Genomic DNA, 144,179 nt, shown 5'->3' with positions numbered 1-144,179 from the left:
ACTCTGACTGGTGTGAGGTGATATCTGAGTGTGGTTTTGATTTGTATTTCCCTGATGAGGCGCGACATTGAGCATCTTTTCATGTGCCTGTTGGCCATCCGGATGTCTTCTTTAGAGAAGTGTCTATCCATGTTTTCTGCCCATTTCTTCACTGGATTATTTGTTTTTCAGGTGTGGAGTTTGGTGAGCTCTTTATAGATTTTGGATACTAGCCCTTTGTCCGATATGTCATTTGCAAATATCTTTACCCATTCTGTTGGTTGCCTTTTAGTTTGGTTGATTGTTTCCTTTACTGTGCAGAAGCTTTTTATCTTCATGAGGTCTCAATAGTTCACTTTTGCTTTTAATTCCCTTACCTTTGGGCATGTGTCAAGAAATTGCTGCAGCTGAGGTCACAGAGGTTTTTTCCTGCTTTCTCCTCTAGGGTTTTGATGGTTTCCTGTCTCACATTCAGGTCCTTTATCCATTTTGAGTTTATTCTTGTGAATGGTGTAAGAAAGTGGTCTAGTTTCATCCTTCTGCATGTTGCTGTCCAGTTCTCCCGGCACCATTTGTTAAAGAGACTGTCTTTTTTCCATTGGATATTCTTTCCTACTTTGTCAAAGAAGAGTTGGCCATACTTTTGTGGGTCTAGTTCTGGGGTTTCTATTCTATTCCATTGGTCTATGTGTCTGTTTTTGTGCCAATACCTTGCTGTCTTGATGATTACAGCTTTGTAGTAGAGGCTAAAGTCTGGGATCGTGATGCCTCCTGCTTTGGTCTTCTTCTTCAAAATTACTTTGGCTTTTCGGGGCCTTTTGTGGTTCCATACACATTTTAGGATTGCTTGTTCTAGCTTTGAGAAGAATGCTGGTGCCATTTTGATTGTGATTGCATTGAATGTGTAGATCGCTTTGGGTATTATTGACATTTTAACAGTATTTATTCTTCAAATCCATGAGCACGGAATGTTTTTCCATGTCTTTATATTTTCTTCAATTTCCTTCACTTGCTTTCTATAGTTTTCAGCATACAGATCTTTTATATCTTTGGTTAGGTTTATTCCTAGGTATTGTATGATTCTTGGTGCAATTGTGAATGGGATCAGTTTCTTTATTTGTCTTTCTGTTGCTTCATTATTAGTGTATAAGAATGCAACTGATTCCTGTACATTGATTTTGTATCCTGCGACTTTGCTGAATTCATGTATCAGTTCTAGCAGACTTTTGGTGGAGTCTATCGGATTTTCCATGTATAATATCATGTCATCTGCAAAAAGTGAAAGCTTAACTTCATCTTTGCCAATTTTGATGTCTTTGATTTCCTTTTGTTGTCTGATTGCTGATGCTAAAACTTCCAACATATGTTAAACGACAAGGGTGAGGGTGGACATCCCTGTCGTGTTCTTGATCTCAGGGAGAAAGCTCTCAGTTTTTCCCTATTGAGGATGATATTAGCTGTGGGCTTTCATAAACAACTTTTATGATGTTTAAGTATGTTCCTTCTATCCCAGCTTTCTCCAGGATTTTTATTAAGAAACGATGCTGAACTTTGTCAAATGTTTTTTCTGCATATATTGACATGATCATATGGTTCTTATCTTTTCTTTTATTAATGTGATGTATCACATTGATTGATTTGAGAATGTTGAACCAGCCCTGCAGCCCAGGAATGAATCCCACTTGATCATGGTGGATAGTTCTTTTAATATGCTGTTGAATTTGATTTGCTAGTATCTTATTGAGAACTTTTGCATCCATATTCATCAGGGATATTGGCCTGTAGTGTTTTTTTTTTTGTTTGCTTGTTTTTTTACTGGGTTTCTGTCTGGTTTAGGAATCAAAGTAATGCTGGCTTCATAGAATGAGTCTGAAAGTTTTCCTTCCCTTTCTATTTTTTGGAATAGCTTGAGAAGGATAAGTATTTTTTCTGCTTTAAAAGTCTGGTACAATTCCCCTGGGAAACCGTCTGGTCCTGGATTCTTATTTGTTGGGAGATTTTTGACAAGTGATTCAATTTATTCACTGTTTATGGGTCTGTTCAAGCTTTCTATTTCTTCCTGTTTGAGTTTTGGAAGTGTGTGGGTTTTTAGGAATTTGTCCATTTCTTTCAAGTTGTCCAGTTTGTTGGCATATAATTTTTCATAGTATTCCATGATAATTGCTTGTATTTCTGAGGGATTGTTGTAATAATTCCATTTTCATTCATGATTTTATCTATTTGGGTCATCTCCCTTTTCTTTTTGAGAAGCCTGGCTAGAGGTTTATTCATTTTGTTTATTTTTTTCAAGAAAAACAACTCTTGGTTTCATTGATTTGCTCTACAGTTTTTGTTTTGTTTTGTTTTTTAGATTCTATATTGTTTACTTTTGCTCTTATCTTTATTATTTCTCTTCTTCTGCTGGGTTTGGGGTGTCTTTGCTGTTCTGCTTCTATTTCTTTAGGTGTGCTGTTAGATTTTGTATTTGGGAGTTTTCTTGTTTCTTGAGATAGGCCTGGATTGCAATGTATTTTCTTCTCAGGACTGCCTTCGCTGCATCCCAAAGCGTTTGGATTGTTGTATTTTCATTTTCATTTGTTTCCATATATTTATTAATTTCTTCTCCAATTGCCTGGTTGACCCATTCATTCTTTAGTAGGGTGTTCTTCAACCTCCATGCTTTTGGAGGTTTTCCAGACTTTTTCCTGTGGTTGATTTCAAGCTTCATAGCATTGTGGTCTGAAAGTGTGTATGGTATGATCTCCATTCTTATATACTTATGAAGGGCTGTTTTGTGACCCAGTATGTGATCTATCTTGGAGAATGTTCCATGTGCACTTGAGAAGAAAGTATATTCTGTTGCTTTGGGATGCAGAGTTCTAAATATGTCTGTCAAGTCCATCTGATCCAATGTATCATTCAGGACCCTTGTTTCTTTATTGACCATGTGTCTAGATGATCTATCCATTGTTGTAGGTGGAGTATTAAAGTCCCCTGCAATTACCACATTCTTATCATTGAGGTTGCTTATGTTTGTGATTGTTTTATATATTTGGGGGCTCCTGTATTTGGCGCATAGACATTTATAATTGTTAGCTCTTCCTGATAGATAGACCCTGTAATTATTTTACAATGCCCTTCTTCATCTCTTCTTACAGCCTTTAATTTAAAGTCTAGTTTGTCTGATATAAGTATGGCTACTCCAGCTTTCTTTTGACTTCCAGTAGCATGATAGATAGTCCTCCATCCCCTCACTTTCAGTCTGAAGGTGTCCTCAGGCCTAAAATGAGTCTCTTCTAGACAGCAAATAGATGGGTCTTGTTTTTTTTTATCCATTCTGATACCCCATGTCTTTTGGTTGGCACATTTAGTCCATTTACATTCAGTGTTATTATAGAAAGATATGGGTTTAGAGTCATTGTGATGTCTGTAGGTTTCATGCTTGTAGTGATGTCTCTGGTACTTTGTGGTCCTTTCACCATTTCACTCACAGAGTCCTCCTTAGGATCTCTTGTAGGGCTGGTTTAGTAGTGACAGATTCCTTTAGTTTTTGTTTGCTTGGGAAGACCTTTATCTCTCTATTCTAAATGACAGACTTACTGGATAAAGGATTCTCAGGTGCACATTTTTTCTGTTCATCACATTGAAGATTTCCTGCCATTCCTTTCTGGCCTGCCAAGTTTCAGTAGATAGATCCGTCACTAGTCTTATCGGTATCCCTTTATATGTTAGAGCATGTTTATCCCTCGCTGCTTTCAGAATATTCTCTTTATCCTTGTATTTTGCCAGTTTCACTTTGATATGTCGTGCAGAAGATCGATTCAAGTTACATCTGAAGGGAGTTTTTGTGCCTCTTGGATTTCAATGCCTTTTTCCTTCCCCAGATCAGGGACGTTCTCAATATGATTTCTTCAAGTATACCTTCATCACCTTTCCCTCTCTCTTCCTCCTCTGGAATCCCAATTATGCATATATTATTACGTTTAATTATGTCACTTAGTTCTCTAATTCTCCCCTCATACTCCTGGATTTTTTTTTTATCTCTCTTTTTCTCAGCTTCCTCTTTGTCCATAATTTTATCTTCTAATTCATCTATTCTCTCCTCTGCCTCTTCAATCTGATCTGTGGTCGCCTCCATTTTATTTTGCAGCTCATTTACAGCATTTTTTAGCTCCTCCTGACTGTTTCTTAGTCCCTTGATCTCCATAGTAATAGATTCTCTGCTGTCCTCTATACTTTTTCAAGCCCAGAGATTAATTTTATGACTATTTTTTAAATTCATTTTCTGTTACATTGCTTACATTGTTTTTGATCAGTTCGTTAGCTGTCACTACTTCCTGAAGTTTCTTTTGAGGAGAATTCTTCTGTTTCATCATTTTGGATAGTCTCTGGGGTGGCGTGGAACTGCAGGTCTCTTCCTCTGTGCTGTCTGGAGTAACTTGCGTTGGTGGGTGGGGCCACAGTCAGACCTGATGTATGCCCCCAGCCCACCACTGGGGCCACAGTCAGATTGGCGTGTACCTTCTCTTCCCCTCTCCCAAGGGCAGGACTCACTGTGGAGTTGTGTGGCCCCTGTCTGGGCTACTTGCAACCTGCCAGGGTTGTGGTGCTGCCTCGATGGGATCTGGCATATTAGCCAGGGTAGATCTGCAAATTGCACAGGAGCGGGAGGGGCAGACTCGCCTTGCTTTGCCTTCGGTGGTCCACTTTGGGAGGGGCCCTGTGGCACCAAGAGGGAAGCAGACCCATCAGAGGGATGGGTCCACAGAAGCACAACGTTGGGTGTTTGCGTGGTGCAAGCAAGTTCTGTAATGGGAACTGGTTCCCTTTGGGATTTTGGCTGGGGGATGGGCGAGGGAGGTGGTGCTTCCCAGAGCCTTTGTTCCCTGCCAAGCTGAGCTCTGTCCTCCTGGGCTCAACACCTCTCCCTCCCGTTGTCTTCTAGCCCTCCCGCTCTCCGAGCAGAGCTGTTGACTTACAACATTCCAGATGTTAAGTCCCACTGGCTATCAGAACTCATGGAGTCCAGCCCCTCCACTTTTGCAAGCAAGACTTCGGGGGCTCTGCCTTGCCAGGTGGGCTGCCCCTCCACTGCCCTGGCTCCCTTCCGCCAGTCCGTGTAGCGCGCACCGCCTCTCCGCCCTTCCTACCCTCTTCTGTGGGCCTCTTGTCTACTCTTGGGTCTAGAGAGTCCATTCTGCTAGTTTTCTGGCGGTTTTCTGGGTTATTTAGGCAGATGTGGGTGGAATCTAAGTTATCAGCAATGACACGGTGAGCCCAGCGTCCTCCTAGGCCTCCATCTTCCTCTGTCTCTTCTTAGCAGTTTTAATAAGACAATGTGTGGGGCTCCTGGGTGGCTCAGTTGGTTAAAGGTCTGACTTCAGCTCAGGTCGTGATCTCAAGTCTCCTGAGTTCAAGACCCCACATGGAGTTTTGTACTGACAGCTCAGAGCCTGGAGCCTGGTTCGGATTCTGTGTCTCCCTCTCTCTCTGCCCCTACCCTGCTCGTGCTCTGTCTCTCTCTTCTTCAAAAATAAACGAGAGAGAGAGAGAGAGAGAGAGAGAGAGAGAATGTTTGAGAATCAAGCCAATCTAAAGAAACCAGAGGGAGAGCAGAAGAAGAAAGAGTAGCAAACGTTGGAACTTATCAAATAGTTTGAGCACCAAGTTCCAGCTATAAGAACTTGCATTTCATCTACGTAAATAATTCTTATTTGATTGCATGAATTTGAAGAATTCTGACATTTGAAAACAAAGGATCTGGGTCACATAAAGAGAGCTACCAAGATGACTGAGCGATACTCTCCTGTTAGGATTTGCTTTTATCCTCAGCTTTTACTAATCCAATGCATGTGTTACCATTCTTAACTTTTGCATGTAAGTAACACTATGATGACTGTCTTTCTTTCTTTTGGCAGAGTTGTGGAGACTATTCTTTGGGATTCCACAACAATACATTTTACTTAGATTGCAATGGGAGATGTTTGATTCTGCTTTTTTGTAAAGCTTTTACAGTGTGCAATGTTTTATTTTTCTCATCTTTGTAATGGATGTATTTTTCAGTTGGCAAATCCACCTCCCTTTGCTGCATAAAACTCCTCATAAGTCAGTTTCCATTTTCAAAAATAAATCTGTGCCATAAAATTCTAAATTTTTCGGTTATGGAGAAAATGCAGTTAAAAGGAGGCAGTACTGGACTTTCGGTGTCTTGAGATTGTGGAAATTCGTTAGTTTGGAAAAACTTAAATAAAAAATGTTCTTTCATTAAAAACATATTTTGATTGTTTTTACTGTTCTCTTTGTTTTTCAGGTCTTTCCACACGGGCATGCAAATTCAAACTGTGTTTGCTTCCAGACTTGAAGAAGCTCAACATCATAAAAAATAATAGACAGTATTTCCAATTCTAAGAAAAGGACTTTTTCTGTGTGTTTGTTTTTTTAATTTTGTTTTAATACTTTGTCTTTTTCAAAGGTAATTAGTTTAAATACTGGATCATCTTATTTGAATACCTCTCCTTCTCTTTTTTTAATGTTTATTTATTTTTGAGAGAGAGAGTGAAAAGCAGGGGAGGGGCAGAGAAATAGAGGGACAGAAGGCCCCGAGGCAGGCTCTGTGCTGATGGCAGACAGTTCTATGGAGGGCTCAAATTCACAAACCATGAGATCATGACTTGTGCTGAAGTCAGATGCTTAACTGACTGAGCCACCCAGGTGCCCCTGAATGCGTCTTTCTAAGAGAAGGAAGGGATATATGTGTTTTCCCCTTTAAAGGAGGGAAATGATATGTTATTGTTTTGTTATTTATTTTGACTCTGCCTTTTACAATTTCCAAATTATCAGGTACTAAGGAAAGATGATATTAAATAGAGCCTTCATTTGAGTTATGGTGTAAGCCATCAGTCGCCTTGGTTGAAGAACAGGATAACAAACTGAGCATCCGTGATACCCTGAAGAAAGACCTGATGGAGAGAACTGTGGATTTGCTGGAAGTTCAGATGAGGATCAGGCATTGCATGGACTCAACCACGAGTGCTGATATGACTATGGATGAGTCACACAGTGAAGGAAAAGTCTTGTGCTCTGGGGTTGGAGCAGTGAATGCCTTGGGTACTAAGAAATGGCCCCCTAAGAAAGGGGGATGACTTTGAGCAGTGGTCAGTAGTGGTATTACTATCCAGATCCTGAAATGTGGGCCAGTGGTATGTGACGTGGTCTCTAAAGCTGTGATTCTCCATTGAGCCAGGATCCTCAAGGAAGACTAGTTTGATCCCAGGTTACTGGGAGCCTCAGCTACTGGCGGAATTAAAAGCAAATTCTAGAAGTCTTTGGGTCTCCCACCCATAAGGATGAAGGGATCAGTTCACATTCAAAAAGCATTCAAAGTCCTTTCACTTTCAAAGTGCCTTCAAAGAACATATGAAACTCAAGAGAAAACAAACCAATAAAAAAATCATCAAGGAAATACACCCACAGATTTAAACTTGAACATATTGGTACCATCACATACAGAATATTAAACAACTGTAAATGAAATATATAAGGAAATATATATGACATATATATGGAGAGAGAAAAATATAAAGAAGTTTTACATATAAAATAATAGATGTGTTTATTAAAATAGCCTATTTAAAATTAATTATTTAATCTATTTTGAAAATAACTATTTAAGAGTTCCTATTTTCCTTCACATATGCTTCTTTCTTTCCCTTCTGTTACCTTTATTCCTTTATTCATTCTCAATTATAAATTCACAAAAAACTCACTTTTGTATTATGTAAAATGTCAAGTGCACTTAGATGTTAAATGCATACAACAGAAATTTTAAGAAATATCTGTTATATTAAAGTTTTTATTTTTATTGCTTTGGGAAATATTACAAATGCCTAAGCAACTTTGCTTAAAAAAGCTTTTAGCTTGGTTGCAGAATAAAAAATACGTACTCAGAAAAGAAAAATAGTAAAACAATTTAATATAGTTTATCCAATTATATATATGGGTAATGTATAGACAAGTCCTAAACTTAATTTTTCTAGTAATTATAATTGTTTATTGACCTTTCAAGGACTGCTTCTAAGAAAATAGCAAAATCATCTTATTTAAAATGTTCTTTTCCCTAGCATTTGGGAGGGAGGCCAAACTATTGTTATCATAAGTTAAAAAGAAGAGGAAGATAATGGGGAGCTAAATAATTATTCAGTCACCCAATCGTTCTTCAATATAAGACAGTCAGCAAGAATCCTTCTTTCAGTAGTTTAGGAAGAACCTGGAGGAGAAAGTACACAGAAATATATATATTTGATTTTTGTCCTAGATTTGGTTCTAGGTACAGAGTTCCTCAAACCATGTTGAATTGTAGGCTCTCCTTTTATTATTCATATCAAACCCTGTTCAACCACACCCGCATTTATGCCACTGAAGTGATTTTTTTTTTTTTTAAATGGGGACCAAAGATATCTTCTGAATAGGGGCTGGTAGCCAGGGGAAACAATCATGGGATTAGAGGGTTGGAAATTTCAGCCCAAAGCCCAACCCCTAAGGAAGGGAAGGGGCTGGAGATGGGAATCAGTCACCAATAGCCAATGACTTCATCAGTCATTACTCTGTACTAGAGCTACTTTTCAAACTCTAAAGAACAGGGTTTGGGAAGTTTCTGGGATTGTGAATACATCAAAGGGCTGTTAGTGTGTCATGCTGCCATTCCTCATACCTTGCCCCATGAATCTCTTCCATTTGGTTGTTTCTGAATTGTATCCTTTATAATAAACTGAAAGAGCAAGTAGAACACTTTCCTGAATCATCTATGAGTCAAAGTGTAGGTGGTCTGGTGGCTCATGGCCCTCAAGTAGAGACAGAATTGTAACACTGAGCCCTTAATCTAAGGGGTTTGCACTAACTTCAAGTATTAGGGTTAGAAATGAATCGAGTTGTTGGGCCCCCCGTAGATGTGAGAGCGTTAGAAAATCAGTGTGGGAAAATTACACGATATTGATGTCAGAAAAAGACACATATGGTGGCAGAAAATAGATTTTATAATAATATTTATTCGACTGCTTCATTAAATCTAGTAAGCCTTGGGAATTTTTTATAGATTATTTCTGTTATGGTTGCTTATCCTCTGAGCATTTTTTATAAGGCAAGAATAGAAGAACTATGAGGGATTTAGAAGGAAGACTTGAAGACATTTAGATTACAAGTGTTGAAGATCCTAGAGAGGACTGAGGTAAGAAACTGGGGCAGTGTTTAAGGGAAAAGGGACACATAAAAACATGGGTGAGAGAACACGTCTTTTGGGCATGCTGTGCAATCTTTCTTACAACTGAAGAAAGAAATGTAAACTTGTTCCTTACCTACACTGGAAAGTAACGAGGAACTTCTAAAAGCAGCTAGAGGATGAGTATGAAACAACAACAGAATATTTACTGGTTAAAATGAATCAATCACACCGAGAGATTAGTAGGTATTTGAGGAAGAGTCAAAAAAGGCTGAAAACCAGGAGGGGGATGAGCACTACTTTGAATTAAATTTATAATCTCCCAAAGTGTCAACATATTAGGAAGAGACTTTTGATACATACAGTTAACATAGCATTTTATGAAGTCTGCAAACACATACAACGTATACTTCCCTACGTAGCCACCTGCTTTACTGGTAGAGTTATTAGATTCAAGAAGTGATTTTCAAACTTTACATTTTGTTTTGTTTTTAATTTGCTAGCTTCATTTGCCTGAATGTGAATACCTCAAACACTTTAACTTACTATAAAGGAAAGAAAAAAATCTGTTCCTTGTATAAACCACTGCTTCCTGGGTAAGAAAATGCATAATTATGTAGTAAGGTAAGAAATAGTTGGGAAAAAATGCTAAAATCATGAATTTACTTTGGAAATGCATTTTATAGCTGCTCACATATCCTTTTTTCCCCTAATACGTAGGGTCAATTTGTCTCATAGTGGTAGACAGCTAAAAGATAGTGAACCCAAGTAAATCAATTTTCAAGCTACCAATGAAAAAGCAATGTACAGCCGCCCAACTGGCTGTCTAAAACTTCAAAGAGAAGCTATATATTTTATATACATATAGGAGAATTAAGCTGTCTCTTATATTTCCATTTTTTTTTTTTCTCTCAGTATTGGAGACACTTTAAGTCACCATGAACTTACCTTTTAAAACAATTCATATACTGCAAGGAAAAAACATCATCAGAGATTAATGATCTCGAGTGTACCTTTCTACATGCTAGATCATTTTGTTTCTTGCAAAAAATACCATTACCACTAATAGTTATTTTTCATCATAGCTTTAATTTTCAACAATAAATATATTCTATGTGTCAAGAGTTTTAAATCTTTTATTTTTCTCTTCATGAAAGCAGAGTACATTTTTTTTCTGTTTTACATGAGAAAACAGAGCTTTATTTCTACATTTTCATATGTAAATTGACTCTTGTTTTATTCAGATTTCTTCAGAGAGAAAGAACCAGTAGGAGATTTATTGTAAGGAATTAGCCCATGTGATTGTGAAGGCTGAGATGTCCCAAGGTCTGCTACCCCCAACCGGGAGACCCAGAAAAAGTGCTAAGGTGGCTCCATTCTGAGTCTGAAGGCCTGAGAACAAGGAAAACATGTGGTGTAAGTTCTTAGGCATGAAAACCAGGGGTGTTGATGGTTTCAGTCTCACCCCGAGGGCAGGAGAAGAGCTACTCAGTCAAGCAGAGAGTGTGAATTTTCTCTCTTCCCATCTTTTTGTGTTATTCGGGCTCTCCAGGGATTGGATGATGTCCATCCACAGTGGGGAGGGCAATCTACTTCACTCTTGTCTACCACTTAAACGACAATCGCATCTAGAAACACCCTCAGAGACATACCCAGAAATGGTATCCAGTCAAATATGGGCACCTTGTGACACAGAGAATTAATTAACATATAAAATTAACCATCACAACTTTTATGTTTAAAATCGTGGTAGGTTCTTTTGAAACTATAAAGTGTTATAACACCTGATTCTTTTTTATCAGACCCTAAAATCTTTTTTAATTAATTAATTAATTATTTTGAGAGAGAGAGAGAGAGACAGAGCACACAAGTAGGGGAAGAGCAGAAGGAGGGGGAGAGAGAGAATCTCAATCAGGATCCATGCCCAGTGCAGAGCTCAATACAAGACTCAACCTCACCCCGAGATCGTGACTTGAGCTGAAATCAAGGGTGGGACGCCTAACCGACTAAGCCACCCAGGCGCCCCTAGAAATTGAAATCTTGATGGTAAGGTGAGAAAAGAGAGAGAGAGAGGGAAAAAAGTGAGCAAAAGGGGAGAGATGGAGAGATAGAGAGGCAGGCAAGTATGCGTTATTAGATATTATGTGTAATAATTGTATAATGAGTACTTTTAGCTAAATAAGTGCAGGAAGAATTTAAAAAAGAGGGTTCAATGAAAAAATGGGATTTGACTTGGTTCTTGAAGAAAAAGTTTTGTTGAAGAGGGGGCCATTTCTTAATGCAGGGAAGACTTACAAGGAGGAATGAACAGAACTCATGTTAAATATATTCGGGGCATGATTATTTGAAAATTATATTTCTGGAGCAGATGGTTCAGGCAGAAAAGAGTGAAATATGGGTACATATGGTCCAGAATAAAAAAGGTCTTAGATGCCAAGACCAAGGTTGTTTTTATCCAGTGGCTAATTAGCAAATATGATGGATTTAAAATAGTTTGGTAATGACATTTGTTTTGGAGACCTGTCTTTGCACTGGTGCACTGAAGGGAAGAGTTCTACACATCATAGCATATAATATATTTGAGGTCACCTTTGAGGCTTACAATTTAATATAGATATGTTGAAGGATTTAGAAATTCCTTGGCACCTTGTCAAAACATTGAAAAGACTCTGAAATGTTCAAGGAGCTGAAAGAGACACAGTGCCCAGAGAATCCTTCAAAACTTGCTCTTCAAGTTGCCATTCATATCTTAGATGAACAGCATCAACTTGATATTGAATCAAAGCCAGGATTGTAACAGTTGATTATTTGATCCAAAGTGTTGTTTTATAGATGACGAAAATGAGGCCCCAAGAGGTTAGCCACACTGGCCAGGGCTTCTAACTACTAAGCCATAACTTTCCCCACTGTGTCATGCATTTTAAAGCAAAGCGAGGTACTCGGTCCACTCCCTCTAATTTCCAAACCTCTTCCTCGTAGCTTCTTTAAGAATCAGAAGTAACATTTCATTTACAGTGAGAAAAACTCAAATTCTTTTCTCTGCAGTGTTTGCTTTTTTGAAAGAAAGCCACAGTTTCATGGGAAATAGCTGTACCTATTGGTGATTTGGAGATGATTTTGCTATAAGACTTATATCAAGGAAATTTAATAGACAATATCTATTTATTCTTTGAGGATGGAGTTAAGTGTAAAATTTTCTAATCTACTTGAAATCAATTGGATTTTGTAGTGATTCTATAAAGTAAAAAGGAATTTATTAATTTATATGTTTCTTAATGTAATAGTGACAGGTTTTCTTAAGACATTAATAAGAATTAATTTACAAGGATGATGACAGTTGAGAAATACCAATTATAATAATCTAGACTTAAATCTTTAATCACATCATAGCTTTTAATTAAGTTTGAAATTTTAAAGTATCAATATGAAATTAAAATAATATTAATAATGAACATTCATTTAGAGCCTTCTTTGTCTTGTGAAATTTATCTCCATTATCTTTAATCTTCATCTAAGCCTTGCAAGTTAACCAGAAGTGTTTCCGTTTTGTACTAGGAAAATGTGAGTTTAGAGAAAATCAGTAACTTGCCACACATATTCACACACCAGGAGGTGGAGGAGTTGAGATTGGAATCCAAATTTCTCTGACTCCAAAGGCTATGTCCTCTCCTGCAACCACGTTTTCTTCCTTCCTTAAGTCATTCTATATTCCTGGGATTTTTAAAGGTCCTTAATAAAGCCTCTTCTTTCCACCTTGATTTTGAAACCATTTGAGCAACAAGTCCCAGGAAGCAGGATGATGGAAACCAAGAGATCAGCTGTGGAAAATACGGTTGTGTTTCCATGGTGAAGCAGGTTCCTTTCACTGTCACCTCTGAGGCACAGAGATTCTCAAACTCAATCAGAGAAAGAAGTAGCAATTATGGGCTCTTCACAGGAACAGTGCCTCCCCACTGAACACATTCCAGGGTGGATAGAGGGCTATTCCAACTGCCTTTTGAGGAAGCAGACTGACCTCACCAGTGAGGTAAGGGAGGGGTGATAGAATTACTTTTGTCTTCCAAATTTACCAACAAGACAGGGTATCTTTCTTCTAGATCATAGTTGGTGGCAAAAGAGAGGCCAGGGTGGACCACGCCTTAGTAGAAACATGAGTATACTTGTTTAAGTGTCCCAACAAAGTAGTACCAGCATAGAGTGTTTGACCATGTTTGAAAAATCATCAAATAAGTTTGGTTTACTTTATAGCTTAGCCTATTTTAAGACAAGACTCTAATAACTAATATGTTAAAATGAATATGATACTATAACAATTATATAATGTGTCATTAATAAAAGGTTGTGATGAATGAAAAGATTGTATTTTGGAAGAGACTGAGAAAAATTGATGTTTGAAAAAAAATTGGAATATAGTCTTCTAATTCTTATCTAAAGTAGATGTCAAATATTTAATTATTTGAAACTCTTCCAAAGATTCATAGAAACATTTTCAGTGACTTGAAAGTCAATGCTAATTTTTGAAATACATATGTCACCAAGGATAGATGACCTAATTTAGATGAATTGTGAATCAAGCATTCATCTAAAATTCAAGGTTGACCTACATCAAATGTGAGAGCCCTGAAGTTTGGTTAACTTTATTCATTACTTTCCCCCTTTGTATGCCTTTGTATTCCCTGTTTCTGACTTGGGTTGGGGACTGAACTGCTAGCAACATTAGAAAAGCTGTTTCTATGATAATTTCTATGATAATATCTACAAGAATTTGAGTCTAGATTTTCAGCCTCAAGAGTCTTCAGGTCTGTGGAGATGTCTGTAAATGCCTTTCCTTTCCTATATCATGTGATTTTTAAAAATCACACTTACTGACACAGTGCAGTTGGTAGGATCAATGTGTTTTTATATTTTCATTAGCTAAAAATACTTGTAACCAATTCGTATTTCAATATATGTCCACTGTATCTTCATCCACCATTTTAGAATTAGCAGTATACTTTTACACAAAAGTAATTGCAGATCTCATACAGGAAAAAAAATTATTTTTTTTTATGATAAGTTTTTCTCATGGCTGGTTTCTACTTACCTTTTACATCTCAGCTGGAATGTGGCCTTTTCAAGAGGGCTTTGGTGGTGATCCATATATAAAGTGGCTCCAGCCCCTATGACATTCATTTAGTTTTTTTCACTGAATGATGTAACTACCAGTTAGCTTGTTTTTTATTTGTTTTCTAGGCGATTGATTGTATTTCTCCCTTTTCATTAGAAGATTCATTGCATAAAGTCAGGATTCTTGTCTTTTGATCATGTCTGTATTCCTTGAATGAGACCTGGAAAAGTACGTGGCTCAAACCTGCATGTAATGTATATAATATATAGACAAGCATATATGCATATATGTGTCTACAATAGACTCACATTCTTTGCAGTAGTTATGTTAAGTAACCATGAATGCTGAATTAGCAAACACTGACCCACTGTTCTGAGGGGAAGTACGGGGACAAGTTCCTGTAAGCCTCTGATCACACATTTTTGTCAATTAAATTATCATATGCATATGTAGCAAGTACTCCAATATCCTGATCAAATAAGCAGTCTGAGTGGAAAACTTCCTCTTCTACACAACCTTTTTTCCCATAGAACACTTGGATATTTAATTAAAAAAAAAAAAATTACTCCGAAGCCTTCTGATTTGCAAAACCTGTCTCACCTGCAAGCTTAACATTTTTCACACTGCATTGCCTTTTGAGATATGCAAACCAGCCAGCAATGGCCAAGAAGGGTTTAACGTTTTCCTGACTCTGGAAAACATAACCATAAATTACTTAGGCTATCTGCCTCATGACAATATTGTCCGCCACGGTTTTTTAAAAAAATCAGTTGTCATTTCACGAACCCACAAATGTAACCACTTCTCCGTCTTTCCATAGCTTCATCATGCACTTTAGATGTTACTTGAGCATTTTCTGAGTGGCCTCATGTACAGATTGGCAAATTCTCTTTTGCTTTTCTGGGGGCATACTGCATCCTTGATTCATTAACAACAAACTCACGACAACCGTACTATAACTCACGTGTGACCGAAGTTCATCTAATGCACTTATTTTCTCCATTAAGCACATCACAGCCTTTTTGCACTTAGGAAAGCTAGGCAGCAGTTTAGCACTATGCTTGGGAACCATTTTAAGGAGTAAAATCATCAACAAAAAGCACAAAAATGGAACACAGGTGGCATTTAAATAGACTGTGAAAAGCACACTTATTTAGGAGAGCTAAAATTAGAAAGCAGAGAGATCATGCCCCACCCTGAATATGCCCACAGATGAAAGTGGAAATATCTTCAATCAAAGCATTGATTTGGGTGTTGCAAACACACACACACACACACACACACGCACACGCGCACGTGCGTGCCCAATTATTCTGTAAGATTTTTAAGAGTAAGATCCATGTTTTATTGAATTTTGTAGGCCACAATCATGCCCAGTGCTATTACAAAGTTGGAACTCAATGTCCTATAATTGAACCAGCAAGTCATAGAAGCTGGTGTGTCCTAAGAAGATCCCAGTGTGTATATTTTGACTTCAGGGTGGCAAATCAGCTTTGATGCATCATTAAATATGACTAAGGGGAAAAAATCAAGATCAAGACCAGAGGCTCAAGAAAGGCTGGCAATGATTGCACAAGTCAAAAGGGCCTCAAGAAAATGTAAAACTTTAAAATCAAAATGGATTCGGAACTCTATTTTTACACTGAAGAGTAAGGCAAGATTTGGGAGATAAGTTTAGTATTCCAAGAGCACCTAAATGTTTATCTCAGTCACCTCCCATTCATTTTGCATCATAGCACAAGGGCTAGATATCCATTCTACTATCACCTCTTGACATACATATCTCTTCCTCTACGCTGGTGATATACAATGCTTGTATATTTCCATATTTTGAAAGAAGAGATTCCAGGACTGACAGGGACTGAGTGTAGTTGACGTGAAGTAGAACCAGAGAATGCTAGGACTGACATCTTTACTTAAATAGACACTCACACTATTTAACATATCTACAACAAACATCTTAATTTATATGAGAAAAGGTATCACAAACATCTTTCTAAACAGCTAACATGAAAATAAAACAGTGATTGGAATACATATATGTATGTGTGTATATACAAATTGGATCTATGTCATTAAACTGGACTGACATGATATTTACCAATGCCTTTGTACCAAAAATCAAAATTCAAAGTTCTAGACACATAAATGAGCTAGTTGTGGAAAGGCGATTACAGTTGGTATTATTAAAATGTAAAGTTTGAAGAAGAATTTTAGAAGATGTGGCTGCATAGACAGGTAGGGAACATATACTTGAGCAACTTGTATGTCATGATAAAAAGCTTTTAAAGTATTTTGTATATGGTAGGAAATCCCTTGTGAATGGCTCCCAGTTTAAATTTGAAACAAATATACGTGCTGTGTTCTCATGTATAATCTAAAGTGGATTTCTGATGGCCTCTCACATTATCAGTCTTTTTTTTTAAGTTTATTTATTTATTTTGAGAGAGAGAGAGAGAGAGAGTGAAAGAGGGAAGGGGCAGAGAGAAGAAGAAATGGAATCCAAAGCAGGCTCTGTGCTGTTAGCGCAGAGCCCCAAGCCGGGCTCAAACTCAGCAACTGTGAGATCATGACCTGAGCACAAATCAAGAGTCTGATGCTTAACTGCCTGAACCACCCAGGCACCCCTCACATTATCAGTCTTATACCCAAAGGAATACCTCGGTCTCAGACTTGCCTGTTCCAGCTTCATTTGCTTTGTCTACTAGCATATTTTCCACTCTGTATATTCTCCCATACTTCCTGACCAAAGCTGTGTATATTATGATTCAAAAGGTAGCTTAGGTTGAGTCGCCTGGGTGACTCAGTTGGTTAAACATCAGACTCTTGATCTCAGCTCAGGTCATGATCTCACATTTTGTGAGATCGAGCCCCCTGTTGCAGAGACTGCTTGGGATTCTCTCTCTCTCTCTCTCTCTCTCTCTCTCTATTTCTTTCTGCCCCTCCCCTGCTTATGTGTTCTCTCTCACAAAATAAGTGAGTAAACTTTTAAAAAAAAAACTGTGGCTTGTGTTGAGTATTAGGGGTTCAAATTCCCTCACACATCACCACATCACATAACATCACCTACAAATAGCTATTCATTAATTCAACTAGTATCAATTGAGAACTTACTGTATATATGATGCACTATTGTTGGCACATGTCATACATGAGTGAACAAAATGAAGAGAAGTTTTTGTGCCTCTAGGGCTTATGTCTCAACAGGCATGCTAATATATAATAGGAAACAAAATGTCATCCTCTGCCCCAGCACTGGGTGTGGAACAGCCTCGAAACTGATTCTGATTTTTGTGACAGTAGGTCCAGTAGTTTTGAGATGGCCAGTCCTGGAGAAATACCTTTGAAACAGATGTCTAGATGAGATCAAGAAGAGATCTTCCACTGGTATCTGGATTATCTCTAATGGGGTCACCTCTCAGCTTGCTATCTTTCTTTATGTTACGCTTTTGTAAGTTCAATTGCCTATAGACAGTCTTCGTGAATTACTTTATTGAGTCCAACATGCATAAAAGATATTGGCATTTACTCTTTCAAGAATCCGGAAATCACATTTAGACCCTCCGATGAGTGGGCCTCAGGAAGCCCACTTGTCAATTGTGTTCTGGAAGCAGACCTGAACTCTAAGAAGTGCAAGAAAATATTGTACGTGATACCTATGAAAGATAAAGGGATGAGGGAGAGATGTAGGCAGACCACAGTGTAGGTCTGACATCTGCGAAAGGAAAGTAGGGAAAAAGGATGGAGCAGAAAAAGGCTCAGACTGCTGGGCGGCTCTGACAAAATTTTGGGCGGGCTCTGAGAGAGCAGTGACCATAGCCACAGAGGAGATGACAGTAAGGAGGAATGCCTACACACGCATCAGGCTGTCACTGCCTTCAAGCTATTCGGGAAGAACACCACCTCAATTAAAACACTGCAGTCACTGGGGCGCCTGGGTGGCACAGTCGGTTAAGCGTCCAACTTCAGCCAGGTCACGATCTCACGGTCCGTGAGTTCGAGCCCCGCGTCAGGCTCTGGGCTGATGGCTCAGAGCCTGGAGCCTGTTTCCGATTCTGTGTCTCCCTCTCTCTCTGCCCCTCCCCCGTTCATGCTCTGTCTCTCTCTGTCCCAAAAATAAATAAACGTTGAAAAAAAAACAATTAAAAAAAAAACCACTGCAGTCAGGACTCCTGGGTGGATCAGTCAGTTAAGCTTCTGACTTTGGCTCAGGTCAGGATCTCACCGGTGGTGAGTTCGAGCCCCACATCGGGTTTGTCTCCTGTCTGCACAGAGCCCACGTCAGATCCTCTGTAGCCCCCTCTCTCCCTGCCCTTCCCCTGCTCACTCACTCTCTGTGTCTCAAAAATAAATATAAAAAAAAAAAAAAAAACAATAAGACACTGCCGTGGATGTCAAGTATTCTGTAGCTAAAGGCTGTCAGCTAAATACGCTTCTTACAGTTTGTTGAAAAGGTGTTTCTTGAAATGAGATCCCAATAGTGTGTGTGCTTCCATGGTGCCAACCTGTCACATTTGTCCTATATGCTTCGGTTTTCTTTCTTTTTAAATTTTTTTTATTATTATGTTTATATATTTTGAGAGAGAGAGAGAGAGCAGGGGAGGGGTAGAGAGCCAGGGAGACACAGAGTCTGAAGCAGGCTCCAGGCTCTGAGCTGTCAGTGCAAAACCCGACGTGGGGATTTGAACCCACATGCCATAAGATCACGACCTGAGCTGAAGTCAGACGCTCAACTAACTGAGCCATCCAGCCACCCCCTATATGCTTCGGTTTTCTTATGGAAGCAAGGCTCTGGACCTCAGTTTGATTGCCTTCCTTCTGAACAGTTGGAGACCACCAATCTATGAATAACATTCTATACATTCCTTCTTTCAAAGCACGCAGGACTGAATGTATAGTGACATACACTTTCTTCAAATATTGCTTTTTTAACTGCATTGGAAACAAGTACAAATCTTCCTTGATTTACAATGGGATTAAGTCCTGATAAACCCGTGGTAAGTGGAAAATATGATAAGTTGAAAATACATTTAATATATCCAACCAACCGAACGTCGGAGCTTAGCCTACCACACCTAAAACATGCTCAGCACACTTATATTAACCTACAGTTGGGGAAGATCATCTAACACAAAGTCTGCTTGATAATAAAGTGTTGAATATCTCATGTAATTTATTGAATACTGTACTGAAAGTAACAAACAGCATGGCGGTATAGGTATAGGTACAGAATGATTGCAAGTGTATTGGTTCCTTGCCCTTATGGTCTCAGGCCCGAGTGGGAGCCCCAGCTCACTGCTGCTATCCAGCGTCATGAGAGAGCACCATACCACAGAGCATTAGCTTGGGAAAAGATCCAACTTCAAAATTAGAAGTAAGGTTTCTACTGAGTTCATATCACCTTTGCACCATAGTAGAGTCAAGAAAATTTCCAAACCACCGTAAGTCAGGGACTGTCTGTATACATAACTTTTTTTATATACATTTTTTTTTCATTTTAATTATTATGCTGTTGGTCAGTACCAACATGCACTAACAAAAATAACAAACGCAAGTTTTAGGATCTTTTAATAATCTGAGAAAGACAACCTATGGTCTATAGGTTTTCATTATCTTTGAAACTGGATTTTTTTCCCCTTGTTTTATGCCCAACCAACTCCACCCCAAGGTAGGTTTATCGTGTATTTCTTCATCACTTGGGGGCCCCTCCTTAATTGAAAACTTGGGGTAATTTTCTGTATAAAGGTACTGTGATTAGATGTAGCAGTAAAATTTCATTCATTGTATAATTTTCTCTCAGATGCGTGATGTCAAGTATCTCCTGACAAGATGGTAACTCCATTCGCACAGCAATTAACCTTTTGGATTGTTGCCCAAATAAGTTAGTCTTCTAATCTTTTCCATTTGAGTTTTCACAGTTTCATTGATCTTTTCTTCAATATTGATGCACATTTTTAAAATTATTTTTTAAATAATTTTTAATGCTAATGTATTTTGAGAGAGAGAGAGAGAGAGAGAGAGAGAGAGAGAGAGAGAATGTGTGTAACTGGGAGAGGGGCAGGGACAGAGAGAGAGAATATGCCAAGCCAGCTCCACCTGTCAGGGCAGAGCCCACATGGGGGGCTCAATCTTATAAACCATGAGATCATGTCACTGACTGAGCCACCCAGGTACCTCACACGTTTTTTGAATTCTTTACGAAATACCCTCTATCAGTTATTGACAAGTCTTTGCCAATTTTTGTTTTTTCTGTTTGAACTTTGCCTTCAACCACCTGTAGAAGAGCCTTCTGGATTGTTTTCTGATCTCTATTCTTTTCACTTCTCTTGAGATTCTCTTTTTTTAAATATATCCAACATGGTTTATTAACATTTTTTTTTCTTAGTGATTATAGGTATCAAGGGTCCCTTTGACGATCCTGAATAAAAATACTGCATCTTCACTCTGTGGTAAGTTTCAATATGAACTTTCCCAGAGTGTGCTTTTACCTTCAGATCTGAATATTTGCTAAGGACCCAGAAATGGCTGTTTATTTGGCTATGATGTTTGTTTGGAATTGTCTTATACATGATGGAATACAAACTTTCCAGGTCTTTAATAGAATATATTGTGTTTTTACTGCAATTTCTTTCCACACATAAACCTTTCATTCTTGTAATATATGGGCAATGTTCTGAAGTTTGCTGCACTTTCCAAAACAGTTTATTTCTTAGTCAAACAAACAAAAAATTACAAATTAAAATGGGATTGAGATGGGTAGCTTGCAGGCAAAACACCAGACTAGCTGAAATATTTACAAAACAAGGGTGAGTGCAAATGTTAATGGCTGTTTCTCAATGTGGAAGATCAGAAGTGCTACGGAAGTACCTGGGAAGTTATCAGTTTATTAGATTATCAATAGATAAATCACAGAATATCCACTGGGTCTAGCTAGTGTTGTGATTAACAATGACATGTTGATCGATGCAGCTCTACCAACACATGTCTTATACACAGCCAAGGAAGGATCTGGGGCATTATCAATACACTATTAGTGTAGAGATGTGTACAATTCAATATGAGATTCTCCTAAACAAAAACTGAATAGGAAAGTCAAAAGCGGTCAAACTGGTATGGGATATTATAGTAACTACTGTGGTAGCATTCTGGGGAAAAAAATACAGAGTGACCAAATCATGCACTTATCTTCTTGGTATTATTGTAGTATTTTATTGGAAAAAATTAGTGAAAATACATAAAGTGGATCTTAAAAAAAAGAAAAGAAAATTAAATCTGAATATCATCAGATTTTAGTAAATTGGTAGTTAGTAAAAAGGGCACAACTTTTGTTCTCGGGAAGGCTTCAGCTTAATTACTGAATAAAAAGTTACCGGACTTCTTGCAATTAAACTTTTCTCTTATAAAATTTAATAACTGCACCAATTTTATAGAGTTGTTGTGAAGATAAAATATTTACTATAGTAACTAGAAAATATTAAGTTCCCCAAAACGGATCATCACAAAAAATGAAAATAATAAAATTTAATCAGATAATGTATGCTTTGTCTTATACCAGCCTAAATATCATGAGAAACTGATTTATTAAGTTATACTTATTACCAAAATAGAATGCTGTTTTTATTTTCACGGAGTGTGTTTTTTGCCTTTTTTCTGGATATGAAATATAATTGCTTCAAAAAGCCTTGCGTGCCCTAGTCCAGTCCAAGAAATATTTGACATAATATTAGCATAATGTAAAAGTCAGCAGGAACATGCGCCTCAACTAGAAGATTTATTGGCAACTTGTAATGTGGTTTGTCTCTGAAATCTCTCCTCTCTTGCCCCTTTCCGACTGGCCCGTTGTATCTTGTGTCTGACAACCTCCAGTAGGCTGATAGATATGCAGGCGCCCTGAAAAGCGAGAGCACTTTAGAAAAAAATGAAGTGAGTGGTGTATATATTAGCTGAGTCGACTCTATAGAGGAACAGGGAAGTGCATTCTGCCTGATATTCTCTGGCAGCCCTTTTTCCCAGCATAGCTCTTCAGAGCTCTCTGCTGTGATTCACTTATCTGTTGTGTGACGCTCATGATAAGCAATGAATTGCCTATGAGTCAGCAATACAGAGTGCTATTTAAAATGTTATAAAACACTCAGCTGTCTTACCAGACATAATGATGTACCAAAGGCACAGTACTAACAAAAAGTCAAGAAGGCTCCTTGGCCTTATAGCTTCATTATCTTGTTACCTGAGTGTGCTTGACTCAAAGGTCAAAATACTGGTAGAGAAAAGCAGAATTTAGGAGCAGAGTGAGGAAACCAGACTGCTTTGTGGCTCTCAGCATTAAGGGAAGTCAGAACATGTCCTTCGAAGCCCAGCAAGATACAAAGCTGCACCAAAAATTCACAGACACTTGATGGTGACTAATCATTTTGTTAGGTTGTTTTTTATTACATAAAGCATGTCAGGGATTTCACCATTGCAATTATGTTTCACTCTAAATCTTTGCATTTAACATTTTTTTTAATGAAAAAAAGTATACAAAAAGCCACAATAAAATGATAATAAAAAAAAAACAAAACAAAACATCCAGTACCATAGTGATTATTGGTGATAATGTGATTATTATCAATTTGTAAGGGAATTTATCTTTTATTTAAAAAAATATTATCAATTACCTTTGGACTCGTATCAATTATACTTCAAAATGTAGATGATAAATAATAATATTTATTAGGTAACCACCTAATACTAACCCCATTGGCTAGAAGCAGAAAGCAAGAGCTACCAAAAATATAATATCACATTAAAATACCTCTTAATGCAACTTCCAAACAATTAAGAAAGATACCAGAGCTAATTAACTTTTTAAAGTAATAAGTTTCTTATCATGATTTGTATATCTGGGCCAACTTTGTGTTAATTTTAATATTACTTGAAAAAGCAGAGGTTTTTAGGGTAAAATAGCACTCATAGGAAACACAGCTCCAACACTGAAAGGTTCTTTCTTTCTTTCCATTTATCTACCTATCATCTATCTATCTATCTATCTATCTATCATCTCTCCATCTATCTCTGTCTATCATCTGTCTACCTAGTATCTATTTACCTATCATCTATTATTATGTTTTAATCAGGAGCAAGCCATCTGTGTTTCTCAGCTAGATTTGTTATTGTGTAAAATAATGAAAATTCCTATTTTGCAGGGCTATTGTATTTTTTTTACAAATTTGTGTGCAATAAATCACATATAAGAAATAATAAATGGAAACTACTATAACGTTTAAGAAGGAAATTTTTTCATGAGGATAAGTGAGTAAGTGGATAGATACATATGTCAAAACTCACCAAAATGCATTTTTTAAAAAAATTATTCATTTTTTAATTTACATGCAAGTTAGCATACAGAGCAACAATGATTTCAGGAGTAGATTCTTTAATGCCCCTTACCCATTTAGCCCATCCCCCTTCCCATAAGCCTGCAGCAACACTGTGTTCTCCATATTTAAGAGTCTCTTATGTTGTCCCCCTCCCTGTTTTTACATTATTTTTGTTTCCCTTCCCTTATGTTCATCTGTTTTGTCTCTTAAAGTCCTCACATGAGTGAAGTCATATGATTTCTGTCTTTCTCTGACTAATTTCACTAAGCATAATACCCTTCAGTTCTATCCATGTAGTTGCAAATGGCAAGATTTCATTTTTTATTGCCGAGCAATACTCCATTGTATACATATACTATATATATATACCACATCTTCTTTATCCATTCATCCGTTGATGGACATTTGGGCTCTTTCCATACTTTGGCTGTTGTCAATAGCACTGCCATAAACATTGGGGTGCATGTGCCCCTTCGAAACAGCACACCTGTATCCCTTGGATAACTACCTAGTAGTGCAATTGCTGGGTCGTAGGGTAGTTCTATTTTTAGTTTTTTAAGGAACCTCCATAGTGTTTTCCAGAGTGGCTGCACCAGTTTGCATTCCCACCAACAATGCAAAAGAGATCCTCTTTCTCCACAGCCTCACCAACATCTGTTGTTGACTGAGTTGTTCATGTTAGCTATTCTGATAGGTGTGAGGTGGTATCTAATTGTGGTTTTGATTTGTATTTCCCTGATGATGAGTAATGGTGAGCATTTTTTCCTGTATCTGTTGGCCATCTGGATGTCTTCTTTGAAAATGTGTCTATTCATGTCTTTTGCCCATTTCTTCACTGGATTATTTATTTTGCGGGTGTTGAGTTTTGTAAGTTCTTCATAGATTTTGGATACTAACCCTTTATCTGCTACGCCATTTGCAAATATCTTCTTCCATTCCATCGGTTGCCTTTTAGTTTTGCTGGTTGTTTCCTTTGCTGTGCAGAAGCTTTTTATTTTGAGGAGGTCCCAATAATTCATTTTTGCTTTTGTTTCCCTTGTCTTTAGAGACATGTTGAGTAAGAAGTTGCTGTGGTCAAGGTCAAAGAGGTTTTTGCCTGTTTTCTCCTCGAGGATTTTGATGGCTTCCTGTCTTACATTTAGGTCTTTCATCCATTTTGAGTTTATTTTTGTGTATAGTGTAAGAAACTGGTCCAGGTTCATTTTTGTGCATGTTGCTGTCCACTTTTCCCAGCATCACTTGTTGAAGAAACTGTCTTTATTCCATTGGATATTCTTTCCTGCTTCATCAAAGATTAGTTGGCCATACATTGGTGGGTCCATTTCCCAGGTTCTCTATTCTGTTCCATTGATCTGAGTGTCTGTATTTTTGCCAGTACCATACTGTCTACCAAAATATACTTTTTTAATTACAATTTAAATTGTATTGTATGTTCAGAAGTTTTACTCTAATAAAACTACAAATATAGCTATTTGGAAGTGATCATTGCATATTTCTCCCTCTGTTGCCAACAGCACACCATGAAAGATAGCTGTTTTTCTTTCCTTTTATGTCACATAGATATAAAAGTGGCAATAAAAATATTATGTGTTATTTGTTGCTTTTTATTTACAAACACTTTTGGGGAAAAGAAAAACGTTTACTACTCACAGAAACCCCATAAGATAGGAAGGCAGATTTTTTTTTTTAATATAAAGATTAAAAATCAGGTAACTTAAACAATTTGTAGAGTCAGAAATCTCCTTATAACACATGTAACTTCATCAAATTTCCAGACTGAATATTGTCAAAATGCATAATGTACTTCCATAGATTTTTCTGGTAACTTTGACATTGCTAAATGTTCAACCATAAAAAATTTTAAATTTACTATGTTGCATGGAAAACATAGAGGAAATACATGAAAATTGCATAATAAAAAGAATAGCAAGGAATGATATGACACTAAATTATGTTTATGGAACACCAAAGACCGAAAATTGACCTGTCCCTCCTTCCTTCTCTCTCTTTCTATGTTCTTCCTCCTTCCTTCTCTTCCTTCCTATTTTTTTTTCCTAAAAAATAAAGCAATGTTCATTGTCAAATTCCTTTGCGGTTATACATCTTGTTTCCAATAAAGATGTTTTTGACTCTTCTTTAAATTGTATCTTTCAATATCAATTATGGAATCAAGTCCTCTAGTTTATAAGTTTTTAATCTGATTTGGAAAAAAAAAGACATCTTTAACCAATAGCATATGATATAGTTGTCTATTCATTTTTTGATCTTTAATACTATTTTTTTAATTTTTTTTTAACGTTTATTTATTTTTGAGACAGAGAGAGACAGAGCATGAATGGGGGAGGGGCAGAGAGAGAGGGAGACACAGAATCAGAAGCAGGCTCCAGGCTCTGAGCCATCAGCCCAGAGCCCGACGCGGGGCTCGAACTCACAGACCACGAGATCATGACCTGAGTCGAAGTAGGACGTTTAACCAACTGAGCCACTCAGGCGCCCCTCTTTAATACTATTTTTAATTCCTCAGTGAAAAACTTACATAAATTTTGTAAAACTCTCTCCCTATATATATAGGCATATCCACACACACACATATATATACCCACACACATATGTAAGTTTTTGTCAATTTATCTTGAGTCCAGCACCATATTGAACTCCTTATATATTCTATACATTCCAGTTGTTTTCTTTTGAAATCATTTGAATATTTCATGTACAGAATTATTTAACCAGAAAAGCCAAATTTACAGCATCTTCTCACTGCTTATCATGAAAATCGATGTTTCAACTTACCAATTTAGCCAGCTACATTACATACAATTATATGGTCATACAATACTGTATTTACTATTCTCTATTGTTTCATGTTGTTGCACATATAGGTGGCTTTGTAATTTTTTAATCTATAAAACACTGAAGAAAGAACCAGAATTAACTACAGCAATGATTTTTTCCTTGGAATAAATTTTTAGAGTAGAATCATCTAGTGGAAAGTTTTTTAAAAATATTTTTATATATTTAGACCTATTTCCATCCAAAACTGAATATATTTACATTCACAAGAGGGATGTATGACACTGTCAGGTTTCCTATAGACAAGCTATTTCAGGCCTCTGTAGCTTTAAATTCCATTTGTCAGCTGTACAAATAATATAGTTTTTTATTGTAATTAGCATATCTTACTCTAGTATGATATCTTAGCCTAGATCTGTTCTTATTAAGTTGCTCATTCTGATTAGACAGTTCCTATGCTGATTTAATTTTTTTAAATGTTTTTATTTATTTTTGAGACAGAGAGAGACAGGGAATGAGCAGGGGAGGGGCAGAGAGAGAGGGAGACACAGAATCTGAAGCAGGTTCCAGGCTCTGAATTGCCAACACGGAGCCCAACCCAGGGTTTGAACTCACAGACTGTGAGTTCATGACCTGAGCAGAAGTAGGACGCTTAACTGACTGAGCCACCCAGGCGCCCCCCCATGCTGATTTTAAATATCAAATATCACCTCTGGCTACTGTTTCTTTAATTTTTTTTAATGTTTACTTATTTTTGAGAGAGAGAGAGACAGAGTGTGAGTGGGCACGGGCAGAGAGAGAGGGAGACACAGAATCCGAAGCAGGCTCCAGGCTCTGAGCTGTCAGCACAAAGCCTGATGCGGGGCTTAAACTCACAGACTGTAAGATCATGACCTGAGCTGAAGTCAGATGCTTAACCGACTGAGCCACCCAGGCACCCTTTTTTTTTTTTTTAATTTTTAAAGTTTATTTATTTATTTTGAGAGAGATAGAGACAAGGTGAGTAGGGGAGAGGCAGAGAGAGAGAGGGAAAGAGAATCCCCAAGCAGGCTCCATGCTTCCTGCACAGAGACTGACACGGGGCTCGAACTCATGAAGCCATGACATTATGACCGGAGCCAAAACCAAGAGATGGACACTTAACTGACTGAGGCACCCACATGCCCCTGCGACTACTGGTTTTTAAAGTTGAGTTCACCTTTGTATAGGTGCATTCATTATCTTGCTGATTTACTTTCAGAAACTTAATTTTCAGTGACATTGGCTCATTAAATAGCAGACTATAAAGTACACATTATATTTTTGTTTATTTTATTTATTGTTAAAAATAAGCAGAATACCAATTATCATCTCTGGGTGGTAGGCTTTGTTAATGTGTTTGTTTGGCTATATTTTATTAAAATGAGCATAGTTGCCAGATATTTTCTTGTTTTTTTTTTGTTTTGTTTTGTTTTGTTTTTTAAGCTTGTTTGTCCTTTAATCGTTGAAATATGCCACTCTCAGATTTCATCTTATCTTGGAATTTTTATATGTAGTCTAGTCTTCCCAGAAATATTAGCTAGGTTTTAGTTCTGTTTTCTTCACAATGAAGTCAATAAAGGTTAGAAGATATAGTTAACAAATTTGTCATATACCACATATATAATTTAAATCCAAGTTAGTTAACATGCACTGTAATAATGATTTCAGGAATAGACTTTAGGGATTCATCACTTACATATCATACCCAGTGCTCATCCCAACAAGTGTCCTCCTTAATGCCCATCACCCGTTTAGCCCATCGTCCCAACCAACACTCTCCAGCAGCCCTCAGTTTGTTCTCTGTATTTAAGAGTCTCTTATGATTTGTCTCCCTCTCCATTTTCATTTTACTTTTGTTTCCCTTCCCCTATGTTCATCTATTTTGTTTCTTAAATTCCACATATGAATGATATCATATATTTGTCTTTCTCTAACTTATTTTATTAGCATAATACACTCGAGTTCCATCCACGTAGTTGCAAATGGCAAGATTTCTTTCTTTTTTTTTTTTTTTTTTGATCACCAAGTACCATTCCGTTGTATATACATACCACATCTTTATCCATTCATCAGTCGATGGACATTTGGGCTCTTTCCATACTTTGGCTATTGTTGATAGTGCTGCTATAAACATGGGAGGGCATGTGTCCTTTCGAACCAGCACACTTGTATCCCTCGGATAAATACCTAGTAGTGCAATTGCTGGGTCGTAGGGTAGTTTTATTTTTCATTTTTGAGGAACTTCCAGACTATTTTCCAGAGTGGCTGCACCAGTTTGCATTCCCACCAGCAGTGCAAAAGAGATCCTCTTTCTCTGCATCCTCACCAACATCTGTTGTTGCCTGAGTTGTTCATGTCAGCCATTCTGACAGGTGTGAGGTGGTATTTCATTGGTTTTGATTTGTATTTCCCTGATGATGAGTGATGTTGAACATTTTTTCATGTGTCGATTGGCCATCTGGATGTCTTCTTTGGAAATGTGTCTATTCATGTCTTTCGCCCTTTTCTTCACTGGATTATTTGTTTTTTGGGTGTTGAGTTTGATAAATTCTTTATAGATTTTGGATATTAGCTCTTTATCTGATATGCCATTTGCAAATATCTTCTCCTATTCCATCAGTTGTCTTTTAGTTTTGCTGATTGTATCCTTTGCTGTGCAGAACTTTTTTATTTTGAAGAGGTCAAAGAAATATATTAAATGGTTATCGTGTTATACTTACTACAACAACATAAATAATTTAACACACATTTTTATATCATGCTTAAAATTATGGATTTTTTTTAAAGGAGGCTTCACATCCAATGCACAGCCCAAAGTGGGGCTTGAACTCACAACCCTGAGGTCAAGACCTGAGCTGAGATCAAAAGTTGGACACAACTGACTGAGCCACCCAGGAGCCCCTTAAAATGATGGATTTTAAAGACGTTCTTGAAGGGAGAGTTGATTAAAGAAAAACTCAAAATTTCTAAAATACTTGTATTTCTTACTTATATTTTGAAAAATAACTCTGGTCTGCAGCAAAATTAATGAGATATTCTTTCACACAGCAATAACAAAAAAAGGATCATTCAGTTGCAAAATTTAGAAGGAACATTTTTTTCTTCCTTATTCCACATACTAAAGGAGTCTAACATTCAAGGCAGCCAGAAACTAAGCTTATGTTCATTCAAGAAAATTAATTGATCACATATCACGTTCCAATACCAAGCATTGTTAGAATAAAAATGGGGACAGTAGCCTGTCCAAAAGGGATGCCAAATACAACCTTCCTCCCACACCCCAAACCCTGTTGCTAACACCTTGCTTTGTGAGAAAGAGAACTGGGCTGTGTAAAAGTATTTGTTTGACACTAAACTTTGAGCTGTCTATATCTTACTGATGTATGTGAATGTGTCACAAGTGTCTTCTCCTATTATTTCAGACATTACTTGCATGTACTTTCTATACACACACATCAAATCAAAGTCATACGTTCTTATTGAGTAATTCTACCAATATTTCCTCCATAACTTTTTTGTGTTCAAGCTTCTATTATCTAGTAGATACATGTTATTCCTAGGGAATAATGTCTGTTCTTACATTGCAGACCTAGATGTATTATTGTAAACTAATACATTTCTAGAGTTTTGAAAGCAACACTTAACTACTTTGTGTTGTACCTTACAACAAAAACATATTGATTTGAACTAGAGGGCAAACTATCCCTGCTGCATGACGACTGCCAAGATACTTGATGGATGCATCCGGCATTTATCGATATTCACTCCAATACGATTTTTCATTCTTTGTAACACTTCCAAAATTTCTCTGCATTCAATTGAATAATAAATGGAACACATTTTTCTGTGGACCTTGTTCACTGTAGAATATTCTTGTATTCCAGTTGTTTTATTACATTACTACTTGAAAATTTAAAGTCAGTATCATTTTATAACAAAATGTAACTATATAATCCATCATTCCATAGCTAGATGTAAATGTAAAACAGTGCCAAATTATGTAAAAACGAAAACAAAAACAAAAACAAAAAAACATTTTTCAGTTGTCTGTCATTAAACTGAGTCAAAGCTCAGTGCTGTTTTGTTTTTTTTAGGGGTAAAGTATTTCCCTGACCAGTTGTCTATAACTAGTATTTTTTGTATTATAAATTCAATTAAGATGTTTCAGTTCAAAAAACACTGTAGTGTTTAAGTTTTGACCACTATGTTCACTACCGGGAATATGAAAATAAGTAAATCTGATCATTCCACAAGGTATAGATTGTTTCTAGATACATAGGCAAGAAAGTAATTTTCCGTAAAAGTTTATAATAAAGACAAATAGCACCCAACATAAAGAGGGAGTTGAGAATATTTAATTTGACCTTTGCTAATTTTTGACAGAATTCATGCCACTTAAAAAATAATGAGGTTTCCATTTAGTAAAGAGTCAGAGAATGGTGAATTATTTTCTAGTTGCTTATAAATCACAAGTGGCATATTACTAGTGATCATGAAATTGTGTCACATGAAAACAATACAGAAAACACTAATTTATGTAATTGCTCTTGACAAATTAAAATTATCATGGGTATTGCATGTATATTAAACCATTAAAGTTTTAAACTTTTTTTGTTAAAGTTGTTTTTCAGAAGTGGGGACATTTCAGTGCAGACATACCAAAGAGGTGACCCTCCATGTTTGAGCTCAGATACTATGATTTGAAATCTAAATCAGTTTTGTCATAAAACTACATATTTTCTTCTCATGTTTACAACATCTACAGTTCACAAGCATTTGACTTTGATTTCAACCACGGAAGATGCTTTGTTCATAGATCAATGATAGAGTGTCTGTTGACCTCCTTTTTCTTTACTCAAATGTGTAAAAGGTCCACATAAAGATAAGCAAATGGAGACGAGTTTGCATGGCCTCCCTGACATAAATATTTTCCTCATGAAATGGCATCATTATTTCCTTCAATACCTAAGATTACTTTGCTGATTTGGAAAGAGTTTTCATGCAAACCATCTGACTGAGACCTAAACAGTAACATCTCAGTTTTACATCCCAAAATGAGACAAATTTACAATGAGCTTAGATATAGTATTTGCAGAATTTTTCTTTGATAAGTATAATATAAAACAAAACAAAACAAAACAAAACTTGTAGGAATGCTCAATGTAACATGCTACCAAAGCATTATCTGATGCATCTAGACCACCTTTAAAGTACCTAGAGGAAACTAAGTAAGTACTCAGATGCCTCAAGTATTATTACCATTATCATTTCAATAAAATAAAACCACAGGAGTAGAGCCCATTTTCTCAAGATTTTACCAGTTTATTCAAAAGAACTGATAAATGGAAATAACCAGCGATTTCTGTATTTACATGTTGCGTCCAAAGGACGGGGGTGTTACGACTGTATTGTTGTCACTATGCCAGTTAGTAAAATATCAGCTCTTTCATACCAATGTATAAATAGTAACAGCTATGGGGCACCTGGGTGGCTGCATTGGTTGAGCGTCTGACTTCAGCTCAGGTCATGATCTGGCAGTTCGTGGGTTCGAGCCCCCTATCAGGCTCTGTGCTGACCATGTGGAGCCTGCTTCAGATCCCGTCTCGCTCTCTCTCTCTTCTCCTCCTCTGCTCTTTCTAACCCTCTCAAAAATAAACATTAAAACAAGTAAGTAAATAAATAAATAAATGGTGACCTCTCTGAGCCACATAATGCCTGCTACCACCACTTTGGCCCTTCTCTGGAGCTCCTCATAACTTACTAATTGAGGGACTAATTCTTTACACAGAAGAAATCTTTAATTCCCCCTACCAAAAGGTTAATGTACATTCTGATTTTTAGATGCCCATTTTATATCATGAATTGTTACATATTCTGGATTTTATTTCTGGATTTATAGTATACTGCTGGAATGAAGTAGAAAATATATTAGCATTGGAAAGCATGCTTTTGGATTGTTATTCTACTTTTACACGTGGCAGAATTAGAGTCTTGGTTTCCTCACCTATCAGAATGGCCACAATTCCATATATCTTTCAAATTATGACGATGAAATAAAATTATTTGTGTAAAATGATCTGGAAAATTGACCCTAAGTAAAAATGGATTACATCTGAAACTTCTTTAAGATTTTTTCCTCATATCCTTCCTACAGTCTTATAGGAAACACTTTTTAGGCTCCTAGATGGGTCATGTCAAGCTGTTCCCAATAATCTAGTTATTGGCCAAATACAGTTTCTTCTTTCTAGTGACAAGGATATATCATATAACAAAACAAAATGACAGCAACAGCAAAGAGTTCCACTATCATGCAGGATATAGGGCCGTGGAGAAATAGATAAAAAAAGTAAATAAATTAACTAATCAGAAAACATTGTCAGTAAAAAGAGCTATGAAGATATCAATAAGGCTGAGTCGGCCTCGCAGTATATTACTCTTAATACAGTGCTTATCACACCAGTTCGCAGCCTTTTTCTGCGCCTACATTTAAATTATCTTCAGCTAATGAAATGTGGCAGTTGAATAGGAGATATTTAATAAATTGTTGTTTCAATAAAAATATAAAGGAGAAGTCAGTGAAGTTTGGATTGATCGAGAGATGAATCTGGGAGAACATTTCACTCCAGAGATGTTCAGGAAACTGGATGTCCTGAATAGAAGGACGAGTGTAGACCTGAATGGCGTAACGAAATCTCCTGCAAATCCTACTCATACAAGTAGGGTCTCTCCACAGTATGCAGAGACCAAAAAACATTTTAGGGATGGATTAATTTCTTGGACTAATTACAGAATAACATTTTGGAGCTTGCTTTATATGATAGTGAATCACAAAGGGTAGAGCTTAAGTCTGCTGTCTTTAAACTTTTGACCTATGTCTATGCCAGTGAATGTCACTAAATTAGCTTTGACTGTATTCAACTCCCTTTTAATCTAGTTGGCTGCTTTGATTGCTCCTAATTCTGTTTTAATTATATCTCTGTTTGGTCTTTGATCATGTCCTGTTATGATGGTTCAGTAGGTGGCCTTTTGTGCCTAAAATATTTGACAGATAGAAGCTGTCTTGAAACTCAGTGCCTAATTCAAGGAAAGTTTTTGCTGCTTTTAGATTTGCAAATGATACTGGCTCATAAAAGAAAACAGAAACCTAATCCTTACAGTTCCTCGAAACTATCCTGTATAAACTTTATTAAAGTCTGTGACACTTTTTAGTCACTGAATTAGGGGATATCTGTGTAGACTGTTAAGGATCCATGGGAAACAGATTTGCACTTTTATTGTTTCTCTTCAAGAGATAAAAAATGTCATTGTGATTTATGTTTTTTACATTCAGTGTCATGATGGAATTTCGGGAAATATTCTGCTGTTTTACATATGTATACGTATATCATAAGTACAGGTATATGTATAAATGTGGATTATTAACACCAATGTAAATTTTGGTGTCTATATAAATATCTGTATATTTATCTATAATATACATATACATGTACATAAGTACACATGTACTTATACACATGTAATTTATGCTTATATATATATATATATATATATATACTCATATTCTGCTATATTGCCATATATATCATATTGATGGATATGGGCAGTAGGTATATATATATATATATATATATATATGTCTGCCTTTGCAATTTTTATTTTGTATAATATTTATAAGCCTTAAAACATTTCATAAACTATGGAAAGTACCTATGAAATATGAAAAGTATGTACTCTATTTTAGGTAGAAGCAAATATACAAAAATTACAACAGATATCCAATATCCCAAAATATTTCTCAGTTGTATTGACAAATATAACATTTTTTTATTGCAATAAGGAGTTCTGAAGACCTAAGTATAAGTTTGTTTTTTATCTACTGTCAGTGGAATATCAAAGAAAGTCACAAACAGATTTACCAACCAAAATAAGAATATTGATTATTTCTTGAGCATAACAATATCTAAAAACAATCAGCGGGATCGATTTCAAAAGAAATGCCTTTCAGTCAATAAAAACTCCAGTTGTCATATCCTTCTTCAAAATAATGTTAATGAATGCTAGTTTTCAAAAATCAACATTTATTTTGAAGAATGAAACATGGTTCTAGAGAACATGCATATTTATAAAATTCTTAAGCCAGCCAAGAGTTAAGACACACTGAAAGATTACAGGCATACCTGGGAAGCCTAGAATATATTATATAATAGACATTCACATTGAATAACATTCCTTCCAATGAAAATATCCTGGGAATCTTTGGAGAAAAGTAGTCAAATCATTTAGAAGCAGCTTTTTATTTTTATCTGCAAGTCACAATATAAACTCTGTTTAACACTGATATTTCCTGAACAATTTAAATTTTTATCAATACAGAATTATTCAGAGTTCATTCTGAAAAAAATTGTAATGAACTCCCATATTTACATTGAAGTTCTTAAAAGTTGGCATTTAACTTTAAATCAGAATTGTTAGAATATCGTCAATAATATGTGTTTTCTATGAAAAAAGGTTCATAACGTAAAAAAAAAAAACCTGAGAATTTTAAGGCTGGATGGTTGTCAGCAAGTCTGTTGATTTCCCTAAGTGTCCAAATTATGTAAATTTGGGGGGTGAGGTAAGGTCCAGAACTTTCTTTCCTGCAGTTTATTTTTGGCTCTGTGACACTAAAATAGCTTCGTAAATATTGATCTAGGCTCATGTCCAAATTTAGCATTACTAAAATATGTCCCATGGAATACTAGTCTATAGACCTAGTACCATTCTGGCCGCCTGCACAATGAGAGACTCTTGTCCAATAAATTTGACACAGTAGGCATACTATACTTTCATCTTGAAGATTTACTTTGTAGCAATTTACAAATTTGTTTTTCTTTTCTTTTTTTTTTTTTTTTTTTTTTTTTTTTCCCCTTGAGTCTCTCTGGAGACGTGTTTCAAAATACAAATCTGGCTACACAGGTCAGTAGGGAAGCTTTAGAAGTGTCTGTTTAACGGTACTTGGGATCAGATCTAGAATGTTTGTGTCACAAGATAGTTTCCATTTAATTACACGGGCAATAGGATCCCCTTTAAGGGGAAAGGAATGATTGAAAGTGATGCTTTAAGATGAATCCAGCATCAGTTTGCAGAGCAAACCCCTAGGGAAGAGACTTGCTCTCGGAAAAGCCCAGGAGGTTACTGTCACAATTGACATTCTTTGCTTTATTACTTTGATCACATGCTGACTTGAATATAAATATTTGAAATGCTATCTGCTGGTTGGTGAGGTTTTATGTGGGTCAGTCCATCAGGAGTCATGCAGTCTGTTCTTCTAAAGTTCTGCTGCATTTCACTGACACACACAGGGCTCCTCTGCTCTGCCTTGGCCGCAATTTATCCCACGCTGTGAATGAAATACCTGAATCTCAATTTCATTTCTAGCCCCCAGTTTCCCAATTTCGAGATCATTTTCTCTTCTTATTGACTTTTAGAGTGGACAGAAGAATTTATTAGGATCAATTTTACCTATCGCTTTCAGAATTCTGTAACTTCGATAAGGTCATGAAAGGTTAATGCTCCTTTATTAAAATGAATAAGCCCAATTTCCTCAAACCTTTCTCTCAAATAATATCATTGATTCTGATACACTGTGTGCTCTGCTCCCTCAAGGGTAATTATGGCTTTAAGTGGCTGTATGCCAAACAGTATTTTACAACATGTTCCAGCCATGTCCAGAATCACACAGATTGCTCTGGTTTAGATGTAATGGCTCCTATAAGGCCCGTACTGCCTTTTTAGCCATGCTTAGGCTTTAGGATCATAGGTGTTTATAGTAACTATAGAATAATTTTCTTTGTCAAGGTCATTAGCTTTAACAACCATTTAAGTGAAATTAGTAGATTTATTTCTCTGATCTGTCTGGATTGTAATTGTCTTTCCCTGAATAGTGTACCAATTTACTTCCTACCTGACACAAATTTTTCATATGCTTTGTTGCTGCACTCTTATTATTCAAGAGCCATTGTGAGTGTGCCGTTATTAAAATCATGAAATTTTTGTAAGTTCAGGGTAGGATATTTTCATTGTAAATAACAGTTTAATGGTAAAACGTGAAACAGCATTAGGTATCATCATTAATTCTATGAAAATGGTTTCAATTTAAAATAACATTGAGAATTTATCACTCTGGACTTTGGTAAATATCTTTAGACATTATCTGAAGTCAATTATTTTACAAATTAAAGCAGTAAAAGCTAGTAATAACACAGCACAGGCTCAGGAAGAACTCACTAGGTGTTCACAATCTGTGTCAAATGACTTTCAGAATCATGCCAGCATTCCTTCTCATGTTACGCCCCCATGTAACTCTGTTTTTAGTAAAGAAGTCGTGTAAGATGAGTGGCTAAAAGATACAATTTGAGAAGTATTTATTTTAGTTACTTCCCATTTTTATTGAGGTCCGTCCACATTTTGTTAAAGCCTCAACTTAAACGTAACTGAGGCCATTTTTGAGATGGCCAGAACAATTTGGTTACAGAAATCAGATTAGATTATGAAACTCCAGTTTCTGGGTATGAAGTAACAAGGAGTCAAAAGTTTTCTGTCCCTTGGCAAATATGCATAGTAGAAAATTTGATAATTTTTTTAATGTTTTTATTTTATGTTTTTGAGAGAGATAGCATGAGGAGGGGAGGTACAGAGAGAAAGAGGGAGACCCAGAATCCAAAGCAGGATCCAGGCTCCAACCTGTCAGCACAGAGTCTGACATGGGGCTCGAACTCACAGAGGGTGAGATCATGGCCTGAGCTGAAGTCAGACACTTAACCGACTGAGCCACCCAGGCGCCCCAAAATTTGATAATGTTTTGAGCATGTTCTTTGATAATGTTCTTTAACAAATATATATACAGTAGAAAAGTTATTCAAGTTCAGATTTCAGATAAGTTTTGAACTTTTTTAATGTTTATTTATTTATTTTGAGAGAGAGAGAGAGCACATGTAAGATGGGGAGGGGCAGGGAGAGAGGTAAGGAGCGAATACCGGGCAGGCTCCATGCTCAGTGCAGGGCCCGATGTGGGGCTTGATCCCTGAACTTTCTTAATAAAATTTAGCTGTTTCTCGGGGTTCCTGGGTGGCTCAGTCGGTTGAGCATCCGACTTCGGCTCAGGTCATGATCTCGCCCTCCGTGAGTTCGATCCCCATGTCAGACTCTGTGCTGACAGCTCAGAGCCTGGACCTGTTTCGTATTCTGTGTCTCCCTCTCTCCCTGCTCCTCCCCCACTCGGGCTCTGTCTCTCTCTCTCTCTGCCTCTCAAAAATAAAGAAAACTAGTAAAAAAAATCAAAAAAACTAATAAATAAAAAAATTTAGTGGTTTCTCAAAATAAGCTTTAAGACAGTTGTAGAAATAAGTAACTCAACTTTCCTTCAGGGGACTCAGAGGCTGCTGCATGTGTGAAAACTGTGTGCCTTCAAATATGCTGAAGCTATCAGCACCATAGGAGATAAAATACAGATACAAAATAATATAGTTAATTTGTTATTTTATTTAATAAAATTTTCCCTACTCTGTATACTTTACTTATTGAGTCTAAAGAGCGTAAGAGAAACAGCAAAAATATAGCTATCTGTTTATTGTTTTAGGGCCAAACCAGCCTTACATTTTATTTTAGTTCACTGTGTTAAATTCAATAAATCAGTGAATTTTTAAAAATTACTGCATTTTTAAAAAAAATTTTTTTAACCTTTATTTATTTTTGAGACAGAGAGAGACAGAGCATGAACGGGGGAGGGTCAGAGAGAGAGGGAGACACAGAATCTGAAACAGGCTCCAGGCTCTGAGCCATCAGCACAGAGCCTGATGCGGGGCTTGAACTCATGAACCGCGAGATCATGACCTGAGCCGAAGTCGGACGCTTAACCGACTGAGCCACCCAGGTGCCCCAAAAATTACTGCATTTTAATATCTTTTAGTTTTAAACCTCTAAAAAATTTCAAGGAAGATCAAAAAGGAGTGAGGAGAAATTAGAAAGGGATTGCAGAACAGTGGATTAAGGTGAGAATTAAAACCAAAAATATATGAATGATGCACAGACATCACAGGAGTAACATAGGTGACACCTACAGTCAAATTTTACGGCCATCATAAGCAAACCTCACCCATTTGATTACTATAATTTTGTATTTTTTACTGGAGACAAAGTCTTTCATTTCCCAATTTAATATAAATTTTAAATTAAGAGATACAGTATTTTGATAAAAATATAAACTTGATGTGAATTATTAATGTCAGTGACTTTACTACAAGAAGTATTTTGAAAGAGTAGTTTACGTTTTTTTAAGTGTATTTATTTATTTTGAGAGAGAGAGAGAGCAGAAGAGGGGCAGAGATCAAGGGAGAGAGAATCCCAAGCAGACTCCTCACCACCAGTACGGGGCCTGATACAGGGCTCGAACTTACAAACCGTGAGATCATGACCTGAGCTGAAACCAGGAATTGGGCGCTTAACCGACTGAGCCACCCAGGTCCCCTTGAAACAGTATTTTAAACAGAATAACTGAGGAAAAGGGCTCATAAAAAAAGCATTAGTCAGTAAACTGTTCACAGTGACAGGATATGGAAAGGATGAGATTAACTTCGTGGCACCACAGTTTTTGCTAATACCAGTTCTGAAATGTGAACCTGATCTTGTATTCCATAACCCTCTATTTCTCTATAACATGAGAGGTTTTTTTTTTTTTTTTTTTTTAAGTTTATTTATTTGTTTTGAGGAGTGGGGGAGGGGAGGGTTAGAGAGAGAGAGAGAAAGAATCCCAAAGCAGACCCTGGTCTGTCAGTGCAGAGCCTGATTTGGGGCTCGAACTCACAAGCTGTGAGATCATGACCTGAGCTGGGATCAAGGGTCACATGCTTAACCAACTGAGTCAGCCAGGTGCCCCTCTTTTTTCCTTTTTTAAGCATTTGTGTTAAAATACATTATAGTCATCTCTCAATATGCTGCTTTCCCCTGGAGAACAACCAATGAAACATGAGGTTTGGGTATACCTAGAAGTCAAGAAACATTGAGACTGCATTCAAGTATCTATACAACTTAACTACAAATAGGTATTCCATCTCCTGTAAAGAGTCTGCCTTCTCTGAGATTCTCTGGGAAAACAGGAGTGCTCCTATTGGGCATCTTCAGAACCTTTTCAGTTTAGTGGAATCGACTTGCCTGTGTCACGGACCACCATTCATCTTTTCCTGATCATCACCAAACTGGAGAGTCCCCTCAAAATAAAAACTTCCTGTTACCGACTCATGAATGTCTTCTATTTCATGGAATGGCTGTGAGGATTAGAGAAATATAGACGTAGATCCCGAATCCAGTAATGACCACGCAATTGGTGACTATTCTCATTTTACTTCCTTATTTTCCCTGCTAAGTCCACTTCGCTGGGGAAAAATAATTCTATTTAGTATTTTGAAAATGTCCTCATATCCTTCAGTAAATATCACCCATTATCAAAACGGATTGGTATTTAAAAAAAAAATGGTTAACATTTATTTATTTTTGAGAGACAGAGGGTGAGTGGGGGAGGGGCAGAGAGCGAGGGAGACACAGATTCCTCAGCGGGCTCCTCTGAGCTGTCAGCACAGAGCCCGAGGCGGGGCTCGAACGCTGAACTCGCTGAACTCCTGAATGGTGAGATCTTGACCTGAACCGGAGTGGGACGCCCAACCGACTGAGCCCCCCCCTTCCCCCCCCCCCCCACCCCAGGCGCCTCTCAAACAGATTGGTATTGCTCAAATACTTTAACTCCCCGAAGCAAACATTTTCTCGTATCTGAGATACTCATAAAGCAAAGGGGCTCCACCAAGACAGAATTCAATAGTGTTCAGCAGAAGAAGTGTCCAGATGACTAATGTGGAGAGTGGCACAGCACAGGAGGTATGGAGTGGACTTGATCATGGGAGGAAGATGAAGACGTCCAAATCCCAGGCTGGTGTGCAGATTCCAAACTAGTTTCCTTCCAGGCTCTGCGTGAAGGGGATTCCTAGTATGCTTCTTATATTTTTATTCCAATTGCCTCTTAGGCAGTTCTCAGATTATACGTAAAAATTTAAGCACTGCTTTAGCTGGACCCCACAAAATCTTACATGGTAGGTCTTCATTTTCATTCAGCTCGACATAATTTCTAGTTTTCCTTATGATTTCTTCTTTGATTTTTAGTTAGAAGAGTATGGTTTTACTTCCAAGTATTTGGATGTTTTCCAGAGTTTTTGCTGTTATTAAATCCTGGTCTTAATTCCATTAGAATTTGAACATATGCTTTGCACAATTTCAAATTTTTTGTATTTGAGGCTTGGTTTATGGCCCACATTATGGTCTATCTTTGTAAATCCTCAACAGTTGTTTTTTGTTTTGTTTTTTTGTTGTTGTTTTTTTTTATATGAATTAGACCTAGTTGGTTCATGATGCTGTTCAACCCTTCTGTATCTTGCTGCCTATGGGTTTTATCAATTATTGTGTTGAAATGTACAATAATCACTGTGTATTTGTTTTCAATTTTTTCAGCATTTTATTGGCATTTTCCAAAGTTGCTACATTATGTGCTTTATTCAGAACTTTTATATGTTCCTGAAGAATTGAACCTTTTATTGTGGGGGGGGGTCTACTATATTGCATGTTCTGAGGTCTACTAGATATGGACATAGCCATTTTAGCTCACTTTTGATAATTGCTTTCATGGTATATCTTTTTATGTCTTTATACCTTTGTGTATGTCTCCCCACACTTATCCTGGGGTTCCACTGACATTTTTTTCCCCCAACAGTCATTGACATTATGGAATTTTGCTTCTTCAAGTCTTTCTTTTCTGTGATTCATTTTGCAAAGGTTTTATTCTTAGACCTTTAAATTCTATGATCTTTTTTTTCTGCAATGTCTACTTTTCTACACTTATTCGACAAGTGTATTTTTTATTTCAACTATTATGCATTTATCTCTAGAAGTACAATATGGGGATTTTTATAATTTCCATTTTACTCCTCACATGTTCAAATTTCTTTTCCATGCTCCCTTGAGCCTATGGTGATTACATTAGCTATTTCAAAATCCTTGTCTGCTAATCCCTTCAAGTCTGTCATTCTTTGCTCTGCTTCTATTGTCTGGTATTTCTACTTGGTATAGATCTCAAAAGATTTTTCTGTGCCTTCATTGTAGCTTAACATCGGGCTGTATTTCTTTGAAGAGTTTGTATTTTATTTCTAGCATTCATTTAAGTTGCTTTCAAATTATTTGTACCCTTTTAAGAGTTGTCAGTTGTTTTTAAAGTATATCTAAAATAACCTTACATAAAAATCATTTTTGTTCATTTTTTTAAAATTTTCATTATAATTAATTTTTTTTAAGGAAGTTCCACATCCTATGTGGGACTTGAACTCACAACCCAGAGATCAAGACTCAGATGTTCTACCGGCTGAGCCACCCAGGCACCCTCAAAATATTTTTTCAAATACTACATCTTTAACAATAATCTCCTTTCCTTTGAGTTCCAAATGCCTGTCACATTCAGATGGTTTAAAAGCTAAATAAATTATATTGGTAATTGTAGGCAGATAATAAAAGAAACTGAAAACGATGAGCGGATGTGGTGAACATGGAATCAAAGTTATTCTATCCAGTTCCCAGTTAACATTCTGTCTATTTAATTGATGAGTTTCTTTGGATTCTTTTGATCCTATCATCGATCTTAGTTAGTTACCTGTTGTTCTTAATACTTCCTTTTCTGGTGGCACCTGGGTGGCTCAGTCAGTTGAGCGTCTGACTCTTGATTTCAGCTGAGGTCTTGGGATCGAGCCCTGCCTTGGGCTCTGTGCTGTTAGCATGAAGTCTGCTTGGGATCCTCTCTGCCCCTCCTTCACTCACATGCACACTCTCCCCTCTCTGAGAATGAGTAAATAAACTAAAAAAGAAAAAAAAAAAAAACAAGCAGCTTCGTTTTCTTTATATGTCACCTCCCTCAACATATATGTACAGTGATTTGTAAGGGTGTGGAAGTGAAAGATAATAATAACATTTTTAAAAATTTTATCATCTATACCATCAAAAGCAGACACTCACTTCCTGATGTCATTAAATGGGGGAGTTTTAACAATTATGGTTTAGATAAAAAGTTATTATCAAAACTGTATGAGTTTTATCCACATTTCCTTATTGAAATGAAAAATATATAATTATCATATACATATGTGCTTGTACACACACGTGCACATACCTTTTCATTAAAAGCAAAAACTAGATCCTAGCTTTCAGCTGTAATATATTTAAAATACTTTCTTACAATGGTAAATTATATCTGTTTTATGACCCTAATTCATCAATATCCTTGACTTTGTATCTTGCATATGAAGGATCTGATTTTCATAATTTATTTGCCATTCAGTTTTATTTTTCGCACCGATTTTTTTTTATCACTTGATATTTTCAATTAAATTCCTGAAGTGAGGAATGGAAGATGAAAATTAGAGCAATCAACCAGTCTCTCAAGATCACAAGAGCCCTTGGCGGTAAAGTGCATATTGTTTCTTTCAGGATTATATTCAATGAGTCATGGAATGCTTCACTGTTTAGGGAGCTAGATTTGTCTCTGATTTAAGTGGTTATTAGAGTATCAGGTGAGCATCACTTCACATCTATAGTTCTGTTTTCATTTTATTTCACAGACAACTTGGTTCATTCTGACCCAACCTGAACCTCACCAGCATGGCTTAATCTTCCCACTTGATTCTATAAAGAAATGTCTGCCTCAAATGGGAATGAGTCAGCATCTGGAAAAAATAGTCTATCATTGCCTTTCACTCTCCTATTGAAGATGCTGACTCATGTCCCCCATTATCTTACCTTGTATTATTTTCATCTTGTTATAGGCATCAAATGGGCTGTTGTCTTTTCTTAGGAAACAAACCTGCAATTGTTTATGTATTCTGTGTGACTAAATTCTTTGGCCACAGTTTGTTGGACTGGAGTAGACTAAGCCAGGGACAGCCGCCTCCTTATCAGGATTGAGTTGGCCATAAGGGGGTGCCTGGGTGGCTCAGTCGGTTAAGCATCTGACATCGCTCAGGTCATGATCTCAAGGCTTCTGAGTTCAAGACCCCGCATGGACCTCTGTGCTGACAGTTCAGAAGTTGGAGCCTGCTTCGGATTCTGTGTCTCCCTCTCTCTCTGCCCCTCCCCTGCTCACACTCTGTCTCTCTCTTTTTCTCTTTCTCTGTCACTCTCTCTCAAAACTAAATAAAAGTTAAAAAAAAAAAAAGCTGCAAAATTGGTACTTAAAAACGAATGGGCCATAGGATATTCTAGATTATGAAATTTAGGAAAATAGAATAAGATAAAGGAGATTAGGAGCACTTACTGTGACAAGCACTGAGTAATGTGTAAGATTGTTGAATATTATATTGTAACCTAAAATTAATATAACCTTATATGTTAATTATAATTCAATTAAAGAAAGCGAGACTTTGGGAAAGTTTGTCTGCTAGCATCAACCTCAAAATGAACTTAAAAAAGCATTTACTTGTTTTAAAATCATCTTTATGGCCTTAAAAGATCAATAATTACATATATACGTCAAAATTAAATATACATATGTCATATATAAACTATGCTGACGCTAGAGGAGAGAACGCAGAAAGAAACTTGTGCAAATGATGAGGCTGTGTGAGAAGAAAGAGACATGTCCTAAGCAGGATCTGGCTTCTGGTGAGTGTGGAGAATTCTTACCTGGCTCTAGCTGGGGGAAAAAAAAAAAAAAAAAAAAAAAAAAAAAAAAAAAAAAAAAAAAAAAAAGTTTATCTACTCTGCTAATGTAGTGGAATATAGTGGGAGCAAAATCAAAGAGCAGAAATTTGGTATTAGTTCACATAACTGAATTTTAAGCAGAAAGGACTTGGTGCTTTGAAAAGTACCACTGGACTAAGTGTTAGAAGATGAATCCCTCCAGAAAAAAAGGATGAAACCCAACAGTAAAAATTCCTTTTAATTAACACTTGAGACGGGAGAACGTTATCAAATTAGTTTTCCTAAGTAAACAAATGAAAAATTCCCAACGTTATTTATCTTGTTAAAAAATCATTTTCTATGTGTGTGCCTCGTTAAAAAATCTCAAGTATTCCCCATGCCTACAGGACAGAGTAATAAACCTGTTGAGGTAACACAGCCCCCGCCTACCTTTCCAACCTTGCTTCACTATCTGGAAATGTGCATTCCCATCAGACTGGTGTCCTTATTTGTTCCAGGGAGGAACAAACCATGCTCATTTCAGCATATCAGAGTAGGTAACACATAGTAGTTGCTGAGTAAATGCTGACTTAGCAAAAACATACATATTTTATTTTTAAATTATTTATTATTATTATTATTGTTTGAAAGGGCTCAAGGGAGAGGGAGAGAGAGAATCCTGAGCAAGCTCCACCCCCAGTGTGTGGAACCCAGTGTGGGGTTTGATCCCAAGGCAGTGAGATCACGACCCAAGCTGAAATCAAGAGTCCGAAGCTTAACCGGCTGAGCCACCCAGGCACCCCCAAACATGAATGCTTTTAGGCCTGTAGTCCTCACCTCACTCCTGGAACGCCCCTTCCCTTCTGTCTGGTGAAAACCCAGCCACTCTCCAAAGTATCGCTCAGTGTAGTCCGTCTGTCTTCTTCATTAGCAAGAAGCACAGGGGCGCCTGGGTAGCTCAGTCGGTTAAGCGTCCGACTTCAGCCAGGTCACGATCTCGCGGTCCGGGAGTTCGAGCCCCGCGTCAGGCTCTGGACTGATGACTCAGAGCCTGGAGCCTGCTTCCGATTCTGTGTCTCCTTCTCTCTCTGCCCCTCCCCCGTTCATGCTCTGTCTCTCTCTGTCCCCAAAATAAATAAAAACGTTAAAAAATAAATAAAAATAAATAAATAAAAAAAAAAGAAGCACAGTCCTTACCCTTCTCCTCTCCCTCTCTCCATTCCCACCGAATTCAGTCACTTCAGACCTTTGCTGTTCTCTAAACCTTTCCTGTTTATATGTTTGTCTGCTGCACTAAACTGGGAGCTTCTGGAGGAAGGCTGGATACTTTGGAGCAATGCGAAGCAATAAAAAGGTTGTCACTCGGTGGGCAGGCAGATCTGATTCCGTGGCTTAGGGAAAACATTTAATAAGGCCCTTCCCACACTACCTGGAACATAGCTTGCACTTCATAAATAGTAGCTGCTGTCACGAACCATCTCTCAGAACCTCAGTTCTCTCACTTATACGATGGGAATAATAATAAGTCCTGTGTCAGGTGAGTCTTCATGAAGATTAGAAATAATTTCTCAAAAGTCTCTAGGGCCTTCCTTAATAGTCAGTAGCCACTTAATAGTCATATGGCAGCTATTATGACAAGGCCTCAAACTGGGTGCACGAAGCTGCTCCATAAAGGTTTACAGAACGAGGGGCGCCTGGGTGGCTCAGTCGGTTAAGCGACCCACTGCGGCTCAGGTCATGATCTCGCGGTTTGTGAGTTCAAGTCCCACTTCGGGCTCCGTGCTGACAGCTCAGAGCCTGGAGCCTGCTTTGGATTCTGTCTCCCTCTCTCTCTGCCCCTCTCCTGCTCACACTCAGTCTCTCTCTCTCAAAAATAAATAAATATTTTTAAAAATTTATGGAACACGGTGAAAGAACTAAGAGGGACGTAGTCTACTCTAATAGCAACTTGGGTATCGACGGCAACTTTTTCGTTCATTCATTCCACAAACCTTTATTAAGAGTTTATCATTATGTGCCAGTCTTTCTTTTAGGTGCTGGGCTACAACCAGTAAAAACAGTCCTTTCCCTGTGAAGTTTGCATTCTAAAGGAGGAGGCAAATAAGAAACTGAGGGCGTGACAGAGAAATAAAAGCTTATAAGATGTTAAGTGTTAGGAGGAAAAAACAAAACAGCAAGCTGAGGGCAAACTAGCAGGCTTGGGAAGGGGCTGTCTGCAGAGGTGACATTTAGGGAGAGATCTGAATACTTGGAAAAGCTGGCTTCTGTCAGATGTCTTCACAGAGCAGATTCTGTAGCTTTCCCCGGGTCAGTCTTTAGTGCCCGGAGACCAGCACCCCCAAAAAGGCCGCAGTCTGGCTCCCAGGGCCAAGCCCCCAAAGCTGCTGAACCAGGGATTCCAAACTTATTTTTATGAAACTGTTTGAGTTGGCCCCATGTGGAAGTAAATGGATTATAATCATACTGCTATCAGTATATTCTCCAGAAAGTTCAGATTGCTGTTTTGACTAAACAAGTAAACACCAGGGTGAGTGGAGTCAAACTTGTCTCCCACTGAATGGTTGGCAAAATAGCTTCCTAGAGAGGGAGAAACCAAAAAATCAAACAGAAACCAAATAAAACTAAATAAAAAAACCATTTGAAAAAAAAATATATATATATATATTAACCCTTCAAACAAAAAAATCAGAGCAATTTCTAACCCCAGGAGAGGATTCTTCCTTTGCTTTGGAACAATGGCCCAAAGGAAGAAAATGCATAGCAGTGAAAGCCCAAAATACCAAACGTAAAATAGATCCCTGTTTTACTTTTAACATTCTTTTTTGTTTTGTTTTGTTTTTTTAAGTTTATTCATTTATTTTGAAAGGTGCCTGGGTGGCTCAGTGACAGACTTCGGCTCAGGTCATGGTCTCACGGTTTATGAGTTCACAGTTTGTGACTGTGAGCCCCACCTTGGGCTCTCTGCTGTTAGCACGGAGCCCATTTCAGATCCTCTGTCTCCGTCTCCCTCTGCCCGTCCCCCACTTGAGCTCTATCTCTCTCAGAATTTGGGGGGGAGAGAGAGAGAGAGAGAGAGAGAGACAGAGAGAGAGAGGGAGACAGGGAGGGGCCGAGAGAATCCCAAGCAGGCTGTATGCTCTCAGTGTAGAGCCTGACGCCTGACACGGGGCTCGAACTCACAAACTGTGAGGTCATGACCTGAGTAGAAACCAAGAGTCAGACCTTAACCAACTGAGCCACCCAGGAAATCCTACTTTTAGCATTCTTAAGTGAACCTTTATCTTCATCATGATCTGCCTATAATACCATTAGCCAAAAGACCAGAAAGCCCCACAATGCATATTAATGAATATATATGTGTATATATATATATATATATATATATATATATATATGTATATGTGTGTGTGTGTATATATATATACACACACACACACACACACACACACAGTGTTTTTCCCTTAAACTTGAAGTGCTTGTTCTCTGTCTTTTAGATATTCAGGAATCTTAACTACAGGTATCAAAATGTACACACACAAATACATTTCTTTGCCTAGATTTTCATAAGCTAGCTCTTATAGCTGAGACAGAGAATAAGACAGAGAGGGAGAAAGAGAGGAAGAGGGAAAGAGGGAGCCCATGCCATATTAATGTAAATTTGATGGGTCATCTTCTGAACAATGTGTAATCTGAGAATTCAATAAAAAAAATGTCTGAGAGAGAAGGATAACTCAAATCATCATGGAGAAATCACTGGGTTTTTTATTATTATTTTTTATTCTCTTTCTGGTTCCTGAAAATTTCCTGTATTCCTCCTTTCCTATGATTAAAAATGAGGTATTCCTAAATGTTTTTAATAATCAAATGCTAATATACATCTGAAAATTTTTATTTTTTGGTTATTTTTTGGTTATTTTTTTGGTTATTATTTTTTGGATATTTCAAGTTATTTCTTTTTCATGCCATCCCATAAGGCTCACAGAACTAGATGCATCTGACCCAGCCATTACTCCATGCTTGTTCATGATAGATGTGTTTGGAAATTAAACCACTTTATTTTTATAGCGACTTGTTCTTTTCCAAGCAGTTTTGCATCTAGCCCTAAGGTAGAGTATATAGTAATGTGTTGATTATATTTGCTGATGCTGGAATCAGACTTCTTCATATAGGTAGTTTCTGCCATTCAATACAAGTGTGTGCCCTTGGAAAGTGACTTCATCTCTGTATGCCCGAGAATAAAAGGGGAAAACAGCCATACCTACATCCTCAGGGTTTTAAGATTAAGCGAAGAGTAAACAGTTAATACACGTAAAACAACTAGAAGTGTTCACCACTGTGGTTTTTATCGGATTGTATCCAAGAGAAAGTCTTAAGCCCTAGATAAGAAACATCGCTTCAAGTCCTTCTTTCTGAGGAGGAAATAGTTACCAGTTATAATAAGGATGTCTTGTTAATAGCATTCAAAGGGCTAGTTTCTAATACTCTTAAATTTCGTGGTGGTTATAAATCGGCTATCAACGCACTTACGCTCTGGCTCTTACAAGTCTATGTTGTGGTCATCACAAAAATGTTCTTAATGTTATTGACTTTAGATGCTTCAGATGTTCTGGAGGCCCGTACTCTTCCAGTCTAATGGTCAGTAGCAGTGATAATAAGTAATCGGTCCTGGAATGTGGACCCGTTTCAACTGAAAGCAGCTCCACGTGGTGGTGAGTGAAAAAAGCTGAACTTCCCGGAGAAGCTACTGAGAAAACCTCTTTACTGACGGTGCAACTACCCATGTACAGAACTGAGATCAAAAGTGTGTTACCTCTATGTCACTGCTGGCACCTCCCACGGCTCATGTCTTCACCTCGTGGGCTACAACACAGCACGGTTGATAAACACTTTCCTTATTTCTGAAGGCTTTGTATTGGGATGGCGTGTCAGGCTCAGTCCTTTCAGCAAGTTAATACTTTGTTTGAGTTGGGCTTCTCCAAGCCCACGGAGTGTCACTTTTCTCTCTAGCACATCTTGTCACCCCTCTTCAACTCATCATCAGCTGGCTGGATGTTTAGTTCCCTGCTGTCATTTCCTCACATTGCCCTGTTCCTTTTCCTTTTTTTTTTTTTTTTTTATTTATTTTTTAATGATATCTTCAATGTGAATGACCTCAGTGGTGAGAAGCTTGTCTTGTCATTTTATATTACATCCTGAAAGAACTAAGAACTGTTGAAAATTTCTACAAATAACCACTCAGGTATCTGTAACATGTTAAAAAAATGTGCAGTATGTCATCTTTTTTTTTTAATTTTTAGACTGCTCTTATCATTGATGTTATATTTCAAATTTGGAACATTGTTTATATATGCTTCACACTCAGTAATGATTCTATACATTTTGGGTGTTTAATTGGCTAATTTGCTTTAAAGAAAGAGGAAGGAAGGAAGGAAGGAAGGAAGGAAGGAAGGAAGGAAGGGCCCCACACAACAGAGTGACCAAATCTGAAGTGACCAAAATATATGTTGTTCTCAGCTATGTCTTTTCTTGCCTTCTTTAGCTGAACACTTTTCCTTCACTATTAGTCCTGATACTATGACCATCAGTTGTTTGTTTTGTTTGTTTGCTCGTTTACTAGTATTATATTGGAAGAAGCATTTTTCTAATCGCCGCAGGGACATTCATAGGGAAAACACTTTTCAGTTTTCCCATGTTCAGAATCTGATCTTGCCCCACTGTGCAGAACCAGTGAGAGAAATTTATAGGGTGTGAATCAGCCCCAAGTTACTCTGACTACTGATGAATGGATTGCTGCCTCGTTCTTAAACTATTTTCTTTGTGGCTCCCCTGTTATTATAGCTGGTGTTTGGCTACATCCCTGTAGTGTATATCCATTCAGATAATCTCTCCAATCCCATGGACCACTCCGTGACTGAGGCCCTTTCTGAATTATGCCAATCCCTCCCTCAAAGGCAATCTCCCCTTCGCCCCCAGGCATGTTTTGATTTCTTCAGTATACATTGTGAGACAGCAAGTAGTTGGATATTTTTCTCCCCTGCCCACAATTGCATGATTGACCACCCCCTCGCATTTTCTATTCTGCTGGAGCCAATGAACCAATGCAAAGTGGAGCTTCAGCTAAGACAAATAGCTAAAATTCTTTTCTTGCAAAGCTGATTCCGTAAAATAAAAAGTTAAATTAGTAGACACATAATATTAAAAGAAAGAAAAATAATTCAGCAAGAGTTCCAAAAGCAATATGGAAAAAAAACAGGAAGGAAACAGACAAAAGACATGAAACTATTTAACCATTAGAAGGCTTCAAAAGAGACAGCACCATTTGCATTGAAAGCTGTCATTTAGATAGATTGGGTTAGAAGAAGAAAATTCAGGGGGCGCCTGGGTGGCTTGGTTGGTTAAGTGTCCAACTTTAGCTTGGGTCATGATCTCGTGGTTCATGGGTTTGAGCTGTGCATTGGGCTCTGTGCTGACAGCTCAAAGCCTGGAGACTGCTTCAGATTCTGTGTCTCCCTCTCTCGCTTCCCCTTCCCCACTCACGCTCTGTCTCTCTCAAAAATAAATAAACATTAAAAAAAATTTAACATGGTTTCATACAATAGCCAGTGCTCATTCCAACAGGTGCCCTCCTCAATACCCATCACCCATGTTCCTCTCTCCCCCAGCTCCCCCATCAATCCTCAGGTTGTTCTCAGTATTTAAGAGTCTCCTATGGTTTGCCTCCTTCCCTCTCTATATTTTTTTTCCCTTCCCCTTCCCCCATAGTCTTCTGTTAAGTTTCTCAAGATCCAGATATGAGTGAAAACATATGGTATCTGTCTTTCTCTGACTTATTTCACTTAGCATAACACCCTCCAGTTCCACCCACATTGCTGCAAATGGCCAGATTTCATTCTTTCTCATTGCCAAGTAGTATTCCATTGTATATATAAACCACATATTCTTTATCCATTTGTCAGTTGATGGACATTTAGGCTCTTTCCATAAGGCACATTGAGGTAATTGTGCCCCTATGCATCAGCACTCCTGTATCCCTTGGGTCAATTTCTAGTAGTGCTGTTACTGGGACACAGGGTAGTTCTATTTTTAATTTTTTGAGGAACCTCCGCACTGCTTTCCAGAGCGAATACAACAGATTCATCCCCACTAACAGTTCAAGAGGGTCCCTGTTTCTCCATGTCCTGTCCAGCATCTACAGTCTCCTGATTCATTCATTTTAAACAGTCTGGCAGTTGTCAAATTGTATCTCAGTGTGGTTTTGATTTGTATTTTCCTGATGAGGAGTGAGTGATGTTGAGCATTTTTTCATGTGTCTGATGGCCATCTGGATGTCTTCTTTGGAAAAGTGTCTATTCATGTCTTTTGCCCATTTCTTCACTGGATTATTTGTTTTTTGGGTGTTGAGTTTGGTAAGTTCTTTGCAGATTTTGGACACTAGCCTTTTATCCAATATGTCATTTGCAAATACCTTTTCCCATTCCGTTGGTTGTCTTTTAGTTTTGTTGATTGTTTCCTTCGTGGTGCAAAAGATTTTTATCTTGATGTGGTCCCAATAGTTCAGTTTTGCTTTTAATTCCTCTGCCTTTGGAGATGTGTCAAGTAAGAAATTGCTGAGGCTGAGGTCAAAGAGGTTGTTTCCTGCTTTCTCCTCCAGGGTTTTGATGGTTTCCTGTCTCACATTCAGGTTCTTTATCCATTTTGAGTTTATTTTTGTGAATGGTGTAAGAAAGTGGTCTAGTTTCATTCTACTGCATGTTTCTGTCCAGCTCTCCCAGCACCATTTGTTAAAGACACTGTCTTTGTTTGCGTTGGATACTCTTCCCTGCTTTGTCAAAGATTAGTTGGCCATACATTTGTGGGTCCAATTCTCGGTTCTCTATTCTATCCCATTGGTCTATGTGTCTGTTTTTGTAACAATACCATACTGTCTTGATCATTACAGCTTTGTAGTAGGGGCTAAGGTCTGGGATTGTGATGCCTCCCACTTTGGTTTTCTTCTTCAATATTACTTTGGCTATTCGGGATCTTTTGTGGTTCCATACAAATTTTAGGATTGTTTGTTCTAGCTTTGAGAGAAGAATTCTGCTGCCATTTTGATTGGAATTGCATTGAATGTGTAGATTGCTTTGGGTAGTACTGACATTTTAACAATATTTATTCTTCCAATCCATGAGTATGGAATGTTTTTCCATTTCTTTGTGTCTTCTTCAGTTTGCTTCATAAGCTTTCTATAGTTTTCAGCCTACAGATCTTTTACATCTTTGGTTAGGTTTATTCCTAGGTATTGTATGGTTCTTGGTGCAACTGTGAATGGGATCAGTTTCTCTATTTCTCTTCCTGTTGCTGCATTGTTGGGGTATAAAAACGCAACCAATTTCTGTACATTGATGTTGTGCCTTGGGACTTTGCTGAATTCCTGTATCAGTTCTAGCAGCCTCTTGCACTTCAGCTCAGGTCATGATCTCGTCGTTCGTGGGTTCAAGCCCTGCATTAGGCTCTGTGCTAACAGCCCAGAGCCTGGAGCCCGTTTCAGATTCTTTGCCTCCCTCTCTCTCTGCCCCTCCCCCACTCATGCTCTGTCTCTCTCAAAAATAAACACTATTTTTAAAAGAAAAGAAGAAAATTCAGGATATAAGGGGCAATATTTATGAAAACATCGATAAAGCGTATTTTGTGGTAACAGTTACAGTGGTTTTGTCTGAATGCCATGCAGTGTATGGAGACAGCTGTTTAAATTAAAAGTTGAAATAGAAGTTGGGGGCCAATTTGAGGATCATTTTGCATAGGCCATTTTTAATTTGAAGATTAAAATTAAATTTGCAGGCTAGTTGCTTTCTTCTTTTTCTTATTCATAATTGAAATGGAACACAGGAGACTTTTAAAAATATAGATAAAAATAAGCTACTGGTTGAGGCAAGAGTATGAGTTGACATGCATCCACTCATGCCCTGTGAGATCCATGATGGCGTCACAGAGATGTGGTTGAGAACCATAGCTTTAGTGGGAGGTCGTCAAGTGAATCTGAGTAGAACAGATTTGTGGGCAATATCTTTTTTCTTTTTCTTTTTTTTCTTTTTCTTTTACTTTGTAATGTTCCCAGCAGAAATGTGAGGAATCAAACAGGACTGTGGCTTCATGAAAGATCAAAGCCGGTCCTGACTCTTGAGTGTAGACCAATATTCCTTTTGTACATCTGCCTTTATAACCAAGGCAACGAAGTTTCGATACAATTTTCAGAAATGTATAACAATTACAATCACCGCCTTTCAAGAAGGGTGTTTACTGGAGATCTTAAAACATATTTCAATACTTGAGTCCAGGCTCTTCATAACAAAAAGTGTACCTATTATTCAATGTTGCCACACTCAATTGAAAATGGATGAAATAGAATGCCAGCACATCTGATGTAACTGGTTGATGCATTAAGTAACAGCTTTATAATCACCATAAGCTTCTCTGCAAGATTGTTACTCCGTTTGTTCTACCCGAATAAAAATTTGAGATTTCATCAGTATTCTTGGGTGAAAAATAAGGTACCCGCACATAAACATAGGTTAAATACATATTCAAATCAAATACCTAAATGGATAGGGCAATAAATATAAGCTTTGTCCTTAAAAATTGTGAGGATAATTTGAGGAGAGCAGGTGTATGGAAAAGTTTCAGAAGGAAGAGTTGAGGTCACTTAGTTGAAACTGCAGGAAAGAGGAAAATATCGGAGGCTGCATAAAAGTATATAACACGGCTGGCAGTGAGCGGTTCTCTGTCTTATTCACAAAGGGAAAGGCAGAAACTTTCCAGTAGTTATCACAGGAACCAGACAAGATGAAAGAGTCTTTTATACCAGCTCTGTATAAATATGTAAATAAATAAAGATACATATGTAGAGAGAGAGAGAGAGAGAGAGAGAGAGAGAGAGAGAGAGGCAGAGAGAGGGATTGATTCTGCCTTGAGACCAAAATCTGACACTCATCACTTAGTAACCACATTGTTTGTTTTCCTTCTAGCAGTATTCATTAGTTACATTTTATGTTTTTAGCCAACGTCCATTGATACAAAGCATTAGTTTAATTCTCAGGTGTGCCTTTTATTTATACTCTCTAGCCCTAATTGTAAAACACACACACACACACACACGCACACACACGCACACACACAAACACACAAAAAACTAAACACTTGGTTTTTTGTTTTGTTTTGTTTTGTTTTTATACTTTAGGAATCACCTTAATTTTCTTAATTTTCTTTATCTTGGAAATTGTAGAGCAGTAGAGCCTTTAATCTTAGGTCTGACACTTTATTTTGTGGTCCTGGATCCAGTTGTTGTGGGAGCTTGAAGTTGTCATTTAGATCAGTGATTGATGATTTAATCTGACTCACTGTCTTTTCTGCTGTAGTTCTACATAAATACGATGAAATCTGTGGAAAAGAATTTAAGAATTTCTCTGTTTTTTTATTTAAGAGTCTGATGATCTCATCAAATGAATGACTGACTTATAAGCCCCCCCCCCTTTTTTTTTGCTGTTGTTAGGAACCACACTCCAATTCCTAGCAGAAACAAATAAATCTATATAAAAATGAAATGCATATTTTATTTTCATTTTACTGTATGCATATGCATTTAGTGCTGTAGATAGATAGATACTGTATTCATAATCCTCCAAGGTTTGCTGTGTTCAGCTATGTAATTTGTGTTAATTTGTTGTTACTTAATTGTATATAACTTTAACCTGCTGGGAAATATCATCCAGTAATACTTCAGTATTATTATATCCCTAGTTCTGGATATAGCGACTTGGTGTGCGCAAATTTGCTCTATAGAAACCTAAACCATAAAATCAGATAGGCTATACAACACAATATAGATTCCATTTTTTGATTTTTTGAATCATATTGACCAAATACTATACTAGCATTTTTTTTAATTTTTTTTTTTTTTTACATTTTATTTATTTTTGAGAAACAGAGTGAGACAAAGAGTGAGTGGGGGAGGGGCAGAGAGAGAAGGAGACAGAATCTGAAGCAGCCTCCAGGCTCTGAGCAAGCAGTCAGCACAGAGCCTGATGCGGGGCTTGAACCCACAAACTGTGAGATCATGACCTGAGCCGAAGTCGGATGCTCAACGAACTGAGCCACCCAGGCGCCCCTATACTAGCATTTTTGATGCCAATTAAATTCCATTGATAACTGTGAACTTTGCATGTACATAAACTTTTAGTTTCTCTAGCATTTTCTGAGACCACTTCCTATTTTTCTTAAATTCATGCCATCTTGAGGACCCTAATCTCTGTCAGACTCAAGCTTTTTTTTTATGATAAAATGAAGAAAATAAGAATTATACTCATTGTAGGTAATCATAGTAAAAATATGCTGTGGACACTTTATATTTATTTCTTTTATTTTTAATACAACAACTCAGTTCCATCTTATCCATGGCTTGGGACCCTGAGTCTATCAGAATCTAAGTAAGCAGCTGACCATGATACATGTTATTTATTCAGGAACTGTATGGCCTAAGGCAATTTATGTACTCTCTATGACCTCAATTTCCTAATCTATAAAATGAGAATAAAAATACAATCGTTGGGAATTACTCAATAGTTGGGAAGATTAAATAAGACAATGCACAAAAAGCATTTAGTGCCGGGGACACAACAGGTCTTTAATAAGCATTAACTTGTTTATCTATTTAGAGTTAAATTGCAATATGGGCTCATAGAATATATTTTGAGATATTCTGATCACAATATAAAATTAAGGCATGTCATGCAAAACAAAGCAATGTTGCAAAACAGCTGTTTCGGAGATCTAATTGAATCCTTAGGTGAATATTTGCTTTTTCCGCTTTAGTTCTTTCCTACATAGAAGAATCTGACCCTGTGGAAAACATGTAGGAAATAAACATTTTTTTTTTAAACAAGCAAAACATCACACAATTTCAACCATGCAGTGGTAACATAACACAAAACAAATGATTATCCTGTCTCCTACAGTTTATTTTTTATTTTTTTTTAAGTTTATTTATTATTGAGAGACAGAGAGAGAAAGAGCATGAGCAGGATAGGGGCCAAGAGACGGGGAGACACAAAATCCGAAGCAGGCTCCAGGTTCTGAGCTGTCAGCACAGAGCCCAACGCGGGGCTCGAACTCACAAACCACGAGATCATGACCTGAGCTGAAGTCAGATACCTAACTGACTGAGTCACCCAGGCGCCCTGTCTCCTTCATTTTTATATTTGCAGCTCTCTCCTTTCTTTCTTCGAGGCCCTTTCAGGAAGGAAAGATGGAAACATTCCTAAATGTTGGGGCTTCTGGAGACATCAGGAGAGAGGTAAAGGCCTTCCATTCCAACATTCATTTTATAATCTAGATATTTTACCCAGGAGATCATCCCAAGAGATTTATGGTCTTCAACGTTGGAAGCCTGTCAAAATAATTAAGATGACTTTCCATAGCACAGTACATGAGGCCTGGTGACTTGGAAAAAGGAGAGAAATAGATCAATCCTGAAGAACGGAATTTTCTCAAACTGAAAGGAGTGAACAGGGCATAGATTGAGTGTGTATTGATACTTTAATACTAAATGCAGGGATTTAGAAACATAAACAAAAACCATTTAGGGAGGAGAGTTACCAGTGCAGTTGGCATCTTTTGGGTGGGTGTTTTAATTTCCTATTGTTGCTGTAACAAATTGGCACAAATTTGGTGGCTTAAAAAAACCCAACAATTTATTATAGTACAAGTCTGGGTCTCTTTGGACTAAAACCAAGGTGGTGACAAGAAGAAACTTTCTTCTAGAAGTTTCTAGGGGAGAATATCTTCCTTTGCACTGTCCAGATTCCAGAGGCTGCCTGCATTACTCCGTTTATGGCCCTTTTCTCAATCTTCAAAGCCAACAACACTTCTCTTCCTTCCCCCCACATCTGTCTCCCTATCTACCTGTCTGTCTGTCTGTCTATCTCCCCACCCCCATCTCTGATTCTGACTAACTTTTCTGGCTCCTTATTCCACCATTAAAGGACTCTTATGATTACATTGGACCAATCTGTAGAATCCAGGATAATCTATTATAAGAGTAGTTGGCTATAAACTTTCAAACTCAATTCTTTCTTGAAATGCAACAGAATGTTGTCACAGGGCCCAGGGACATGTACATCTTGGGAGAGGACCGTTTTTCAATCTACCACAATGGGCAATCTGGGATTGGACAAGATTCTACAACAACCATAAAGATGGTATATCAGGGGAACTTTCCATTTTATCCTGGGTCACTGAATCTTTGTGCTTGGATAAAGAAAAAAGAAGGAGAAGAATGCCTTAAAAATTGCTGGAAACTTTAGTGTATTGGCTTCAATCCAGCGGTTATTTGTTCTTGAAAAACATAAAAACATGACATCTCTTGCTTTAAATATAGTAGAACAACTCATGCCTGCTTATAAAAATTAAATTTTGTGACCTCAGTTTTACCTTCAAACACTTTTTTATTTACAGGAGAGGTCCTAAATTCATTTCATTAATTTTATGGAATATCAAATTTTACAAGAATTAAGAATTTGTTGTTGTTGTTGCTACTGCAGTTTGGGGAATAAAGTACACTGGGATCTTGTATCAAAAGCAGATTCCTTGAGACTATAATGCAATGGAAAGTCTAGCACACATCTCTGTTTTGCAAAGGAAATTGAGATTAAGAAAGATGAATGTCCCTACCACACTGTCTCGATCAGTTTATCTTTGTGTAGTGTATCTAGAAATTTGTAATTGCAATATCTTCAGCTTTGTTCTTCTTTCTCAGAATTGCTTTGGCTATTCAGGGTCTTCTGTGGTTCCATACAGATTCTACTATTATTTGTTCTAGTTTTGCAAAAATGTGGTTGTTATTTTGATAGGGATTTCATTGAGTCTGTAGATTGCTTTGGGTAATATGGGCATTTTAACAATTTTAATTTTTCCAATCCATGAGAATGGAATATCTTTCCATTTGTTTGTGTCGTCTTCAATTTCTTTCATCAATGTTTCTAGTTTTCAGAGTTCATGTCTTTCACCTCTTTGGTTAAATTTGTTCCTAGCTATGTTATTCTTTTTGCTGCAATTGTAAATTGGATGTTTTTTGTTTTTGTTTTTGTTTTTAATTTCTTTTTCTGGGACTTCATTTTAGTGTACAGAAATCCTACTGATTTCTGGATACAAGTTTTACATATATATTCTGCCACTTTACTAAATTTGTGTATTCTAGTATTTTTGGGTGGAATCTTTAATATTTTTTATGTATAGTATCATGTGATCTGTGAATAGTGACACTTTAAACTCTTCTCTACCAATAGGGAATAGTTATACCAGAAAGAAACCCACACATACATGGTAAAGTAATCTATGAGAAAGGAGGGGGAAAAATAGTCTTTTCAATAAATGGTCCAGGGAAAAGTGGACACCTAAATGTAAAATAATGAAACTGAACTACTTTCTATATCATCATACACAAAAATAAACTCAAAGTGGATTAAAGACTTGGACTCAGGGGCTGAAATCATAAAAATCTTAGAGAAGAACATAAGCGGTAATTTCTCTGACATTAACCATAGCAATATTTTTCTAGATATGTCTCCTAAAGCAAGGGAAACAGAAGCAAAAATAAACTATTAGGACTACACCACAATAAAAACTTTTGCATAACAAAAGACAAATCAACAAAACAAAAAGACAACGTAATGAATGGGAGAAGATATTTGCAAATGATATATCTGATAAGGGGCTAATATCCAAAATACATAAAGAATTCATACAATTCGACATAAAAAAAACCGATTTAAAAGTGGGCATGTTATAAAAAGAGACATGCAGACATTTTTCCAAAGAAGATATGCAGATGGCCAACAGACATGTGAAAAGATGCTCAAAATCACTAATATCAGGGAAATGCAAATCAAAACCACAGTGAGATATCACCTCATGCCTCTCTAAATGGCTAAAATCAAGAAGACAAGATGACAAGTGTCGGTGAATGTGTGGAGCAAAAGGAACCCTCATACACTGTTGTTGGGAAGATAAATTGGTGCAATCACTATGGAAAATACTATGGAGGTTCCTCAACAAATTAAAAATAAAAATGCCAAATGATCCAAAAATTTGACTAGTAAGTATTTACCCAGGGAAAATGAAAATACTAATTTGAAAAGATATATGCACCCCTGTGTTTACTGCAGCATTATTTGCAATAGCCCAGACATGAAAACAACCTAAGTGTTCATCAATAGATGAAGGTATAAAGTGTTCATCAATCGATGGAGGGATAAAGGAATCCCATATATACATAATGGGATATTACACAGCCATAAAAAAGGATGAGATTCTGTTATTTGGGACAACATGGATGGACCGGAAGGGTATTATGCTAAATGAAATAAGTCAGACTAGGAAACATAAATACCATATGATTCACTCATGAGTGAAATTTAAAAAAAATGAATAAACAAAAACCAGAATCAGAACTATAAATACAGAGGACAAACTGATGGTTGACAGAAAGGAGGGGAGTGGGGGTTGGGCCAAATGGGTGAAGGGGAGACAGAGATACAGGCCTCCAGTTATGGGACCAGTAAGTCACAGGAATAAAAAGTAGAACATAAGGAATAGAGTCAATGATACTGTAATGGTGATGTAATGGGACAGATGGTAGCTATACTTTTGGTGAACATAGCATAATGTATAAACTTATCAAATCACTAAGTTGTACACCTGAAACTAATGTAAAGTTTTGTGCCAACTATATTAAAATTAAAAAAAAAAAGATGAAATCCTTTCTTGAGATTAGTAAATAGTAAATTCCAGAAATAGTATTCATCACAGTCTGTTTCTGGCCAAAGTCATATATTTAAATATTATACTGGCATTTTCCTTCATATTCTATGTGAAGACACATCCTGGTATGTCACCTATTATAAGTAACATAACAACTTCATTTATAAAAACAAACAAGCAAACACAGGCTCCATCCCTTAAAGAGAGGCCTCAGGTTAGGATCTAGAAATCTGTATTTTAACAATCATCTCTGGTATGTATTAGGCACAGGCAGCTTAACATATTTTGTATCATGCAGTACAGTCTCCCTGATTCCTGAAAAATGCAATTCTACCCAAATATGTCTCTGTGTAATTGCATTTAGAAAGGGAGCTTTTATAGAATTGAGAGATCTGAAACCTCTAGCTGTCTCCACCATTTCTAATCTTTTTTATCCCCCCAATTTCAAGTGGAAACCCCTACAAATTAAAGAAATTGGCTCACTCCACAAAGAGAGTTTGGCACTTTATAAAGATGGCTATTCCAACTATGGGACCAAGGTGTTATTTCTAAAACACATTAAGCTTTTGATACACGGGATCTCCAAATAGCCACAGCAAAGTTGCATGAAGCCCATTTCTTAGTCTCTCTGAGAGCCCTATTCCTGACAGGTTGCCAGCAGGGTGTCAATTTTACTATTTCCCCAATGTCATAGGCAATGTTGCATTGCCCACTAAGGAAAACAATCCCCAAACTACTAAAATTAATGTTCTCTTTACACTGCTGTCACAAATGAATGGATTTTCAAATAGAAATTATACAAGGAAAATTGCTTTCAGAACAAGACCACATTCTGCAAGAAAAATGTCACGGCACTGTTTATTTGTCTGACCAATGCATAGGCTTCTAGAAAATAGAGTTTATTATAGGGAAGCATGATGGGTCTTTGACAGACACTATGGCAAGAACACTGTTAGAAAAATGTTGCTTGATCAACACAAAGCAATTACTTGTCAGAAAGACTAGTGTGGATGGAATGACCTTCCTCTGTTAGCCTTGATTTTATGACTAAATTTTGAGGTGTTTTAGTCTTTATTACCAAGCAAAATACACGTAAGGTTGTTAAAGTACACTAATTATGCATATCAGAATCCATGGGTATACACTAACACACATACCTGAAAAATGTCAACAGCACATTTGTTTCCTGATGTAAAAATGTTTTCTTGAATATCAACAGGAGAATACATTTCGTTGTCTGACAATGTTTGTGTATTCTCATTTTAAGGAAAATTTTCTATCTTACACATCTTCCCTCCCCCTCTTACAAACCACCTAGACTTGTTTTGGGCTGATCATCAAATCTCAGATTGATAGGTTTTGTAAAATCTTGATCAGATATGGAGAGCAGAGGTCAAAGGGAAAAGGAGGGACAGAGATTTGGAAACCTTCATGCTTCAACTTTTGAAGGGGTAGATATTTAACTCTTTATATTTGATTGTTGGTCCATTGGTCTAAGTTAAAATCCTCAGGATCATCTGATTATTTGCCCTCTCACATATCCCATACATATAATCTTATTCTCACACTTATCAAACATTGACTATGTACCACCCACTGTGCTAAATTCATTAAATATTTTATTTTACTTTATCTACACAAGGCACTGACAGGGTAATACCTTAGACTGAATGTTTTTGTCCCTCCAAAACTTAGATGTTTAAACCTAATCCCTAGTGTGTTTGTATTTGGAAGTAAGGCATTTGGGGAATGGTTAGGTCACAATGGCTGGACCCTCATGACTGAGATTACTGACCTTATAAAAGAGACCCCAGAGAGCTCTCTGCTCTTTCTATCATGTGAAGACACTATGAAAAGATGGCCGTGCATGAGGCATGAGAGGAAGTGGGCTCTCACCAGGCACCAAATCTGCCTCTGCCTTGATCTTGGATTCCAGCCTTCAGAATTGTGAGAAATAAATTTCTGTTTTTTATAAGCCTACCTTACAGTCTTTTCTTACGGAAGTTTAAACTGTCTCAGACAAGCAAATCCTTATGATCGATTTTACCCACAAAGAAAGTGAGATTTTGATTAGTCAAATAACTTGTTTAAGGTCTCACAATTTATAAATGGCAAGGAAGCCCTCACTAAAATCATCTGTTCTGTGCCTCTTATCAGTGATCAATTCTGGTAAAATCAACTCCCTTTGTGTTTCTTGATTTCATTTCTCTACACCGAAAAAGCTACTTTAGTTTGCCATCGTCCTTCATCCAAATATTAACAAGAAAGTCTCACGTGCTATCCCTGAATCCAGTCTTGTTTTTTTTTTTCCCATTCATTTACCCAATCATTACATTATAACTAGGTCACCTTTTCTGACAAGGAATTTTTTGTTTCTTTTAAAAAGAGAGAAAGAAAAATTGAACTATTGCTCCTAAGCCGACCTTTTTAGACACTTGAATGAATTCCCACCATCCTTGAGATGACCTCCATACTAATGAATTTCTCAGTTTACTCTCCCTTTGTATATTTGGGTGAGGCGTGGCTTATGAGTTACTATTATGAGTCAGCCTCTGTAGGACCACAAACTCCCCCACCAATCCTACCTTCAAATCAGTCATGCACTTAATTCCTGAAAATGTGTTCTTCAAATGCAAAGTCTGAAATGGAGATTCCTGAGCCTTAATGTGCTAGTGACTTGCTAAAATTGCTTTCAGTAGATGCCCCTAGAAGGTGGAAAAAGTAAAATATGGAAGAGGAAGAAGTCAGTCAAGAGTGCAAATTCAAATTCAGGGGAATTCTCCAGTATATTATGCCGTGGAGCTGTTGCAGCCTGAGGCAAGATGACTATACTTTGGGCCTCTTGCACCTCAATCATGGGCGAAAAACATTTGGAGAGTGGGGCATAAACTCTCAGAAATATCTCCTAAGTAGACCCAGTGGCTCTGGGAAGCTCTCCAAGCAGAGTTGAAGGAATGCACACTTCAAGGAGACAACACTTACAGAAATTGAGGAGGGACATATCAAGATTTAAAGTGATACAGAGAACCTGGGAAATACACCCACAGTGGCTAGGTTAGCTAGTTCCCATTAAAGAATTATACATAACTCCTTAACAAAGGTGAAACATTTGTCTGAGAAACCTACATTTCTTTCATGTTGATGCTACTTCCAGTGAATTATTTGCACCTTATTCTATTTCTGAAGATCCTTTCATTTTCCATTACTGTATTTAATTTTAATTGATTTTGAAGGAATGGGTATGTACAGATAATTTACTGGGTCAGCCTTTTATAACCTCTCTTCTTAAAATTAGTTTTTACTTTTTAAAATATCCATTGTAAGAAACTTTGAAAATGAACAATTTTTTTTTAAACCACAAGGAGAAAAGTAACAGAAAAGCCCTGCTACTTAACATAGAGATAATCACTGTTAACTATTTTGAGTTTTGCATGTATATGTGTATATATATGCACATAAACACAAAACAGAAGCAATAACCTTTATACTATTTCCATGTGATTTTATAGCTGTTAATTTATAACATACAACACCTTATGTAAATTAATACATTGCTATAATAGTTGATTCAATGATTGTATAATATCCATCACTTAGGTATCTCATAATTATTTATTTATTTTTTTAATGTTTATTTATTTTTGAGACAGAGAGAGACAGAGCATGAATGGGGGAGGGTCAGAGAGAGAGGGAGACACAGAATCTGAAACAGGCTCCAGGCTCTGAGCGGTCAGCACAGAGCCCGACACAGGGCTCGAACTCACGGACTGTGAGATCATGACCTGAGCCGAAGTCGGACGCTTAACCAACTGAGCCACCCAGGCGCCCCTCTCATAATGAATTTAACCAGCACCTTAGGAAAGTATGGTAGCTTCGTAGTTAGGATTATTGATTTTGAAGAAGACAGAAATTAAATCTAACAGCAGCTTGTTGAAACCACTTAATCATTCAGTTCTCCATTGTTAAAAATCACTGTTTCACCTGGACATTTTGTGCATAGGTGCATCCCCTCTAGTAAAGCTGTATTGAGTGTGACTTAGGTTTAGGGATGCCTCAGTGAAGAGAGAAATATATTAAAGGAAAGTTATTTGCAATGTAATTGAAAAATAAACTATTCTCAGTAACTCTTGGCCACGTGTATGATGAGGTAGATGTTGAGGTAGTAATCAGGAGTGAACTGCAACAAATGCCAATCTAGAAAAATTTTGACATCCTTTCATGGATATTTCCCTATGATGATTCATTTATACAATGAATTTCTAAGTATAAGATATACTCAGTCTTGGGGTGCTTGGGTGGTTCCGTTGGTTAAGCACATAACATAGGCTCAGGTCATGATCTCCCGGTTCATGGGTTTGAGCCCCATGTCAGGCTCTGCATTGACAGCTCAGAGCCTGGAGCTTGCTTCAGATTCTGTGCCTCCCTCTCTCTCTGCCCTTACCCAGCTTGCACTCTGTCTGTCTTCTAAAAATAAATAAACGTAAAAAAAAATTATGCTCAGTTTTAAAGCCTTTGATGGACATTGCAAATTTGGGGGGAGGCAGTCTGAGCTAATTTACACTCTCATCAGTCACACCAAAGGGAACTTATTCACTCCTTCCACATTGAAAATATTGGGTGTTTTCTTTTTTAAAAAACATGCAATTTGAAAGGAGTAAGGTATGTCAATCTTATTCATTTTGAGTTTTTGTTTTTTATGAATTTGTTTGCCATTTAAAATGATTTGTGAGAGGCTGGAGATACAACATGGTGGAGAAGTAAGGGGACCCGAAATTCCCTTGTCCCTCAAACACAGCAGTGTTGAGGCCAAAGGACTTTTAATCCCAAGAGTCGGGGCTGCAAAGTGACAGAGATGTCTCCAGGGACCCACGGGGACAACCTGGAGGGCCATAGGCGTGTGATTGCAAACTGAGAGAGATAAAATGCGCTGGGTAGGCACGGAGGGTAGGGATCCCCTTCTGCAGGGAGACAAAGGGCAGAGAAAGAGAGACTGTGAAAGTGTAAGAGGGGACGGTATTTGGACAAGAGAAAAACCATGGGCCAGGAGGGAGAAAGATCCAATCTCTAAGGGCTGGGCTTTCTCCAGACTGGGGCTGGCTGCCCTGTTGCACACCTGGGGTGGAGGGGAGCCAGCCCTGGCTTGGTAACTAGTTCAGAGGCAAAGTCTGCAGTGGGAGAAAGCGATCCCCTCCCTGGAGTGCTGTGGGAAGAAGGTATATAACCGCTCAAAGGACAAAGACAGCCTTTGCCCTCCAGCCAGAGGTCATATATGGGCTGCACAGAGAGGCACTTTCCCAGAATCAAGCTGCAGGGAGCGGGACCCTTTAAGACACCAGGGTTTAAATCCCAGCCGAGCACAGGGAAGGCACAGGAGTCAGTAGAGGGAGACAAACCGCCTTTTTCACACCTGTAGCAGTGTGAGGATGTGGAACAGAATGGTTTAGGACACCTGGTCCATGGAGGAGAGACTGGGGTGTCACCATTTTTCTCCCTAGCACCACCAAAGTGAGGCCTCAGGCCCAACAGGGGGCCCACAGGGGAGGCAGGCCCCGCCCACACAAACCATGCCCCTCCCTGCCAGGTAACTGCCTATGTACGGGAGCAGGATTGACACTGATGAATCAGACAGACTTTCTTCCAGACCAGCACTGCCACCAGTTCCAAGGCACCCAGTGGTTTGGTATTTTCTGATTTAATTCTTGTATAATTCTTATTATATATGTATATACATATTTTTTTTTCTTCCTTTTCTCCACCTTATTTCTTCTCTCCAGTCTGGTTAGTCTGGTTGTTGGCTTATTTAAGCAGACATATTTAATGTATTCTCTTTATACCTATTCTATATCCTCTTCTTTAATCTCTTCTCTCTCTCTCTCTCTCCCTCTCTCTCTGCCACTGGATTAAGCCATTTAGTTTCTCTGCCTGGTGAATTTTCTCTTCTTTTCTTTTTCCCCGCCCAGTTGTTTTGTTGTAGCTGGTGTTTTTGTGTTCTATTTTCTTTGTTTTTGTTTTTACTTGTTGTTTGTTTTCTTCTCAAGGGTTACTTCAATGAACAAATCAAAGCACACCAAGTGGAAGGTCCAAAACATCAACATGAGTAGGGAGATAAAGCATCCAAGTCACAACAACAGAGAGCAATTAACACACTCCAAAAAACACCTCCTGAAGGATCAGGCCCTGACAGTGTATGACCCCTTTTTAATATAGTAGTACTCTCAGGTGCAGGGCACATAACAAGCTTTTAAAACATGTAAGGGACAGGAAACTAGGCAAAATGACAAAACAGAAGAAATGCCCTCAAAAGAAATTCCAGGAAGAAATGACAGCTAAAGAATTGATCAACACAGACATGTACAATATAACTGAACAAGAATTTAGAATAAGAGTCATAAAATTAATCGCTGGGCTTGAAAAAAGTATAGAAGATAGCTGAGAATCGATTGCTGCAGAGATCAAGGAACTAAAAAATAGTCACAAAAAATTTAAAAATGCTGTAAATGAGGTGTGAAATAAATTAGAGGCAGTGACAGCAAAGACTGAAGATGGAAGAGGTGAGAATAAGTGAAAGAGAACATAAACTTACAGAAAGACATGAGGTTGAGAAAAAGAGATAAAAAAATTCTAGACCATGAAGGGAGAATTAGAGAACTAAGTGATTCAATGAAATGGAATAATATCTGTACCATAGGAGTTTCAGAAGAAGGGGGGGGGGGCAAAAGGTGTACTTGAACAAATCATAGCTGAGAACTTCCCCAATCTGGGGAAGGAAACAGACATTGAAATCCAGGAGGCACAGAGAACTCCCTTCAGACATAACTTGAATCAATCTTCTGCATGACACATCATAGTGAAACTAGAAAAACACAAAGATAGAAAATTCTGAAAGTAACTGGCAACAAATGGTCCTTAACCTACACGGGTAGACACACAAGGGTGGTAGCAGACCTATCTACTGAAACTTGGCAGGCCAGAAAGGAGTGGCAGGAAATACTCAATGTGCTGAATAGGAAAACTTTGCCAAGAATCATTTATCCAGCAAGCCTGTCATTCAGAATAAGATAGATAAAGGTTTTCCCAGACAAACAAAAACTGAAGGAGTTCTTCACCACTAAATCAGCCCTACAAGAAATCCTAAGGGGGACTCTGTGAATGGAATGTTGCAAAGACCACAAAGGATTAGAGACATCACTGCAAGCATGAAAGCTACACATAATACAATGACTCTAAATCCATATATTTCAGCAATAACACTGAATGTAAGTGGACTAAATGCTCCAATCAAAAGATGTAGGGTATCAGAATGGATTAAAAACAAACAAACAAAAATCTATTTGCTGTCTACAAGAGACCCATTTTAGACCTGAGGACAACTTCAGATTGAAATGAAGGGATGGAGAACCACCTATCATGCTACTGGAAGTCCAAAGAAAGCTGGAATCGCCATACTTATATCAGACAGAATAAATTTTAAACTGAAGGCTGTAACATGAAATGAAGAAGGGCATTGTGGCGCCAGTCCACCAAGAAGAGCTAACAATTATAAATGTTTATGCACCCAATTTGAAAGCATCCAGTTATATAAAACAAGTAATCACAAACATAAGCACTTGCATTGGTAAGAATGTGGTAATTGCAGGAGACTTTAATACTCCACTTACAACAATGGACAGATCATCTAGGCAGAAAATCAATAAAGAAACAATGGCCCTGAATGATACACTGGATGAGATGGGCTTGCCATATATATTCAGAGCATGTCATCCTAAAGCAGCAGAATATGCATTCTTCTCTAGTGAACATGGAACATTCTCCAAGACAGATCACATACTGGGTCACAAAACAGACCTCAATAAATATAAAAGGATTGAGATCATACCATGCACACTTTCAGATCACCATGCCATGAAACTTAAAATCAACCACAGGAAAAAGTTTGGAAACCTCCAAATGCATGGAGGTTAAACAACATCCTACTAATGAATGAATGGATCAAGCAGGTAATGAAAGGAGAAATTAAAAATATATGGAAACAAATGAAAATGAAAACACAACAGTACAAACCCTTTGGGATGCAGCAAAGTCAGTCTTAAGAGGAAAATACTTTGCAATTCTGGCCTATCCTAAAAAACAAGAAAAATCCCAACTACAAAATCTAACAGCACACCTAAAGGAACTAGAAGCAGAACAGCAAAGAAACCCAAAGGCTAGCAGAAGAAGAGAAACAATAAAGATCAGAGCAAAGATATATAATATAGAATCAGAAAAAAAAGTAGAACAGATCAATGAAACTAAGAGCTGGTTTTTTGAAAAAAATAAACAAAATTGATAACCCCTAGGCAGACTTCTCAAAAAAAAAAAAAGAGAGAGAGAGAGAGAGACAGGTCCCAGATAGATAAAATCACAAATGAAAATGGACTTATCACAACCAATCCCTCAGAAATACAAGCAATTATCAGAGAATGCTATGAAAAATTATATGCCAGCAAAGTGGACAACCTGGAATAAATGGACAGATTCCTAGACACCCACACACTACCAAAACTCAAATAAGAAGAAATAGAAAATTTGATCAGACCCATAACTAGTGAAGAAATTGAATCAGTTATCAAAAATCTCCCAACAAATAAGAGTCCTGGGCCAGATGGCTTCCCAGGGGACTTCTACTAGACATTTAAAGCAGAGGTAATATCTGTACTTCTCAAGCTGTTCCAAAAAACAGAAATGGAAGGAAAGCTCCTGGACTCATTCTATGAAGCCAACATTACCTTGATTCCCAAACTAGACAGAGACCCTACAAAGATGAGAATTACAGGCCAATATCCCTGATGAACATGGATGCAAAAATTCTCAACAAGATACTAGCAAATTGAATTCTACAGCATATTAAAAGAATTAACCACCACAATTAAGTGGGATTCATTCCTGGGCTTCAGGGCTGGTTCAATATTCACAAATCAATCAATGTGATACATCACATTAATAAAAGCAAGGATAAGAACCATATGATCATGTCAATAGATGCAGAAAAAGCATTTGACAAAATACAGCATCCTTTATTAGTAAAACGCTCAAGAAAGTTGGGATAGAAGGAACATACCTAAATGTCATAAAAGCCATATACTAAAGGCGCACAGGTAAAACCATCCTCAATGGGGAAAACTGAGAACTATCCTTCTGAGATCAGGAACACAAGAGGGCTTTCCAGTCTCACCACTGTTGTTTAACATAGTGTTGGAAGTCCTAGCATCAGGAATCAGACAACAACACTAAATAAAAGACAACAAAACTGGCAAAGAAGAAGTCAACCTTTCACTTTTAGCAGATGACATGATACTCTATGTGGAAAACCTGAAAGACTCCTCCACCAAAAGGCTGCTAGAACTGATACAGGAATTCAGCAAAGTCCCAAGGCACAACATCAATGTACAGAAATTGGTTGCGTTTTTATACCCCAATAATGCAGCAACAGGAAGAGAAATAGAGAAACTGATCCCATTCACAATTGCACCAAGAACCATACAATACCTAGGAATAAACCTAACCAAAGATGTAAAAGATCTGTAGGCTGAAAACTATAGAAAGCTTATGAAGCAAACTGAAGAAGACACAAAGAAATGGAAAAACATTCCATACTCATGGATTGGAAGAATAAATATTGTTAAAATGTCAGTACTACCCAAAGCAATCTACACATTCAATGCAATTCCAATCAAAATGGCAGCAGAATTCTTCTCTCAAAGCTAGAACAAACAATCCTAAAATTTGTATGGAACCACAAAAGATCCCGAATAGCCAAAGTAATATTGAAGAAGAAAACCAAAGTGGGAGGCATCACAATCCCAGACCTTAGCCCCTACTACAAAGCTGTAATGATCAAGACAGTATGGTATTGTTACAAAAACAGACACATAGACCAATGGGATAGAATAGAGAACCGAGAATTGGACCCACAAATGTATGGCCAACTAATCTTTGACAAAGCAGGGAAGAGTATCCAATGCAAACAAAGACAGTGTCTTTAACAAATGGTGCTGGGAGAGCTGGACAGAAACATGCAGTAGAATGAAACTAGACCACTTTCTTACACCATTCACAAAAATAAACTCAAAATGGATAAAGGACCTGAATGTGAGACAGGAAACCATCAAAACCCTGGAGGAGAAAGCAGGAAACAACCTCTGACCTCAGCCTCAGCAATTTCTTACTTGACACATCTCCAAAGGCAGAGAAATTAAAAGCAAAACTGAACTATTGGGACCTCATCAAGATAAAAAGCTTCTGTACTGCAAAGGAAACAATCAACAAAACTTTAAGGCAACTGATGGAATGGGAGAAGATGTTTGCATATGACATATCAGACAAAGGGCTAGTATCCAAAATCTATAAAGAACTTACCAAACTCAACACTCAAAAAATAAATAATCCAGTGAAGAAATGGGAAGAAGACATTAATAGACACTTTTCCAAAGAAGACATCAGATGGCCAATAGACACATGAAAAAATGCTCAACATCTCTCCTCATCAGGGCAATAAAAATCAAAACCACACTGAGATACCACCTCACGCCAGTCAGAGTGGCTAAAATGAACAAATTAGAAGACTATAGATGCTGGCAAGGATGTGGAGAAACGGGAACCCTCTTGCGCTGTTGGTGGTAACGCAAACTGGTGCAGCCGCTCTGGAAAACAGTGTTCCTCAGAAAATTAAAAATAAAACTACCCTACAACTCAGCAATAGCACTACTAGGAATTTATCCAAATAATACAGGAGTGCTGATTCATAGGGGCACATCTACTCCAATGTTTATAGCATCACTGTCAACAATGGCCAAATTATGGAAAGAACCTAAATGTCCATCAACTGATGAATGGAGAAAGAAGATGTGGTTTATATATACAATGGAATACTACTTGGCAATGAGAAAGAACGAAATCATGCCATTTACAACAATGTGGATGGAAGTGAGACATACTATGCTGAGTGAAATAAATCAGTCAGAGAAAGACAACTATCATGTTTTCACTCATATGTGGAACTTGAGAAACTTCACAGAAGACCGGGGGGAAGGGAAGGGGAAAAAAAAAAGTTATAAACAGAAAGGGAGGGAGGCAAACCATAAGAGACTCTTACATACAGAGAACAAACTGAGGGTTGATGGGGCGACAGGGGGAGAGAGGAACATGGGTGATGTGTATCGAGGAGGGCACTTTTTGGGATGAGCACTGGATGTTGGATGTAAGCAATGAACCACAGGAATCTACCCCTAAAACCAAGAGCACACTGTACACACTGCTATGTTCACCAATTTGATAATAAATTATATTAAAAAATAAAATGATTTGTAAATTCTAGCATCTATTATTATTTTTTAGCATATATTATTTTTGTGATTATATTTTCTGAAAATTTTCTAATAGTGTTTTATATTGGAATTGCATACTTTTTTTCCCTGTCATAAATTGCATGTCCTTTTTGTAATTCCTTTATTTGCCCTTTTCTTTATAGCTTTCAGTTTATAGCTATTATTCGTGTTTGGAAAACCTAAAGATCAATCTTTAATTTGATACTTTCTTCTTTTACTCTGCTATTTAGAAATGTTTGTGTACATATGACAGCAGCAATTCTCTTACATTGTTTTCTTACATTTTAATCTAAAAACATACCTGGTACTAACCTATTTCTGACATAGACATATACAGTTTATTGAGTGCATAAATATAGATGGAAATATCATGGGGTTCATTGAAGGTTTGCTTTAAAATACAGGTCTCACCATTTACTTAAAAAAATTATTTATCGTACTTCTTTGTCAACTGGCTTCTGGTTTGAATGGCCATCTGGAGCCACTAGTAAGATGTAACCTGTTATAGTTTCTCTCTTATTTTCTCTGATTCTATGCCTCTTAAATAAAAAGAAAATTTGTCACGTCTGTAAGACTGGAAAGGCATTATTCTCTGTGTTCCAGTACTAATGAATTTTTTCATTGTTTATATTTTTATTCTTTTGGTTACTGTTATTAATTTCGGGATGCCATCCTCAACAGAAACCCTCCAATAACATTTCTGCTTAAGAGAGAGAGAGAAGATGGGAACTGACCCCATAGTTTTAACAGACAGAAACTCACTTCTTTTCAGTCTACACTCCTAACAGTTATAGTTTACCTCTACTCAAGAATATTTAATGCAACATGATGGTCACGTTGATGCGAGAGAAGCCAGCCTATATATTAAACCAATGATCTGTGAGTGAAGTTCACATTTCCTATTTTCGTTTAATGTTTATTTATTTTTGAGAGATAGAGACAGAGCACAAGCGAGGGAGAGGCAGAGAGAGAGGGAGACACAGAATCTGAAGCGGGCTCCGGGCTCTGAGCTGTCAGCGCAGAGCCTGATGTGGGGCTCAAACTCACTAACAATGAGATTGTGACCTGAGCCAAAGTCAGATGCTTAACCTACTGAGCCACCCAGGCACCCCTCACATTTCCTATTCTCTGTCTTAATTTTGTAAATGATATATATGTTTTCCTATTGAAAAATACAACCATCCATTTAATCATCTCTTAATTTTTCTCACAAACTTATTAAAAGTGAAGGCTAGGCAGGCATAAAAATAAATAAATAAACAAAAAAATAAATAAATAATTCTGAGAAACACCAATGTTTACACACTAAATTATGTGCCAAGGAGTAAATGACAGTTGCAGCATTTTCTGAAGTAGATCATGTGATTTTTTACTTCAACAAAAACAGTAGAGAAAAACAATTCAAGAAGGCTGTGTCTACACAAAAACATGAAGTGCTCAGGTCAGGCAGGGCTCACAGAGGGTGACAAACACAGCTCAATATACATTATTTAATATACCTTATTTCTCTTTTCCTCCTCATATGCTTAGAAGTGAATTCAGAGAGCTCAGATTTTGATTTACTCTTATGTATACACCACATGTTAACCATAAAAAAGGGTAGGTATTGTATATAGCAGCTGATTGTTTCTAAAAAATCCCTGAGTTTTTCAGCAAAATATATGGGTTACTAATTAATTTAGTTATTTATCTCCTAGGATGGCCAGCCCATATCATATGACAATGTTTCTTAGGAGCTCAGAATCCCATAGGGAAGACAGCACAGTAAGTAAGTTGTAAAAACAAAACAAACCAAAAACAAAACAATTCCCCGCTCTCAAAAAAGCTCAGATAAGAATAATGGTAGATAGGCAAAATATTTAATGTTTTAATAATTTGTAGGAAAGCCACCTAGCATAGCCAGTATCTGTGAAATTAGAGATGATTTTGCAAAGTTGCTGACATATGAATTAATACAAGTGAGTGTACAGATTTGCATGGGATAGGGAGAAGTTCACATTCAAGGAAAAGTAAATGTCATGTGCATTCCTAGAAGAGGAATGAATAGTTAATTATAAATGGAAACTAGAATCTGAGAGTAAAAATAATATAGCTCCAAAGCTGGGGCATTAGTTCTGATGTTCTCATGAAATACTTCATAAAACATCCTAATTGATATGGAAGATTTCACATAGGTGAATGACATGAAAGTCTTTCCATTTTGGAACAATCTCACTAAAAAAAATATATATGTAGACAAGAGTTACATGCCAACAAATTGAATAACCCTGATGAAAATGGATACATTCCTACAACCTACCAAGACTGAATCACAAAGAAGTAGAAAACTTGAGAACACATCAATAACAAATAAGGAGATGAATGGGGCACCTGGCTAATGTGCTCAGTTGGTTAAGAGTCCAACTCATAATTTGAGCTCAGGTCATGATCTCACAGTTCATGAGTTTGATCCTACATCAGGCTCTGAGTGACAGTGGGGAACTTGCTTGACGTTCTCTCTCTCTTTCCCTCTTGGCCTCTTGCCTCCCCCCACCCCCACCAATATATAAATAAACATTAAGAAATGAGGCAATTGCATCAACAATCAAAAAAGCTTCCTGCAAAATATAAACCTAGGACCAGATGGCTTTATTAGTGATTCCATTAAATATTTAAAGAATTAACACCAATCCTCAAACTCCTCCAAAAAATTGAAGAGCAGGGAATATTTCCAAACTCATTTTACATTTTGGTATCATTAATTTTTTACATTTTACATTTTGGTATCATTACTTTGATACCAAAACCAAAGAAGGGCATTGTGAGAACAGAAATTTCTAGACTAATATCTCTGATGAAAACATGCAAAATTCCTCAACAAAATACCAGAAAACCAAAATCAACATCGCATTAAAAGGATAATACACCATGATCAAATGAGATTTATTCTAAGAACACAAAGATTGTTCAACATCTGCAAATCATTAAATTTGACACACCACATTAACACCATGAAGGATAAAAATTATATGATCATCTCAATAGAGGAAGAAAAGGCATCTGATGAAATTCAATACACTTTAATGATAAAAATGCTTAACAAATTGGGTTTAGAGGGAATGTACCTTAATGTAATCAGGCCCATCTATGTCAAGCCCACAGATTACATACTCAACAGTAAAACCCTGAAATCTTTCCCTCTAAGATCAGAAACAAGATAAGGATGCCCACTCTCACCACTTTTATTTAAAGTACTGGAAGTCTTATCCAGAGCCTTTGTTCAATAAATGAATAAAAGGCACAAGAATTGAAAACGCAGAAGTAAAATTGTCATAGGTCTGGAGAGGATGGTACAAGCTCAAGTAACAGTAAAGCTTCAGAATTGTTTTCACTTTATTGAGGATTGGAGGAATAAAAGAAAGACAAAGGTGAAGTCCTGGACTTTGCTTAGGAAATTATGTAGATAGAGAGAGAGCAATCCCATCTGGTAGAGAACACAAGAGGAGGAGAATGTTTTGGAGAAAGATATACATAACAAATAAAAAATTTGTATACAACAGATTTTTTCAGCTTATGGAGTAATCAAGGTCAGATGTCTAATGTGTTTAAGAAATAAAACAAGCACTGGAATATATTAATAAGGACAAATATACAAAAAATAGTTGAATTCTTTTTTTTTAATCCAGAAGGAACCCTAGAAATAAAACTTACAACAGTTAAAATAATTTTACAAATGTCAGAGGGTAGATTAATTAGCAGATGCATCTAGAAAGACTAATACTAAGCAAGATAATCAAACCCACAATAAATCAACAGAGCTATGCATGTCTTAGGGAACCCACAGCACACCCCGATGTGGGCTTGAGCTTACCAGCAGTGAGATCATGACCTGAACCTAAACTAAGAGTCGGTTGCTGAACTGACTGAGCCACCCAGGGTGCTCCAAATCCATTGTTTTTATTGTGGGTAAACCAGAAAGTTCTTCAGCAGTCTGTGGGTATTTGTGTCTATACAATTTTTTTCATTTTAATTTAAACCACCACTATTTAATAAACACAGCACCCTCTGTAGACCCTGCTTGTGACCACTCTATTCTGTCCAGCAACCTGGTTAATATTATCTCTGAAATGCAAAGCTTGGAACTGCATTTCTCAGTTCTTGGAAATCACTGGTTTCTATCAACAGGATCTCCACACTACACCTGGCCACCTCTCCCTCCTACCGGCTTGCCCCTATAGTTCCTGCTTGTCCCACATGACCAACCCAAGTCCTGCATCCAGTTTAAGACCTTCAACACGCATTCTGCATGCAAAAGACATCTTTGAAAGTTAAAGACAGGAAAGTCGCCTTTGGAAAAAGATGTAATAAGCAAATATCCAAAGAGAGATCATGTATCTACAATAATCAGACAAAACAGATCTTGAAGCCGAAAGCATTTCTAGGCATAGCCAGGTTTACTCCATCCTAATAACAACTTTAATTCACCAGAAACTATAAAAATTTACACTTGTATGCACCTATCTAGCCTCAAGATAGCTGAGGTAAAAAAGAAAGCTTCAAAGGGAAACTGACAAAGCACCATTATTGTGGGAGATTTTTAGCACATTTTCAAGATAATTAATTGAACAAGCAGATCAAAATCAATAAGGACACACATGAATTGAACCGTGCATATAACAGGCTTGAACAAATGAACACTTACAGCACATTGTACCCAATAATCGGAGAATATACATGAAATATATATGAAAAGAAAGTATTTGCCAGGAAAAGCAAATGTTAAGGCTGATATTGAACTGACAGTATGTTTTACTGCAATGCAACTCATTTGAAAATAAGATGAAAACAGTTATAAATTACCATATAACTAGAAATTTACCAACACAACAAGAACAACAACAACAACAACAACAAACAAGCTAAAGCCAAAACCAAAACCAAAACCAAAACCAACTTCCAAAGAGCCAAGTTGGTGTTTACACAAGGAATAAAATGTTGGTTTTTACATCAGAAAATAGATCATTGCAGTTTGACAAGTTAATTTACTAGAGGATAAATATCAAATGATTTCAATACATGCCATGTATTGAAAAAAATTATAAGTTTTTTTTTAATTTAAAAATGTTTATTTATTTTTTGAGACAGAGGTGGGGAAGGGCAGAGAGAAAGGAGACAAAGGATCTAAAACAGGCTCCACACTGACAGCAGCAAGCCCAACGCAGGGCTCCAACTCAGGAACTGTGAGATCATGACTCGTGCTGAAGTCAGATGCTCAACCAACTAAGCCACCCAGATGCTCCTGAAAAAAAATAAATAAATGTATATCCATTCAAGATTAAAAAATTAAAATAAAAGAAAAAGACTCTTATTATTCCATACAAAAATAAGTATGCCCTTGATCTAAAAGAGAGAATGCTAAAACTGAAATGCTGGAAATCAGCTTTTTACTATGAGGAGCAAAGGATATCTGCTTACCCTCTCTACCTCTATTTCACTCACTGCCTATCATAATAAGGCCAGAAAAGAAATAAAAGTATCAGACAGAAGGAAAGACAAACAGAAAATTTTCACTATTTCTAGGTGATTCAGTGGCATGCATACTCAAATTAATTTTAATTGATAAGAAAATTTAACAACATTGCTAGATAAAAAGATAAGTGCATAAATTTCATTTATTTCTATAGACTATCAATAATCCATTAGAAAATGTATCTTTTCAAAAATTGCATTGATGATCACAACAAAATAAAGTATCAGGAACAATCTAAATATACATAATTGTTTTATGTTAAAATAATAAAGTTATTGAAACAGATTAAAATACCTATATAAACAGATAGACTCACTCCTTCAGTCTTGAATGTTTATATAAAAATTACATACACCTTTTTGTGAGAATGCCATATTACAGTAAAAGAAAAAAAGTAATTTAGTAAAGAAAGCCAGACATAGAAACTTGCAAAATTATGAGGAAAAAATAAATAAAATAAATTTTTACAATTTGTCAATGAATTAAATAGTATTCTCCTTCCTTCATGCCAATATACCAATTTTTGAAAATATACATATCCCATCAGCTGGTAAACAATCTTAGCAAAATAGAGCTTCTTGACCTTAAAAATAATTCTACTTCTTCATCTCCAGTTAGTCATGTCCTTCCTTCATTATACATAACATCTATAACTCCCTTCCCAGCGCCTAAAATCAGATGCATCTACTCATTAATCTGATTCATCTAAGGTGATAAGGAGCAGTATTGCAGTTTGGAGCCATTACAATTAAAACTGGATTCTGCCTAAGGTCACCCTTCACATCTCTCAGTGCTTGACCTTGTATTTCAATGAGAATTAAAACATGAGAACATGAAGAATAAGTCACATGGGCAACTTACCCTAATACATAGAAAATGAAATTCAATATGGTATAACAAAATAAATAAATCCTCCCTGTATTTCAAAGACAATGCATCCACCTGTGTTCTCAATTTCCCTCATATTAGACTTCCAAGGTAAGGGCCTTAGTCCGTTATTATGTCCCAATTCTGCATTTTTTGCTTCTTCCTCTCTCCCTTTTAAATTAAGTTAAATTTCTTCTAATTTAAGGGAAGAAACCTACCTCTTGAGAAAACTGTACCTTCCTAACTGTTGCCCAAGATCTCCTTGTCTGGTTTGTTTGCTATTATAGCCTCAGATACTGAAACAGTCACTGGCACTGGAATGTTATTCCCTGAATGTGTGCTATTGATTCTTTCTTTTTTTTCTTTTTCCATTTATCCCTACTCAATGATCTCACTTTCTTTTCTAATTAAAACATTTTCCTCTCCCTTTGTCATTTTCTCATTTTGTCTAGAATAAATTTCTACTGTTTGCACGAAGAGAATACCTAAACCTATTTCCAGGCTCTGGTGAGGTTCTAGAAAACTTCTCCTTGCATTGTATACCCTCATTCCTACCCATCATCATCTTAATCTGGTCAGAAGTGACCCTGCTGTAATTTCTCATCTCTGTCTCCATGAAAGCAGCCAGATAAAGACATATGGAATGAATAGTTGAGTGGACATAATTTTTTATTGTAAAAAAAAATCTGAAAGAATGTGGAAGTTGAAAATGGACATGTAAAAAGTTCATTTTGTCTAAAGTCAAGACTACATTAAAAGGAATAATTGGAATGGTAAAATAAAACAATGTTGCAGAATGACCAAGAAAACTTAAGATTTTTGTGAACATAATGCTGTAATAAGGGGTGTAGACTGATTCAGTGAGATTCTAGGTGGAGAAATAAAGAAAAAAATGGAAAATGCTCTGGAAGCTTCAGTGAGTGAGAAAGTCACCTCCATACCTAATGTCTGAAGCAGTATGAAAGAACAAAACATTACCATTTGAGAGATTTGTTGGAAGAATGGTATCTTCAGGAGACTGTTTCTGAGGAAGAGACAGAAACGAAATTTGAGTATATAAAGTATTTTTCTGGTGATGCACCATAAGTTCCAGAGGAAATATTTCAATGATTGGGTGTAGGGTAGAATATGGTGACAAGAAAAAGTTGGCAGACATAAAAATCTGTATGAATATGGTGTTCCTTTTGGTGACTGTCATAGATAGAGATAAAGGGCATACTATTATGAGTCCTACTTGTCTCAACGTAAGAGAGATGGTAAGACTGTAAATTGTGGGTAAAAGGAGTAATTGGTTTTCCATCCAGGAGCACACAAAACTCAAATGCCTTCTTTCTAACACTGACAACATAGACCTAACTGTGGATACAGAAAACCTCTGATCTCTTTCTGCCTTTGCATGACCCTAAATATGCCATGTAACCCATGCAAACCTTAAGTTTCTCAACCTTTAAATGACTCGACTAGATAATTACTTGGTTATAATTTTCGAAAAAAAATTTTTTTCTAAAAATATTTTTGAAAATTCTGATTTACAATTTCCCTAAATACACCAAATGTCTTACTGGTGAATACAAAAATTAAAAAAAAAAATACTTATACGTATTGGACACTTAGTAATGAGCCAGGAAGTATCCTTAGTACTTTGCATTGATTACCATCCAAACACTTCTATGAAATAATCAGTACGGGGATAATCTCTATTTTAGAAGCAGAAAAACTAAGAAAGAAACGAAAATTTGCTCAGTTTCACTCAGCTATCACATTTTTGAGGCAAAATTCAACCCAGAGAGTTAACACTATATCATGGTTTTTATAACACTGTGATTTACTACATTTTTTTAAGCTTATTTATTTTTAAAGAGAAAGAGAGAAAGTCATGGAGGGGCAGAGAGAGAAGAAGAGACAGAATCCCAAGCAAGCCCTGTGCTGTCAGTGCAGAGAGCCTGATACGGGGCTCGAAGTCACAAACAGTGAGATGATGACCCGAGCTGAAACCGAGTTGGACGCTTCACTGACTGAGCCACCCAGGTACCTCTGTGACTTACTGTTATGATAGAAACAAATATATATATCCAAAACAGTGTAATTAACTAAAATGAAAATTCATGGATTTCACTTTTGCTTTGTTGTAATTTACATATTCAGATCAAATCTTGGTCATATTACATCCATTCCATTCACTTAATTCACCAAATAAATGCCTACTATTCTGATTAAGTTACTCTAAAAATGAACCTTAGTGTTAATGTGGATTTTTTTTTGTCTCAATACATTATACAAATTGCTATAGAAACACAGTGATATATGGTGGAATGTATCCAGTACAGTTATTTGAGACAATTGAAACTACGATACACAGAGTTTTATCTTTCCTACATTCACCATTTTATGGTCTAATTAAGGACTATTATCCTAATTCACATTTTTAAACATTTTCAAAAGAAATATTAATAACTCCAGAAGTCTGCCAAGAGTGATATCCGGAAAGGTGATCCCTACAGCAATTTATAACAGCTTAGCTTCCCTTTCTTCTATTAATATTCTTAAATCTTTTTAGTTCTCAAGTACCTTCAAGGGTCATTATCCTTCACCTTAGGGAATAGATGCATCTCAGAAAAACTGACTGTGAAGCAAATCTCTTGCCTCCAAAAGTCCTTCTTTTCCATTGGTTTCTTAAAATGAGAAAGTGACTTCTAAAAGAAAATGATATGTATTTTCAATAAAAGTTTTAAAATGGTTCTCAAACTTTTCGAGTTTATAAAAGACTAAACTTTCAAAAATAATTTAAAGGAGCCAATATAAAGTAGTATTATTTTAATTTTTAATTTTTTTAACTTTTTAAAGGGCACAGGTATAGGATAGCTTATCTAATGTACAAGAAACAAAGACAGCTAATATACTCATATTAAAATTCAAAAAGAAGAAATATTTAACACTGCCACATTAAAATAAAGATAATATCAAAATAAACAAGTTTCCTACTCAACACAGGTGACCAAATCAATTTTTCATATTTTCTCTAGATTATTGGTCCTTTGTCATGTAGCAGCATTGTCCTGTGACTGATGTTTGGTAAACATTTTTTGTGATATAAATATACCCACTATGTAAAATATTTTTTCAAATAAATATGGTGTTTCTGCCATGTTCCTAATCCTTATTTTCCATCCCATGCCTAAGCATCTATAGAAGTACAAATTTGTCCAAGATATACACTCATAAATCCTAGAATTTTTTCTGGTGTTTGAGCTTTTACACTAATTACACTAATACAGCTAAGATCTATAATTCACTTGGCCAAACTTTTCCTTACCTGATCTATGAACTCATTTAAATGAATCTTTAGATTGATGCTTCTGAGTTGTCATAACAAAATAGTATAGTAGTTTATTAAATAAAACAAATTAAGTGTCACAGAATAAACATTTAATATTAAGGATACTATTTTCTTCTCATAAAGCAGTGGTTAAATATGTGATCTAGAAGAATTATATGAATTGGAAATGTATCTGTATATGATTTTCAAATGCTTGATTTCTCCAGGTGAGGACTTCTGTTATAAAGTTTGTTGGCAAGTATGGTGGAAATGTCTCCATTTTGGACTGCATAATTTAAATGTTAATGCCAGATGGGTCACAGTATTAAACAGTTAACTTTGTGACATTAATTTATGCTTTCTCCTGAGCTTTTGGGAGGGTGATTTTAATTAATATGATAAAATGGCTAACTTGTCTTACTTATTCAATATACATTTATGTATCAGAGAATAATTTGAAAAATGCAGAATATTTTGTAATATACTCGTGTGGCTCTTAAAATGTAGCCTTCTATCTGTAGCACATGGTATTTATTTTCATACACACTTGAGAAAACGTCGTTACAATTCACTTGCTGAAACTTATAAACAAGAATGATTGATTCCTAGTACCCTGAGAAAAAAGAATATGTTGCTAACATTTTCCATTAAGAACAAAACCAGAGACAGATTCGTGAGCAGCTGAAATGGAAAGGCACAATTTCATGAGGAATAAAAAGGCCTCCCAAATCAATACGAGGATTCAAGCACTTAGAGAAATATTGGATAACGTGAACTACACATGGAAGTATTGCATAATTAGTAAATTTGCGTTCTAGGAATTGAAGAAGATCTGGAAATAAACAGAGTCCCCCTTGAATTAAAACCCAAGTGGCCCTGGGAGTTAAAGTGTATGGAGTTTCCTTTCTGTTCTCGAATGTATGTTTTCTTAATTCTGCCTGGTTTGTGTGGGAAATCCTCTAAAACTGGGTCCCAATCAGGGAAAGTTACAAGCTTCAGGGGGCACATAGCGATGTCTGAAGAAATTTTTGATTGTCATAACTACGTGTGGAGAGCTACTGGCATCACATGGGTAGAGGTGGGGAGTAGAGCTAAACATCCTACATGGTGCAGGACAGCACCCCACGACAGGGAATTATCAATGCCAATAACTCCAAGGTTGAAGTCATGACCTAAAACGTTTTACTTATTAATATTGCTAAATAGATAATGTCCCAGAATAACTCATTTTTGTGCACAAAAGAAAAGACAGTTACTCCACTCTGCTGATTTCTACTTTTTTCAGAAATCTTTAAAAAAAAATTCGTGGGCCATCTGGGTGGCTCAGTTTATTAAGCATCCAATTCTTTTTTTCAAGTCAGGTCATGATTTCATGGCTCATGAATTTGAGCCCCTCATCAGGCTCTGCGCTGACAGCATGGAGCCTGGTTGGAATTCTCTTTCTCCCCCTCTCTCTGCCTCTCCCCACCTCATACACTCTCTCTCTCTCTCTCCTCTTTTTCTCTCATTCTCAAGATAAATAAACATTTAAGCAAACAAAAATCTTTAACACCCTCTATTTTCTTATACATATATATTCATTTATAAGAAATTTAATCATCAATTTAGAGTAGATGTTTTAGAAGTCCTTGCTAGAACCCAGCTCTGAGTATTTTTGTATGAAAGAAAAATGGTAATTTAGGCTAGTGGACTGCATAAGTAGTTTTCAGAGCCATTGCACTTAATAATGTCATGAAATGTGATCTTTCCTGTCTGCCTTTGTTCACTCAACATGCTAGTGAGCTGCATTGATGTTTTTGTGGGTATAAATAGTATCTTCCATTTTATGGTGAGTATTAGCTCCTTGTATAAGTATACTACAATTTGTCTTTTAATTCTCTTTGATATAAATTTAGGTTATTTTTGATTTTTGGTTGAAAGATAAAGATGCCATGAACATATGTATGTGTATATATATGTATATATATACATATATATATATATATATATACATATATATATATATATATATATGTATATATGTGTGTGTGTGTGTGTGTGTGTGTGTGTGTGTGTGTGTGTTTACCTGGACACATCTTTTAATTTCTCTATGGGAGATACCTAGAAATGGAATTGCTAGGTCTCTAATAAGTGTATGTTTAACTTGATAAGCACAACAAAACAAAACAAAACAAAAAACAGAGCAAAAAAGTGGTCAAATTGTTTTCCAAAGTGGCTGTGACAGTTCTGGTTGCTTTGTATCCTTTCCAGGGTCAGTATTAGTCATACTAATGAATGTGTACTGATATTGCATTGTGGTTTTAATTTGCTTTTCTCTAATGATTAATGATTTGAACATCTTTTCCAGCACTTATAAGCCAATCATACTTTCTCCATAAAAATATATGTTCAACTTCTAGTACATTTTAAAAATTTTTATTAGTCATTATTAAACACTTAATACATTTTATATGGCCTTAATACAAGTTCTTTCTCAGATATATATGAGGAAAATATATTTTTCCAGTCTGTAACTTGTCTTTTCTTTTCCTTATTGATGTCTTTTTTTTAGAGCAGAAGATTTTAATATTAATGGCATTCAATTTATCTCCTTTTTTTTTTCTTTCAGTTAGTGTTTTGGATGTCTTAATAAATTTTTGCCTACCCCAGGTCATCAACTTGTTCCATGTCTACTTTTAGAAGTTGTATGATTTCAAATTTAACGTTATGGCCATGACCTACTTCAAGTTAATTTCTGTATATGATTTGAGATAGTAGCCAAAATTATTTTTTCTTAATACAGATCTCAAGTTGTTCCAAAAATAGTGTTTAACGTTCTTCATCAAGTATTTGTTGGACATATATCAGATTCTCTTTTTGAATTTTCTCTTTTGATTCGTTTACCTATATGTCTATTCTTTTTTTTTTCAACGTTTACTTATTTTTTTTGGGACAGAGAGAGACAGAGCATGAACAGGGGAGGGGCAGAGAGAGAGGGAGACACAGAATCGGAAACAGGCTCCAGGCTCTGAGCCATCAGCCCAGAGCCTGACGTGGGGCTCGAACTCACGGACCGCGAGATCATGACCTGGCTGAAGTCGGACGCTTAACCGACTGCACCACCCAGGCGCCCCTGTCTATTCTTATAATAGCCATCCTAACAGGTGCAAGGGGATACCTCATTGTGTCTCTGATTTGTTCCCTGATGACTAGTGATGTTGAGTGCCTTATATACCTATTTACCATTTGAATGTGTTCTTTGGATAAATGTCTATTCAATTCCTTTGCCCTTTTTATATTGTATATGTGGCATTTTTGTTTGTTTGTTTATTTTGTTTTGTTTCTTTTTGCTTTTGAGTCGTAAGAGTCCCTCGTATATTTTGGATGTTAACATTTTGTTAGTAATATAGTTTGTAAATATTGTCTTCTAATCTGTACATTCACTTTTTATTTTGTTGTTGCCTTTGCTTTGCAGTAGCTTTTAAATTTGATGTAGTCTCACTGGCCTGATTTTGATTTTGTTGCCTGTGCTTTTGGTGTCGTATGAAAGAAGTCACTGCCAAGACCAATGTCAAGATTTTCCTCTATGTTTTATTCTAGGAGTTTTATGGTGTCAAATCTTATGTTTATGTCCTTAAGCCCATTTTGTATGTGGTGTAAGGTAATAATTACTGTTTTGCATATGGATATCCAGTTTTCCCAACACCGTTTGTTGAAGATGCTCTCCTTTCCCCATTGTGTATTCCTGGTACTCTTTTTGAAGGTCAGGTGACCCTGTTAGCATGGCTTTAATTTTAGGCTCTTTATTCTGTTACAATTTCTCTATAGGTCTGTTTTTATGCCCATACCATATTATTTGATTCCTGCAATTATATGTTTGTATATTATAATACACAAATATGTTTGATATCAAGAAGTGGGTAATGTATTGAGCCATCAAGACCCCATTTTCCATCTTCATATTGAAAGGTATTTTTTTGTTTAAGTTGCGACCTCAGGGGGAGGAGCCAAGATGGCAGAACAGCATGGAAGTTTTTTTGTGTGTCTCAAGTCCATGAAGTTTCAGTCCACTGGCCACAGATTGCTTATTGTTGGTTTCCCTTTGCTTTTGAGGTTTACTTTCATCAAATATAGAATGCCTACATTCACATTGATTTCTTTCAACACTTTCAAAATTCCATTTCATTATCTTGGGACTATGTCTGCATTCTTAAGTACTACAACCTTTTTTGTCATTGTTTATATCTACTGTTTTATTTTCTTCTATTATCACTGATTTTAAATAACTTGATTATAATAAGCCTTGATGTAGTTATCTTTATATTTATCATACACATTCATTATTTGAGCTTCTTGGATCTCTTAGTTTATTTTTTTATTAAAATTGAGCTAATTTTAGTTATTATGCATTCAGATTTTTTCCTATCCCACCTTTTTCCTTGGGTAAAATTATACGTACAATAGACTATCTTTTTATTTTCTCAAAGATCACTCGAGCTTTGTTAAATTTCATTCATTTTTTTTTTCTGTGCTTCACTTCAAATGTTTTCTTTTACATTAACTTCCACTGAACCTTTCTTAGTTTTATAGGATCTAATCTATTAAACACAAATAGTGGATTTTTCAGATTTTATTTTTCAGGTCTAAAATTCCAAATTGTTTCTTTACTTTCTATTTCTCTCTTCATTGTATGCATGTTATTATGATTCTTAAATGTATTCATAATGATTGTTTTAAAGTCCTTGCATGTTAATTTGATGATATTTGCCACTTTTGAGTCTATTTTAAGTCATTTTTTTCTCTCATTTTTGGTCCAAATTTCCTACCTGGAAAGTCTAGTGATTTTTTAAGTGGGTAATGTATATTGTGAATACTATATTATTGAACACATAGATTTTCTTGTCTTTCTTTAAAAATGCTGAGTCTTGCTTACCTAGAGAATTCATTTGCTGTGGATCATCTTTATCTTTTTGAGAATTGTTTTTGAATATTTTTAATTCAAAACTCAGATGAGGTTTTACTTTAGACCATTTATAAGCCTACTACCAAAAATTGCTCTCTCTAGTTCCTGTTGAATGCATTAACTGTTCAATGAGATCTTTCTATCCTAAGTGGTCAGAATCTGAACATCCCTCAGTCATGTGTGAGCCCTGGTAGATCTCCAACTTACAGCCATTTTGTAGTTCCTAAATTTCTAGTTTCTCTCTTGCCATCTTGGATTCTTTCCCTAGGCATGGACAGTATAGCCACATATCCAACCAAAGATTCAAAGGGATGTTTAAGTATATTTCTGGAGCTCTTTCTCTGAAACTATATGTAAAGCTCTGTTCATATTATCACATGTGGTGCAAATTCCAGCCATTTGATCATCTCCTCCCACAAGTATGATCTGTTCTTTTTGTCTAAACAAGGTTCCAGAGTCTGCTTGGCTCCTTCTTGACTGTACTGTGTTCTTGAAATCTCCCACTGACAGAAGGCCAAGTTGATGTTGTGGTTGCATGTTTTTCTCCTCTGAACACCATAGCTCTGCTGTGCTTTTTATTTTTTATTTTTTATTTTTTTTCAGTTTCTAAAAGAGTTCTATACATTTTGACCAATTTTCTAGTTTTATACGCTTGTTGGGTTTTTTTAACGTTTGTTTATTTTTGAGAGAGAGACAGACAGACAAAGAGAGTGTGAGCAGGGGAGGGGCAGAGAGAGAGGGAGACACAGAATCCGAAGCAGGCTCCAGGCTCTGAGCTGTCAGCACACAGCCGGAGGCGGGGCTCAAACTCACAAACTGTGAGATCATGACCTGAGCCGAAGTTGGACGCTTACCCACCTGAATAACCCAGGCGCCTCTGTTTGTTTTTGATGACAGTTGGTTTCAGTTACTCCATCATGGCTAAACTCTAAAATATATCATTTTAAATAGGAAGAAGAACCTAGGGTTATATTATGTAGGAACTGTGCCAAGTTATCTAAAATATTATTATCATTTTGCTGGAAAAATACCCTAAGAGTTTCTATCACTCCTCTTTCTTCAGTGAAGCAGAAGAAAAAGAGAAGAGTGATAACTAGATGGTGAAGGGTTTCATGAAGACTTTATTCAGGATTAGATCAGTGGGAGGGGAAAGAAAAAGGAAGAGCCTGAACAAGGGTGTAGAAGAACATGACTTTGTGGCCTTCGTAAGATCCATTTTGTTTTCCCAAATGAGGAATTCACAAACAAGAGTGCTGTAAGGTAAATCCTGGCAGATATATGATACTTAGACTACTGAAATCACTGAATATCAGCTTAAGGAGTATATATTTCATTTGGGAAGCCAAGATCAACTATTAAAGGCTCTTTCTGCTGTTCCTCGGAATGGCTTTACCACCTCAAATTGGAAGCAACTTTCACATGCATTCTTTCTGCAGTGGGGCAGCCCAATGTACATGCCCACCTCTGGCTTTCACACCCATTGAGTGGATATGCTATTGATTGATTGATTCACAAAGAATTCTGACACTCATAGTTGGGGAAGAAAGCAAATTAGAAGTTTTACATATCTAGTCTATAAAGCCTCTGGCACTGCTCTTTAGCATCAGAGAAAAATTGGAAATATGGCAAGCAGGCAATACTTTCGAAATAAAATACATCAATCAGAGTGGCTAAAGTCTCTGTTTTGCATTCACACATTATCATATAGGAGAAAAACAAGTATTTTAACTATCAAAGGATGGGGAGAAATTAAATGTCTTCATGGTGTAAGCTTGTCAAGGGACAGAAATATATCACCTCCAGCCGTGTGGCAAATGTAGATGCCAATTGAGCACAGCAGTCACAAGAGAACTTGTTTTATTGTGGAACCGAATGTTGTCCAGAACACTGGGTAAAAATCTCAAATGTGCTAACCCCCAAGGTGTTTAGCATGAAATGAGAATTTCATTACCAATTCAGATAAGCATAAAAGATAGAGAATTTATTAGCTCTCTAGAGGTGTTTGTATTCCAAAAAGACTCCATTAAAAGCAATGATAATGGCTGAGAAGTGACAAAAACACTTATGGTTATTTTTTGCTTTAAAGAAATGTGCAGTTTTACCATTCTGTTTTGGGGTAATAGATCACTTAGCTTGTGAAAGCACCCAAGGTGTGCAGGTGTTACCAACGTTTAACTTTTCTCATTAAGTCTCTCATTTGTTATTGTTTATGTGTTAAAATACCTTGTCTTACAAGTCTCATAACATATAACATATTTTACATCTTTAAAATCATCCACTGCCACTCAATTCTCAGAAAAGACATGTGAGTTTTAATAGAAGACAAGTAAGACAATAAGCCCTTTATCTACTAAAAAGCAAACAATCCTGAAATCGTTGTGTTACTCTTTTGTTTTTCCTGAATGGTCAATATGATTTCAGTGGGAAATAATTTATTTGGCTGCATAGAGGAGGCACACGAAATCGATTAGCTGTTTTGCAATGGTCTTTGTACTTTGAACATTGTCAATAAGTGACCATTTTAGACATTGGCATGAGAAACCACAAGGCACTTTCATTTGTTTGTCTGTCTTGTTGCTGCTTGAACAGCTGGAGTGTCTTTCAAGCGAGTCTCTTTTTCATATGATAGCAGAGCAGAGCAATTCAAATAATCATACTTTAATTTCACAAAGACTAATAATTTGGCTACATAGATTAGAGAACTACTGGTGCCCTAGCAGTGCATTTACAGATCAAGCAATCATAGCCCCAAATTTTCTAGATGTCTGCAAGCTAATATTGCTGTGTGATATTATTAACTTCTTTGTCATTTGAGTCTATCGTGATTTTCTGCTTTCTTAAAAATGAAGTGATTTGGAATTAGGAATTTTAATCAGGAAGGTAGCAAATTAAAGTTTCCTGCATGAAAAATATATTTATGTTTTTACCTTGTTAAGTTCTGTCAAAAATGAAGTCAATGATTTTAATCAGGTCTTGTGTTTAGCATAATGAGCTCCGAATAAGGCCCCCTGGTCAGATGACATCATTTCAAGTGGATGAGATGTGACTTTCATTTTTATCTCCAGTAGAACTTGCTTGGTGACCTTGAACAAGCTACTTAACCTCTCATTGACTTATTTTTATTACCTGCAAATTGGATATAATAGGTTCAGCCTCCCTCGTGGTGGTACTGAAGGATAGTTAACATAATGTTTTAAAAATGCCCCAGGCCCCTGAGGAACCATGCTCTAAAACAGCAGTTGTATTGGAAATCAGACCCTAGCCCACCTTTGCAACCTATAAATTGCATCATTTATGCACATTGTCATGTCTAGCCTTTGCTCCCTAGATTGATCTTAGTCCATTTTAACCTTAAAAACATCTCTTAAATATTCTTGGTCCATTTAAAATTACCTCTCACGTAGTTTATGATAAGTGATTTTCAAACCCTAGAGATATTAAAGATTTTTATAAAGAGTAGAAAGTCTAGAGACTTTGAAGAAAATATTTTAAGCATTGAATTAAACCTAGATGAAGCAAATTGATTAAATTATTTGAATTTCAGAGAATATGTGGTAGATAATAAAAAACTTTCTCTTCCAAGGTGTACTGTTGAAAGCTTTCACCTTCAAATGTTTCAGATAGTAGTTGAACGTATTCTTTTTTTCTTCCTTGAAAGTAATCTCTGCCCATTTTACCCATAGCATACCTTTAACTGTGACATAAATGCCTCGAATTTACCTCACATGTGTATAATTTATTTTCTTATTTCGACCATTGTCACAGTTATTACTAACCAAATGTGCTAAGAAGGATCTACCACTATGAGTTCTTTGCAAATCATAGCTATATCTATTTACTTTCTGTTGTCTGAAGTTATATTTCTCTATCCCTCTACCATGAAGTTCAACGAAAACAGTGACAGGATCAACCAAAACTCTTTATTCTTCTACTTTCTTTGTTTCCTTTCTCTACATTTAGAATCCAAAACCATTATATTTGTTTATTTTTTATATTGTTTGTTTGGTCATGGGAAAAAGCGGTGGAAACCAGCAACAGTTTCCAGCCAAGTGGATAACATGATTTTTTAATCCCAGTGAAGGTATTCAGCTGAAATGGTTTATGGTAATGACCTGAAAACAGTAGCAATGACCTATTTTATGAACTTGTTTCATCTAATTATTTTTTTAAATCAGTTAAAATAATCAATACACTTTGCCCAGATTAATTTTTACTCACTTCCCCCGAATACAATGCATCCCACCAATTATCATGCTTCAGCAGATTTCAGAAAATACCTGAAAAGTGCTGAAAACAATTTTTAAAGAAGGGTTTATAAATCCTTTTTGAATATCTATGAGGAATCCCTCAATATGGACACTTAAGTTAAAATTACAAGATCTCAAAGGATTTCAGCCAAAGAGATATTTGAATGGGAAAAACCAGGATTGAGGGATTTAATATATTTCTTCTGATGCCATTTAATCTGGAAACTTTTTTTTTACTATTTGTATAAAAGTCCAGGTATCAGTCATCTCTGCACATCATAAAGAAGTCTGTCACAAGTATTAGGTGTATGTAGAAGGTACTTTACATGGCAGAATTGGAGGAAAATGTTCCTCAATTTACAGCATCGCGCACTTCTATGAAGTAATAAGTCTGGATGAGATTATTTAGAGCTATAGAAGTGGTTGATAAAACCAGTATACATAAAGCAGAGAGAGAATTTTCTGTAGATAGTATAAACAGTTTTCATTTACAGAAGTGATAAGCTCACCAAATGAGTGTCAAATGTGTACTGAATAGAACAGGGCAGTAAAGAATCATTGAATAATACAGAACTGCCCAGAACAAGATGTTATTGGTTCAAAGAGATTATACATGGAGTACACTATTTATAATCTTGTGTGTAAATTTACCCTACTACTGATAACCCTTGCCATTTATGCGTTTTCATCCCGGTCTTTCCAATTTTACTACAGTTAAGATAAAATAAACAAAGGACAGTAAAATTAACATCCTGTTCACCATTTGGGGGTTCCATGATTCAGGTAAAAGAGGGAATATTATGAAATATGATGAAAACTTTTGAATATAATTCATATTTAGATGAGAACACCTCTTACCTGAAAGGAGAGAGCTGAGGAGTTTAGGCAAGGTCACTGAGTATTCACAAGAGATTTAACACATTTTTTGTTCACCTGAGGTTCATAGGATCTTGATAATCCATTCACAAGTTATTCTGTTTTTAATTCTAAGTATGAGAAAACCAGTTTCAGACAGCTTGCTAAGAAAGGAACGTATTATAGTTCATAGCAGGAAAACAGGGGAAGGTGGTTCTAGAGTTAGTTCTTCAGATTAAAGATGACATTGTGAACCTGAGTTTTAAGTCATTTATTTATTCAATAAATATTTATTAAACACCTAATATATTTCAGGCCCTGTTCTAAGCCCTGAGAATTGCAGTGTACTATGTTAAAAATGGCTGCAAATCCTTTGACATTCCTCCCAAAGTGAGATGGAGTCTAATTCTCCTACACTTGAATCTTGCCTGTCCCTACTGACTTGCTCTGCCACATGAACATAGCAGGAATGATGTTTGGGGACTACAAAGAAAATGTAAGAGTCCGTGAGGCTTCCCTCCAGTGTCCTTGGAATGCTCCTTTTCAGCACAGTCATCTTGGAACCCAGCCTCCTTCTCCACAAGCTATGAGAAGCCCAAGTCATGGAGAGGCTACATGAAGGTGTTGTAGTTAATAGTTCATGCTAGGCTTGCGGAGAACTTCCAGCAACATGAGTTTCTAGCTGATTCCAAACCCAGCTGTCTTTCACTATAACCATATGAGAACCCAATTGAAAACCAACCAGTTAAACCCAGACAGCACATAAAACCGAGAGATAACTATACATGTGCACGCGCGTGTGCCCCCCCCACACCACATATTTTCTTAGAAAGTTTTGCTGTTCTATATCATGCTGCCATAACCAAATAACATGGAGTAATAACACAGGTAAAAAAAAATCTCTACATTCTTGGAGTTTATATTCTCATTGAGGAAGCAGAAAACATACAAAATATATCAATATCAGATATTTTAAAATACTAGATAATATGGTAGTAAAGCAGAGAGGTGTAATAGAGGCAGATAGAGTCATTGCCCTGATACTCTTAACAGTGTAGCACAGCCTAACGAACCAATACATTGCACCTTTCTTGTGTTCTATTCCTTAAAAAAAATAAAACGAATTAATATTTTTTTTCTTAGGGGGGCACCTGGGTGGCTCAGTCTGTTGAGCATCTGACTCCGGCTTGGGTCATGATCTCACTGCCCATGGGTTCAAGCTCCGTGTCGGGCTCCATGCTGACAGCTCGGAGCCTGGAGCTTGCTTCGGATTCTGTGTCTCCCTCTCTCTCTGCCCCTCCCCAGCTCATGCTCTGTCTCTCTCTGTCTCAAAAATAAATAAAAACATTAAAAAAATTAAAAAAAATATTTTTTCTTAGAAAATGCCTCGAATATTTCCCTTCATATCTTCTTGTATGACACAAGCAAACTCAACACTAGTAATGACTGATCAAACCAATAGGGAAAAACAAATTCTAGAAGTAGGGCTTAATATTTATTTGTACGTATTGTTATCATGTTAAAAGCCACATCCAGTTAGGGTCAGAAAATGCTTTAGAGGATGTCTGATTCTATGCTTTGTTTTAAGGAACTTGAACTGGAATCCCTTGAGCCTCTGCACCCAATTTAAATCAAATATATTTAATAAGTTTTGGGTATACAGGGAGGAGATAATTATTGTCAAATATTAACATTGCATACAATGGGTAAAATCACTGCTTATTATTTACTTGTTATTATTTCCTTCCATACATACATACAATGAAAGTTTAACTAGTTTTACAGACTTAAAAAGAAAGCAAATATGCAAATAATCTCATTTGACACCGAATTAATGCTTAAAAAGTTGAAAAAATCTAACTGTTAATAAATTAAATATATGATTTTCAAGGGAAGATTTGTTTGAAGGACTTTTTTAAAATTAAAAATATACCAATTAAAAAAGGGGGAGAAGCAAAAATAAAGACAGAGCTTATTTTTATTTTAAAATACATACTTACACTCAAGGCGTCAAAATAATAAAATTAGTACAACTCCTGGAAGAAAATTCGACAATGTCTCTAATTTGGAAATGTCTGTTAGTGCTATATGAATTGCAAAATAGACATGTAATAACATGCAAATAGTAAATTTCAGATTCTGAATTAAATGGACAATGGATATTTTAAGAATACTTTGCCTGAATCTTTTGTTTGGGGAATACAGTATAGTTACATGAATATTATAATAAATATGGTGAAGATTTAATTATAACTGTAAGTTGAGGAAGGCATTTTAGGGAAAAAATAAGTTCATAAATGTGAAAATTAAAACAGAAAGAAAACTTTCCAAACCTATTGAATGTAATATGAAAACATCACAAAACTAAATTTTGGTTTAGACTGGAGTAGATTTATCTTTCTCTAAAAAATATATTTAGATTTCATTCTACTTTAAAAACATATATGCTGTAGAAATGTTAATTTCTATTGTCCTTAAAATCATTGAAATTACAAATGTTATATAAATGGTTTGGAAATAATGCCTACTATGTATACCAATAACCATATATTCTAGATAATTTTTCAGCAAGCCCTCACTTTATATAATTTATGTCTAATAACCAATTAAATATTTAATATAAAGTATTTGATTGTCATACTCTACACAGCTAATTATTTTGTGTAGGGAAGGCTCAGTTAAAATAGAATGAGGTAATCTGCTTAGGTTGACTTTCTTGTAAATGTAAGTTGTGTTAGAAAAGTGCCTTGATTTCTCAAATATAGATGTGATGTTACCAGATGCTTACCATCATGACTTAGCAAGGAACTTAAGCTTCCCAATCATGGTTCTCATAAAAGCTTAATTAAAATACTGAAAACAATGGCAAATTCTGGAATGACTGAGAATACTTAATTATTCTACATCATCAGTTGAGAAAAAAATGAAAATATGATATTTTAGCATTTTTTAAAATTAGATTTATAGCCTGTATTGCAATCATAGTTTGAAATTAATGATTGCTTTTGAAAAATATTATTGGTTAATTTAATGGCATTAATTTGGCTTGGAAAAGTTGATAATTGCTGAGTAATTATACTGCAATACACATTGTATCACACTTCTATTTCCAAATTTTCAATGAATCTGTCATTTAAAAAACTATTTTTCAGTCATAAGAAAGTTACCCCAAATGGTGCACAGGCATCAAATAACAAGAGTCCTAAATGACATGAATTCTATCTTATTTTCCATCTATGTCCACAGGCTAGCAATTCATAGTATGGCAATTTTCCTTCAAGAATTCTGTTGCTGAGATTCATGCTTACCTTGGCTAAAATGTGATTTTTATCATTTATTCTCTTTGTCATTTATAAACATTTTAATTATGAATATTCGAGGTGTATATATGTGTTTATGTATATATATTTATGTATACATGTATGTATATGTGTATATTTACATATGCATGTTTATGTATATATCTGTGTGTGTATATACATATATATATATTTATGAATATATATACTTATAAATTAAGGCTCTAGAAACTATTGAGAACTTAATTTCCCAAGAAGGTTGATAATATATGTACATACATATGTATCACATATAAACATATGTATGTACATATAAACATATATATACATGTATATAGTATATGTGTGTGTGTGTGTATGTGTATATATATATATATATATATATATATATATATATATATATATCACTTTCTTGGATATTCAACTTCTCAATAGTTTCTATATCCCTAATTTATACAACCAAAAGATGGCAGTGCTTCATCAAGTATTCTTTCACTATATGCTTTAGTATTTATTTTCATCATAGCCAAAACCTATTGGGTGCAATTTTTGTATTTAAGAGTAAAACTATATTCAGTATTAACAGCTCTCCAATAAATATTTTAATTTTGATCAGTAAATTATTTCTTTTAAAAATAACTTAAGAAAATAAACGGCCCAGAATAATGTCAAATAGAGCAGACTCAGAGTGCATTTTTTAAACACTCTTCTCCAACACTCTCCTGGCTTTATTTGATTAGTTGCCTATGAATCTCACTGCAGACAGATCTTTGAAGACCTGTGGAGGTACCTTTCTATTAATACAATGATCTTGATTCGTTTCAAAGAACTTGAAGCCTGTATTTGTGCTTTCCTATGTGCCAAAGCGAGGCTGAATCTTAGAAATTGTCCATTAGCTCAAGAGTTTTGACTTCAGCTCTAACAAAGGCAGCACCCAAGTATTTCTAATTAATACACCATCAGTATAAGGGAAATTGTCATGTTTAAATATAGCAATACTGAAACTCCACTGAATTTTTGAGTGTAGAATGATAATTAACTTTTTTATTTTCTGCACTATCTGTTGTATGAAAAGCTAGTCTTCGACAATCTTTATCCCCTTACCTACTTCTTGCTCACAATAACCAAATCCCACAATAATCCATTTTGATGTATTTTAATGTAATACCTTTTTAGCAACATATAATAAATGACAAATAGTTTAAACTCTACATAACTATATCCAGATTTATTGTTAAATTTCTAATTAGTCCTCTTGCAAGAACATTTTGTCAATACTTATTACTATGTCATTTATTATTGAAGGTGAAACTCCAAATATTATATGTGTATTTTCCAAACTGCTTACTGACCACGACAGCCTTAAGGTTTCTCTCAACTTGACTAAACTTTATACAGGTGTTTTCTTGATCCTAGGGCCTCCCTTTTCTTAGGGCATTTCTTCTAGAAACCTTGTGCAACTCTAAATTCTTTCTCTGCTCCGTTGAGATGTAAATCTTCTCCCACCCTATTGCCAGCTTCGTTTTCCTCTCGGAACTCCAAATCATCTCTTTGAAATGTAATCATCGAAAAACATAAGGTTGCAACTGCCCAGTCTCTGTGGGAGGGTAAGAGTCTAACTTAGTCTATTTAGCAAACAGGGTCTAATCACGTTGACCAACCCTACCCTTACTGCCCTCTGTGACTTTTTTTACTTGCTCACTACAGGGCTTAAAAGTTTCCTGCTTTTCGCTTTAACAGAATTGAATTCAATCTCTTTCTCTACTGCAACACTCTTGGTCTCTATTGCAACACTCTTCAGTAAAGTCTTCTTTGCTTGTTTAACTCCATTCGGTGCAATTTTTCTTTGGCATTATTTTGTATTGTTGAAATTGCTGGAAGAAAACATGTCACAAAAGGATCCCAGTGATCCTCCTTATCCAGAATGTGTTTGAGCTAGAAGAAACTGGAGTATACCAGTTTTATACTTTTTGTTGTTTTTCTTTATTAAAAAAAAACAGAGAAAAAAACAAAGGCCCTGTTGCTTAATTAAATATGTACAATTTCAGAAGAATGTGAGGGCTGGATCTTGGGGCTCTTGACAGAAGTACCCATTTCTATTTTACCTCATTTCCCAGCTTCGTCTGTAACTTCATGGAATCACCTTTCATCAAGAAGTCACGGTCAAGATTAGAAAAATGCGTTACATAAACAAAATCTATCCCAAACTTAGGTAAGAGCCAGTCAGAGGAAGGGTGTTGAAGTAATAGGCCAAACACAAACAGGGACAGATTCAGGCTTTGTAGAGTTTGAACCTCATGCAATCTGAGAAGTTTGTGATTGAACTACAGAAAATAATACTTTTTTTTTTTTTTTTGAGAAAGAGAGAGAGACAGAGAGAGAGAGAGAGAATGAGCCAGAGAAAGGGGGAGACAGAGAGACAGAGAGAGTCTTAAATCTGAAGCACCATCAATGGTGGGCCCAATCCCATGACCCTGGGATCATGACCTGAGCTGAAATCAAGAGTTGGATGCTCAACCAACTGAGCCACTCAGGCTCCCCAACAACAACTCAGAATTCACAAAGTCCATGCATGGGGTGTGAACTAGATTTAGAGCTCAGAACCCAGAGCATATCTCAAAAGAAAGCAGAAAACAATATGAGATTTAAAAAAACAATGTTAAAGATTCATGTTAAATAGTTAATGTTTTCTCTTTTCTGCCCATTCTTTTTGAGTATTATCCTAACCAATGACTATACCTTATAGCTGAGGTCAGTCCAGGAAACAGGAGTGAGCTGATTAAAAATGTAACTAGAAATAACCTAACAGGATAAAAGTATGGATAAGTATATAATATGGATTTACATATATGTACATGCATGCACACACATATTGCTTATTATTTATATGTAATTACTGTTTATCTGCAACAGATAACCCTTACTCCTAGGTGTCTCCATTCCACACTCTTTCAACTTTTACTATAAATAAAAGAAATAAGGGACTCTAAATTCACATGTATTTTAGAAATAATTTCATTTGGAGCATGGGATTGTGTGTGTTACTATAATTGTCCATATTTGTTATCATAGTTGTTTTTAGTACCCTTTCTCCCCATCCACCTAGAAATGGCCTTCAGACAACATCAGACATTCCTAATCAGATTATAGACAGTCAGAGAAGAATGCCAAGGACCAGGGTCATTGCCAAAATAAGGTGAGTTGCCTGGGCCACTTACCCACTCTAAGTAGCTGCCAAAGAAAATTGTACTTGAAAAGAGGCCAGGGTTACAGAATTTCTACAGACTCCTTGGAGTAATATAATTTTAATTTTAATGTTCTTCAGAAAAGAGGTTAACAGAGCAGTGCCCCATACCGCTTCCAGAGTTCCAATGCTAACAAACCCTTGCCAAAATACACTGGATTTGGAGCGAACTGTGCTTAGAAGTCATAGAAATGATGGCAAGGCAGGTTTTTTTTAGAAACAAAGATGCAATCATGTCACTTCCCTTTAACAAAATCTTGTCCCAGAATCTTGTTTTCTCTTGGATAAAATACAAGGGCTTTACTTAGCATTCACAGAGTCAGGGCCTTGAATGGACATCTTCCTGCCTCGCATTGCAGTGAGCTCTGTTCACGAACCTTCCTCACGTTCATCAATGGACTCTTGAAATTCCCTCTGGTTTTGTCATTTCCTCTCATGTGCCAGGGCCTTCAAACAACAGCGTGCTGAGCCTGAAACATTCTCAAGTGACGGTCTGAATCCTATTCTCCCTTCAGGTCTTTTTCTTCAGTGTGGTTTCTTCAGGAAAACTTCTCTTAATCTGGACTTATGTGTGTTTTGTTTTAGGATTTTAAAGTCTTTTTTATGAGAAGGAGTGAAAACGAGGGTGAGAACTTGGCAGCGAATATTCACTCACCTCCCACCACATGTCAGGCTCCCAGGAGCTCTTTCAGCCATGATAGCAAGTCCATGAGGGAGATACTCCTGCATTATTATCCTCATTTCAAACTAAGTATTAGGTACCGGCTGTAGTTACTTGTCCAAGGTGACAAGGCTAGTAAGTGGCAGATGATTACTTCTTCACGGTGCCTCTCACTGACGACTTTACTTCCATGAGAGCAGTCACAGCCGTCTGTTTTTCTCATCTTTGAGCACAGTCAATATTTACTAAATACTGAATGGATGATTAAATTATGCAGATAACGTGATGCTTTAGATGCATGTTATGCATGTCATAGATTATGAGAAACCTTACTGGGTGAGAATGGAACAAGATGTCTTTGGTTCCAAGACTACTCAATAAAAGAAAGGTCTTCACTTACTAGTGAGAGCTGTGCATGTCGCTCAGTCTCAGAGAGTAGTAAGTGAGGGTGTGATTTTAAAATAAGTGAGTGCAACATAGGTACTTATTGTCAATTATCTGATTAACTGATGGAATTGTAGGCATTACTCGTTATTGCTGTAAAGTTTTTTTTTTTTTCTCTTATTGCTGTAAAGTTTTGAAAAACATTTTAAAAAATCCCAAAAACAAAATTGTTCTCTATATCAGTTCCATAGGTAACCATGCTGGATTATCTAATCTGCTTTAATTGGGTACTTCTGTTGCCTAATAAATCAGAGAAAGAAAAACTATTATAATGATCACAGGTATTATAGAGAAAGCAGAAAATACAGACAAGCTGAAAAAAAAGAGAGTGATGGAGAGTCCAAGGCAAACATATAACCCCTGTTGAAATTGGTCTATATTTATTTACCTATTATCTCATATACATACTGAATTATCACAATAATCGTTTTAAGCAAACTTTTTAATTAGGGGACTTAAAAAATCTTAAATCTTTTCAAAATTATGCTCCTGGGAATTTCTCAGCCTATTTTTATTTAAAAAAATGTTAAGAATCATTTTTTTGGTTAATGCTAACATCAACACGACAGATTTGTAGGCTTGTTTTGTACTTGGTTAATGTTCAAAAAAGAAAGTAGGAAAAGAAGTCTTTTCTTTATGCACAGTCTTCTAAACAATCTGATTTTCATAAATTTTCAAAATTTTTATATTTTAATTTTGTTGCCTGGATTAGATGCTAATAGTCTGATATAGTCTCATCCTTCTGTTTTGAAATTAATGGACCACTAATGTCTTTTCTTCCATTACTACTGTTATAAATCTATTGACACTATGTAGATTATAGATTATATTTATATTTATATATTATATGCTTTTAACCTATATGTTAGGTTACATATTATAAAATGTGTTGTATTTTCAGTTGATTCATTTTAAAGCTTGCAAGAATCTGTTGTGTCATGATACTGTGGTAGTTTGATAGTGAAGTATTTGTAGTCAGTTAATTTATTTCTTCCAGCGTTTTAAACATTTTAAAGCTTGAACAATTGATTTTCTTAAAATGCTGAATTTCATTAAGTCTGAATCACTCTTCTCCCATTTTGCAGGAGTGCCAATAAAGTCTAGACTTACCTAAGCATGTTGATTTGTGATCAGAATTAACTTCTAACATACAGCAACAAAAGCTCTCCTTTAAGAGATTTACGAAGGCCCATGGAGTCTGCTGACAAGAGTTTCTTTGTTAAACACATATTCCCATGGTAAGTGAATGATAAGTCAGTGCATCTAGACAAGTACTCAGCACTTTTCTGTGGAGTCTCCAATTTTTTTTTCCTGCGGACCCAAAGAATATGGCCATAATGTCAAAATATTCATTATCTGGTTTATATGATCTCTAGAAGATATTAAGTATCTGCTTTGAATCTCAAAGTTTCTGATAAACGTCAAATCAAAGACTAAATAGTAGGATATGTATATTAGAATATACTGAAACAAATTAAAGTTGATATAGTGACTCTTGCCAATTTTCTTCTGAAAATATAAAGCTTCATTAATAAGACTTCTAATTATTTTTAATAGATGATTAAAAACTTGGATCATCTTCAAAAAATCTTTTTAAATGATAGGAAAGTAATTTCATTCACTGAATATAACATATGTACATTGTATCAGGCCTGAAGAAATGGACCATTAATGATTTGTCTCTTTTTTTTTCCCCTTTGGAGAAACTTACGTCAGAGAAAAAGAGGAGCTATACATTTAAATAAGGAAAATGCAAGAAAAAACAATATAAATATGAACAAACATTGTTTCAAGGGTTAATATGTTTAAGCCATGACCTCTACTTTAAGAGGAAAGAAGCGTCAGCACAATGTAGGTAGGGTGCTTTATGCACAGGTAAATGTATGTGGAATATATTGTATGTGGAATATATTGTCAGAATCATTACCTACAATGGAAATAAGACAAAAAAACTGGTATCAATTCTTGTTAATGGCATGGTGGTGACTACCCAGAAATTATCTAGAAGAATAAACATAGATCACTTACTATTGATTAAATATTCCAGACTTGGTGGAGTTACCTGTGAACTTATAAATTTCTGTTCAGTAGGCATGCGAATCATTATGCTGTAGATAACACTAGAGGAAAATTTCTCTGTAAAGATATCATTTTTGTACCTAATGCAACAAACTAGTCCTAATATTTTATTTAATTTCTCCCAAACAATGTCTTCTCCAATACTCTTTGAACTGCTCATAGCATTGTCCTGGTTATTATATTTTATTAATTAATGAGTTAAATATCATCTTTTATATTTGTGTGAGAATTATATTCACTAGCCTTCTGAAAATTGTTACATATGTATATGTAGATACCCACATATACAGCACACACACACACACACACACACACATACACACACACTGTCTCTCCAGGAAAAGGGAATTATGGGATAGGATGGAATGTGGGAATCAAATGGTAAATAGTTGAATAATGCTAGTTGAACAAAACATTGTTAAAATTATTTGTGGAATAGTTGAAGAAAGATTACATGATGATGAAAATGAAATTGAAAAAAGAAGGGTCTAGAATAAATCAAGGAGGTCTTTACAGTTACTTAAATGTTTGTTTTTATATTTTGAATTTTTATTTTATTTCATTTTTATTTATTGTTTTCCTTTAATATTACAAGTTTAGAAAAACATACGGAATAACAGACACTTGGCACCCATAGTGTTTTAATTTAAAGAAACAGGATATTGCATATTTGAAGTCCCCTTTTCTTTCCCTTCTCTATAGAGGCAACAAATACAAAACCTGAAATTCTGGTTTTGACACTATTCCTAGGTAGGTATTATCTATAGCAGTATATATTGTTGCTTTGTACATATTTTACCTAAGAGTTATAATTATAATTCTGTAACTTAATTTCACTTTCAATATTTTAACCTCTTGCTTTTTAATGTTGCTTCTAATATATCTAGTTTTTAACTTTCAACTCCTACATAGTATTGCATACCATAAATAGATAATAATAATGATATTATTATTATTATTATTATTATTTTTGCTCTTGCTGGTTATTAAGCCCAATTTTTCATTTCCAAATAACAGGGCACGGTCATTTTGTCTTGTGCCTTCTCTGTGCACATGTACAGGTGTTTCTCCGTGGTGTATATCTTGAAGCCTAATTGCTAATTCATAAATTATAATCATGTCTCACGTTTAGTAGATGTTGGCAAAATAGTTCCAAAATTGTACAAATTTTTACTTTAACGAGCACTGTAAAAGCATTCTTGCCTCTGGACATCCCCAAAAGCAACACTTTGTATTGTCAAGTTGTGGGTGTGCCTGTGTGTGTTAATTCTATATTTAATGAGAAACTCTTAATGGTGAGCTATTAAATTTAAATGTAGGAAAATGTATCAGTCACCAATATAATTTTTAAAATTTGTGCCATATGTATGGAATTGTTTCCTGCCCACAGTTATAAAATATATTCTCCAATACAGTCTCCTAGTAGTCCTGTAGGTGAGTATGCGTATGCATGTGGTTTGTGTGTGTTCTTGTGCATGTGCATGTGTGTGTGTGTGTGTATGTGTGTGTGTGTGAGAGAGAGAGAGAGAGATAGAGAGAGACAGAGAGAGAAAGAGAGAAAGAGAGAGATTATCCCCTTTATCCTATCTAATTTGGTATTTTTTTGTAATGATTTCTGATATCTTGTATATTAATCTTCCCTTCTTGTTTTCCTATTTTACAAATTTATCGGACATTAATGGACATGTATACTTCCAGTTTATGTAGTTCTACAAAAAAAAAATCAGATGAAAGTTTGATTGGAATAGCATTGCGTTTATGGAAGAACTGATTTAATAAGTGCCCAAAGCAATATAGAGAGATTCATAGCAACAGCTTCTGAGTCCAGAAGAGCGAAAGGGCAGCTATAAGCTTAGGAGGGCAGAAGTGACGTGAGCACAATAGCAGACAGCTTAGAGAGTGGAAGAACTACCAGAAGTTGAGGGAAAAAAGGCATAAGCTTTTAAGATCTTATGGACCTCCTCCATTGGCCAAGAGTTTTGGCTTTTAGAGGAGTAGTTCTCTATGACTCAGGGAGGAGTCAGAGCTCTGTCTCATTTGTTGTGAAAAAAAGAAAGAAAAAAGAGAAAAGAAAATAAAGACTGGAGAAAATGTTAGATATGGTCTTTACTTGTAGGATACTGCAGAATATTTTGAGAATTTCCAAGAGAACTATTAAGTATATAGTATTTAATAGAACGTTTCTTGCTGAGAATCTCACGGGTAGATTATTCTACTAAGAGCACATTTGTGAAACTCCGAACACCAGAGTTTATTGAAAAAATTTATTTCAATAGCCTCAGATTTGCTCTCTCTTCAGACTGACTTCCTCTGAAACATTCTAGTAAGTTTTCAGTCTACTTTGTATTTGTGATTGTTTACTTACTGTACTTAAACCACTCAAATGGCTCTTTATAGATTTTAGGATATATAAAGACTTCTATGGGATCTTCATCTATGTACCTCGTTTAATTCCCATGACTCTTTCTTAAACATGGTGGCCTTCCGTCATATTGAATTCCTTGAAATTCTTGAAATAACTCTGCTTTTCTTATGTCCATAACTTTATGTCCTTTTTTTACTTTTTCTGAAATGACTTTCTTCCTCCTTTGCTATTGACTAAGTTCTGTTCATTGCTTCATATGTATGTAGCCCTTCTTGGGAATATGTTCTCTCTTCCTCCTCCCCTCTCCGTATGTTCGTGCTCTCCTGTCTTACTCTCCTAACTCCCAAACACCCATTGTACCCATGCCATTATACCTATGTCAAAACTTTCCTACTCTGTAGTTTTCCTCCTTGAGATTAATTTCCTAAAACAGAACCTGATATATATGTGGCATACATGGAGTCAATACAATAAGTACTATGTTCTTAATTTTGTGTTCAGCTAAAAAGTTTAGGTGAAAATTTCCTGTTGTGACTTTAGTTACTACTCTGTTTTCATGAGTGATTGTTAACATTTTCTTAGCCACATTCTATTCCAGTATTTTTGTTTGTTTGTTTTGCTTTGGTAAAATTAGACTTGGAATCATGTGTAGTTAGAATATATTTAGAAGTTTGCTCTCATTTTTACTTAGCAGGTGCTTTGCCCTAAATAGTTTTTGTTGATATTGTTGTAGGGTTACTTTGTTTCCTTTTCTTTTATGCATTATTATTAATCTTAGGAACCAGCTGCGACTGTGATGATCCAGTATTTAATTCCATTAAAACTTGACATGTTTTCTTTTTAACATGATTATATTATATATAATTATACATGTCACACTTTTCTTGTAGATGATGAATGTTCAGAAAGTTGATCTAGCAAGATGATTAGCTGATTGTATTTTAAGTATTAAAAATGAAAACATTTCATAAGATATGCTTATCTTTTTATTTTATAATGCAAATAAAATAAAAATATGGATGTGACGAAGACATCTGAATAAAGTACGTATTGGGGATAACATGGCCAACAAGGTTAAAAATTAGATTTCTAAATTCCCATCCATATGCATTTCTCTAAAGTAACTCTAATTCTGCAGGCAGCAGTCCTATATTATTGTATAACTTGTCTAATCTAATTTGAGAGATGGAGAGATTAATTTAAAAAACAACTTGGTTGAGTATGTTACTGGCTATCTGCCATTTTTAAATGGCCCCCAATAATGGTTTTGTGGAAATTCTGTTAACTAGTGTGCATTAAATTGAATGCACGTAAGTCGCAAAGACTTCCAGCTAGTTTAACAGTGCAGATTAAAATACTACAATACTACATGTATAATAAAAATAAATCTTCAATAATTATGTCTTGTGCTTTTAGCAAACTGGATGAAATTCCTTTCTCTACCAAAGAAAGAAAATAGACAACAAAGTTTATGATTTAAAATCTATGAACTTAATGGGCAAGAATGATGGTGATATCTCTATCTATCTATCTATCTATCTAGATCTAGTATCTAGTAATGTCATGGTTATATATATGTATATCTGTAGTAATATATATTTTTACATGGATATATATAATATATCTTTTATATATAGAGAGAGAGAAGAGAAGAGAGAGAGAGGAGAGAGAGAAGATATATATATATATATATAGAGAGAGAGAGAGAGAGAGAGAGAGACAGAATATATATATATATATATACATATATATATATATGAATTATATATACATACACATACATATAATCCTGTCTTAAGAAGTAAAGTATTTATCATTTCTGTATATTTTGACATTATTTTAATGTACTGAAATAACTTCAAAAATATCTTTAAAAAATTGTTAAATTGGGGGTGCCTGGGTGGCTCAGTCAGTTAAGCGTCCAACTTCGGCTCAGGTCATGATCTCATGGTTTGTGGGTCCGAACCCCTGGAGTCTGCCTCCATATCTGTGTCTCCATCTTTCTCCGTACCTCCCCCACTCACTTTCAGTCTCTCTCTCAAAAATAAACATTTAAACAATTTAAAAATTATTAAACTAAATTTGATTATTAAATGTTTAAATAAATTTAAAATATAAAATAAATCCCACTTTGTATGTTTTATGTTCTAAGTATTTTCACCTTTTTTTATATATATAGAAATAACTTGACATTGGGAGCTGAAATGTAGTACTTGAAACAATTTAAATGTGGATTTTTTGATCACACTATGTCTTAATATGGTTTATTCAATTCATTAAGGCAAGATGGTTCTTGATGAATGGGTAGACAAAAAGTAGTGCAATCATGTATATAATACTCAGCAATACACAGAGCTACTAACACATGCAACCATATGGAACCATATGGAAGAATCTCAAAGGTATCATTCTAAATGAAGGATGACAATCCCAAAAAGCCACAGATTAATTAATTCACTTATGCGATATTTTGTAAAAGGAAAGAAGGTAGGTGAAAAAAGCAGATGAATGACTTCTAGGCGTTTTCTGAAAGAGAGGTACGGACTACAAAAGGGCATCATGAGGGAATTTGAGGATAGAACTGTTCTTTATTTTGATTATGGTGTTATTTATTATATTTCCTGCATGTGACTGAACTCAAAAAATTTCATCAAAGATATTAAGTTGTCCTGTATATAAATAAAAAGCAGTTAAAAATTGTACTGTCTCCACAAATAATTTAGTTTACTTTCTTCTACATTGTTACTAACCATAATCTTCAAATTATCTTTAGGTTACAATTTCTGGAACAATTAAAAAAAATTAAGTTTATTCATTTTTGAGAGACAGAGAGAGACAGGGCATGAGTAGGGGAGGAGCAGAGAGAGAGGGAGACAGAATCCAAAGCAGGCTCCAGGCTCTGAGCTATCAACCAAGAGACCTATGCAGGCCTCCGATGTACTGACTGCGAGATCATGACCTGAGTTGAAGCCAATTAACTGACTGAGCCACCCAGGCACACCTGGAACAATTTTGACAGGTGGTTTAAAGACAGATTCATTTAGGGGCACCTGGGTCGCTCAGTTGGTTGAGTGTCTGACTTTGGCTCAGGTCATGATCTCAGCATTTGTGGGTTCAAGCCCTGCGTCGGGCTCTATGCTGACAGCTCAGAGCCTGGAGCCTGCTTCAGGCTCTGTGTCTCCTCTTCTCTCTGCCCCTCCCGTGCTCATGCTTTGTCTGTATCTGTCTCTCAATAATAAATAAATGTTAAGAGAAAAAAATTAAGATTCATTTCAGGGCGCCTGGGTGGCTCAGTCGGTTGAGCATCCGACTTCAGCTCAGGTTATGATCTCACAGCTCGTGAGTTCGAGCCCTGCCTCAGGCTCTGTGCTGACAGATCGGAGCCTGGATGGAGCCTGCTTCGGATTCTGTGCCTCCCTCTCTCTCTGCCCCAACCCACTCTCATTCTGTCTCTGTCTCTCTCAAGTATAAATAAACATTAAAAAAATGTTTAAAAAAGATAGATTCATTTCAGTGATGAATGTATTGATTTTTTTCATATTTTAATTTTCCTCCAATTATTCCATATCTTTCTGTCTTGGGTCAAGACTAGAATCTCTCTCTTAAGAGGAAGGTAAACTTGCACATTTATTATTTACACCTCTGATTCTTCTATCATATATGTTCCCCATATGTCTTATATACTTAAAAAATGTAATCCCTGTTAAAAAAAATCTGTCTCTCTTTACATGCATGTTTTGCTGAAAAAAAGAGTGTGCATATTATGGGTCAAATTGCTTAATTCTGATTTTAGAAATAGTTATTTTAGGGGTGCCTGAGTGGCTCAGTTGGTTAAGCATCCAACTTCAGCTTAGGTCATGATGTCTCAGACTATGGGTTCAAGTCCTGCATTGGCCTCTGTGCTGACAGCTCAGAGTCTGGAGCCTGCTTCGGATTCTGTGTCTCTCTCTGTCTCTGCCCCTGCCCCGTTCACATTCTCTCTCTCTCTCTCTGTCTCTCTCTCTCTTTCAAAAATAAATAAATATTAAAAATGAAATAGTTATTTTATTTTACTTATTACCTATAGGAAACATGTTAGTCATTCTAAAATATGATGGTTACTCCATTTATTTATTCATTATTTTTTATTTATTCATTATTTTTAGCCTACATTTATTAAGAACCTACTTCACATCAGGCACAATTCCACATCATGGAAATAAATCATTAATAAGACTTGAACTTTGCTCTGACAGACCCAAGAGGCATTAAAGGTACAACAATCTTATAGTACAATAAGTGTCCATAATCACGGAGGAGCTCATACAAAAAAAAAAAAAAAAAGAAAAAGAAAAAGAAAAAGAAAAAAAAAAGAACGTCTTGGTTTCAGTATTTTAGATTTTAGAGATATGTTATTTAATTTGGGTCTTGAATGATGGGTATGTGTTTGCCATGATGATGGAGCATGGTGGAAGGCATGGCAACAGAGGGAAGAACACATGGAAGGCAGAAGGCTAAACAAGATAATCCAGGACTAGCTATGGAAGAGTGTGAAATGTAGATCTGGGTACTTTCACATGTCTAAACCAGAAGAAAATATGGTTACAATATTAATTTGGAAAACACTAAAAAAACTACCAAACATTTAGATGTTGTTTAGACAGAGATTAAATTTATTTCCATCATTATATTGATACTGCAAATATTTACCTTGGGTTTTGATTTTTCAGTGCGTGGAATGAATTATGGTCCATGTACTGGTAAAACTGGTATATAAATTATTTTCTAAAGAAATTTATTTCTAAATAGTGTTTGATAATAAAGAGAAAAGTTCTTGATTTCTGTGTGTGACCGGTGTACCAATTTGATTCTAGATATCTAAATCATGTATATCTAATCTTTCTTAATGAAAAAAAATCCAAATGTTTCCATATACATATCTCTTCTCTGGGCAAGTGTCTCTCATAACATTTGTGGGGTTAGAAAGCAAACCAAACCTAACTCTTTCCTATCAAGACTTGACAATCTAGTTGACAGAATCTTTAGAACAAGCACACACAAAAAAGTAATTAACAATTAAAGCCATATGTATGCCACAAAGTAGATAAGTGAAAGATATCACTGATGGGAAGACTACAAATAATTCTATGACATGGGATCATACTTTTTATAAGTGAAACTTTAAAAAATTGAATTATGTCTATTATATTTAGAATTAGAGCCTATTTTATTACTTTAATGAGTACACCTCCATTCACACATTACTATTTATCATAAAAAAATATTTAACTTAGCTTTTAAATAGTATTCCTTGAAATGTTAGAACACCAAAGAGAAGCAATGGAATGTAATAGAATACAATAGAGTGAAATGGAATACAGAGTCTGGCCGTGAGCCATTTCTTATAATGTACTCTTTTATGGAGTTAGATATGTAGATAAAGAGAGAACCACTAAAAAAAAAAGCAACAAAGGAAGAAGCATAAAAATATCTTTTGAATTTCTGAATAAAATCGTTACTGACATTGAAAAAAAATCTCTGAATTTCAAAAGTCTTGAATTTTGGCAATGCAAGATCGTATGCACCTTCTCAGAGCATATTTTGGCTCATGTATCTCTGAAATGGGGATGTATTTTGCCTCTCTTTCATTCATACATTCAATTTCTTTGATAGTGTTATTTTATTGTAAAAAATCTTAAATATTTGCCTTAGCTTTAGAAAGATACTACATGAACTAAATTGTTAGGTTTGTGTCTCCCTAAAATTTGTATGTTGAAACTTAATTCCCCCTGTGATGAAATTTGGAGGGGGGCTTTGTGGAAGTGATTCGATCATGAGGGTGTAGCGCTCATGAATTGGATCAGTGCCATTGTGAAGGAGACCAGAACTGCCTTACCCTTCCACCATGGGAGGACAGAGGGAGAAGATTCCTGTCTATGAACCAGAAAGTCATGACTCAAAATCAGTCAGCATCTTGGCCTTGGATTCCCTACTCTCCTGAACTGTGAGAAACCAATTTCTGTTGTTTATAAGCCACTCAATGGTGTTTTGGTTATAGCTGCCCAAAATAACTAAGGCAGAAACACAGAACACAATCATGAGCGTAAAATATTTTAATCAACTGCTGTGTAGTAAGCTTCTTGTCTATTCAAAATAATTTTCATAATTTTGAAATAGATTTCCTTAGATTTGGTCTATCTGATAGAATTTATATATAAGTTTTCAATAATTGGCAATTTTGTACATTTTCATATATTAGATTTAATAGAATTTTTAAATATTGTGAATGGTTAAACAAGTTCAATTATAAAACATATATCACATTTGATCCTTAAAATCATGAGACATATTGTTATTCTCATTTTACAAAAGGACAATATTAAATTAGAAGAGTACCAATAAATTTCTTATATGACATTTAAAAACACACAATTTGAATCTGAGTCTATATGACTTCCAATTTAATGTAGTGGATACTTAAGCATTGCAAAGCCCATCAATAAATTCAAGAAACTCAAACTTTTGTGGTTTTTTATAAACCCTAAAAATTCACCCCCAAAATGCATTGCTTAAAATTGCTAAAAATATCAAATGATATTCAATCAAACCAATGAAAACACCATCTATATACTGAGTTTGTGTATAGATAGCAAAAAGAAAAACAAAAAGGTTCAAAGCTTTAAGTGAGGATTCAGTGTGTGAACATTTGTAAAGATTATTAAACAATGCCTAGGACATAGAAAATTCTTTATAAATGTTAGCTCTTATTGTTTTATTTTTACAAGGTTTGTATTATTTCAGTTAATATATTTTTCAGATGGACATGTCTTTTTGAGAGATGCTGAAATAATGCAGGTTAAATAGTCTAAGGTCAATTTCCCATAGCCTCAGCTTTTTTATCCCATGTTATCACTAATTTTAAGATATGAACCCTTCCTTTTTCTCCTGTTTTTCTTACTTTTAACTTTTTTTGATGTTTATTTATTTTGAGAGAGAGAGAGAGAGAGAGAGAGAGAGAGAGAAAGGAGAGAGAGAGAGAGAGAGACTGTCACAGGGGAGGGGCAGAGAGAGAGGGAGACACAGAACCCCAAGCAGGCTCCAACCTCTGAGCTGTCAGCACAGAGCCCGATGCAAGGCTCAAACTCAGGGACCATGAAATCATGACCTGAGCCGCAGTCAGATGCTCAAATGACTGAGCCAGGAGCCCCTCCTGTTTTTCTTTAATTTATCTTCCACCTCCTATACTTCCTTCTCTTTTTCCTTCTCTACTAGCACTTTATATTCTTAACAATAATTGAAAACTTGGGGTGCCTTGGTGGCTCAGTTGGTTAAGCATCTGATTCTTGATATCAGTTCAGGTCATAATCTCTCGGTTCATGAGTTTGAGGCCCACATCAAGCCCTGCGTAGGACTCAGTGCTGACAGTGCAGAGCCTGCTTGGGATTCTCTCTCTCTCTCTCTCTCTCTCTCTCTCTGCCTCTCCCCAGCTCACACTCTCTCAAAATATGTGAACTAAAAAAAAAAAGTAATTGAAAACTTGGTCAGCAAACATTTGAAATCTGGCACCCATAATTGTCCAGCATTTTTTTCTCAACCACTTATCTTTAATAATTAAGTAGAAGTTCATGTCTTCAGGTCTGTTGCCACACCTTTCTTGCCCCATGGAATTGCCAAATCTTAGTAGAGTGTTACACTTGACCCAGATACTTAGAATACACAAAAGCTAATAAAAGGGTTAAATTCTTTCCAGAATTATGTGGGATTCAATATATATTGCACAACAACATTTAAAACGAAGCCCAAGGCTTTTACTATCTCCTTATTCCTAAAAACATGAACATTTGGTTTGGAAATAAAAAGTCTGTTAATTAATTTTGAATCATTCCATTTACTTTTCTCAGTATCACTGACAAGAAAGTGGAAAGCACATCAGCTATTAATAATCACAAAACATCAATAACCCTTTTTAAACCCCCTCCAAATGCTGCCTCTATTTAAATATATAAATTACTTTTCTACATTTATTTAAATCTTTCTACAAGATTGCTCTCTTAGAATGTACTCTAATTTCTGAAAATTTCTTTTTCTTCTCAAAATATCACATTTATCTTCCTACTTTATAATTAAATGTTGGTAGCTTTCCTCTGATATCTCTGTGAAATATCAGCCTATTTTCTTGCCCTTCTCCTCTTCCCTTTCAAATTTCTCCTTTCATCTACTACTCTGATTTTCTCCTCATGCAGCTCTGAATCTCAGCCTAGAAAACAGAACTTCATGGGCACCTGGGTGGCTCATGTGGTTGAGCATCAGACTCTTGATTTCTGCTCAGGTCATGATCCCAGGGTCGTGGGACTGAGCCTCACAACAGGCTCTATGCTCAGCATGGAGTTGCTTGGCATTCTTTCTCTTTCTCACCCTTTGCCCCATTCCCCTACTCATGTGCGCTCTCTCTCTCTCTCTCTTTATATATATATACATATATATATGTATATATATATGTATATGTATATATGTGTATATATATATGTATATGTATACGTATATATACGTATCTGTATACATATATGTACACATATATACACATATATGTATATGTATACATATACATATGTGTATATATGTGTACATATATGTATACAGATACGTATATATACGTATACATATACATATACATACACACACACACACACACACACACACACACATATATATATATATATATATATATACACACACACACATATACATATATAAGAAAACAGAGAAAACAGAACTTTTATTTTCTGCTCCCTGGTGATATATTTAAACAGGTTACCTAGATATTCATAACTCCATAGTTATATTTCTGTAATAACTTCTATATTGATCTACTCTTCCTCTCCATTGCCATTATCCTGCCAAACATTTATTTCTAATCCACACACAACCACTGAAATACATATTGTTTATATCACACCGTACCCCATTTCTACTTCCACAAGTTACTAACCCTTAACAAGTCTACTTATTTGAAGGAAACACAAAATCCACAAAATGCTATGCAGTGGTTTTCAAAAAAGGCAGCACTGTTTCCAGAAACTGCTTTATGGTTTTTGTTTTCCCTAATAATTGGGAAAGTCTATGACGTTCACTATGTGGTATCAGATTTATAAATTTTTCCTTATGCACAGAAGATTACAACAGAGTAAAAAATTGTCCTGCATGCCACAACTTTTGAATTTGCAGTCAGCAATCTTACCAGATAATCAAGTAAGCAAGACAAAGCAAAACAAATACAAACAAAAAACACCAGCACCATTCATAATTAACTGAGTCTGGAATCTGTTTTTAACATGTGAAGACTAAACTTTTTAATGTTTTATGTACTGTTAATTTTCCTGCAACTGTTCCACTTAATGAAAAAGAGGTTGTACTTTTTTAAAATGTTTATTTACTTTTGAGAGTGAGAGAGCAAGTGGGGGCGGGGCAGAGAGAAAGGGAGACAGAGAATCTCAAGCAGGCTCCAAAAGGCTGTAAGTGCAGCACCCTACGTGGGGGTCCCAGCTAACCAAGCGTCAGATCATGACCTGAGCCAAAATCAAGAGTCTCAGGGACATTAAAACAACTGCAATGCCCAGACGCCCCAGGAGATTGTACCTTACTTCCATCAGAACATCACTTAAAATTACTATGCACCATGTAAGGCATATCTGACTGTCGTTCTTGTGGTATTTGAATAGTGAGTTTCACATACACAGGCTGCACTTGTAGGTGTTACATGCAAATACATAGCTGGAGATTTGAAACTACTTTTAATAGACTTAGAAGTAAGAGAACTATAGGGGGCGTCTGGGTGGCTCAACTGGATGAGTGTATGACTCGATTTTGGCTCAAGTTATGATCCCAGAATCCCATCCAAATACTAACCAGGCCGGACCCTGCTTAGCTTCTGAGATCAGATGAGATCAGATCTGGTGCGTTCAGGGTGGTAAAAAGAGGTTAGAGTGGGAGAGAGACAAAGCATAAGATACTCTTAAAACCTGAGAACAAACTGAGGGTTGATGGGGGGTGGGAGGGAAAGGAGGGTAGGTGATGGGTATTGAAGAGGGCATCTTTTTGGATGAGCACTGGGCGTTGTATGGAAACCAATCTAACAATAATTTTCATATATTAAAAAATAAAAAAAATAAAAAAATGTTATGATCCCAGAGTCGTAGGTTCCAGACCCACGTCAAGCCTGGAGCCTACTTGATATACTGTCTCTCTCCCCATGCCTCTCTCCCTTGCTCATGCTCTCTCTCACGCTTAGGAAAAAAAAAAAACAAAAAACAAAAAAAAAACCAAAGTAAGATAGCCATATAACATACTATTTAAGTAGGGGCACTCTTGAGAGTGAAAGGGGTTATCAAAATCATTGTTATGTAGTACGTTTGGAAATTCTAATTTTGTGACTGAATTTTTATTCTATTGCTGGAATTATGACGTGGTTCTATTTAAAAATGATTTTTAAAAACAAATGTTTTCTAGAAATAATATATATCACTGTATTTTGAAGCAAAATAACATTATTGATTATCAAAACTTTTTTAAAGAGGATTTCTGCTTCCAAAAATAATGCGTTAACTGGGACCAAAATTATTTTCCTTAAGTAAACTACTAGAAAATCAAATTAATATGTGAAATAAATGTTTCTAGACATTTGAACAACAAGGAGTTCCGGAATATGTACCCTTTGAGGAGCAAACAGGTGAGATACGAACTGAGTTAAGTTGAACTAAACCAACTGGATAGATATTTCTCTATCAACATGTGTAACTCAGTTTTCAGAGTATGTCAAATTTTTGAGGGTACTTGAGGCAGAAATTTTATTCTAGCCTCTTCTTGACTTTTTCTGGGAAAAGCCCATTCTCCCACTGGATTTTTTAGTCACTGTGGAAGTTTCAGCTTATGGCTTAGCAAATATGGTTCTAAATTTGCTTGATTTATGTGTAATTCTTCACAGTCTCTTCAAAAAACTTACCTTTGTTTTCTGAACAGTCTCACTTAGCTTCTTATTCTTGAATGCTTATTACCATTAAATATTTTTATGATTATTACTGAGATAACCTCCAAATTTATGTGTTCTGTCTTGTCACATTTGAGATGTTTCTATTTTGTATTTATGAGCACACGCATCACCGGTCTGAGATCTTCTGGGTCATCGCTTCTACTTGATAAGTGACGATATTGTGGGAGAAGCATCCTGAGAGGGAAGACATACCAGCTAAGGCTCCAAGAATTTGCTTGCTAATCCAGTTTCCTTCCAGATTGCATTTACACTCTCTCGGGAGAAAGAAACCCCCTTCCTTCTTACATTCCAGCGTCTCTAGTGTAAATGTTTTCATATGGAAAAATTCTTGGTTTTACTTTAGAATATCTGTGTACTCTTCAAATAGAACAAAATTGTTCCCCCTCTATAGCACATATGTTAGAGACCTAAATCTACCACATTTAAGAAAGTGCACATGAAGATAATTTAGACATTGAAAGATAAACCTACTGAAGTCTGGCAGATCTTAATTCATTATTCTCTGGAGCCCAAATTAAGTCATTACATTCCCTGTAAAATGTTATAGGTTGATGCAATACCAGTATGAATCTTCTAATTGCTCATTATTACGGCTTAGTTCTTCCACTAAAGTGGAAGCATCACATTAAACTATTCCAAAATAAAAACCCTTTCAGTCATGAACTACTGTGCACCAATGTAAAAAATCACTGATTTGCTAGAAACTAAACAGGACTTTGCAGGTGCAAGGGTCCCACTGTGGTTCTTATTCACCTTGCCGTGATAAGAGGTCTAGTTTGGATATGCAGGCTATCATATTTGATTATCACATATGTATATTGAATTCTAGTCATTTTCGTGTAACTTGCCAAGATATTTTATTTTATTTTATTTTATTTTATTTTATTTTATTTTTAAATTTATTTCGTTTGGGGGTGGGGGAGAAAGAGAGAGAGAGAGAGAGAGAGAGAGAGAGAGAGAGAGAGAGAAAATACCAAGGAGGCCCTGCATTGTTCAGTACAGAGCCCAATGTGAGGCTGGATCTCATGAACCGTAAAATCATCACCTGAGCTGAAACCAAGAATCAGACACTTAACTGACCTGGGCCAGCCGGGTGCCCCAGCGATATTTCAATGATATAGTTATGAATTTATCCCTGCATATGTAACTTTCCAATTACTGTAAAGTAAGATTTTCCTAAGACCTGTTTTCTTTTTCCAATAGAGAAATTCAGATAGCTGTCTTTAGAATGACAGTAAACTTGTTTGAAAAGTAGAAGGGACTGTATTATATCTTAAAAGTCACACATTATTTTACAACTCAACCTTATAAAATGCTGAACATATAAATTAGTGGAATGGTGTCATTTGTAACTGTAACAAGAATGAAAACATGGGAAAGCATTTGCAAGGAGACTCTGCTCTCTTCTCACTGTGACAGCGGTGTCCTGAAAACAGGTTTTAAAATCATGAAAGGCAGTCGGGCCATATGGAGTTGAATTCAAAAACCGAACTGAATAATGGATTAAAGCAAATAATCTTAGAGCTGACTTAGAGAAGTCCTCATTTCATTAAGATATTTGTGTTTTTTCTAGGAATTATTCTTAACATTTTGGGGTTAGCTACAGAATCGCTCTCAAAAATGTGGATTGTTTTCTGGAACGGTAACGAGCTGCAATAATCTATGGACAGGGTTTCATCCTTTTCAGTTTTTCTTCAGTGAATACTTTTGTGGAAGATGTGTGCAGCCTCGGAAGTTCTTTGGGGAGTGGATCAGAGCTTAATGTTGTTTACGGTGGTTCTCGACCCATTGTGAATCCTGTCCTGCCAGTGGGCTTGACTCTCCTCAGTCATTCTCTAAAAATTCCAAACGCCTGATTGTTTCATGGTGCAATGTCTGAGTTTTGAACCATTTGATGTGTTGTCTGTCAGTGTCCCCACATCTCTTTATCGCTTTCTCGATTATCCTGCTTTCATTTTTTTATGCTGGTTTCAAGGACTTGACTGCACAAAGATAGCATGGAATGCAGATTGCTTTGGAAATATTAGATGGTCTCACTTCAAGTCTCTCTTTCACTGATGACTCCGTAGAGTACATAACCCTGTCACCCTTTATATCCTCAAAATATTCAGGCCCTCAAATATCCTTTCATCTCTTGACTAGACAAGAGAGTGGACACCTGAGCAGATGTTTCTTTCTTCTCTATTCTTGACGCTTCTTTATGTGACTTGCAGGAATCAGCGAGTCAAATTCTGTATTCTCAGAAGAATGAAAACAACTAGCCTTCTCCATTTCTTCCCAGCCTCCCAACCCCATGGTTCTTATTTACCCCAATGGCAAAGATGCCTCTACAAACTCCTGATATCAGAACAGAAGAGGAAAAAAACAAAACAAAAAATTATCAGTCTCTATTTTCTCATATGCAAAGAATTCCAAGGAGCGCAGGTCAAACTCTCTTACCAACTTCTCAATAGATTTTAAGGAGTGATGCCAAGGTAGAAGTGATGTTTCCAGTTTATCAAGTTCTCAGGAATGAGATGTTGGTCTCAGCTTTTTCCAAGAAAACTTAATCTCAGGAGTGATGCTCTTAAATGAATGGCTAGAGCCATTGTAATTTAGAATATAATAGTAATGTAAATTCAGTAATAATCATAGCCTATGGAACTTATAACATTGCAGTTTCCACCAACTTGTTAGAGTCTTTGATTTCTACAATTCAAAATTCTCATTTATAGTAATTCATATGCCTTGTTTAACTTTGTTTTGTATATGGTTTCTCTAACTCACTGTAGACAGACCATGTGGAAAGATAAAAGATATCATCTATTTTTTTTTTTTAATTTCATAGTTTGGTATGTCCAAAGCAGTGACATTGTTGTCCCTTCTAAATATTCTCTTGGATCTTCCATTCATTTGATCATTTTCAAAAAGGATAGAGACTGAGTATTAGGGGGAAAAAGACTGGTGCTCTTAAGGAGTACCTTTTCACTTGGCTCCCAGGGATAAAGAGTCCCTCTCTTTTTTTTGACAGCTCTATCCCACGAAAAGAATCACTATCTTTCACAGAACTTTATTCTTTTTTCCTTTTCTTTCTTCTTTTCTTCTTTCCTTCTTTTCTTTTCTTTCTTTTCTTTCCTTTCCTTTTATTTTTTTCTCTTTTATGTTTCTTTTTTCTTTTCTTTCTTTTCTTTCCATCACACAAATCACCATATGCAATCATTAAATTTATTTTTTACCACAGACATATTGCCTATGTTTCCACTTAGACATAAGCGTCATGAGGACAGATACTTTTCCAGGCCTGGTTTCCGTTGCATCTCTGAAATGTAAACCGTAACTGTAATGTGTAACTATTCCCTTTTAAAGTAGATTAATGGATTCTCTAACAAGTATATATTCTCTAACAAGAATGTAAATGAACAAATCCTATACCCTGGTCTATAAACTATTAACAACTATCTACAACTATCGAAGTTGTAAATCTGCCTCATTCAGCTAACATCCAGGTTAACCTATTCAAATTAAGCTTTAGGTGCTTTGAAAATTTCAAATCAAGTTGAAAGAGAATCACTTATACTAAACAAATTACCAGTTTTTATCATTCAAGATGAGAGATAGATGACGCACCAAGTGATTGGACAATACATGAAGTTTTCTACACAACTGCACAGGTGTGTGGATTAATATAAACTAAATGTTCAGTGAAACATAAATGAAAAGGTTAGAACTAATGGAGACCCCCAAAGATAAATAACCTTACTTCCATGGGAGAAGAAGGGAAAGGAATCACAGAAATACTCGCAGTAAGCAACAACAACAATAATAAAACTTTGGTGAAATTAACAAGCATAACATGCAGAATTAGTAGAATGTTATATCAATAATAACAGTTTGACTCAAGCGGTTTTATGAATAAAGTTAGACCAATTCTTCAGAAAATAAGTGGCAAGGATAATGCTGCTTTATCCCTTTCCTTTTGTAGACAGTAAGAGCCTTGAAGGTTAGCTTTGATAAATGGTCCTTTGGGGGTAATGGGCCAACTGGTAAATATATTTCTCCGTGTGTGTGTGTGTGTGTGTGTGTGTGTGTGTGTGTTTGCTTTTATATATATTTATCAACACTCAATTAAAGTTGGTGGGTCATTACTTCATTTTAAGTATTTAGTTAATTAGTTAACTGCGTTTGTTTTTACCAATAAAGTCTATCTTGCCTCTATTTTAGTGTTTCTTCATGTACTTATTAGTAAATGGTAATTATTAATTTTCTATGCAAGTCATACAAATGTTTTCCTCTCTTCTTTTAGAATTTAATTTTTGCACAAAAACTTTCAGCTTCATGTGCTGCCACACTTATAAGTTACGTATATACCATAGTTAAGTCTGTAATTAAATAAAATTACATAAAATAATCATGTTCCTTGAAGTTAGAGCTCAATTATTTTTTTTCAATTTTCTCTTGTTTTCTCTAGTTTCCTAAAACGGAAGCTTGGATGGTTGATTTTAAAACTTTCTTTTTTTAAAAAATTCCCTCAAACACTTCTTTTGCTGCATCCCCAAAATTTTGAGTGTTGAGTTTGTTTTGTTCCATTTTTTTTCCATTCAGGTTAAAACATTTTTAAATTTTATTGAGATTACTTCTTTGACCCATGTGTTATTTAGACATGTGTTGTTTAATCTTAACATATTGGGTTTTTCTAGTTGTCTTTCTGTTGTTGGTTTCTATTTTTATTCCAACATAGACTGAGAACAGACATTGTATGGTTTTTATTATTTTAACTTTGTTAAAGAAGGTATGGTATGTGAGTGCTATAAATTATTAAAATATGATGGACAACTTAATAATACAATTTTTTCTTTCAAAAGTCTAAATGGATAGGTATTTATTACTGTTAATATTTACACTTTCAAACTGAAGAGAAACCAGGGATGTATTTGCATCAGGCAAGATGCATTTTGACATAAGTGTTTTTTTTAATTTTTTTTTAGTGCTTATTTAGTTTTCAGAGAGATAGAAAGACAAAAAGGGAGCAGGGCGGGGGGGTGCAGAGAGAGAGAGAGAGAGAGAGAGACAGAATCTGAAGCAGACTCCAGGCTCTGAGCTGTCAGCACAGAACCCGATGCAGGGCTCTAACTTATGAATTGCGAGATCATCGCCTGATCCGAAGTCTGACATTTAACCAACTTAGCCACCCCGGTGTCCCTCAACATACATGTTTTTAAATACAGAGAGCAACTACTTTAGTGTGAAATAAATAATAAAGGGTACTTCGTAAGATTTACTTTAAATTTTTTTTAATGTTTTTATTTATTTTTGAGACAGAAAGAGACAGAGCATGAGCAGGGGAGGAGCAGAGAGAGGAGGAGACACAGAATCTGAAGCAGGCTCCAGGCTTTGAGCTGTCAGCACAGAGCCTGATGTGGGGCTCGAACTGACGGACTGTGAGATCATGACCTGAGCTGAAGTCTGACACTTAACCGACTGAGCCACCCAGGCGCCCCCCATAAGACTTAGTTTAAAAAAATAATATTTGAGAGAGAGACATAAAGAGAGAGAGATAGAGAGAGAGAGAGAGAGAGAGAGAGAGAGAGAGAGAGAATATGAGAGGGGGAGGAACAGAGAGAGAGAGAGCAAGACAGAATCTGAAGCAGGTTCCAGGCTCTGAGCTGGCAGGACAGAGCCTGACTCAGGGCTCGAACTCACAAACCATGAGATCATGACCTGAGCTGAAGTCAGACGCTTAAACAACTAAGCCACGCAGGTGCCCCGAGACTTATTTTTTTCATTACTAATTATTATGGAGCCGAAATATACTATATACTATATATATATATATATTTGTGATTTATATATACATATATTTGTGAGTACATAAATACGATTATCAGTCGGCTTAGAAGAACTTTTAGCCAAATGATCTAATTAATATTTATTAAGTCTCAAGTTTCTCTTGTGCTCACCAAATTTCAGCCACGTTATCCTTCCTCATTGTTTGAACAGGCCAGGCACTTTCCTTCTCAAGGTTTTTGCAACTTGCCATTCTTTCTTGAATGCCTCTCCCCAGATAACCATGTGACTCACTGCTTACCAGCTACCAGTCTTGACAGACTTCTCACGGAAGCCTTCTTTGAATACCTTACTTAAAGTTAAATTCAAAATCTCAACTTCATCCAGCACTTTCTATCTCATCTTCCCTTCTTCAGTTTACTACAGAGTACTCATTACCTTCTAACTTATAATATTAATACTTTTATCGTTTCTCTTCATCTCTGCAGAACAATCACGTCCCTAAAGGACAGGATTCTTTCCTGTCTTATTTGCTAATATACCCCAGTGCCCATTACAAAGTAGGTCTTACATAAATATTTCTGAATTTAAAAAAAAAGCCCTTAAAACACTTTTTTCTACTTACTAGTTGGCTCACTCCCATCTACTAGCTTGATCCTATACAGTAAAACCAGTACAATTCTCCCATAAATGAAAATTCTCCCTCCTTTTTGCTATATCCTAAAATAAGTATTTATTTTTACTTCTATCATAATTTGGGGATAGAAGAAATTATAAACTGCACTCTTAAATGTTTTGAAAAAGTTAAACAATACTTTTGTTTGAATCATTTAAAATTCATGTTCTAATTGTTTATATTGTTTCATTGAAAATATCACATTCCTAAGCTATCAAATTGCTATTAACCTTTATAAGAATAAATGTCAAAGTTATTAATATTTTCCACAGAGAAGAGATAGGTGTTTACATTTTGAGTGCTTTCTTTAGTTTTCCTTTCTATCTCTACGTTACAACATTAATGCGGCCTTGTTTTTAACCAAATATGTCACATGATAAATTAATCACATGGATGTGAAAATGTTAGTAAATAATTTCCTTTCTTTGTCATGGACATTTTTTCCAATTAATTTTAACTACTATTAAAATTAACATGTTTATGCAATTTTGATACACTATTTCTTAATTAAAATTTTTTTTAATGTTTTTATTCATTTTTTGAGAGATAGACAGACCCTGGTGGGGTGGGGTGGGGGGAGCAGAGAGAGAGGGAATCCGAAGTAAACTTTAGGCTCTGTGTGCCTAATACGGGGTTCAAACTCATGAACCGCGAGATCACGACCTGAGCTGAAGTCGGCCACTTAACCAACTGAGTCACTCAGGCACCCCCTAATTTTTTTTTAGTGTTTACTTATTTTTGAGAGAGAGAGAGAGAGAGAGAGAGAGAGTATGAACAGGGGAGGGGCAGAGAGAGGGAGACACAGAATCCCAAGCAGGCTCCAGACTCTGAGCGGTCAGCACAGAGCCTGATGCAGGGCTCTAACTCACGAACTGTGAGATCATGACCAGAGCCAAAGTCAGACACTTACCCGACTGATACACCCAAGTGCCCCTGATGCACTATTTAAAGCTATTTTACCGTGAGACATTTCCAGAAGACTGTAAGGTCAAACAGTGAGACCATTTTAAATATCTTGTTGTGCATTTCCAGTTTTCTTTCCTGTTATACTTAATTCATATATATTTCATTGATCCATTTTCTCTATTTCTGGCCTGCACTCTGTAATATTCTGGGAAACTGCCATCTTTCAAAACAGTGTATCAAAAGGCTAGAAAATTAGGAAGCTAACTGGAAGAAAAAAGTTGTGTTTTTATCATAACAAAAACAATTAGATGCTTCACAGACATAACTATTTTCTGACCTATTTCTAGCAGAGGTGGTATAACTGTCACTATGAATTTGAGCTCTGTTGTCAGATTACCAGACTTAAAATCCCAAGCGTGCAAAGAGCTAGTTATGCAACTTCAGGCAAATTAATTTCTCATCTTTTCCTTGCTTCGTCTATTAAAAACAGGAATTGTTAGAGGATGAATTATGTCTTCCCGAAATTCATATGTTGAAATCTTAACTGCCAGTTACAGTAAGTTAGTGTGATCCTATTAGGAGACAGGGTCTTTAAACAGGTAATTAAAGTTGAATGAGGTCATTAGGGTGGGATTTACTCCAATATAACCACTTTCCCATGTAAGAGGAGATTAGAAGACAGGCAGAGACGAAAGACACCTGAAGACACAGAAAGAAGCACAGAGGCTTTGTGGAAAGAAATCAAACTCGCCAACACTATGATCATAGACTTCTAATCTCCAGAACTATAAAGAAATACGTTCTGCCGTTTAATCAACCCAATCTGTGGTACTTTGTTATCGCAGGTCTAGAAAACTAACATAGGGATCATAGTTTATCTTATATTATTGTTATAATGATTCAATAACATACATACGAATTCCACAGAATACGATTTGGCACATTGCAATTCATTTTTCAATGGTATTCTTGTTGATTTAAAAATACAAGCCCAAAGTAGGTAGACAGCAGGTATAAAAGTCCATTTCAGACTATAGATGATTTACAACTATTTTGTTAACTATATAAATAGTACGTATTTCAAAGTCAAGTAAATTCTACTTCCAGTATATTGTTCCATATAAGCAAATTTGTCAAAGATGTTAGGAAAAAAAAAAAAAACACTAAAAATCTTGCCATACTGAGAACTATCCTGAATCAGTTTCCTCTTTCCAGAATATTAGTTAGAACTAATATATTCAAAATGTCCTTTGAAAGCTCTACCTGCATGATGTAGCTATAAGTGAGTTGTATGGGAAACAGGAAATATGGGTTCTTTTCCAAAGTTTATTATCAACTGCCTTTCATTGCTACAGGACCACTGACAACAGTTAACACTAAATAATTTTATTCTCTTCTTGAGTTCTTACACCATGCTAGACACTGCAACATTCACTTTCAAAGAAAGGTCTGACTTAAAGCTCATAACAAGAGGATGAGTTATGAGATGCTACTATTTTCATTTACACATGAGAGAAAAGACTTAAAAAGTTCCAATAATCTGGTGAAATTCTGACGGGAAGACCTTGAAAGAGTCAGGATTCAAGTCCAGTTGTGCTGAGTCTGAAGATAGTGATTAAGTTGTATTATGAACACATTCACTATTATTAGCACTTGTTTTTTTCTGGACCATCACTGTAAATAGGACACATATGAATAATATAATATAACCAATTTTAATTCTAAATTTTAAAAAAATTTTTTAATTTAGTTTTGAAGGAGAGAAAGAGAGAGACAGAGCATGAGCATGGGAGGAACAGAGAGAGAGGGAGACACAGAATTTGGAGCAGGCTCCAGGCTCTGAGCACAGAGCCCGATGCGGGGCTGGAACTCACAAACTGTGAGATCAGGACCTGAGCCGAAGTTGGACACTTAACCAACTGAGCTACCCAGGCGCCCCGTAACCCTTTTTAACTCTAAATGGCTATGATCCAATGAACTCAGATTCTGATATCTTTAAATTATGCGGGGCTGAAAAATCATTTCTGTTTGGAAAAAAATGACTCTCTAGAAATTAAAGAATTAACACCAGACAATGTTGATGATGAATATTTATACATTTATTTACTGAAAAAAAATATTTCCAAAAAATCCACAGCACAATTTATTGTTTATTACTTATCATCAGACACCTTTTTCTTCATATGAAGCACCAGAGTTTGAAAAGTATAGACTTTAATATGATATTGACAAAGACTGATCTTTTGATGACTTAAGTCTCCACAATATTTGCACACTCTTCTTGACATAAACAGAAGGGCGTATTTGTAAGTAACTTTCTTATGATATATTTAACATACATTTAGTTCAAGAGAAAAGTATCAGCAAATTTGACTTTCGCTTTCACAAATTCATTAGCTGAGGTTTTTGAGAAAAAATGTGGACAATTAAGTATATATATATTTTTAAAGAGAACTCTTAGACCTTCTGTTTTCTAAAACAAAGAAAAATAAGATTCTTAAATCACAAATCTAGTACTCCTGCATCTCCCAATAAAAATGATTTTTCTATTTCTTACTATTAATCTTTCAACCTACTGTTCAAAACAAAAATTATTCTTCCATCTTGTCATGAATCTGTCAAAGGCACTGCCTTCCAACACAATTGACTTCTCTAATTTATGTTTCTTTCCCTGAATCTCTCAAGCCTGTGTTCCCAATTTATAAAATAAAAAACTTATTCTGTATTTTTGGGGTCTTTGGGTCATAGAAAAATTGCATTTTCACTTTGGTTAAAGTTTCTTTCTGTGAAAATATTTGTAACTAAATGAAATATTTATACTGAATATATATACATATATAATATACACATGTATTTTTTTCTATACATAGAAAAGTAAAAGTGTTTTCTTTAATAGACTATTTGAACCCATGATCACCTGAAGACACAAAAATGACTTATTCTTAAAGCATATAAATACATTTAAAATCATAAAATAGGATATGCTTCATGACTTGTTTTATAATCATATTCCCTAAGTGCTATTGCCATTTTAGCGAGATATACACATGATCTACATCATCTGTAAAATTTCATCATCAGTTACATTAGTTTTTTTTTCTTTTGGGGAAAAACCTGTGGTTGAAGGGAAGAGGGGAGAAACACTGTCTTCTAAATGGACACTAAGTGGCAAACACAATATCTGGTACAATATATCCATCCGGTCAGCCATTTTTGATTACATGCATTAAATGAAAAAGTATAATTATAAATGTCTATATAAGAATCATATTTGTTCAGTGTATTGTAACACTTTTTAAGTTTTTTTTTTTTTTAAAGTTCCACTTTTTAAAGTGTAATATTAGTTTTGGGTGCACAATATCGTGATTCCACACTTCTACACATCACCCAGTGCTCACAGTACTCATCACAAGTGAACTCCTAGTCCCCATCATCTATTTAACCCATCCCCCCACTCACCTTCCTTCTGGTAACCATCAGTTTGTTCTCTATTGTTAAGAGTCTGTTTCTTATTTAGCTGTCTCTTTTTCCATTTGCTCATTTGTTTTGTTTCTTAAATTTCACATATGAGTGAAATCATATGGTATTTGTCTTTCTCTGACAAGTTTTGCTTAGCACAATACTCTCTAGCTCCATCCATGTGATTGCAAATGGCAAGATTTCATTCTTTTTGATGGCTGAGTAATATTCCATTATATATATGTATATATAATGTATATAAATACATATAATGGATACCTACATATATGTACATATATATGTATGTACAAATACATATATAATATATATATATAAATACAATATATAATGGAATATATTGGAATATATGGAATATATTGGAATATAATGGAATATATATATATATATGTGTGTGTGTATATATATATATATGTATATTCCATCTTCTTTATCCAGTCTTCAGTTGACGGACACTTGGGCTATTTCCATAATTTGGCTATTGTAAATAATTCTGCTATAAACATCAGGGTAAATAATTCTGCTATAAACATCCTTTTGAATTAGTATTTTTGTATTCATTGGGTAACCTAAGAGTGCAATTGCTGGACTATTGGGTACTTGTATTTTTAACTTTTCAAGGAAACTCCATACTCTTTACTAAAGTGGCTGCACTAGTTTGCAATCCCAGCAACAGTGCAAGAGGCTTCCCCTTTCTCTGCATCCTTGTCAAAACATGTTGTTTCTTGTGTTGTTAATTTTAGATGTTCTCACAGGTATGGGGTGGTATCTTATTGTGATTTTCATTTGTATTTTTCTGATGATGAGTGATGTTGAGCACCTTTTCATGTGTCTGTTAGCCATCTAGATGCCTTCCTTTGTAAAATGTCTATTCATGTCTTCTGCTCATTTCTTAACTAGATTATTTCTTTTTTGGGTGTTGAGTCTGATAAGTTCTTTAATAGATTTTGGATACTAACCCGTTATCAGATATGTAACTTGCAAATATCCTCCCACTTGTTGATCATTTCCTTCCCTGTGCAGAAGGACGAGGCCCCAATAGTTCATTTTTGCTATTGTTTCCCTTGCCTCCAGAGATGTGTCTAATAAGAAGTTACTATGGCTGATGTCAAAGAGGTTGCTGTGTTCTCCTTTAGGGTTTTGATGGTTTTCTGTCTCATGTTTAAGCCTTTAATCCATTTTGAATTTATTTACTTTTGTGTATGGTGTAAGAAAGTGGTCCAGTTCCATTCTTTTGCCTGTTGCTGTCGAGGTTTCTCAACACACTTTGTTGAAGAGACTGTCTTTGTCCTTCTTCCACTGGATATTCTTTCTTGCCTTGTCAAAGACGAGTTGGTTCATTTCTGGGTTTTCTATTCCATTCCATTTTGTGCCAGTGCCATGCTGTTTTGACTTATAACTTGAAGTCTGGAATCATGATGCCTCCAGCTTTGCTTTTATTTTTCAAGGCTGTTTTAGCAATTTGGGGGTCTTTTGTGTTCTATACAAATTCAGGATTATTTGTTCTAGCTCTGTAAAAAATGCTGTTGATATTTTGATGCATTAAATGTGTAGATTGCTTTAGGTAGTATAGACATTTTCACAGTATTTGTTCTTCCAATCTCTTATGATACAATTTGAATCAATCATGTAACAAACTTTTAATTGTATAACCACTGGCAGCTGTTATGTTAAAACAATATAAAAGACTGAGAAAAAAGCTAGATTGGTCATGACTTACAAAATATGTCTCATCAGAGTTGGCAGTAGACATATTTGCTTTATTCAACAGCATCATAACCTCCTTACCCTCAAAAGTGACAAGTGGTGGACTCATCGTTATACTGAAAGAGAATTGTTCTCATACGAACAATGTGATTTTCCTATATATTTCTACGTAATGGAAAATGAAAGAGACAAAGAGAAATCATTGCTTCACTCAAAACTCTCCTAAGACTAGTGACAAATAATTCTCCTATTAAGACTTATCTTGTAGAAGTACCTTTGGGCATGTCCATTGATGTTTTGTAAACTTGGTACAACATAGAATATTCACATGTATTTGTTTGTTAATCTTTTTCAAGGCCAGACCTTATATCATAGAGAGAGGAAGAGAGTGAGACAAGAAAAAAATTGTAATTTATTCTTGATGGGCCAATTATTCATTGTCAGAGACTATGGAAATACAATCATTAGGTACAATAGCTTCTATCAAATTTTGAAGAGTTGTGTCTAAAAATAACTTAATTCAGACATTGTTGATACCAAGATATAGAAATTGAATAAACAATGTATATATTGTAAGGCATATTCAATTATATTACTTTAAATTAATCATAGCTGTATCAGCATTAAAACAATCATCTAAGAGAGTGGCCAAAAGTGACGAAATATCTTGGAGAAAGTTTGTTAACAGTAAATGTTAAAACTAAGGTTAAATTATCAGGTTTATGATTCCAAAATATTACATATTCCATTGATAACTTTCAGTGTATATAAAAAAGAGATTTCCTTTTCAGCCTGGAGTGATTCAAGGGAAGCCTGCAGAGGTTTCAGTTGTATACAGAAAGTAACCTAGAAGTTAGGTTCTCTTCAACACTGGTATGGTGAAATAAATTTTAGGAAAATTTCAATATCACACATCTATAAAAAAGACCCATTTGTATCTCAAACATAATTAATTACTGGTGGTAATTTGATATATTAATATTGTCCTCCTTTTTTTTTCTAGTTAATATTATATTGTATTTCTCCTAACATGAAGTGTTCTCACAAGCAATTTTAACAGCTGCAAATATATTACAGTTGGTCCTTAAACAATGCAGGGTTAGGGGTGCTGACCTCCATGCAGTCAAAATTCCACATAAAAATTTTGACTCTCCAAAAACTTAACTACGAATAGCCTAGTTTTGGGTAGAAGCCTTACCAATAACATAGATTATTAACACATATTTTGTATGTTATATGTATTATATTTGTATTCTTACAGAAAGTAAGCTGGAGAAAACAAAATGTTATTAAGAAAATCATAACAAAAGAGAAACACATTTACAGCACTATACATATTTATTTTTAAAAATCTGCATGTAATTGTCTCTGCTCAGTTCAAACTTAGGTTGTTTAAGGCTTAACTGTATATGAAAAATCATACAAAAATGAAAACTTAAGCATTATAACTCACTTATTTAAATGTAATGGATACTTTTTTTAGAGGAAGTATATTTTTATTTTAGACAATTGAATATTTCTTCATTGGCTTCATTAGCAAAATATAGAAAAATACCTGTTTTACTGTTTTGCAACTTAACAGATAGATTTTAGATTTGTATGTTTGTAGTTTATTTAATTAAATGTTATAAAGCTGCATACTAATTGAAGCATTTTATTTATATACCTTATTTCATTTTTGGAGTCATGGTGACCAACTTATAGTGCATTAATAAAATTGATAGTTTTTTTTTTTTACAAAAAAAAGACATTACTACTTTATATGAGTTAGCCACATTATTTAATTATATTTATTGGAATTTTTAGTTGAGATAAAATGCCATAAAACTTTATGAATGAAAATCCAGTAGCAAGGATTCACAACTCAAGATATAAGTATTAAATATACTAACAAACCATTCAGTACCTCTAGAAGTTATAGCAAAATATTACGATCATAAATGGAAATACATAACCAAGCTAACATGAAAACTGGTGGGATTTTTCAGCATAGTAAAAAGAGGTTAAACAGAAAGCATAGACTATGGTGGGGAGAATGATCCAAAAGTTACCAGTAAAACAATAAATGCAAATGGATGAAGTTCTGATAAAAATTTTAAAACTGAGTGAGCAATTCAGTTATATGCTGCTTACAGAAGAAATATCTAAAACACAGGGAACATAAGGCTTTAAAAAATAGTTATAAGGCTATACCCAGCAAGATCAAAATAAGTAAAAATAAGTACAGGTGTATTGATATCAGTAAATCTGTCTGTGAGAAAAAAAAATAGGGCAAAAGAATGGCCCCTCAATAATAACAAAATACTAAAATTTCACCAAAAAGAAAAAAAAATAGCTCCTAACTGAAAGTGTGGAAATTAATAATTAACATAATTTCAAAGAGAAATTGTCAAAATTTACCGTAACAAAGTGAGGTTTTCACAAAACATCATCCTCTGTAGGTGACTCATAGTGTGCATGTTTGATGGAAGTGGTCATGATTAAATAATTTAATCTATTTATTACTGAATTGCAAAACTTTGGTATAGGAGTTAATAAAAGCCATTAAGAAATCTAGTGATAAAAAAATAATAGTAAGAATAGAACCAAGCAGAAGACAACAAGCTGAATGTAGTGAATACTTATTGAATTTATTGAACTTTACATCCAAAAGGGCCAAAATACACACAATTTTTTTCACAAGATTTTATTTTTACGTAATCTCTATACTTTTATCAAATACTAACCTGAATGCTCTGAAGAGATTTTGCAGATGTAAGGTCCTAAATCAATTGGCTTTAAAATGATGGGGATTATGTGGGTGGACGTAACCTAATCATGTGTATTCTTGAAAAGCACTGTGAATCAGGGGCTCCTGGGTGGCTCAGTTGGTTACGCGTCTGACTTCAGCTCAGGTCATGATCTCGAGGTTCATGAGTTCAAGCCCCACATTGGGCTCTGTGCTGACAGCTCAGAGACTGGAACCTGCTTCGGATTCTGTCTCCCTCTCTCTCTGCCCCTCCTCTGCTCATGCTCTCTCTCAGTCTCAAAAATAAACAAAACATTAAAAAAAAATTTTTTAAAAAGCACTGTAAATCAGAGATTTGAAGCACTAGAAGGATTCTAAGCAGGACTTTTGGCTCCAAGATGAGGAAAACACATGATGAGAAATGCAGGAAGCTTCTAGAAATTGAGGGCTGCCCCCAAATTGAAAAACCAGAAAAGAAATAGGGACCTCAGTTATCCAACCCAATAAACTATATTCAGCTAACAACCAGAATGAATTTGGAAATGCTTCTGTCCCAGATCCTCAAGATAAAACTCCAGCCTCCTCAAAATCTTGATTTTAGTATCATGTCTTGGGCAGAGAATCCAGTTGAATCAGTCCAGACATATGACCTATCAAACTACAACATAATAAATGGCATTCTTTCAAGCTACTAAATTTATGGTAATTTGTCAGGCATCAATAGAGAACTAATATAGTACCAAACCAAATAAAAATATTTAGAAATGTAACAGTATCACTTATGAATCTATATGCAGAAGTCTCAAATAAACCAATAACAAAGTTAATTCGGCAGTTAAAAAAGGGTTATGACCCACGGATTTATTTAAAGAATACGAGGATAATAATGAAACTAAATTCACTTCGGGAATTATTCCTATGTGTAGGGAAAGAAAAATGAATTCAAGGGAAGGAAGGAAATTATGTGTTATTTAGGATCTTGACACATATATTCCGTAATCTCTGTTTTAGGACATTTACTTTGAAAACCAGTTTGTTGAGTGAAGTTGACTTCAAAACCAGAATGAAGTGGTGATAAAAACAATTTACAATTTGACTGTTGGTTTTAATATAATCTGACCCTTCCAAATAACATCACTTCTCATTTCATCCCTCCAAGAAGACCACGTTTCCTTTCTGCACTCTAAACATAGCCACCTTGGGGCGCCTGGGTGGCGCAGTCGGTTAAGCGTCCGACTTCAGCCAGGTCACGATCTCGCGGTCCGGGAGTTCGAGCCCTGCGTCGGGCTCTGGGCTGATGGCTCAGAGCCTGGAGCCTGTTTCCGATTCTGTGTCTCCTTCTCTCTCTGCCCCTCCCCCGTTCATGCTCTGTCTCTCTCTGTCCCAAAAATAAAATAAATAAACGTTGAAAAAAAAATTTAAAAAAAAATAAATAAACATAGCCACCTTACCTCTAGTCTGTTCCATGCTGCGTAATATATTTCACATGTTCTTAAACGACGAGTATTTTTTTTTAGTTATAATGATGTTCCTCCATCACGAATCAAGATCATTTAGTACATATTTTTGTTATTTCACAGTATGCTGTTTTTCCTCCCACTACTGCATTTCTAAAATCTTCCCATTGACTTGGCACTGTGTTATTTTCCTCCGCTACTAGACCAAAAGCTCTTTGAAGAGAAACTAGGCCTTTTTTGCTTCCATTCTGCTACAACTTGCAGAGCATACAGTTCACAAGTAATGCTCATGATGTTTATTGATAGAAATAAATAATTGTAACTGTTTCTTGGAACAGTAATAAAAATTAAATACGTAAATATACATCAGTGCCTAGGAAAGAGAGCCTTCAATTTATGGCTATTGTTATTATAGTTTATATTGGTTACTGTTTTCCTAAAATTTGCACTTCTCTTGATTTTCATAGCATGACAGATGTACTCTGTGTGGATACTGAGAAGGGAAGTATACACAGAAATTACTGAAAGACTTATTTTTCTTGGTGGGTGCTGCAGAACTAAGATTGGATTTTAGTCCCTTCTTGTCCATTTTACTCGTTCTTTTGTACGGAAGACAGCAAGCAGGTCTGGTAACTCCCACAGGTGGCAGGATAATATCTCACAGAGGAAATGATTTTATTTTTACAAGACTCTATAATTGAGACATGACATGTCTCCTGAGATGCGACATGGCCATCTAGGCAACCTTGCGATGCCCAAAGCATTTCCTAATCTAGCTGACATCTTGGTACACCTGTAAACCATTCCCAAAATATAAATTCTGCCAGATTGTGAAGCTCTAATTCAAGCTTGCCAAATAAAAATGGTTCCTCTGTTGTGTAGAAAATTTTCAAATGCCTGAGGCTAAAGCCATAAATACATCACTTTCCTTATTGACTAGCTTGATGGAGATTTCTACAAATGTATTTTGGTTTTAAAAGAACTTGCGGGATTCCTCTTTATCACAGTATTCCTTATTGCTTTGATTTTTATCATAAATGGTTAAGACAAAATATTTTGCATCCCAGTTAAGAAACTCCTAAAAGCAAATGCAGGAGAGTACAAATTATGCATTATATGCATCTCAAAATGGAAAATCATTTGTTTAAATAAAGTCAAACCGGGATCACTAATTGGTGCATCTTTACCCCCTAAAGCTATGCGAAATGACTGCTGTGCATGTATATAATAATTAAAATGTGTTGACAACAATTTAGTTGGTATCCACTGAAATTGTTGAGCACTACTCAAAATAGAAATGAAAATGAAATCAGTCGGACATAGTATTATATGTCATTATAATTTTCAGTATCTGGATAAAAAGCAATTGCTAATATATGTGTATTTTCATCCTCAGAATTAACAAGGTATGGATGATGGCTTCTTGTGGTTTCTTTTTTCAGCTTTTTCTTTTTTAATAGATGAATGGCATGCTGAGGTAACTCAGCATTTCTGTGGTCTTTTGTGCCAAACTGATAATATTATGGATATTCAGGTTGACTGGAATATAGCTCTTCTCATGTCCAATCATGCCATTTGCTTCTTGAGTCATATTCTAAGTACTAGACAAGGATGTGGTTAGAGGAAAAAGCCCTTTGCAAAAAGCATATGTGTGTGTGCCTAATCTTCTAATTTTCCATTTTTCTTGTCATTTGGGGGAAAATATTATTTTTTCCAAAAAACACACAAAACAAAAACAAACAAAAAAAAACAACAACAAAAACCTGGGTGAGAATCAGTACAACTCCCAGCCAACATGCAACTTTAGTCTGTGTCTGAAGTTTTACTTTGGCTCATAAAGTACTTAAATCTAAACTTAGATACAAACCAGAGAACTATAAAAATAGTTGGAGATTTAATATTTGAAATACTTACCATAACCTTAGTGCTATGCATGCAATTAGTGCTACTAAATATTTGCTAAATGAGTACATTATTAAGTTCTTCCTTCACCTTAATATGGGAAACCCTGAGAGAGTCATATGTGCTTAGTGCTGTAAATTTGGTTTACATTAAATGGAAAAAAATGTGTTATGAAAGAAACAAAATAAAGTATTTGTCAATCATATAGCTTGCATTGTTCAATTGAGCAAATAGGAGTTCAGGACTCATGTGTATGTGTGCCTGTGTGTGTGTGTGTGTGCGTGTGTGTGTGTGTGTGTGTGTTTGTGTGTGTGTGTGTTGTGCTGCAGTATGTGCTCAAGAGAGCAAATAGAATGAGGCATTCATTGCTTTTGTGAAATTGACTCTTTAGTGGAGCAAATAGATAAATTCACCAATAATTGCAATGTTATATGAGTCTTGAGGAGTTATATACAGCAACACAGGGAGATGGAAAGAGCAAACGTAAATGTAACCTGAGGATTCAGATAAGGCATTCTGGAAGAGTTGGTCCAAACCCTGAATAGTGAAGGATGGCATGAAAATTGGGTACGAATACTTTAAGCTAAGAATAGAGTAGAAGCAAGATCTTAGCATTAACAATGATGGAGCTAATGACCATAATAAATTATAATTAGCAGTACATAAACCTAATTGAGAACTTATTAGGATTCTTTATGCCTTATTACACTGTTAATCTTCACAGTGTAGTTATGTGGTAGGGTCCCCTCCTTAAGGAAAAAACAAAACAAAACAAAACAAAAAACAAAACAAAACAAAAAAACCCTCAAGGCAACCTGGCTATATGTGTATGTGATATCCCTCATGACCTCGTAGCATGAAACCACTTAATCAGACTGCATGTTTGTATGTTACCATACATGGAAAATAAAGAAGTAAAAAGTATGTAAAAAACCACACCACGTGGCGTTCAGGGCTCAGTTCTTTGGGAATGAATGCAACTGAGCCAGTGCTGTCACAAATAAAGTTGCTTCCTGGAAAGAAAAGCCTTGGGGTCATGACTGCGAAAATCCTGCTCAGTTACTGTTATAATCATCTCCATTTTGCCATATAGGAAGACTGAAACAAAGAAGGGCTCACAAACTGCACAAAAATACACAGATAATAAGTTGTGAAGCCAGGATTTGAATTCAAAAACTCTTGGAATACTATAGTTTATGAGGTAAACATATACTACCACTGTTCTGGAAATGCATCTTTGTAAATATTATTTTTACTATGGTAAAAATATAAAATAAAATTGACCATTCTAACCATTTTATTATGTACACTTGAATGGAATTTCGTATAGTCACAACGTTGTACAACCATCACCACTGTTTCAGAACATTTCGTCATCCTCAAAAGAAACTCTATATCCATTAAGCAGTCATTTGCATATCCCCTTTATCTTTGCCTATGCTTTGGACCATATATATTTATATATTCATATATATTTTTTAAGTTTATTTATTTGTTTTGAGAGAAAGAGAGAGAGCATGCAAGTAGGGGAAGGACAGAGAGAGAGGGAGAGAGAGAATCCCAAGCAGGCACCACACTGGCAGCCCAGAACCCAACACGGGGATCAAACCCACAAACTGTGAGATCATGACCTGAGCTGAAACCGAGAGTCGGTTGCTTAACCACACAGTTAAGCAACCCTATATATTCATATTTTTGGTTCACTTTCCAATGAGTTGTTTGGCTCGTTATTACTGAGATAGATGTGTTGCAACAAATTTATCAAGTTTTGTTTGTCTGCAGTGCCTTTGTTTCTTTCTCGACATTGGCAATATTGGATTTTTATGCAAATCTAGATAAAAGTTATTTGAAGTTAATACTTTGAGATATTATTCCTTTGATATTCACTAATAGTATTGATGGAAGTGCCCAGACCTATGTTTGTTCCTTTTGAAGATCATATGTATGTGTTTGCTAATTTACTTAAGATCTTTTCTTTGTTGTCAGTATTTTGTAGTTACGTTATGATGACTCCAGGTGTGGAATTATATTCATTTGTCCTGCGTAAGATTCATATAGTTTCCAGAATCTGAACAGTTTTACTTAAATCAATTCTGAAATGCCCTTAACCAATATATCTTTATATCTAGCTTCTTTATCACAGTAGATAAGGCTAAAATCTCTCATTTTACTCCCCAATCTCTCAAATTCCCTCTTATTTTTCTACATCCATTTGTCCGTAGTGAATTCTGAGCAATTCTATCCATATCTGTCTTCCATTTCATTCTTCTTCTCGCTGTGTCTGTTCTAGCTGCCTTATCTGAGATGCTGTTTTTCCATTCCAAAATTTTCATTTTGTTATTTTTCAAATCAGATTCAGCATTTTGATAACCTCTTTTCTTTCATCTACTTGAACATCCACTTTTATTATTATGCAGATCATTCACACTTTTTAACACTCTACATCTCATTCTGATTGTTTGTGTATATTCTGTTAACTCTTGTACGGAATAGCTTGTTCTTTTGCTTTTTATATTTTATTTTTTTTAATTTTCTTAGAGCTAGCCCATGCCTTTTGTACTTCGTTCCTCAGGAAACGTTGATGGGATATGATTAACATCTGTTGCTATAATGAGGGCCATGTTCATTTTTACAAGGCATCTGGAGTATTGACAATACTCAGAAGTTCTATACAAATTTTGTGATTTAGGTTTTAGGTTCTGTAGGTAATATGTTCTTGGTCTCAAATCTGCTTCGGGTCAGACTAAAGATTTCATCAAGGAAAACTTTCTGTACCCTGCCTCCTCATTGTCAAGTTTAATTATTGTCTCCTTTTATTGGGGAGTGTTTTCTCCCAGTTAGGTATTTTATTGAGAATTCATATTTTGGAGTCATGGCCTTATATTGAAAGGCTCTTGGTCTGGTTTTTACCTTGTCATTCCTAGGATTTTTGTTTTGTTTTGTTTTTCTTTACACTTGTTGGATTAAAACCCATAACTAAAACCTCCTATAATCTGCAGGTTTCTTCAGAGCAAGGGTAGCATTTTTGTGAGCTTTTCTCTTTGAATTTTTGGTTTCTTCCAGATAACTATTTTTTTTATTTAAACTTATTTTAATTTTTTAAAACTTTCTGGCTAAGTTATACACTTAAAGATTTTTTAAAAAATCCAGTATTTTGAGGTAGGTTTTGGAAAAGTCAGTGTGTTATATTGCCAGAAATAAAAGTTCTGTCATATTTCTTCATTTTAATTAGCAGTTGAGGGATAAAATTAAAAAAAATGGGGGGAGAGTTAATAACAATCTTGCTGTGAGATCTTAACAGGCATTCAATATCTCAGACTTCAGTTTTTTTCTGGGTAACATTAATGGTATTGATTTATTGTACAATCAGCAAATGTATGTAATCATATAGATTTGAAATAAGTTCATAGGAATAAAGACTATATGATATGCCTTTTCAATTATTTAAAATGACTAATTTCCAGATCATCTCCAGATGTTTTCCCTGACCACAGTCCCTAGGGGATTTGTCCATCCCTGTCTTTGCCTGAGAGTACAAGACTGTTCCTATTCTCTGCTACTCTCTGTTTCATTGGCTCCTGCCCAGCTTCTCCTTCTTTACCACCACTTTCGATTTATGCCTCATTCAGGTTTATCCTTTTTAATTTGGCTGCTCCCCAAGTAATTGCGTTTTGGAGTACATACTTCTCCGCCTGCTCAAAAATTCTTAAAAAAAAATGCTTTACTTCCTCACCTTAGCTCTGACTTGATAGAAAACTCAATTTTCCTAGTTCCCCAAAATGCAAGTCACTCTGACTCTTTAGGGTATAAAGTATTCAAATTATGTATTTATTTAATAGGGTTAATTGGGATGAGAAGCAATTGTGGTGAGCACTCTAGTTTATTATTTGACTCATGTTGAACCAGCGGGGTGTGACTCCCTCCTCTTGCATTAACTAATTAACTGTGTAACCTTGGACAAGTTAGTTTCTGCATCTGAAAAATAAGAATAAGAGTAGTACTTCAATGATAAGATTGTGTTGATATTTAATGAGAAGAAAGTTAGGGTTTATAGGTGCTTTACATCTATAACTATATATTTAAACATGCACACATATACACACACATATATGTAAGAAAACATGAATTTACTATGTATAAATAATATTGGGAATATGGTTCTGAAAATATATTATTTATAGAAATATATATTTTGCAAAATATATAATAGTATAGAAATAGACAAATATAGGTACAGTATGGGTTATATTAAAACTACCATTTAGGGGTTCCTGGGTGGCTCAGTCAGCTAAGCATCTGAATTTGGCTCAGGTCATGATCTCACGGTTTGTGAGTTCAAGACCTGCGTTGGGCTCTGTGCTGACAGCTCAGAGCCTGGAGCCTGCTTCAGATTCTGTGCCTCCCTCTCTCCCCTGCTTGCCCTCTGTTTGTCTCTCAAAAATAAACATTAAAAAAAACTTTATAAAAATGTCATTTTAGATAGTAGAGAAGGAAAGCAAAATAAAGATATTTACATGAACTTTTAAAATTTGTTTAGATCATCCGATAATAATTTAACCTGTCTGTAATACTGTAATATATATATTCATATTCTTGCTCCTTTCTCTTCACCAAAATCTTTATTCCAGTTCAGTAAAGCCACTACAGTAACTCTGATTCCCACCAATATCTACCAAAATAACGTGTGTATTAATTGCATTTTATTATTTGATCTTCCATGAATTTGACTATAAGTCTCCTAAGGGTGATAGCAACTGTGCATCTGGCTCAGTATCTGGAACATAGTAGACATTTAATAATTATTTGCATGGAAACTATTTTATCTTTACTCCTCAAACCCAAGTGTCTCAAAAGAAATGATCTTGCCATAATGTAAATTAGATAACTAGTGGACAGAGCCCATTATTGTAGCGAACAAACAAACAAACAAACAAACAATTAAAAATATCTTCTCCCGAAGAGGATCTCTTTTGCATTGTTGGTGGGAATGCAACCTGGTGCAGTCATTCTGGAAAACAGTATGGAGGTTCCTCAAAAAATTAAAAAGAGAACTACCCTACAACCGAGCAATTGCACTACTAGGCATTTATTCAAGGGATAAAGGTGTGCTGTTTCGAAGGGACACATGCACCCCCATGTTTATAGCAGCACTATCAACAATAGCCAAAGTATGGAAAGAGCCCAAATGTCCATCGATGGATGAATGGATAAAGATGATGTGGTATATATATACAACGGAGTATTACTTGGCAATCAAAAAGAATGAAATCTTGCCATTTGCAACTATGTGGATGGAACTGGAGGGTATTATGCTAAGTGAAATTAGTGAGTCAGAGAAAGACAAAAATCATATGACTTCACTCATATGAGGACTTTACGAGACAAAACAGTTGAACATAAGGGAAGGGAAACAAAAATAATATAAAATCAGGGAGGGGACAAAACAGAAGAGACTCATAAATATGGAGAACAAACAGAAGGTTGCTGGAGGGGTTGTGGAGGGGTGATGGGCTAAATGGGTAAGGGACACTAAGGAATCTACTCCTGAAATCATTGTTGCACTATATGCTAATTTGGATGTAAGTTTAAAGAAATAAAAAATACAATAAAATAAAATAAAAATAAAAGATGAAAAAAAATATTTTCAACAAGAACACTCTTTAAAGCTATTAAGCATCTTTAAGAAAAGCCTGTTAAACAATATTAACAAACACATTTGGCTTTTATATAAAGTCGCTTCATTACGTATATTGTCAAGTTTTATCCGGTATTTTTGTTTCTTCATTTGCCTCATGTAAGCAATAATACTTATTTCTTAAAATATCCTAACTGTTAAATAAAATATTATGGAATGTCAAAACAAAATCTTCTCCCTAAGAGATTAATTTTCAATATTCTATCATTGTAACACTCAAAGCAAAAGGGAAGTGTGTTATTTCTTCAATTATTTAAAGGAGAACAAAGGACAGAAAGAGAAATTATTACACAAATAAATTTTTCTAAGCTCTTCTGTAACACTAAGTGCCCCAGAAAATAGGAATTAAAGCACAAGAAAGAAATGAGAAATCATGGTCATACAACAGCTGTCCCCACATCTTTCCTACACCAGCCCCCTTTCTTGAACATCTTTCAGGGTAAAGAGAAGTTTTATTTCTGGAGACAAGGCATCAGAAAGTCTCTAGAATCAAGAAAATTAGGCAACACAGACAGGCACTGTGCTGGAAATAAGTTTTTACTAGAAGTTTGCATATTGAACTTTGAGATAACCACTTCCCTTCCCGTAGCTCAGCGGATAATTCATTTTACCAGGTGTATAACATCACGCACTCACAGATTCTGAGGCGAGATCACAGAGACAAAGACTCCCACAGGTTACTAAGTGGGATATACTAATGGGCACAAAATTGAAAGATCACTCACTGCCTGATTACCTTCCATCAATGAATCTCCAGTTTCAGTTTACGTCAGAACCACCTCTAGGGTTTATTGCAGCATACATTGCCAGGCACGTAAAGGATCTAGGAGATATGGACACAATTAAGAGGAAAAATGGCAAATGAATAACCAACTCTAGAAAGAAAATAAAACCTATAGGTAACAAGTGATACAATAGACGTCTTGTTCAATATTTTCATGTAGAGTAATTAAGCATTGCATGTTTTCTTAAAATGCAATACGTTTAAAAAAATTGTTTTAATGTTTATTTTTCAGAGAGAGAGACACACAGAGCGTGAGCAGGGGAGGGGCAGAGAGGGAGACATAGAATCTGAAGCAGGCTCCGGGCTCCGAGGTGTCAGCACAGAGCTCGACGCGAGGCTCTAACTCTGGAACCGCAAGACCATGACTTGAGCCAAAGTGGGGCACTTAACCGACTGAGCCACCCAGGCACCCCAGTGTTTACTTAATTTTGAAAAAGAGAGAGACAGATCATGAGCAGGGGAGGGGCAGAGAGAGGGGCACACACACGGAATCCAAAGCAGGCTCCAGGCTCTGAGCTGTCAGCACAGAGCCTGATGCAGGTCTCCAACTTGTGAACTGAGAGATCATGACCTGAGACGAAGTCAGATGCTTAACCAACTGAGCCACCCAGGAGCCCCAAAATTGCAATAAGTTTTGATGAAATACCAAGATGGTTGAGGAAAAAGAAAACTAAAAACCTTATTTTCCATAAAAGAAAACAAATCATAGAATCTAAAATTAACAAGATAGCATATACACCATGTTATTTAAAGACATGCATTTTAAAAACCATAAGGAGAAATGAGAAATGGTTAAGTAAGAAGGTTGTTGGATTACTAGGAATGCGATGGTGAGAGATGAAGGGCACCCTGTGAATTTGGATATCTTCTTTACATTTCTGCTTGGTTTATAACTATGTATATACATGTTTTTTTACTAAAATAATGCCAATTTTAATATCCATAATTTACAGTCTTTGATATTTAATTAACATCCATGATCAGCTATATTATTTTCTTTACGTAAACTTTAATACTCTAGTATTAATTTAAAGTAATACATACAATGCAGTAAAGTTTCAGACTTAGAATAGTGCTCTTTGTAATTTGAATAGCATACATGAATTTCAATGAATTCTTTATGAAAGTTGTTTTGCCATTTTTCATATTGCTGAAAGTGTGAAAACTTTAAAGGTCATTGTATAAATATTCTTCAATTACTTTTTAAAATTATGTCACATAGTGAAACATATACTTTTAAAAGATTACAGAGCAAATACTTTCATCTTTACTTGCTAATTAGTTTAGTATTCAAAAGCATATACCTTTAATTTTAATCCTGATGCTCTAATTTAGCGCAGAAAATAGAATCTCATTTCTGTGTTAGATTTTCTACTTCCTATGTCACAAATATGCCACACCCTTCTCCTTAATATTCTTTTTGGTGGATCAAATCCTTCAGTGGCATTTATGGAATAAATGAGTGGGAAGTGAAGCTTTGAGATTTTATATGCCTTATAATATCTCTATTTCACTCCCTAACATAAAGGCTATTTTGGAGAAAATAAAAATACTTTCTAAATCTTTTACTGGAAATCAATATTTAAGAATTTTCAAGACCCTGTGTTAATGTCTTCTAACTCCCATTGGTGTTTTTGAGATGACCTGTGCCATTTTGTTTCCTGATGTCTCCCTCTCCTTCTCCTAAGTATATTATCTGTCCTCTCTCTCTTTCACTCATTTCTTATGTATATGCATACATATACATGTGTGTTTGATGATATCTTAACCACTATTATTAAATTTCATGTGTGTTTTTTTAAGTGTGTGAAGGTTTTCTCTTTACTTATATATACTATTTGATTTGGGGGGAAGGAGGCCCAAGACGAATTCATACCAAATCAATCCTTATGTGTCTTAGGTGTGTATATCCTTTCCTAATAAAAAAGAAACTGCTTCTTTCAACTAATATTTATTTAGTAGTTACTATCTATCTTGTGAATATATACTGCAACTAATGTACATATAAAAACCATGTACATTTAGTAGGAAAAATAAATATTTTTGACACAATTATAACTCAATGTAAAACTTACATAAGAATGTTCTAACTGGATTTTATGAAAGCAAGCAAGCATTTAAGGAAGCAAGCAAGAAAGATTGCTTTTCTGTCAAACATGTCAACCATTCAAAACATTAGTACCATAAAATTTGGATCACCGTATCATATTGAGCTGCTTTTTCATAAAGCCCATTCCTAGTTTATGATTTTAATCTACATAGCAGATAAAGTAACCATTCATTACTGTGATGGTTAATTTTATGTGCCAATTTTACTGGCCCATAAGGTCCTAGATATTTGGTCCAATACTATTCTGGGTGTGTCCAGGAGGGTGTTTTTGGATGAGATTAACATTTAAATTGATAGATTTAGGAAAGTAGATTGTCCCCCTCACTGTGACCGGGCCTCATCCAATTAAATTAAGATGTGAATAGAACATAATGTCTGATTTTCCCCTGAATGAAAGAAATCCCTCTTGCTTGACTGCCTTGAACTAAGATATCATCAGCTTTTTTCTGCCTTCAGACTGGGATTGAAACATCAGTTTCTCCTAGGTCTGAGCCTGCTGGTGTTTGGATGGGATCATACTCTGCACTGGAGATATAAATACAAATAAGACATAGTTGTTTATTTTGAGCAGCTTATGGTAAAATAAGCAAATGCAGACTTATAAACAATTAGAAATATGTTCATTGTTAGTAAAGGATAATAATGAAGGATACCAGAATTTAAAAAACAAACAAACAAACAAAAAAAAAACACGGCATGTTTCATTAAGTTGTGTTGTGTGCTTTAGAATCTAAGTGTGGATCTAGTTGATTATATTCTGTATGTGACTAAAAAGGTATTTTTGTCGGAGACCTTCTCTAGAATTAGAAAAACTAGGGCAATAGTTCTAAAACCAAAGATTTGATTATGGCAGAGAGGTTATGTTAAGGAAAGGGAAATGTTAAAGGAAATAAAGATACACTAAATTAAAAAAAAATTCCACCGTTTCTGTGTGAGTGATTTTTGTGAAAATGTATCTGGTGTCTTTTTTTCTTCCTCAGTTCTTTTCAACTTTTCTGCTATAAAATATTCTTTTCCACTCTTCAATCTGTGTGTTTTCTTTTTTGTTAGAGAAGAGGTTTGGGAAATACTTGCCATGGCCAAGAATGTGCTGTAGGCACAGTTTCTGCTTACACAAGTTTGAAACTACTTCAGGATTCTCTTATGATTCCATGAAATGTAAGTCTTCTGGCTGGACTTACAATCATTGATCTGTAAGGCCTTTTTCAGTCCAGTTACATATGATGTCAGGCCGATGTCAGTTAGTGGAAGCTTCCGTTGAGTGCTCTTCAAATCACATTAAATCACAAATCACTTCGAGTACTTTTAAAATCACAGCATCAAGAAAATGAAAGAGAGGCATTTGAAATGTTGAAAGGGTTAAGAACAAGTTGCCCCAGAATGTGCCACACTAGTGTACTATTTTGAGCTGAAGACAATTAAAGCTTTTCCCTTTCTCCTCAACTTCTTCTAAGATTTAGATAGAGGGACAGGTCCAGGAATAGAGCTATCACCAGAGACAAACACAAAGAGTAGGGGGTAGGTGTGGTAAACTGGGGGAGCTCAGTAGGGTTTGTTTGTTCAAAGTCCTCTCTGTTTCCCATTGTCTTTTCCTTGCATGACAAACATTTGTTTACCAAATATTTGCTTTTCCCAACTTTCTGTGAACCATCTTCCTTCCCTTGGAAGCCCAAGACCCCCACCCTCTTATTCTTAGCTCAGGACAGTATATAAATCACAATTGTCTGACTGTTGGGGGGGACATCTTATTGTCTTTTGGGGCTTCATACCTATATAATTCCATTTATTTTTCTCCTATATATCTCTCTTAATACAATCTAATTAACAGACAAGTCAAAAGAGCCTAGAAGGGTAGAGGAAAATTTTTTCTTCCCTATGATGTAAATAAAAATCATTTCAAATGTACATCTGTCTGACATTTACTTTAGAGAAAAGTATATGTGAATCAAAGAAAGCAAAATGTATATAAATAAAACATATTTGATAACACATGGTATACACGTTTTTAAGTAATACATATTATGTTCAAAACAGTACTCTCAAATATGCATTTTTCATAAGTGTGTATGGAAAACTCTATTTTTCTGTCTTTAAAATCATATAAGTTGTTTTTGGCAAGACTTGGATGTCAACGGAAATGGGACTGACCTAATTCAATAAAGATAGTTATTCCTCTCATTTTCAGATAAATATGTAAGAAAACCTACTTTGCATTAATGTCATTATGATAGAAGCCAAATTTGAGTTTTACTATAAGGCTTACATATTTTTCAGGCCATGATCAGTCATATGTATATATAAATGTATTTAATATTGTAAGTACTCTTGAAAAACTACAGCATGTAAAAGTAATCAAGATTATATCTTTTACATTATAATTTACATTTTTAAATTGCATTAATATATAGTAGAATAAGACATGAATTGGGTTTTAGATTGTATTTTAACAGGCACTGAATAAAAATAAATCTATATTATTCTTTTGTAAGTGACTTAAGTTTAAAATAATGTAAATACAGTATTGGTCAAAAACTTCCTTTGTTCCATTGGGGTTTTTACATGGTAAACAAGTGCTTGGAAGTCTAATTGTCTGTGAAAATATTAAAAACAATATAAAAGAAGCAAAATCTAATAAGAGTTGCTTAAAAGTGTTACTAGAAAGTGTGTGAGCTGTTATTTTATTTTCTAGAAACTTAGAAACTTTTCCAAAGTCAATATTCAGGTTTAAACAATATTTGAATCTGTAACTACTAAACTTGATTTTTGTTGTGATT

This window comes from Acinonyx jubatus, chromosome B1 (genome assembly GCF_027475565.1).
Source record: "Acinonyx jubatus isolate Ajub_Pintada_27869175 chromosome B1, VMU_Ajub_asm_v1.0, whole genome shotgun sequence".
Taxonomy (NCBI): domain Eukaryota; kingdom Metazoa; phylum Chordata; class Mammalia; order Carnivora; family Felidae; genus Acinonyx; species Acinonyx jubatus.
This window is presented reverse-complemented; position numbering follows the sequence as displayed.